This window comes from Callorhinchus milii, unplaced genomic scaffold (genome assembly GCF_018977255.1).
Source record: "Callorhinchus milii isolate IMCB2004 unplaced genomic scaffold, IMCB_Cmil_1.0 Scaffold9, whole genome shotgun sequence".
Lineage (NCBI taxonomy): Eukaryota > Metazoa > Chordata > Chondrichthyes > Chimaeriformes > Callorhinchidae > Callorhinchus > Callorhinchus milii.
The window spans coordinates 23807903-23946476 of NW_024704750.1; the positions used below are offsets into that span (position 1 = coordinate 23807903).

Genomic DNA, 138574 nt, shown 5'->3' on the forward strand with positions numbered 1-138574 from the left:
TAACCCCCAACTCCCATCTCGGGTCCAAAACCCCCTGATCGTCCAGCGCCATGGGACGTCTTTCCAAAGTGAAGGGCGCTGTAACAAGTGCCATTTGTTGTTTAATATTGTTCTTAAGTACTTTGGCTGTTGTTTATTTCATTGTTGAGAACCTTAGACAACAGCAGATGAAAGGAGTCAAAGATACAGATCGATGCAATGGTGGAGGTTTGGTTACCTGAGGTTCCGGTTCAAATTCTGAGAATTGTAGGAGGAAGAGAACCCTGAGCGCAGGAGGATATGTTGAGGTCATGGAAGAAAAAAGCAATAGATACTATAATACTAATGATAATATTCTTTGCATTTGATATAGTGCCTTATCACGTCTTCGAGACGTCTCAAAGCACTTCACAGAATACACTGTATTCTGAGAATCATAGAATTATACAGCACAGAAGGAGGCCATTCGGCCCATCATGTCTGTGCCACTCTTTGAAAAGAGCTTCCAAATCAACCCCACTCCCCCCGTGCGCTCTCCCCATAGCCCTGATCAACCCCACTCCCCCGCTTTCCCCCCATAGCCCTGATCAACCCCACTCCCCCGCTCTCCCCATAGCCCTGATCAACCCCACTCCCCCGCTCTCCCCATAGCCCTGATCAACCCCACTCCCCCGCTCTCCCCATAGCCCTGATCAACCCCACTCCCCCGCTCTCCCCATAGCCCTGATCAACCCCACTCCCCCGCTCTCCCCATAGCCCTGATCAACCCCACTCCCCCGCTCTCTCCCCATAGCCCTGATCAACCCCACTCCCCCGCTCTCTCCCCATAGCCCTGATCAACCCCACTCCCCCGCTCTCTCCCCATAGCCCTGATCAACCCCACTCCCCCGCTCTCCCCATAGCCCTGCAAACTTGTCCTCCCCCAATAATTATCTACTTCTCTCTTAAAAGCTGTTATTGGATCGGCCTTTCAGGCAATCCATTCAAGATCCCAACAACTCGCTGTGTGAGAACATTTCTCCTCACCTCCCCTCTGTTTATTTTAACAACTATTTTAACTCGGTGTCTTCGGGTTACCGACCCACCCGCCAGTGGGAATAGTTTCTCCTTGTTCACCCTATCGAATCCCCTCATAATTTTGAAAATTTCTATCATGTCTCCTCTTAACCTTCTCTACTCCAAGGAGATAATCCGAGCTTCTCTACCTCTCCTGATAACTGAAGCCCCTCATTCCTGGTACCATCTCCTGGTAAATCTCCTTTGTACCCTCTCCATTGCCTTGACATCCTTCCTAAAGTGTGGGGCCCAGAACTGAACACAGTCTCTAACTGAGTCATCATAACTGTAAAAGGGGTCGTAAAGTGAATTGACTGTGTATTTTGTGGGTGAAACACGGCAGCCAATTTCACACAGCAGTGCCCCACAAACAGTTGTGGATTGAGTGGCCCAATTGTTATTATTATTTTTTGGTGGGAGGGATGATTACCCCCGGAAAAGCGATCCGCCAATCGACAAACACTAATAAATTTAGTAATACAAATACATTTTGGCCCAGAGTCGTTTCCCCAGTGAAGGGCACTATATAAATGCAAGTTATTGTTGTAAAATGATCCTGATATATACAGCAATTATATTATTATTATTATTATAGTGGTCTACGTTGATCCCCTCTCAATTCAGCGCTTGATTCTTAAGTTTCCCTCCCGCATTGTGAAGCTGGAAATACTCTATGTAAACTATCTTGCATACCAAAGTATTTTAATGTACTATAATATAAGGTCTCGAGTTCAGGTCATTGGAGTTGAGGTACAGCTCAGGCATGACCTTATAGAATGGCGTAACAGGCTCGAGGGGCTGAATGGCCTCCTCCTGGTCCTATGTTTCTAGTTATATACCATGTTTGTTGTGCGCGCGTGTGTGTGTGTGTGTGTGTAATAAGGTCTCTGTTCTCTGCAGAGCTTGGAATCACGGGACAACACTTCGCCAACACCGACTTGAAACTGTTTGACCAGTTGCAGTTACCGGACGTGGACGACAGGGAGCGCCTACTGTTTGCCCTTTACCAGGAGCTCAATCCATCAAACCTGAACGTGGAACAGATGCTAGGTACAAGAAACAAGCCTTTGTTACCGAGCATTGAAGATGATTATGTTGGTGCCCCAGGAATATTCCTATGTTTTACTGCTGTCCTGATAATAATAATGATGATTAAATAATAATAATAATCCTTGCATTTGATACAGCGCCTCATCACGTCTTCGAGCTGTCTCAAAGCGCTTCATATAAAATAGTTTAATTGACTGTATATTTTGTGGACGAAAAATATATATATATTTTTTNGAAGGACTTATTACCGCCCCAGAAAAGCGATCCGCCAATCGACTAACAACCAAGTTCCTATGTCCTACTGGGTAAACAGAGGCGCGTGTGTGGAGTAAGGAAACTTGCCCAATGTTTCGCCCCCTGCCCGGGAATCGAACCCCGGGTTCTCTCGCTTGTGAGATTTTGCCACCCAAAACAGTCACTACAGTGGAAGCGATTATTGCAAAGGATTTTGAGACATTGCTGGCGATAAAAATGCAGCTTTTTTTCTTGGATCGCTTTCCGGACCCCAGCCCACTCCCCACCCCTCTTAACCCCCAACTCCCACTCGGGTCCAAAACCCCTGATCGTCCAGCGCCATGGGACGTCTTTCCAAAGTGAAGGGCGCTGTAACAAGTGCCATTTGTTGTTTAATATTGTTCTTAAGTACTTTGGCTGTTGTTTATTTCATTGTTGAGAACCTTAGACAACAGCAGATGAAAGGAGTCAAAGATACAGATCGATGCAATGGTGGAGGTTTGGTTACCTGAGCCGCCTCACCCCCTCCCTCGCCTCCTTCAAGACCCATCTCAAGACCCTCCTCTTCGACCGTGCCTTCAGTCTCCCTTCTACCCCCTACCCTCCCTGCCCTCGAAACCTCCTGATCCCAACCACCAGCTCGGGTCCAAATCCCTGACTGTCCAGCACCTTGGGACGTCCTCCTGACGTGAAAGACTCTGTGTAAATGTAATTTGTTGTCGTCGTATTACTACTGATTGTAATCCAATGATAAAATCCTCTCTCCCCCCCAATCCCCTTGCTGGTAAGTGAGTGTGTTATTATTTGAGGGTTTGGTTAGCTCGCTACCAAGCTCTCAATTACACAAGAAGAATGCCCAGTTGGGCAAGGCTGGCACTTGTGGGATTGTGCCCCAGTAGGCTGGACCTCCTCCTTTCACAGTGCCAGGTGCCCTGCTTCTCAAAACTCCGATCGATGAAAAGCAATGACTTGTCTTCTCTTAGGAAGAAATAGATGCGTTGAAATTGAAGTCCTTCCATGATGAGGAGAAAATTAGAAACCTGACTAAAGCCCTTCATTTAAAGGTATAGCAAACAATGCATTTTACATAATAATAATCCTTCCATTTGATACAGTGCTTTATCACGTCTTCGAGACATCTCAAAGCTCTTCACAGAATTGACTGTATATTTTGTGGGCGTCAAACACGGCAGCAAATTCCACACAGCAGCGTCCCCACAAACAATCACTGGATTGAGTGACCGTATTATTACTACCTCCAACAAAGCGATCCGCCAATCGACTAACAACTGGGTTCCTACTTGCTGCAGGTAAACAGAGGCGTGTGGAGCAAGGAAACCTGCCCAACGTTTCGCTCCCTGCCCGGGAATCCAACCCAGGACCTCTCGCTTGCGAGGCGAGTGCTCTAACCACTGAGCTACCTAAAAATCAGTCATTTGGTTCCTGTGGTATAGTCGGTGATTTTTACGGCACACTGCACGAAAGGATTCTTTCTGTGATTTGTTTTATTAAGAGTAAAGAAGTGGAACACATGAAACAAGTGGATAAGCAGAGGGAACGAGCAGCCATCGCTGAAGGAAAGAAGTATCCACAGCCTCCGCAAGATTTGGAGAAACCGGAAAAACAGCATCTCAATTCTCTGCTACCTCCTTCAATCCAAGTCAAGCCAAGTCTGCACGGCTTGTGGCCTGGCCTTCAGGCTCCTCACCCCCAGCAAAAACAGCAGGTTCACGAGGATCAGTCAAGTCAAGGAGACCAGGGACGAAAGGTCCATCTAGTTCAGTCCCTTCCCGATCAAGCAGACCATCCAGACAAAGAACAGCCATACTGTCCAGCCCCCAAACCAACACAGGCTTCAGTCCCCAAACTACAGGCAACAGCCCCCAAATCAACGCAGACTCCAGCCCCCAAACCAACGCAGGCCCCAGCCCCCAAATCAACGCAGACTCCAGCCCCCAAACCACAGACTCCAGCCCCCAAACCACAGGCTCCAGCCCCCAAACCACAGGCTCCAGCCCCCAAACCACAGACTCCAGCCCCCAAACCAACGCAGGCTCCAGCTCCCAAACCAACCCAGGCTCCAGCCCCCAAACCACAGGCCCCAGCCCCCAAACCACAGGCTCCAGGCCCCAAACCAACACAGGCCCCAGCACCCAAACCAACACAGGCCCCAGCACCCAAACCAACACAGGCCCCAGCACCCAAACCAACACAGGCCCCAGCACCCAAACCAACGCAGGCCCCAGCACCCAAACCAACACAGGCCCCAGCACCCAAACCAACACAGGCCCCAGCACCCAAACCAACACAGGCCCCAGCACCCAAACCAACGCAGGCCCCAGCACCCAAACCAACACAGGCTCCAGCCCCCAAACCAACACAGGCCCCAGCCCCCAAACCAACGCAGGCCCCAGCCCCCAAACCAACGCAGGCCCCAGCCCTCAAATCAACGCAGGCCACAGCCCCCAAACCAACGCAGGCCCCAGCCCCCAAACCAACACAGGCCCCAGCCCCCAAACCAACGCAGGCCCCAGCCCCAAACCAACGCAGGCCCCAGCCCCCAAATCAATGCAGACCCCAGCCCCCAAGCCAACGCAGGCCCCAACCCCCAAATCAACGCAGGCCCCAGCCCCCAAACCAACGCAGGCCCCAGCCCCCAAACCAACGCAGGCCCCAGCCCCCAAACCAACGCAGGCTCCAGACAAGGAGCAGCATCTCCAGCACAGCGAACAGCATGGTCACCAATCAAATCAACCACCCCAACACCGGAAACCTCAATCACCCACTGCGCAAAGCATCAGAAGGCAACAAAGAAAAGCAACCGATCACAGCTCAGGGAAACGGCACAGCCTGGCCGACAACGACGCTGTGCTTCAGAGGTCTTCAGAGTCGGCCTTAGGTAATAGTCCATCCGCGATTCTTAAACGTAGAGTTAAAAACCTTCAGTAAGAGGGACTTGGAGATGTTATAATAATAATCCTTGCATTTGATACAGCGCTTTTCGCGTCTTCGAGACGTCTCAAAGCGCTTCACAGGATAGACTGTAAAGTGAAGTGACTGTGTATTTTGTGGGCGAAACAGGGCAGCCAATTGCGCACAGCAGCGTCCCCACAAACAGTCGTGGGTTGAAGTGACCAATTTATTATTGTTTTGTTTGTTTTCTTGAGGGATTATTATTAGGCGTGTGGAGTAAGGAGACTTGGCCCAGGTTTTAGCCCTGCCGGGAATCGAACCCAGGTTTCTCGCTTGCAAGGCGAGCGCTCTAACCACGGAGCTACAGAACTCCACAAAAGTATGTCACAGCAACAACAAGGATTACTGAGACACTGGTCTCATAAGAACTTAAGAATTTGCCGGGCGAAAGAAAACTGAGGTCCATCTAGTTCATCTTCCTGGAGGTCGCTTGCCATGTCGTGTCCCAAACTATACACTGTCTCCCCGGATATTATTTTCCAGCAGAAATCTATCTCATTTGTTCTCGAAACCTGATTCTGCTGGTCAGTCTCCAAATCTATCTATAGCCTGGTCCCACTCTGACGTTCCAATCTCTCCAGCACTGCATCCCATTGCGCTCTCCTGGTTCCGGTGTTCCTCAATCCCTCTATTCCAACAACAGTTGGAATCATAGAACCATAGAACCATACAGCACAGAAGGAGGCCATTCGGCCCACGTGCCCGGACTGGCTCTTTGAAAGAGCTGCCCAAATTAATCCCACTCCTCCGCTATGGAATATAAATTAGAAATTTATATCAATATAAATAGAATCCGCTATAAGCCCCAAAGAAACAAAACAATAATAAAATTGGTCATTTTCAATCCGCGGCTGTTTGTGCGACGCTGCTGTTGCCAATTGGCTGCCGCGTTTCGTCCACAAATATACATTCAATTCACTTTACAGCATATCCTGTGAAGCGCTTTGAGACGTCTAGAAGACGTGAAAAGCGCTATATCAAATGCAAGGATTATTATTATTATTATAGAATCATAGTTGCTTGGGTTTTCAGTCAGCACATCGTATCCACTGGAACTCACTTCCAACACCAGCTCACCTCTCTACCTTACTCCTTACCAAAATCCTCTTAATCCTGTTTCTTCAGCCCGGCATGATTAAACGTTCTGTTTTCCTGCTTTTGCATTTGTCAAGCGCTACGAGACCTTTCCCTGTGTGATTAGCTCCATAGAAATCCAAGTTATTACTGTTAATTATTATTGCTTTGTTGCAGAATTTCTCTGTACCAAATTTGAACGGTAGGATTGTTTTGGTCAGCCGGGCGTCTGACGCAAGCGGAAACCCATTACTATGCTTCAGAGTCTCCAAAACAAACCGAAAATTCCATGTCTCCCACCTACACATGGAAATTCCTATGTCAGGAATGGAATGCGCACTCTCTCCCTGGAGGGATGCACTCTGCTTATCTAATTGCAGAGAGTGTTAGGCGCAGGTTGGCAAGAGCCAAGGTTTGGGGGGATCAGAGAGTGTGCGTCGGGGTCCAACCGGCTAAAACCACATAGCTTGCTGGTGAGAGTACTCTATGGACAGCTTTCCCGCTGCTTGTCCACCCTACCAATTAGTTAGGGCTTGGGCTTCCAGGGTTAACAGGAGCTGAGCGGGAAGAATCCCTACTCTCAGTGACTGGTCTGCTATTCCAATTCCTGTCGATGAGCCAGGCTGGGCTGGAGTACTGGGAAACTGCCTGGCTTAGGAACTGGACCACCGAGATGGCCACAGAGAGTTGGCTTGAACAGAATGTCAGTAAGATATATGAGGCCCAAAAGTTCTCCTTAGCTTTAGTCAGTGAGACTTATTTTCTTCAAATTCAGGGTCGTGCTGTATTATAGAATATTCTTAAACCTGGTCATAATTCTTCTTTAGACTCACAAAACATCTGTTTCCAATTTAAGATTGAATTTAAGAATTCCTCACCGTCATTTTACAACATTAAACTCTAAGACATTGGCGAAAGGTAATGATGTGAAGATTTACAGGCCATCAGGCAGTTGTCAAAGCCCTCCACGGCCTTGCTCCACCCAACCTCTGTGACCTGCTAACACCGTATCGACCTGTGCACTCAGCGGGCTCTGGTCTGCTCCACGTCTTCCTCTTGACCCGCCTTACCATTGGTGGTCAGGCCTTCAGGCTCTCTGCCCCCCTTTGGAACTCCATCCCACATTCCCTTCGCCTCGCCCCCTCCCCTGCTTGTTTCAAGGCCTTTCTCAAGACCCTCCTCTTCAGCCGCGCCTTCAGTCACCCTCCTACCCCCTACCCTCCCTGCCCACCATCCCTCCTGATCCCCACCCCCAATTTGGGTCTAAATCCTTGACTGTCCAGCAGCTTGGGAAGTCCTCCCAAAATGAAAGGCGCTGTCTAGATATCATGTGTTGTTGCTTGTAACTCGTCAGATATGGCATGTGCTATGTTCTTGTCATGTCCTTTGTACCGTCTCTCTGCTGTTTAATTGCAGCCAGCGCTTCTGAGCAGTGTCCCCCAAACGACAAAGTGTGTAAGGAGCGGCAAATGAAGCAGAGCAACATATCGAAGATTTTCACCCACTTTAAGAAGCCTCCAGAGCAAACGTCCGTAAAGAAAAACCAATTGACTCACTTGATACACATGGTGGCAAGCCACGCTCCTCTTCTGCTGCATCTGAAGGTCACACATGATGAGGACAACAGCCAAAGGTGGGTAAGCAGGAGGTCTTTACGCTAGCGGAGCAAAGGCTCCACAGCACTGCCCTGTCTAGCAATGGCAGGTCTGCCAAGGCGTGGGCAGGTGCAGTGAGAGAAGATCAGCCAAGCGTTAGAAAGTGTCAGGGGGCAGACATCGGGTGAGGATCAGGTCAACCTTACCTCCCCCCCCCCAGGATAGTCTGCCAATAACTATTGGCTCCCATGTGAAGAACGAATCGGATTGTTCAGTCAAAATGTGTCAACGCCAAAAATAATAGTAATTATAATAATAATGATAATATTTTGTGGGCGAAACGCGGCAGCCAATTGCGCACAGCAGCGTCCCACAAACAACCATGGATTGAAGTGACCAAATTATTATTTTTAACTTTTTTGAAGGGTTTATTACCCTAGTGAAAGCAACCCGCCAATCGACTAACCACTGGGTTCCTACTTATTGCTAAGTAAACAGAGGCATGTGTGTGGAGGAAGGAAACTTGCCCAATATTTCACCCAGCTCAGGAATCAAACCCAGGTCCCCTCGCTTGCGAGGCGAGTGCTCTAAGCACTGAGCTACAGGAGACTCTAAAAAATCTCCTTTGAATCTCCACACTTCAGCTCGTTCATCCCTCATTCCTGGCCCTGACACAGAGCTCCGGCCAAAATTCTTCCCACATTAGTGTTTGTATAACTACAAACTCTCACGGGCTTAGCAGTAAGATATTTTTTGGCAGCCGAGTGTCTGACAGAGGTGAAAACACATCACCGCGCGTAAGAGTTTCCAAATCAAACTGAGAATTTCGTGCATCCCACCTGCACACGGAAATTCCCGCGTCCGGAATTGAATGCAGACTCTCTCCCCGGAGAGACGCATTGCTGAAGTCTGTCGTTTAACACATTATTGCCCCTAAAAATGCTTGTCGATGTCAACTCGTTATACTGTGTTCACATTTTGTTTATAGGGACTAAAAGGGAAGAGAAACTAACACTGTTGGGGTCATGGCAATACAGGCGGAAACGGCACAGATTCAACCCAATCTATTCATAGACCGCAGTTATTGTACACCTGAGAGGGTGGTCCCAAATGCTATATGAAGTAAAACCTGCTTTACAGAGGGACAGACTGAGATACCCTCACTCTGCACGACAGACAGACCGACAACACAGGTTCTAATCACTCGGTGAAGATTCTCGGCTACTCCCTCCCTCCCTCTCTCCCTCCCTCCGTCCCTCCCTCCGTCCCTCCCTCCCTCCCGTGCAAAAACAAAACAAGAATAAAAGGAACGTTCAGCTACAGTCACGTGTCATAATTCCACCGCTGTGTTCTGCGAACGCCGCGTCGTGTCGTGGGATTTTAGACGGAAAGGATTTAAGAAAGAACTTCCGTTTTTACAGCGCTGAAAGATTTCAAAGCGCTTCACGGGTGATCACTGTTTAGTGAAGCGCGATCTGGTTATCAGAATTTAAACCTAATTGATATTCGAGCGCTAAAAACAGGGGAAATTATCGCTGTTCGGGGAGCTCAATACAAATCCAACTTAAAATGGTCCCTGTACATTCATTTATCATTGCACAGTTCCAGGGATTAAACAGAGCAATTCAAGCACCGCTGTTGTCAAGTGGAATTGATCAGTTCGAAGCGATCAATTTCAATGAACGAATAAGTCACAAAGAAGATCATATAATGATAAAGAACAGAGAATGTTATGGGAGATTTAATCGAGGAGTTCAAAATTATGAGGCGTTTTGATAGAGTAGATAGGGAGAAACTGTTTCCTCCGGCGGCTGAGTCAGTAACCAGGGTACGTAGATTTAAGATAATTGGCAAAAAACCGGAAGGCAGACGAGGAGGAAGAGTTGTTATGGTCTGGAACTCACAGCCTGAAAGGCTGGTGGAAGCAGATTCGATAACATCTTTCAAAAGGGAATTGGACAGGGACTTGGGCAGTATTTCCAAAGAGCCGGCACAGACCCGATGGGCCGAATGGCCTCCTTCTGTGCTGTAATATTCTATTCTTTTCTATTCTATTCTATAAAGCTAGATTGCAAGGACACTTTGTTAACATCGTGTGGTGTGTGTGTGTGTGTGTGCGCGCGATGCTGATCAATCTCAATAACTGAATAATCCTTGCTTTGGTTCGGCGCTTTTCACATCAGGAGATGTAATAATAATATAATGATTTATAATAATAATTCTTGTCTTTGATAGAACGCCTTATTGCGTCATTGAGACATCTCAAAGCGCTTCACAGAATATGCTGTAAAGTGTAGTGTGTATATTTTACGGGCAGCCAATTTACAGTCTGTGGATTGGGTGACCCAATTATTATTTTTATTAGTATTATTATTTTGGAGGAGTTATTAGTCCCCGGAAAGCGATCCACCAACCAACTAACGCTTCACTGGAATCCCTAACTAACAGAATTTAGCGAAACTCGATTGCACTTTGCAAACACTGGACGTTTTGACTCGGAAGGTGTGAGACACTGGCAGGGTTTTGGCATTTATTTTCCATCTCAAGTTGCCCTAAACCACTTCAAACCACTAAATTTCTTTTTAAAAAAGAAACGCTGCTGCCCTGGTGGCAATTTTTCCTCTTCAGTGGTGTTGGATAGGGAGTTGCGGCATAGAATCCTGGAATCAAGAACTTGGGGGCTCAGTGGTTACTGCTGGGAATTTGGGGGCTTGCGAGTGAAAGGACCCGGGTTCGATTCCCGGGCAGGCGGCAAAACGTTGGGGCAAGTTTCCTTACTCCACACACACGCCTCTGTTTACCGAGCAGTAAGTAGGAACCCGGTTGTTAGTCGATTGACGGATCGCTTTTCCAGGGGTAATAATCCCTTAAAAAGAATAATAATTTGGTCACTGAATCCACTACACCTCACCGTATATTCCGTGAAGCGCTGCGAGACGTCTCGAAGACGTGATAAGGTGCTGTACGAAGGATTATTGTCGATATTATTTGGGATCATGTCCTTCCAGGATGCATTTCGCACAGCGACTAAGCTCTTGGGAAACTTTGTCAATTGAAAAGTTTTTACAAATATTTAAAAAGAAAAAAAACAAATCAACCTCATAACAACTCTTTTATTTATTGCAGCCATGAATTATAACCGTTTACTTTCAGGATCTTTAGCAACACAGACCTCATGGAGTACAAAAAAACATACCAGACCCCTCGCTCAGGCTGGACTGTAAAGATTTAAAGGTTGTGATCTGAAGCCAAGTTGAATCTGTCTGTGGTGACTCACCCCCTCTGTGAGGGGGTGAAGCGGGAGCAATGGAACAAGAATTTTGGAGTTTAAGCAAGTCCGGTTAGATGGGTCGCAGATAATATTCCTTGCATTTGATACAGCGCCTTGTCAAGTCGCCTTTGAGACGCCTCAAAACGCTTAGACAGATTAGACAGTAAAACAAATTGATTGTATGTGTTGTGGGCGATTATTACCCCCGGAAAAGCGATCCACCAATCGATTGACAACCGGGTTTTTGCTTACTGCTGGGTAAACAGAGGCGTGTGGAGGAAGGAAACTTGCCCAACGTTTCGCCGCCTGCCCGAGAATCGCATGAGAACCCGGGTCCTCTCGCTTGCGAGGCGAATGCTCTAACCATCAAGCTACAAGCCTCCTAAAGTACTTTGTGGGCGAAACGCGGCGGCCAATTGCGCACAGCAGCGTCCCCACAAACAGTCACGGATTGAGTGACAAAATTATTATTTTATTTTATTGAGGGAGTATGAGCAGGCGTGTGGAGTGAGGAAACTTGCCCAAGGTTTCGCCCCGCCGAGAATCAAACCCAGGTCCTCTCGCTTGAGAGGTGAGTGCTCTAACCACCGAGCTACAGGACTTACAAGATGACAGTGAACTCAAAAAAGTGCGTAATATTGCTCCATTGCCTGGACTAACCTCCTTATAATGAATTATTATAATAACAAATAATAACCCTCGCATTTGATGCAGCGTCTTATCACGTCTTCGAGACGTCTCAAAGCGCTTCGTAGGATACACCGTAAAGAGACTGTGTTATCCAACGTGATGTGTTTTCTGCACCGATGTGAACAGTGCTCAGGTCATTCGAGTGAGATTTTATGGATATGTTAACAAGATGAAGGGGAGATAATTGGGCCGGGCCGCAGGCCGGTGGCATTAAAGCATCGCAGGAATATACGCACGATTAATAATTCTCTCCCCATTGAATGATGGCTTTAATAACACTTGTGGGGGTTGCAAAATCTTTCAGCAAAAGTAAAGTACACGAAACAAGTGCCTTGGAAATGTATAATTCTTACAGCCACAGCGCTGGGAAAATAACCGCATCAGGTGTTTTTTTTTGTGCTGGTGTTTGCTCCCCCGACAAACTATCCGGCCTAAACCCCAATTCTCTGCTCTTGGCTCCCTGTGCTGTGAAGTCTGACCCGCTCCACCTGCCCCGGCCCAATTATCAATGAGCCCGCTTTCAGCCATTTTGTCCCCCGCTTCTCTGCAACTCACGCTCGTCCTCGAATCCCTTCGTGCCCCGGCACCTCCCTGCCTCCCCCGACCAGCTTACACCACAGCCCACCCCCCCCGCTGCCTCCGCACGGCTGGCTCCGGCCTCCCGTTTGTCCCGGTGCCCTCCGCTCCACCATCGCCTTCAGCCACTACGCCACAAAACTCTCACTCTTTCTCCCTCCATCTTGCCCCTCCACACCCCCCTCCCACCCGCCCACTCACTCCTTCCCCATCTTCAGGTCGTGCCTGAAGACCATCCTCTAGGGCCGTGGCTACGGTCACCTCCCCCTCCCCCACCCCCTGTCTTGGGGGTCGTGCTCCGCCACCGTCAAGCACTCTGGGGCGCTAACCCTGCGTGAGGGGCGCGTTGCACGTGCAAGCTGTTGTTGTGGTTCGGACTCCCATCTCGGGTGGCTTGTTGGGTGATAGCCAAGGGCACCCCAAGGTCTTGAAGGGTCAGCGAGGTCAATGATCCAACACAAATGAGCGACACAGCAACAGACAGCGAGTGACATCTTTCGATCTCTTTCCAGGTCTGAGGTCAAGGAAATCGACCTCGGCCTTTCCTCACCCGTTTCGAGAAAGCTTCACTTTATAATAACAATAATAATAATAATAATAATAATCATAATCCTTGCATTTGATATAGCACTTTTCACGTCAGGAGGACGTCCCAAAGCGCTTCACAGAACACACTCTCTCTCAAGTGAATTGACTGTATATTTGTGGGCGAACGCGGCAGCCAATTGCGCAATGTCCCACAAACAGTCGTAGATTGAAAATGACAAATTTATTATTGTTTTTGGTTTTGGAGGATTATTATTAGGCTCTGTGTGGAGTAAGGAAACTTGCCCGAGGTTTGGCCCTGACTGACCCCCCGGGGATTGAACTCAGGTCTCTCACTTGCAAAGCGAGTGCTCTAACCACTGAGCTACAGGACTCCACAAACTCCATAATAATAATAATAATAATAATAATAATAATAATAATAATAATAATAATAATCCTTGCATTTGATACAGTGCCTTATCACATCTTTGAGACGTCTCAAAGCGCTTCACAGACTATACCGTCAAGTGAACTGACTGTATATTTTGTGGGAGAAGCGCGGCAGCCAATTGCGCACAGCGGTGCCCCCACACACACAGCCGTGGATCGAGTGACCGAATTATTATTATTTATCTATCGATTGATTTATTTATTGTAGGGTTTATTGGGCATTTGGACTGTTTTCGACAACAACAACAATAAAACGAATGTCAAATCTTCTCTCCCTGCCTGACTGGTGGGATGGAGTTAGGAGCTTTCTTCCAACTGAGAGATCAGTCTCTCTCTCTCTCCCTCCCTCCCTCCCTCTCTCTCCTTCCCTCCCTCCCTCCCGCTCCCTCTCTCCCTCCCTCTCCCTCTCTCCCTCCCTCTTGGACTGACTACCGTCCACACAAGCCCGAGTGAGCTACGTATATACTGACTAAGAGCGTGTGTTTCGATCAAATGCCTGACCAGGGAACTGAACCACCGGCAGCTCCACCTCCCCCCACCCACCCCCGCCCGCCCATTAACATGAACACCACCCCCCCCACCCCCACCATCCCCCAAACCCCCCCACCACCCCCACCTTCCCATCCCCAAACCCCAATCGAGTGGCGGGTGGCAAGTCCTCAGATACACTGCTAAACCCTCTGTCTCTGTGTGGCGGGCTCCGCAGGTGCTCTCGGTTCTAGACCCTGTTGCGGAGTGTGATGATGGAGGTCCTGGCGCTGGACGCTGAGCTGGCCAGGTTGAGTTTGCGGCGTTTCCTGGCTGCCGACCTCTCGAACACCTCCTTGGCTTTCTTCCTGAAGTGCTTGCCCACTATGACGTACAGTAAGGGGTTGATGCAGTTGTTGGTGAAGCCCAGGAACGTGGTGATCTGGTTCCCGTTCTCCAGCACAGCCTCCCAGCGGCAGCCCGGGATCAGGCCGAGCTTCTGCAGGATGCTGAGGAAGGTGAAAAAGTGGAAGGGCAGCCAACAAAGGAAGAACATCAGGAGGACCAGGAGGACCAACTTGGAGGACTTGGTCTCCTTCCGCACCTGCATGAATTGGCGCATGGTGTTGTTTCTCAGCACCTGGAGGATTTGGCAGCTGCAGAAAGTGATGATGGAGCCCGGGACGATGAACGCGAACACGAGCAGCAGGATCTCGAGGTTCAGTGACCAGCCCTCGCTGGGGTACCTCAGCAAGCAGGCCGAGATGTTGTACTCGGGTTTGGCCATCACCGTCCTGAAGAGGATGACGGGCGTGCTCATGAGGAACCCGAACGCCCAGATGGCCAGGCAGGTCATCTTGGCGCAGGCGGGCGACCGAGTCCGGCCGCTGGTCATCGTGTGCACCAGGGCGAGGTAACGGTCGATGCTGACCATCGCCAGCAGGTAGACGCTACAGAACAGGTTCATGTAGATGACCGCGCTCACCGACTTGCACAGGAACTCGCCGAAGGGCCAGTTGTAGCCGTTGACGATGTTGGCCGCCCAGAAGGGCAGGCAGCCAACGAAGAGGAGGTCGGCGGCCGCCAGGTTTCCCAGGTAGATCTCGGCCACCGTGCAGCTGACCCTGTGCAGCACCAGCACCAACAGCACAAAGGCGTTGCCCACCATCCCGACTGCGCAGATCAACACGATGTAGATGGGCTGCGCCATGTACATCCACCCCAAGAAAGGGGCGCCGGGGCAGGCCTCCGTCGCGTTGACGGGCACGGGGGATGGATCGGGCACGTTGCCCGGTGGGAGGGAGAATGGCCATGACTGGTTCAGCATCCCTGCTCGCTCAGCGCTCTGTCGAACAACGACAACACATTACGTTGAAAACAGCGCCTGTGCCCTTTCACGTCGGGAGGAACAACGTCCTGAGGCGCTGGACGGACGGACCAGTCAGGGCTTTGGATCCGAGCTGGGGGGGTGGGATCAGGAAGGGCGGAGGGCGGAGGGCCGGGCGGGGGGCAGAGGTAGCAGTAGGCGGACGGCTGAAGACGTTGGATTCGATACAGCGCCTTACCGTGTCATTGAGACGTCTCAAAGCGCTTCACGGGATACATTGTGAGGTGGATATTTTGTGGGCGAAAGTGTAGTGACTGTGTATTTTGTGGGAGAAACCCTGCAGCCAATTGCGCTCGCCAGCGTCCCACAAACAGCGACCAAATTATTATGATTTATTTCGGAGGGATTATCACCCCCGGAAAAGCGATCCACCAATCGACTAACAACCAGGTTCCTGCTGACTGCTGCGTAAACAGAGGCGTGTGGGGTAAGGAAACCTGCCCCAAACTTTCCCTCCGCCTGACTTCCGGCGCATTAAGTCTTTAGAAGCTGGTTCCTTTGAAGCCCACCGCCCGGCCACCCACCTCGTTAGATCCTCTCCGCGGTTTAGAACTCTCAGCAGCAGGATCACATTTGGCAACAGATATATCTTCTAAAATATCCAACCAAATGTATACAAAACACACTGCCAGAGAGCGAGTTCAAGGGTGGTGGGTGGTTGGTGGGGAGTTATATGCAGAATAACAGATTCCTGGGTGTGACGGCCAGTATTATTATTATTATTATAACTACAACGCCTCCACCCACACACCTGAGCTTCCCAATAAAGAGAGCCCATTGCCTTCTTGTTTACAGCTGAGCTAAGTTCATGCACTAATATTGACATTGCTGGCATTTTGATGTTGCACCTCATCAAGTTGTTGAGGCGTCTCAAAGCGCTTCCCAGGATATGCTGGAAAGTGGGGCGACCGTGTGTTTCGCGGGGCCAAACGCGGAGGCCAATTTGCGCCCAGCAGAATCCTGCAAAGTGGCTTTATTCGGGGGATTGTTGGCTAGGAACCTGGGATTTTATGAACGCCAGTCATACGAGGGACTAACAAGCCTAGTTTTGGAACACTATCGAAATAAAGTCTTCTGTGGCACAGAAACCAACACGATTTGGCCTCACCTACCTGACCTCCTCAGCAGGAAACTAAATTTAGCTCAGCTAAACGGCTAAACGGTAAAGAAACGCGCCCCGCATTCCTCCCTGCCCGGGAATCGAACCCAGGTTCCCCTCGCTTTTGCTTTGCGAGGCGAGTGCTCTTTAACCACCGAGCCTCAGGACTCCCACGCCTTTGCTCGCGTTCTGAAGCAGAGCCTGAAACGGAGACCTCAAGTTGAACTGGAGAATGGGTTTCGGCTGAAGAGCAATTCATCTCAATCGAACGCATTCCTCACCTTTTTCCTCCCAGAGAATGGGCAGCTGTGAGGACGCCAGAAACCAGCGAGGAAACGCGTTAGGGAAAAGTTGACTAAGAAACTCTTTAATAACAAACAATGCTCAAATGGGGTGGGGGGGAAAAAGAACCAGGGTTTAAACTGACGTCCTGCCTCGCACCTTCACTGATCGGAGGCACTGAGATGACCTCAGCGTGTCTGGGGGGTCCCTATCGGCTGGTGACGCTTCATACCGCGAGTTACTTGCGAGCGTAGTGACTGCACCTCGGCAAATGCAGCGACTTATCTGCCCCCAACGACTGCCCACAGTGGGGAAACAAACACCTCGCTGGAATCCCGTAGCGTAGCGGTTAGGGCTTTCGTCCCACGAGCGAGAGGACCCGGGTTTGATCCCCGGTCAGGGCGCGAAACCTTAGGCAAGTTTCCTTACTCCGCGCACGCACGCCTCTGTTTACCTAGCGGTAAGTAGGAACCAGGTTGTTAGTCGATTGGCGGAGTATATCAGGGCCCAGCCTTCACCTCAAACACGTCACGGTATGGAAAATACGGTCAAGCACTTACCCGGAAGATCAAACCTTACGGAAATCACCTGAGTTCCGAAAAGCGTTGAGCCTTTCCTTGTGAGCCAGCGCGTGGAGCGTGTGATCCTGGCTGTGGCTTTACTCTCCCACACTGACTACTCTGAATCCAAAGTGGCGTGTTTATATACATATACGTGTGTGAGTGTGTGTGTGTGTGTGTGTGTGTGAGATCTAACTCCAAGCTGTCAGCTTCATCCCAGCCCCAGCAAGAATGTACGAGAAGTGATTTGTTCGGACGTTTGAGATTGCGTAAATATTTAGTGAAGCAAATTGCATTCCACTGGCAGCTGAATGAATCCTTCACGTTGAGGCCAAACAATGAGATAAGGGAGCGGTAGTGGACTGTGGGAGCGTCGGCTCATGTCACCCACACAAGCGCCTTTGGCGCTGCTGGCTTTTGGACGGTTTAAGTGGACGCTTGGACTGTTTGCCCGATAAATTGGGAACCAGGTTTGGTGGAGTCGCAAGCGAGAGGACCCGGGTTCGATTCCCGGGCAGGGGTGCGAAACGTTGGGCAAGTTTCCTTACCCCACACACACACACACACGCGCGCGCGCGCGCCTCGGTTTACTGAGCAGTAACCGGGAACCCGGTTGTCAGTTGATTGTCGGATCACTTTCCTGAGGAGTCATTCGGTCACTTCGACCCACGGCGGTTTGTGGGGACGCTGCCGTGCGCAATTGGCTGCCGCGTTTCACCCGCAAAACACGCAGTCACTGCACTTTACAGTGTGTCCCGTGAAGCGCTTTGAGACGTCTCGAAGATGTGATAAGGCGCTGTATCAAATGCAAGGATTGTTGTTGTTGTTGTTGTTCCATGACCTGGTGGGCGCATAAAAAAGGAATTTGCAACAGAACACCAATCACAGCCGTGGGGTAAGGCCACACTGCCGGCTTCCTGCCCCCTCCTCGACACGGCCCAGCAAATGTCTGGCTGTGTACGCGCTCACGGTGGGGTTGTAAAACCGCTTGTTAAAGTGGTAGCCCCCGGCAGCCAGGGGTGTGGGGAGGGTGCGCGCGGGGGGAGAGCGGGAGGAGCTCTGCCCTGCGTGAGGGGCGTGAGGGGCGTGAGGGGTGTGTGGGGTGGGGAGCGATGTATCAACGACTGAGGTCCTGGAAAAAAACAGTCTTGCGTTTGATGTTCATCCGGGAGCCGGAACCGAGCGAGAGAACAGCCGCGAAGCAATCCTGGGACGTCCTCCAGACGTGAAAGGCGCTGATTAAACGTACAATCCGTTCAAATGTTTCCAGACTGAGGTGGATAGATGTTTGTGAGGTCAGGGGATCGAGGGATATGGGGCAAAGGCGGGTAATTGGAGTCGAGGTACAGATCAGCCTTGATGTTGCAGAACGGCAGAACAGGCTCGAGGGGCTGAATGGCCTCCCTCTTGTTCCTACGTACCTAACTGATGGCCTTCCTCTGAGCTCTACAATAATAGTAATAATCTGATTTGATACAGCGGCTGATCACGTCCTCGAGACGTCTCAAAGCCCTTCACAGAATGTACCGTAAAGCGTAGTGACTGTGTATTTTGCGGGTGAAAAAAGAAAGCTGTGACTGTCTGTGGTTCGCTGGGACAAGTTTCAATATTTAGACAGATTCTGAGACTGTGTTTGAAACTCCGCACAAGTCTGGAATTTTAATAACAAGTTTCCTTACTCCACGCGCCTCTGTTTACCCAGCAGTTAAGTAGGAACCCACCAAAACATGCGGTCACTCAATCCACGACTGTTTGTGGGACGCTGCAGTCCACAATTGTCTGCCGTGTTTCGCCCACAAAATACGCAGTCGCTACACTTTACAATATATCTTCTGATGCCCTTTGAGACGTCTCGACGATGTGTTAAAAGCCCGATATCGAAGGCAAGGATTATTATTGCTGTCATTCACGGCTATTTGAGGGATTTTGCTGCGCACGTTGGCTGCCGCGTGTCTCCCCGGCAAAACACACAGTCACTACGCCTTACAGCGAGTCCACTATTCCGCTCTAATTGCACCGCACTATTCCGTGAAGCGCCTTGAGACGTCTCGACGACGTGATGAGGCGGCGTTATATCAAACACAAGGATTATCCTTGTGGGATTATTTCAGGTTAGGTTGGCTCCGGCGTGGCGGAGAGAGAGGAAGAGAGAGCGAGAGAGAGAGAGCGAGAGAGAGAGAGAGAGGATGGAGTGGGTGTTGAGATGACTGCGCTGAAAAACATGACTCACAAGAAACATTGCTGGCTGTTTGTGCGAGAGGAGGGAGCGTTAGCGTGGGCCAGAGGCGAGTGAGGAGCTGGGCACTGGTTTCCAGGGCAACATTCGAACGAGTCTCCCAGGAATTCACCCAGACACGTCCCACATTTTCATCCTGTGCTTGACTGGCTCCGATCCGCCAGCGCGAAGAGCCGGGACATCAGGGAGGGTGGGGGTGGGGGTGGGGGTGGGGGGGGGGCAACTGGAGTCAGCTCCGAGAGGGTAAATGAGGGGGAAATCTGTTACCAACCAACCCGTTAGCCCTCCCGCCATCACCCCCACCCCCTCCCCACCCCATCCTTTCCCCAAACTCTGCGCTGTTGCGTACTTTTTAACAGCCCGGAGTCCCGTAGCTCGGTGGTTAGAGCGCTCGCCTGGCAAGCGAGAGGGACCTGGGTTCGATTCCCGGGTGGGGGTCAGGGCGAGACCTTACTCCACTCCGCGCCTCTGTGTTTTTCCCAGCAGCAAGTGGGAAACCGGTTGTTAGTCGATCGGCGGATGGCTTTTCCCGGCGGGGGGTGGGGTGGGGTGGGGGGGTAATAATCCCTTCACAAAAACAACCCACCAGAATAATTCGGGCACTCAGTCCACGGCTGTTTGTGGGGACGATGCCGCGTTTCGCCCGCAAACGATTCCGTCAGTTGGCTTTGCAGTGCGGGATTGGGCTGGAGGTGGGAAGGTGACAGAAGGCGCTGTTTCCAAATTAAGATTCCAATTTAAATTGACATAATCTTAAAATTATGACCCTATGTTGCTACGACCCTATGTTGCTATGACCCTATGACCCTATGTTGCTATGACCCTATGATCGTATGTTGCTATGACCCTATGATCCTATGTTGCTATGACCCTATGTTGCTATGACCCTATGACCCTATGGTGCTTATGACCCTATGATCCTATGTTGCAATGACCCTATGACCCTATGACCCTAAGTTGCTATGACCCTTAGTTACTATGATCCTATGTTGCTATGACCCTATGATCGTATGTTGCTATGACCCTATGATCCTATGTTGCTATGACCCTATGACCCTATGGTGCTTATGACCCTATGATCCTATGTTGCAATGACCCTATGTTGCTTTGACCCTATGATCCTATGTTGGAATGACCCTATGACCCTATGACCCTAAGTTGCTATGACCCTAAGTTACTATGATGCTATGTTGCTATGATCCTATATTGCTATGACCCCATGTTGCTATGATCCTAAGACCCTATGACCCTAAGTTGCTATGACCTAAGTTACTATGATCCTATGTTGCTATGATCCTATATTGCTATGACCCCATGTTGCTTTGACCCTATGATCCTATGTTGCAATGACCCTATGACCCTATGACCCTAAGTTGCTATGACCTAAGTTACTATGATCCTATGTTGCTATGATCCTATATTGCTATGACCCCATGTTGCTATGACCCTATGATCCTATGTTGCAATGACCCTAAGACACTATGACCCTATGTTGCTATGACCCTAAGTTACTATGATCCTATGTTGCTATGATCCTATGTTGCTATGATCCTATGTTCTGAGCTGCTCAGTGATAACCTGTCCTCTCTCCAGTTGGCTTTGCTGAGAGAATCTGTGGAGGGATCTGGATAACATCAAACCCTTTCTGTGCGTTCAGAGCACTCACACATTCCAACCACCAGCTCCGGCCACCGCCCCCCCAGCAGCAGACTGGACTGGCACTGAGAGAGCGAGAGCGAGAGCGAGAGAGCCCCAGGTCAGCCAGACCACCTCGCTGACACAATCCCTCGGACATTCAGACAGCTGGGCTCTGGGCTGACACCCACACCAGTGTGAGAGAGAGAGAGAGAGAGAGAGAGAGAGAGAGAGGATAACACGTTACATCAGCGTTTCCGCTGTGGAGCAATGTTGCCACACACAAAACACCCAAGTATGTGCTGGAATCTCTCCAGAAGGTCTCACTCCTTGATATCTATTTATTAGCACCTCGATCTCGCCAAAGCCCACTCGTGACACGAGCCTAACCCTAACCCTAACCCTAACCAAACCAGAAAATAATATTAATAATAATAATAATAATCCTTGCATTTGATACAGGGCCTTATCCCATCATTGAGATGTCTCAAAGCGCTTCACAGGATATATTGTAAAGTGAATTGACTGCGTATTTTGTGGGCGAAACACGGCAGACAATTGCGCACAGTAGCGTCCCCACAATCAGTCGTGGATTAAGTGACCAAATTATTATTACTGTTTTCTTTTTTGGAGGGATTATTACTCCCAGAATCAACTAACAACCGGATTCCTACTTACCGCTACGTAGATAGAGGCTGATGGAATCACATCTGATCAATAAAATCTCCACGAGATTTAAACTTTCAATAGCAAATAATTTGGATTTTTGGCATTTAGAGACAGAGAAACCTGAAAGAAACTTTATAGTCCACAGGCAAAAGTTAAACAGTTCTCCATCAACAAACTTATCATTTTAACCTTTTTTTAACAAATATTGTTTGAATTTGCCCCCTTCGTCTCGCCCCTCCCTCCTTCACCTCCTTCAAGGCCCGTCTCAAGACCCTCCTCTTTGCCTGTGCCTTTGGTCACCCTCCTATCCCCACCTTCCCTTCCCTCCTGATCCCAACCCCAGCTCGGGTCCAAATCCCTGACTATCTAATGCCTTGGGATGTCCTCCTGATGTGAAAGGCGCCGTGTAAATGACATGTGTTGCTGTTTTATTATTTACTGTCTTACCCCGTCACGGGAGTGGGGTGGGGGGTGAAGGAGGAGGTGGGGGAGGAGGTGAGGGGGTGAAGTAGGGATGGGAGTGCATTGTCTGATAACCGTCCAAAATAAGATATTTTATTGAAACGTTTTCCCTCTCGATTTCCCAATGATGTGATCACAACGTCATTAGGCTGAGAGGACTTATGCAAAGGGACAAGGAGCAATCAAAGGTGAAGATACTCAACTGGAAGAGGCTAATTTCAGTGAGTTAAAAAGAGACCTGGCCAAGGTGGACTGGAATGAAAGTTGGCAGGTAAAACAGCAATGGGAAGCCTTCAAGGAGGAGATAGTTCGAGGACAGAACAAATACATTCCCACAAAAGGGAAAGGTAGGGCATCCAAACCTCCCTGGATGACTAAGGAAGTTGGGATTGAAACAAAATAGAAAAAAGAGGCTTATGATAAATGTCAGGTGCAAAATACAGAAGATAATCAAATACAATATAGAAAGTACAGAGGAGAACTGAAAAAGGAAATAAGAGGGGCAAAGAGATTGCATGAGGAACGATTAGCGGGGAACATAAACGGGAACCCTAAAGATTTTATAAGCATCTAAAGAGTAAAAAGTTCGTCAAAGGTGGGGTGGGTCCAATTAGGGACCAAAGAGGAAATCTTGTGGAGGCAGACGGCTGACGTACTGAGTACTTTGCATCTGTGTTCACAAACGAAGAGGATGCAGCCAATGCCACAGTATCGGAGGAGAGGGGAGAGAAATTGGATAATATAAGAATAAACCGAGAGGTGGAACTAAAAAAGGTTGTCGGTGCTCAAGGTAGATAAGTCACCCGGTCAGGACGGGATGTATCCTAGATCATTGAGGGAAGTAAAGGTGGAAATAACGGAGGCTCTGGCCACGATCTTTCAATCAGAGGACTGGAGGGTTGCAAATGTTACTCCCCTGTACAAAAAGGGACAGAGGGATAAACCTGGGAACTACAGGCCAGTCAGTCTAACGTCAGTAGTGGGGAAACTTCTGGAGACTATAATCCGGGACAAAATAAGTTTCACTTAGAAAAATATGGGTTAATAAAGGACAGTCAACATAGATTTGTTAAAGGCAAATCATGTCTAACAAACCTAACAGAGTTCTTTGATGAAGTAACGGAGAGGGTGGATGAAGATAGTGCAGTTGATGTAGTTTATATGGATTTTCAAAAGACATTTCATAAAGTGCCACATAAGAGACTTGTAAGTAAGATAGAAGCCCCCGGTATTAAAGGGACAGTGGCAGTGGATACAGAACTGTCTGGGAGACAGAAAGCAGAGAGTGGTGGTGAACAGTTGTTTCTCTGACAGGAGGAAGTGTGCAGTGGTGTCCCCCAGGGATCAGTATTGGGACCACTGCTGTTTTTGATCTATATAAATGACCTGGACTTGGGTACAGGGAGGACAATTTCCAAGTTTGCAGATGATACTAAGTGAGGAAAGTAGTAAACAGTGAGGAGGATAGTAACAGACTGCAAGAGGACATAGACAGACTGGGAAACTGGGCAGACACGTGGCAGATGATGTTTAATGTGGAGAAATGCAAAGTGATGCATTTGAGGAGGAAGAACGAGGAGAGGCAATATAAGCCGATGGTACAATCTTAAAGGGGTGAAGGAACAGAGAGACCTGGGGTTCATATAAGTAAATCGTTGAAGGTGACAGGACAGGTAGATAACGCTGTTAAAAAAGTACACTAGGCTTTATAAACAGGGGCATAGAATACAACAGTCAGGAAGTTATGATGAACCTTTACACTGGTTAGGCCTCAGTTAGAGACTGTGTTCAGTTCTGGGCCCCACACTTTAGGAAGGATGTCAAGGTCTTGAAGAGGGTGCAAAGGACATTGACCAGGATGGTACCAGGAATGAGGGACTTCAGTTATCAGGAGAGGCTCGAGAAGCTCGGATTATTCTCCTTGGAGCAGAGAAGGTTAAGAGGAAACTTAACAGAAGTTTTCCAAAAAAATTATGAGGGGATTTGATAAGAGTGAACAAGGAGAAACTATTCCCACTGGCGGGTGGGTCGGTAACCCGAGGACACCATAAAATAGTTATTAAAAGAATCAGAGGGGAGGGGAGGAGAAAGCTTTTCACAGAACAACTTGTTGGGATCTGGAATTCATTGCCTGAAAGCCTGGTGAAAGCAAATTCAATGGTTTTTAAGAATAGATAATTGTTGGCAGGGCTATGGAGTGGGGGAGTGGGGTTGATCAGGGCTATGGAGGGAGCGGGGGAGTGGGGTTGATCAGGGCTATGGGGAGAGAGCGGGGGAGTGGGGTTGATCAGGGCTATGGGGGAGAGAGCGGGGGAGTGGGGTTGATCAGGGCTATGGGAGAGAGGGGGGAGTGGGGTTGATCAGGGCTATGAGGAGAGAGTGGGGGAGTGGGGTTGATCAGGGCTATGGGAGAGAGTGGGGGAGTGGGGTTGATCAGGGCTATGGGGAGAGAGGGGGGAGTGGGGTTGATCAGGGCTATGGGGAGAGCGGGGGGAGTGGGGTTGATCAGGGCTATGGGGAGAGAGCGGGGGAGTGGGGTTGATCAGGGCTATGGGGAGAGAGCGGGGGAGTGGGGTTGATCAGGGCTATGGGGAGAGAGCGGGGGAGTGGGTTGATCAGGGCTATGGGGAGAGCGGGGGAGTGGGGTTGATCAGGGCTATGGGGAGAGAGGGGGGGAGTGGGGTTGATCAGGGCTATGGGGAGAGCGGGGGGAGTGGGGTTGATCAGGGCTATGGGGAGAGCGGGGGAGTGGGGTTGATCAGGGCTATGGGGAGAGCGGGGGAGTGGGGTTGATCAGGGCTATGGGGGGAAAGCGGGGGAGTGGGGTTGATCAGGGCTATGGGGAGAGCGCACGGGGGGGGAGTGGGGTTGATTTGGAAGCTCTTTTCAAAGAGTGGCACAGACATGATGGGCCGAATGGCCTCCTTCTGTGCTGTATAATTCTATGATTCTCAGAATACAGTGTATTCTGTGAAGTGCTTTGAGACGTCTCGAAGACGTGATAAGGCACTATATCAAATGCAAAGAATATTATCATTAGTATTATAGTATCTATTGCTTTTTTCTTCCATGACCTCAACATATCCTCCTGCGCTCAGGGCTCTCTTCCTCCCACAATTCTCAGAATTTGAACCGAAACCTCAGGTAACCAAACCTCCACCATTGCATCGATCTGTATCTTTGACTCCTTTCATCTGCTGTTGTCTAAGGTTCTCAACAATGAAATAAACAACAGCCAAAGTACTTAAGAACAATATTAAACAACAAATGGCACTTGTTACAGCGCCCTTCACTTTGGAAAGACGTCCCATGGCGCTGGACGATCAGGGGGTTTTGGACCCGAGCTGGGAGTTGGGGGTTAAGAGGGGTGGGGAGTGGGCTGGGGGTGGGGGTGGGAGTGTGGTCGAAGGTACGGTCGAAGACGAAGGTCCTTAGACGGGACTTGAAGGAGGCAATAGAGGGGATGAGGCGGTGGGATTGTGGGATAGAGTTCCAGAGTGAGGGGTCAGAGATGCTAATGCCTGACTGGCAATGGTGGGGCGGGGAGTGTGGGGAGACCTGAGGCAGGTCTGTTCAAGGTATTTGAGCTCTATGGAGATGACCTAAACGCACTTATTTCCTAGATGATTCGGAGCATTCCTGTTAGTTTCCCATCACACACTGGCTCTCCATCACACAGAGGATACAGTTCAAGATCCTGGTCCTCACCTTCAAAGCCCTCCATGGCCTTGCTCCCCGCCCTACCTCTGCGACCTCCTAACGCCTCACCATCCTGCCCACTCCCTTCGCTCAGCGGGCTCCTGCCTGCTTCACGTCCCCCGCCCACCTCGCTCGGCCCACTGTTGGCAGGCGGGCCTTTTGCCACTCCGTCCCCACCCTCTGGAACTCCATCCCGCAGTCCCTCCGCCTCGCCCCCTCCCTCGCCACCTTCAAGCCCCATCAAAAGACCCCCTCTTCGACCGCGCTTTCGATCTCCCTGTGCTGCAGAATTCCATGATTCTATGATTCCCGCTGGTCACTGTGGCAAGGCTTTGCCTCTCCTGTTTCGTAAGCTTTTTATTCTTGGAAAACCTGCCGCGTTTTACACTGACACGGAAGCCCGGAGTCCAGGCGGTCAAACAAATACAAAATACAAAATGACATTTACACAGAGCCCTCCACTTCAGGACGTCCCGAGGCGCTGGACAGGCAGGGAGTTTGGACCCGAGCTGGGGGTTGGGATCAGGAGGGGGCGGAGGGCAGGGAGGGTAAAGGGGTAGGAGTGTGACGGAAGGCGCAGTCGAAGAGGAGGCTCTTGAGACGGGCCTTGAAGGAGGCGAGGGAGGGAGCGGGACGGAGGGAATGTGGGATGGAGTTCCAAAGGGTTGAGGGCAGAGAGGCTGAAGGCCCAACCGCCGATGGTAGTGCAGGGCCGGGCGGGGAACGTGGAGCAGGTTGAGCGGAGGGAGCGGACAGGTTGCTATGGGGTCCACAGGTCACAGCTACACAGATATATATGTAAACCGGTCGTATATATATATACACAGCTTGAGCCATAATACACAGCCTCCCTCTGCTCTGGGCCACACTGACAGAACATGGACACTGTCAGGGAAATATCCAGATCTTTTTTTACGCTAAATCGCTCCGAGACTCTAACCTGCGTGAGGGGCGCGACATAAATGCAAGTTGGTGTTGTTGTAAAAGCCATCAAAAAATCAGTACAGTACAGTACAGTACAAGCATCAGGACTGACAAGACATAAGAACATGGGAGCTCGCTGGCGAAAGAAGACCAAGGTCCGTCTAGTTGACTGAGTCAGGGCTTCGTGGCACCTTAAGCCATTGAAGAAGTCTTCACGTTAGCCTCGCGGTCGAGCGTAGTGACTGTGAGTCTCGCAGGCGGGCCCGGCAGTCCATCCGCTTCTCTTTTTCCCCAATGGGCACCCGCGCGCACAGCCTCCGGTTACACATCTTGGACAACACGGCGCTCTCTCTCCCCACTCTCCCCCCTCCTCCCAGTCTCTGCCCCCCGCCCCCCCCACCCCCACTCCACACCCCCCCCCCCAGCCCTGCACTGGAGCGTCAGCATGGACTGGGGGCTCAAGAGTAGTCCTGACCTGGTCGTCACTGTCGGTTCAGGCTCACAGTCAACAAACACATTAAAAAAGGGGGTTTAAATCCACCCCGAAAGCTAACCGTCACCAAATGTGACTAAACGTGGGTGGGGGGGGGGGCGGCAGGAAGCCCCCGCGGGGGGGAGAGGTTGTGCGTCCTCTTGGCGAGACTCTGTACAGCAGTATTCCTGGCAGCGACTGTAACCGTCCGCCTGTGTCTGTGGATACACGTGTACATATTATTCCGTTCAAGACACCCCATATTCACAGCTTCGTAAATCCCTCGGAGGTCCATAGATGGTGCTGAGGGGGGAGTTGTCACTGGGGGCGCGGGTGGGGGGGCTGTCACCAGGGGTGGGGGGGGTGGCTGTCACCAGGGGGGGTGGGGGGTGTGACGAGGGTGAGGCTACCACAGGGGAGGACGGGTGAGGGGCTGTCACCAGGGATGGTGGGGGGTGACTGTCACCGGTGGGGGGGGGGGCGTGAGGGTGAGGCTGTCACCAGGGGGGGGGAGGGTGGGGAGGGACTGTCACCTGGGGGGGGGCGCGGGTGGGGAGGGGCTGTCACTGGGGGTGGGGGGGTGGGAGGTGGGGACACGGCCCTAGAAGGTGAAGGCGTAGACCACGCCCACCACCACGATGTTGCCGATGGTGGCGATGATCCCAATCCACAGCCACACGGCGTCGCTGGAGGTCGTGTTGGGCTCCTCCTCCCCCTCGGCCCCGGACTCCCCCGCGGCGGCGCCCGAGGAGTTAAACACGGAGAAGTCGGGGGTACACTCCTCATTCGGGGAGTCCAGGAACGCTCCAGTAATCACCGGGATCTGCCAAGACACACAGACGCACAGTTACTACACAGCTAGAACCCCTCCATCGCCCCCCCCCCGACCCCACACGCACTGACACCATCTCAAGAGGGTGCGTCTTGTCTCGCACAGTCACTACACCTCACGCTTCAGCCCCACCCCCGAGAGGTCTCGACCGACCCCCTGCCGAGACGCTGCCTAAAACCCTCCCAGGAAGCGATGGGCGGGACGTTACCGGAACGCGTAGTGACTGTGGTCTGCGGGCGAGTGGGCAAACGGCCCACGAGTTGAGAACCGATCTCGGTGCCGGCCTGGCGAAGGCGGGTAAGGCTCTGGCCTCTGCGAGTCAGGAAGTTACAGGGTTCAAACCCCACGTGTCCCGGTGTCCTGGCCAACAACTGCCCCCCAACGGGGACGCTGCCGTGTGCAATTGGCTGACGGGTTTCGCCCACAAAACACACGGTCACTCCACTTGACAGTATACCCACCCGGTGAAGCGCTTTGAGATGTCTCAATGACGTGATAAGGCATCGCATCGAACGCGAGGATTATTATTATTATTATTATTGGTATTTTTACGCGTCCTCCTGATGTGAGAGGGCTATTTGGGGTGTTGTTTGGGAGACGGCTGTGAGTGGAGCCGCGCTGCTCCTCACTCAGTCAGGCAGTCAGCGCTCACTCTCAGGGCTCAAGAAGATCAGCCAAATCCACACCCCGATCTCACAGAGTGAGAGTGTGTGAGTGTGTGTGAGAGGGGGTGTGAGGGGGGGGGTGAGTGTGAGGGGGTGTGTGAGGGGTGTGTGAGGGGTGTGAGGGGGTGTGTGAGGAGGTGTGAGGGGGTGTGGGATACGTGAGGGGTGTGAGGAGTGTGAGGGCGTGTGGGGGGGTGCGGGGGTGTGGGGGGTGTGAGGGGGTGTGGGGTATGGGAGGGGGTGTGGGGTATGTGAGGGGTGTGAGGGGGTGTGGGGGTGTGAGGGGGTGTGAGGGGTGTGAGGGGTGTGAGGGGGTGGGGGGTGTGAGGGGTGTGAGGGGTGTGGGGGGTGTGAGGGGTGAGGGGGTGTGAGGGGTGTGAGGGTGTGGGGGTGTGAGGGTGTGTGGGGGTGTGAGGGGTGTGAGCTGTGTGAGGGGTGTGAGGGGGTGTGAGGGTGTGTGGGGGGTGTGCGAGGGTGTGAGGGGGTGTGAGGGGTGTGAGGGGTGTGAGGGGTGTGAGGGGTGTGAGGGGGTGTGAGGGGGTGTGAGGGGTGTGAGGAGTGTGAGGGGTGTGATGGGGTGTGAGGAGTGTGGGGGGTGTGAGGAGTGTGCGGGGGATGTTGCTGATGTGTTTTGTTTCGTGGCTGCGTTTTGTGCAGCTTGCAAGGCGAGATCTTAGGCAAGTTTCATTACGCACACGCGGGCGCACGCACACACACGCGGGCGCACGCACACACACGCGCGCGCACGCACACACACACGCGCGCGCACGCAAACTCGCACCCGCAAACACGCACACCCGCCTCTGCTTCCCGGCAGTCAGCAGGAACCCGCTTGTTAGTCGATTGACCGATCGCTTTTCCGGGGTTAATAATGATCCCTTCGAGAAAATAATATTAACGACGTCAATAAATGGGTCAGTCACTTGCTTGCGGGGGTCGGGACGCTGCTGTGCGCAATCGGCTGCCGCGTTTCGCCCTCGAAATGCACAGTCGATTCGCTTCGCAGTCCGTTCCGGGCGAAGCGCTTTGAGGGACGTCTCGAAGACGTGATCAGGTGCTACAGAAAATGCAGGGATCATTATTGTCGCCGTCGTCGTTATTAAATGCTCCATCAGCGACCGGGAACGGGCAGGAAGTCTCCGGCGTCCATTCTCCTCAAGTAATGTGTCTGTCCAATTCCCTACGGCACCACATTAAGATGTAAATGTGAACGATAACGCCTCTCGTCAGACAGCAAACACACACACACACACACACACACACACACAGCCCCTCCGCTCCCTCTCTCCGACCTCACCTTTAAAGCCCTCCTCGCCCTTTCCCTCCCTCTCTCCCTCCTTCTCTCCCTCCGTGACCTATTAACACTGTTTGATGCGAATAATAATAATAATAATCCTTGCATTCGATAGAGCGCTTTTCACGTCGGGAGGACGTCCCAAAGCGCTTCACAGAACACACTGTAAAGTGAATTGACTGTATATTTGTGGGCCAACGCGGCAGCCAATTGCGCACAGCGACGTCCCACAAACAGTCGTGGGTTGAAAATGACCAATTTATTATTGTTTTGGGTTTGTGGAGGGATATTATTAGGCGTAAGTGAGTCTCTCGTGGCCAACACCCCCCACCCCCCCACCCCACTCCCGGAATAAATCTCGTCACTGCCTCCGCGGCTTGCTTGCTTTCTCCCCTTAAAATACGCAGTCACTACACTTGGCGGTAAATCCCGTGAAGCGCTCTGGGACGCCCTCCAGATGCGAAAGGCGCTACGACCAATGCGAGGCTTTTAATTGTTAGTATTTCGAGATGTAGATGCAATAAGTACATCCCCCCCCACCCCACACCCACCCACCCACACACCCACCCACACACCACCCCCACACCACCCCCACCCACCCACACACCCACCACCACCCACACACCCACCCACACACCACCCCCACACCATCCCCACCCAAAACCCACCCACCCACCCCCACCCCACACCCACCCACCCACCCACACACCCACCCACACACCCTGCCCGAGACTACAAGGTTTTAACCGAAATGCTGTTGGTAAATAACTGCGTGTCGGGGGTTATTGTGACGAGGATAAATGAGATGTGAAGCTAATTGAGGTTTTATTTATTCCTGCTTCGTGGCCAGATGTCCGCTCATCCATCAACGTCTGCCGGTCCCTTTGCAGAGGTCAGTTGGCTATCTGGGAAGGTCATCTCTCCCCCAATGTGTGTCTGAAGGCCGTCTGCCTGACCCCCTGATCAACCCCGATCTCTCACCTTCACTGCTGTCCATTACCGAGCGAGACCGCGGAGGGTGAGAGACGGGATTGATTGGATGTGTGTGTGTGTGTGTGTATCTGTGTGTGTATTTACGTGTGTACGTGTGTGTGTGCGCGCGTTACAACTGTATGTATTTGTGTACGTATCTATGTTTGCGTACGTGTCTATATGTGTGTGTGTCTATAATGGTGTGTGTATACGTGTGTGTATGTGGGGGCAATTGCGTGTGTACTCTCTTTCCCCATCTCTCCCTCTCGATTTCTCTCCCACTCTACGTCCATCTCCGCCTATTCTCTCTCTCTCTCTCTCTCTCCGTCTCTCTCGTTCCCTTTCTCAATGCCCTTTTCTCTCTTTGCCCCCCCCACCCCCACCCCCACCCCTCCCTCTCTCTCTCTTTATGGATAAAGAGCGCTTCTCCGAAAAGCAGAGCGGAAAGGAAAAAACATAACACGTTCGCCTAATGAACCCGAAAAAGAAGCCGGGGTTTGTTTGAGTGAGAAAGGAATGGTTTAGGGGTGAGGGCTCACATCAGCCGAACAAGAGAGAGAGAGAGAGAGAGAGAGGCGAAGGCCCGAACAAAGAGGATATTGGCAGCGAGAAGGACTGAAAGACACAGATACATAAAAGCATCTTGCGATCATTGTGCCGTTAAGTGGGGACTAAGTGCAGAGCCAGGCTGTCGAGCAGCTGTTCCCCCCACCACCCCTCACTCCCCCCCACCGCCCCGATTCTCCGTGATTTAGTGTCTCGAACGGCAGAATCCACGGGAGTAATCGCCAGCACGAGCTGGACGCTCCCGATAATAATACTCCCACCACTACTGCTGCTGATAGTAATAATCCTGGCGTTGGACCCGGCGCCTTATCGCGTCGGCGAGACGTCTCGCAGCGCTTCACGGGGCACTCTGTCTGGTCTAGTGACTGCGGGCGGAACGCAGCAGCCGATCGCGCCCGGCGACGTCCCCCACCAGCTGCCGTGGGTTGAGCGACCAAATTATTATTATTATTGTTGTTGGCTTTTGGAGGGTTTATTATTACCCCCGGAAAGTGAGGGGGAAGGCAGAGGGGCGCGCGCGCGTTAAACTCTCCGCGCAAATTACGAAGACCAGTCAATTGGACCTCTCCCGTCCGTTTATTTCTGGGGTTGGTTTTGAAAGGGGAAAGGGTTCTCTCTCGACCCCCCCACCCCCCACCCACCCCCCACTCCCACAGTATTGTGAATCAAGGCCAACCGGGTCCCATTTACATCCAGGCCATTAACTGCACGAGACAAGACACCCCGGAGGCAGCCAGAACCACTCTCTCTCTCTCCCTCTCTCTCTCTCTCTCGCTATTGATTCCCCCATTGAATTTTCTGTAGCTCAGGGGTTAGATAGACCCCTCGCCCCGTAGGCCAGAGGACCTGGGTTCGATTCCTGGGCAGGACAGGTCAGGGCGAAATGTTGGGCAAGTTTCCTTACTCCAGCACCACCCGCCCACCCCCCACCCGCCCCCACGCACACACACACACACACACACGCCTCTGTTTACCAACAGTAAGTAGGAACCTGGTTGTCAGTCAACTTGGGGATCGCTTTCCGGGGGAAATAATAATCCCTTCAAAAAAGAAAAAAAAATTGGTCACTTCGATCCACGGGCGTTTGTGGGGACGCAATTGGCCGCGTTTCGCCCACAAAGTGCGCAGTCACTTCACTTCGGTGTGTCCTGTGAAGCGCTTTGACGCGGTGAGGCGTTACATCAGAGGCAAGCGCATTGCGGGTCTAACATACGGTATTAATCCCACTGGAAATCCCGTGTTTCCCCGTCGGAACGACACTCGGGAACTTAGATGGCGCTGGAGGAAACCTCGCCAGGTTGACGGGATGTGTGTGTCCTATTTCCGGGAGATTCCCACCCCCCCCACCCGCCCGCACCGCCCTCACCCACCCCCACCCCCCCCCACCCATTTCCCCATCCGGTGAATTCCCGTCGGTGAAGCCACGAAGACTCTGTGGCGGGTTTACAAGAGAAGTCGTTTGCGCTTTTTCTTAACACTTTTCCCCCCCCCCCCCCTATTCTTTTTATCCGCGAGAAAGCTCCGCGGGAAACAGCCCGAGAGAAACGGCGCTCACCGGCAAAAACTCAGCTGTTCCACTCGCTTTCGCTCGAAGAAGAGGGTTCTCCGCAAATGTACTTTTTCCGTTTTAATTTTATACAAAGGTTTTGCCCGCTGTATCGCTTTTGTAATGACGGCATTATCCCCACCTCTGGGTTTCCTCGTTCGGTCTCACACAAAAGAAAAATAGATATACGAGCAACTTAAAAAAACAACACACACTTGTTGCGTGCGCGAGCACACACGCACACGCGGTACTTGCACGCACACATACGCACGCGCGCAGTACTTGAACACATACACACACACGCACACACAGTGTGTGAACATCCACGCACACACTTATGCACACACACACACACATACACACACACACACACTCGGGCACGCGCACACGCTTGGCACATGCACACGCGCGCAGGCACGCGCGCACACACTCACTCACGCACGGACACGCGCGCGCGCGCACGCACACACACGCACAGCAGCCAGTATGTGCCTCAAACGTGAGGTAAGTTTCCTTTTTCTCCACAGGTTTCTCTACATTTAACAGCTCCAGTTCGCTTGTGATGGGGGGGGGGTGGAGGTGATTTGGGTGAGGGAGGGAGGGAGGGAGGGAGGAAGGGAGGGAAGGAGGAGGGAGGGAGGGTGTGTGTGTCTCTTGTTTTTGGAACGCAAGGCCTTTTGCGACGAGATCGCAGTGCGGGCAGGGGCTGCTGAGCTTCACGGTAGGTTGAAGGACGGACGAGTTCCAGATCAGACTGTCTCTTGTCAATGGGAGATCCCGTCTCCATTGCTCCTCTCTGTGCCAATGTCCCCTGGCGTGGCTGGAAACCTGAAAAGCAGTTAACAAATCCATATCGATTCCCACCGTCCGCCACGCAATGCAATACCAAGTGACACTGACGCACGGCGGCTTTCGAGCCGGGAGGACGGCCCGAGGCGCTGGACAGTCAGGGATTTTGGACCTGAAGGGAATCATAATCCCTTTACGGCGACTTATCACAAAGCTCAGTTGCCTCCGAGGGCTTCATGGGACACGCTGTAAAGTGGATCGAGTTGTGCGTTTTGTGGGCGAAACGCGGCAGCCAATTGCGCCCGGCAACGTCCCCACAAACAGCCGTGGGCTGAGCGTCCGGGTCATTTATTTGTTTGTTTGGTTTTTGGAGAGGATTATTGCCCTCGGAAAACGATCTGCCAATCAACCAGCCTGCGGGTTCCTACTGACCGCCGGGTAACCAGAGGGGTGTCTGTGTGTGTGTGTGTGGGGTGGGGGGGGGGGAGAAAGGAAAGTTGCCCAGGGTTTCGCCCTGACCTGACCTGACCCGCCCGGGAATCGAACCCGGGTCCTCTCGCTTGCGAGGGCCGACAGGCCCTGATATCATTGTCTGGCCAAGCGTTTCCGCTGCTTGTCCAGCTAGGACCACCCTCTCCATTAGTGAGTCAGTTAGTTAGTCAGTCAGTCAGTCACTTAGTTAGTTAGAGCTTTGGCTGCAGAGTTAACAGGAGCTGAGGGGAGGATTCCCTGCCCCCAGTGACTGGTCGGCCCTTTCTGGTCCGGAGAGAGGAAGAGAGAGAGAGACAGAGAGATAAGAGAGAGAAGATGCTCAATGGGACAGAAAAGAAACAATCCACTCCTGGAGGTACTTACTTCCTTAGCCTCTGGCTCCATCGTTGAGGTTACATATAATGCCACTGTCCTTCAAGGCCCATATTCATGCCCATTCCACCTATCTGTCCTAAAAGGGAGTCAAGACACACACCGGACCAATATCATACAATAACAATAATAATAATCCTTGCATGTGCGCACGTGTGTGTGTACTTGTGTGTGTGTATCTATGTCTGTGTGCGTACATTTGTGTGTATGTGTGTGTCTGTATATGTGTATATATACACATATGTGTATGTGTGTTTGGGTGACTGTGTAACAGGTATAAGCTACACAAAGATACACGGAATAAAACTCTATTTGATCCAACTAGTCATTGCCAGTGCCTACACATCAGACGAGCATTTGTATCCGGCCTATTGACTGTGAAGTGTAGTGACTGTGTTTTGTGCAGGTGGACGATGAAGATGGTGATACGTACCTGGTGCCCGAATGGCCATGTGCTGCTGTCCATCCATGACAAACCCTCCCAACGACTGGCCGTCCGGACTATAAGAACCTCCTTGGCCAATTCAGGAAGGAGGAACATAATAATAATAATTATGATTATAATTGTCATTCTTCCATTTGATACAGCGCCTTATCACGTCGTTGCCAACACGGAACGAATTCATCTCCTTAACACGGGAGTGATTCACACAGGAAACTTTTCCGGTTATTTGGGACCTATTTTCAGCGCAACGGGAACGTGTAACATATAATAAGAACCCTCGCATTTGATACGGTGCCTCGTTACGTCTTCGAGACGTCCAAAAGCGCTTCACAGGATATACCGTAAAGTGTAGTGACTGTATATTTTGTGGGAGAAACGCGGCAGCCAACAAGCAGCTGTGCATTGATCATGGTTCCTACTCGCTGCTGGTAAACAGAGGCGTGTGTTTTTTTGGAGTAAGGAAACTTGCCTAAGGTTTCTCGCTGACCCGCCCGGGTATCGAACCCCTCACTTGAGAGGCGAGCCCGCTAACCACTACAGGCGGAGGTGGTAAGTAGAACCCGGTAACAATCCCTTCAAGATAAATAAACAGAATAATTTGGTCGATAAATAAACAGAATAATTTGGTCGCCGTAATCCACGGCTGTTTGTGGGGACGTCGCTGGGAGCAATTGGCTGCCGGGTTTCGCCCACAAAATATGCAGTCACTGCACTTTACAGTATATCCTGCGAAGCGCTTTGAGACGAGTCAAAGACGTGATAAGGCGCTGTATGCAACGATTATTATTATTATTATTATTATTGATCAATGACCGAGAGCAGGAGGATGGAGGGGAAATAAAAGTCTCAAACCCACGCGAGGAAATTAGCGACGTATTCAACTCGTACCTGTGCGGTTCGATTGGTCAATCATTGGCTGTACAATTCTCCGTCTTGCATTAATAAACCTGGAAAAGAGAAGGCACGGGGTGGAGAGGCTCAGTTGTTAACGCTCTTGCCTCCAGATCACGTAGCGTAGGGGTTAGACCCCTCGCCTCGCAAGCCAGAGGACCCGGGTTCGGTTCCCGGGCGGGTCAGGAAACTTATTCAAGTTTCCTCCCTCCACACACGCCTCTGTTTCCCGGCGTCTTTCACGTCAGGAGGATGTCCCGAGGCGCTGGACGGTCAGGGATTTGGACCCCCAGCTGGGGGTTTGGATCGGGAGGGGGTGGAGGGCAGGGAATGTGGGGTGGGGGGGGGGGGAGTGGGAGGGTGACTGAAGGCACGGTCGAAGAGGAGGTTCTTGAGACGGGTCTTGAAGGAGGCGAGGGAGGGGGGAGCAAGGCGTTGGAGGGCTTTGAAGTCAGACAAGCCACGTGGGCAGCCATTGAGCCAACGCATTTTGAGGACTGAAAACACGAGGTGAAGCCTTGCCTTTGTCTCCTCCTCCTCTCTAGTCATCGCTGAAGGGCTTTTCCCTAAGTGCGCGATGGGGCCCTTTGATCTCCCGTGGCCTGAAAGTGCCTTTAAACAGCCTGGGAAAGCGCTGACAGTGATCTATCTCGTGCCCTGTGCCCACAGACATGTCCAGCCCTTTCATGCTCGGCTCTGAGGCAATTGTACAGCAACTCTTAGGCCTCAGGGCCTCGAGGTCTGATGGAAACCGACCCTGTTTGGTACTGACTCCAGGGAGGCTGACCTCAATCCCTCTGAGTACACGCAAAGAGGCAGAATTCTCCCTCTCTCTAGCTCTACTTCTCTCTCTCTCTCTCCTCTCGCCCACAAAACACACGGCCAATACACTTTACAGTGCATCCCGTGAAGCTCTTCATGACGTCTCGTGCATCTGATCAGGCGCTGTATCGAACGTAAAGTTTATTCTTATTAATGTTTCTCTCTCTCTCTCTCTCTGGCGTTCTCTCTCTGTCTATAACACACTCTCCCCCACGCTCTGCCTACTCCACGTTCCCCCCCCCGCCCCGGCCCGTCCCAGACTCCATCCCACGCCCTCTCCTCACACTCCACCGATTACTCACCAGTTGTTCACCTGCAGGATGGTGAGCCCTGTGTCCAACGCTAACTGTTTCTTCTGCTCCTCGGATGGGTACGGATGCTGAAAGACATCGAGAGGCGAGAGAGGGGAAGCGAGAGAGAGAGAGAGAGAGAGAGAGAGAGAGTGGGGGTGGGGGAGAGAGAGGGCAGGGTCATGTCACAGCACCCATTACATGTTCCCGTCGCTCAGTGGTTAGGTCGCTCGCCTTGCGAGCGAGAGGACCTGAGTTCGATTCAGGGCAAAACAGGGGGTCACTGAAAGGGAGGGAGGGACGGAGGGAGGGGGTGAGATGGAGGGTGTAAATGCTTTACCCAGAGTTTCACTCTCTCTCTACAACAAGAAGAAGATGACATGTGTATAGCGCCTTTCGCGTCGGGAGGACGTCCCAAGCCGCTGGACAGTGTACAGCATTTCAGACCCGAGCTGGGGGGGGGGGGAGAAGGGGATGGGGGGGTGACCGATGGCATTGGTCGAAGAGGAGAGTCTTGAGGCAGGGCTTGAAGGAGGCTAAGGAGGGGGCAAGGCAGAGTGATTGGGGGATGGAGTTCCAGAGGTTGGGGGCAGAGTGGCTGAAGGCTCTCCCGCCAATGGTGGGGCGGGGGGTGTGGAGCAGCCAGAGACGGCTGAGCGGAGGGAACGGGCGGGTTGGTAGGGTGGGTAACCCATATATATAGGTTAGTCCCTAACCCCTTCAATGTTCTCAGTCGCGAGCACATCTGTAGCACGTTTGTGAGCGCGTGTGTGTCCAACGTCTTGACGTCAGGGGCTTTGAGCTCACAATCTCGGCCGACTCTCCAGTGCAGTCCTTATCAATAATAATTTTCCTTTATCACAGTGTCGAGACATCTCAAAGGGCTCATAATAACAATAATAATACAATCAGAATCCTTGCATTTAATACAGCGCCCGATCAAGTCGTTGAGACGCTTCACAAGATACACTGCAAGGCGTAGTGACTGTGCGTTTTGCGGGCGACAGCCGATTGCGCCCAGCGACGTCCCCCACCAACAGCCGTGGGTCGAGTGACCTTTTTTTGTGAGTGGGGGAAGAAACTCGAGGGAGAGAGCTCCAGAGTTTCAGGGAGCAGTGGCTGAAGGCGTCCTTCGAACGCAAAGATTATTCTATTTATTACTCAGAGAGCCGGAGTCGGCCTGGAAATAATCTAATCAGCGTCTCCCGCCCCGGGGCTGGGTGTAGAGTTGCCATGGAGCACCCCAAGGGATGAGGTGTTTGCATCTGAAAGCTTCACAGCCAAACTCCCCGTCTCCTCCGGCAACCGCACGAGTTAGAATAAATACGAGCGAACAGGAAGAGGGGACGCGTGTCGGCTGTCTCATCTTCGGACATTAAAGGGTATCCCACTGAGCTGCTCTGGTGCGGAGTTTGGAAGCTCACTAATGGGAACACAGATTAAGAGAGACAGATTCTCTCTCGCCGGCCTTTTTTGTGAAGTTTGCTTTACCCGGAGTTTCACGATCCTGTTTCGTACTCTGCGCTGATCAGCACCTGGAGTCTGTGAAGCTCTGGGGGGGGTTTGAGCCCTCGGCTCGGAAGCCAGAGGCACCCGGGTTCGACTCCTGGGAGGGTCAGGTCAGGGCGAAACCTTAGGCAAGTTTCCTTACTCTCGATTGGCAGATCGCTATTCCGTGGGGGTAGTAATCCTTTCAATAAATAAATAAAAAGAATAATTTGGTCGCTCAATCCACGGCTGTTTGTGGGGACGTCGCTGCCGCGTTTCGCCCGCACAATATCCGGTCAATTCACTTCGCTGTACATTCCGTGAAGCCCTCCGAGACGTCTCAAAGGCGTGGTCATTATCCCCGGAAAAGTCATCCGCCAATCGACTAACAACCAGGTTCCTACTCACTGCTGGTAAACTGAGACGCCGTCCAGGGTGGAGGGCGCTATATAAATCCAATTTTTTGCTGTTGTTGTGCGTGCGGCGTAAGGAAACTTGCCTAAGGTTCCACCCTGACCCGCCAGGGAACCGAACCCGGGTCCTCTCGCTCGCGAGGCGAGCGCGCCAACCGCTAAACCACGGGACTCCGCCTGATCACGTCGTTGAGACGTCTCAAAGCGCTTCACAGAATATACCGTGTCGTGCAGTGACTGTGTATTTTTACGGGCGAAAAGCGGGAGGCAACTCCGCGCAGCAGCCTCCCCACAAACAGGAGTGGATCGAGGATTTATTTCGAAGGTATTATTACCTTTTCGATCGACATTGAAGTGGACAATGGAATAAAAGCGTCTGCCCATCCCCTAACGAAGAGCTACAGAGATCTAATTACAAAGGGGACGGTTTGTCTTTTCATTCCTCTGTGCGTTTCCTTTTGAGCGATCGACAATAGGCGGCTGATGACTGTAAGGGGCCTTTTCATTGTGAAGTGAGAGAGAGAGAGGGGGGGAGCGCGCGCGAGAGAGAGAGAGAGAGAGAGAAAGAAAGAAAGAAAGAAAGAAAGAAAGAGAGAGAGAGGCTTTTCATGGCTTTTGTGGCCTCTCGGTTGCTTATCTGACAAGCACATGATGGATGAGGACCAAAGCCCTCTGAGTCTCTCTCATACACACACACACACACACACCAAGGCCCTGTGTTAAAGGGTTCTTGACAGCCGGGTGATGAATGAGTGTTGAAGAAAGGTTAGGCCTGTGTGCAGACCGCTGGGCCTGATAGTGAGACAGGCCAAGGGGGAGAGGGAGAGGGGGGGGGCTCAGGTTAACACCTTGATCTGCCTTGCCCCCCACCCTGGTTCCCATTGCAAGTAAACAGCAGGCCTGCGGAGAGAGGCCGGTGCAGCTGTGACCTGACATGAACCCAAACCCATGGCCTTGTTCTGCTCCGAGTTATCGCTGCCGCTTCGTTTTGCCCCACAAAACGCACAGTCACTACACTTGACGGTCCGTCCTGTGAGGCGCCTTGAGGCGTCTCGAAGACGTGATAAGGCACTATATCAAAGGCAAGGATTGTTATTATTGTTATATTGTTGTTGGCTCTCACTCTCTAATTATTATTGTTACTCCTGATTTATTCTGGACTGAATGGAGAGAGAAAAAACACAGAGAGAGAGGGAGGGAGAGAGAGAGAGAGAGAAAGAGAGAGAGAAACAGAGGGAGAGAGAGAGAGGGGGAGGTCAGAGATTGGTGTGACTTTAATAATAATAATAATCCTTGCATTTGATGTAGCGCCTTATCACGTCTTCAAACCGCTTCAGAGAATATACTGTAAAGTGTAGTGACTGTATACTTTGTGGGCGACATGGAGTAAGAGTGGGGGGAGTGGGACTAGTTGGTGGCTCTTTCAAAGAGCCGGTCCAGGCACGAATGGCCTCCTTCTGCGCTGTAGGATTCCATGACTTACCGCGAGTCACCGGGTAAGAAGGACAGAGGTTGGTCACCGTGAGTTACCGGGTGATAAGGTGACAACACTCACCGTGAGGTGTTGGAAGAGCCAGGCCCTCATGATGTTGGTGGCCACTTTGGGGAAGATGCCTCGCTTTTTCTGGCGCCTCTTGTCCTTGTCGAACTCGTCCTCATCGCCCGTGCCCGGAGACGCCAAGCTGTTGTCCAACCCGTCTCCTGTGGGGGGAGAAAGAGAGAGAGAGAGAGAGAGAGAGAGAAAGAGAGAGGAGAGACACACCCACACACACTGTTAGTGATGTTGACGGGCAACAACAACATTGACAACACGTGAGATTCACACGGAGCCTTTCACGTCGGGAGGACGTCCCCTGGCCCTGGACGGTCAGGGATTTGGACCCGAGCTGGGGGTTGGGATCAGGAGGGTGGGAGGGGGGGGTGTGGATGGCGGGGAGGGTGGGGGTGGGAGGGTGACCGAAGGCGCGGTTGGTTGACGAAGAGGGTCTTGAGACGGGCCTTGAAGGAGGTAGCGAGGGAGGGAGCTCCAGAGGGCGGTCACTCCCCAGGTCAGGGTTAGAGACGCAGTAAAGCTCCCTCTACACTTAGCGTCCACACTCCCAGATCAGCTACAGTATAGGATAGCTTTCTCTTACCCTCTCTCTCTGTGTCTGCCTCTGTCTCTCAGTCTCTCCCCATCTCTCCCTCCATCTCGCTCTCTCCCTCTCTCCCCCTCTTTCCTCATCTCAGTCTCTCCCCATCTCTGAGACTCTCCCACCCCATCTCTCCTTCCCCCTCCTTCTCTCGGAATAAGATAAACACACATGGCTGACGGGGCCACCTATTGCTAATGTATAATGTCCTCTCTCTTGCCCAATCACAGCTTGGACGCCTTCCCTTCCTCCGGATTAATTTTGTCTTTAATAAAAATAAATCAGATTCCCCAGAGCTGCGTTCTGTTTCCTCTCTACCCTCGGGCAAGAGAACGGCTTAAAAGGGCTGCCTTCAGGGCAAGTAAATAATGCAGCTCCTTAGTCTCCGCTCCCAGCCCGGCTCGTCACGGTGTCAAATCCCTCGTCGCCACCCACCCACCCCCTCGCTCGCTCCCACCACACAACCAACTCCCCCCACCTCGGGCAAGTTTCCTTACTCCCCCCTCCCACACACACACACCCACACACACCCACACCCACACACAAGCCTCCGGTTACACAGCAGTTACCCCGGTTGTTTAATCGACTGGTGGATCGCTTTTCACGGGGGTAATACTTCCATCAAAAAAATAAATATTAGTAATGAATCGGTCGCTCAATCCACCACAGTTTGTGGGGACGCCGCCGGGCGCAATTGGCCCACACAATATACAGTCACTGCACTTTACGGCATATCGTGTGAAGCGCTTTGAGACGTCTCGAAGAAGTGATCGGGCGCTGTACCAAATCAAGGATTATTAAAAATAGCAACATAGGAACAGGAGGAGGCCATTCAGCCCCTCGAGCCTGTTCTGCCACTTGATTAGATAATAGCTGATCTGCACCCCCCTTTGCCCCGTACCCCTTGATCCCCTGACCTAACCAACATCTAGTCACCTCAGTCTGGACAATGTGAATGGATTCACCCATAATCCACAGCCTTTCGGGGGAAAAGATAGAGAGAGATTTCCAGATATCTATTCCCCTTCCCCTCCCCCCCTCCCCCCCGGGAATCGAACCCGGATCCTCTCACTTGTGGGGCGGGTGGTCTCACCACTACATTGCGGGACTCCATCATTGTCCACAACTACATTATGTGGTAACAGCTCATCGTCTGGAACTCAATCCAGGGAGCGTTTCGAGAACGAGGAGCAAAACAGGGGCAGAAAGAGCGAGAGAGAGAGAGAGAGAGAGAGAGCGGCACGAGAGAGAGATAGATAGAGCGAGAGAGAGAGAGAGAGAGAGAGAAGAGAGAGACGGTATCTAAGACATCAAACCGCCCCATCATCAGTTAGTGCCCAGGCTTTTTTGTGAAGTGCCTGAAGGCAGAGAGCGAGCAGAGGAGCAGTGATTACATCTGGTGAGGATCTCACTTTGTGAATGCTGCCTAATGAGCCCCTAATCCATCTGTCATTCCCCAGAGAATCTCGTCTGCGTCCCAATCCAGCCAACTTCTTCCCCCCCCCCCCCCCCACACACAACCACCACCCACCCCTCACCTCTCCCCTCTCCTCTCCTCTCCAGGGGTAATAATCCCTCCGAAATAAAAAAAAATTGGTCATTCAATCCACGGCTGTTTGCGTGGGGGACGATACTGGGAGCAATTGGCTGCCGCGTTTCACCCGCGAAATACACAGTCACTGCACTTTACGGTGTATCCTGCGAAGCGCTTGGAGACGTGATAAAGACGCTGTATCAAATGCAAAGATTGTTTTATTATGATTATTATTATTATTATTATATACGGGGTGACCAAAAAGTTACGATACCATTAAAAAATGTTGAATAGGTCTTAAAGAAACGCTGATATTTTTGTTTGTTTTTTTAGATAATACGGTGGATATCATGACTTAAAATTAATTTCTCCACATTACCTTCAGGAAACGGGAGATCGCAAGCTCCCTCGGAGTATAAATTAACAATGAGGGGTGAATTCTCCTCCTTTATTCCTTTAATTATTCTCCGATACTTCATTGATTACCCTGTGAATCTCGGCTATGTTTAAAAGCATCGGTGGAAACCGGGCGTTTATTCATAGAATTAAACAACGCAGAAGGAGGCCATTCGGCCCATCGGGTCTCCACTCTCCCGCTCTCTCCCCATAGCCCTGATCAACCCCACTCCCCCCACACTCTCCCCATAGCCCTGATCAACCCCACTCCCCCGCTCTCTCCCCATAGCCCTGATCAACCCCACTCCCCCGCTCTCTCCCCATAGCCCTGATCAACCCCACTCCCCCCACACTCTCCCCATAGCCCTGATCAACCCCACTCCCCCGCTCTCTCCCCATAGCCCTGATCAACCCCACTCCCCCGCTCTCTCCCCATAGCCCTGATCAACCCCACTCCCCCGCTCTCTCCCCATAGCCCTGATCAACCCCACTCCCCCGCTCTCTCCCCATAGCCCTGATCAACCCCACTCCCCCGCGCTCTCCCCATAGCCCTGATCAACCCCACTCCCCCGCTCTCTTCCCATAGCCCTGATCAACCCCACTCCCCCGCGCTCTTCCCATAGCCCTGATCAACCCCACTCCCCCGCTCTCTCCCCATAGCCCTGATCAACCCCACTCCCCCGCTCTCTCCCCATAGCCCTGATCAACCCCACTCCCCCGCGCTCTCCCCATAGCCCTGCAAACTTGTCCTCCCCAAATAATGATCTGCTTCGCTTAAAAGCTGTTACGGAATCGGTTCCCACCGGCCTTTCAGGCAATGCATTTCAGATCCCAACAACTCGCTGTGTGAAGACATTTCTCCTCCCCTCCCCTCTGCTTCTTTTAACAACTATTTTAAATCAGTGTCCTCGGGTTACCGACCCACCCAGTTCCTCCTTGTTCACCCTATTGAATCCCCTCATCATTTTGAAAACTTCTATCGAGTCTCCTCTTAACCTTCTCTGCTCCAAGGAGAATAATCCAATGTTAATTGGAGCTGTGCTGGAGCTCAGTCAGTCTCGTTCTCTCTCCAGCTATCAGCAATCCCCAACACACACTTCTGACACCCGATATTTTCCTCCGATAAATCTTTAATGAGCCACAGACAGGGCACGCTGAACCTTTTTCAGGTGAAGCAAAATTAAACCAACTTCCTCCTTAGTCGGAGTTATTGTTTTTCCCAAAATAACCAAATATTGTTATTTTGGAAAAATATCAGATACACATCTCCATATCTGTGAAGAGATACTGTCATTTTGTGGGTGAAACGCGGCGGCCGATTGCGCACAGCAGCGTCCCGCAAATGTTTGGTCGTGGTTGAGTGACCAAATTTATTACTGTTATTTCTCCCACAAAATATACAGTTGATTCACTTTATAGCGTATCCCGCGAAGCGCTTTGAGACGTCTCAAAGACATGAGAAGGTGTTGCATCAAATGCCAGGATTACCCTTATTATTATTATTGTTTTTTGAAGGGATTATTACCCCCAGGAAAGCGATCTGCAAATGGTCCAACAATCAGGTTCCGACTGACTGCTGGCGTGTGGGTGGAGTACGGAAGCGTGGCTAAGGTTTCACCCCGCCCGCTTGCCCACCCGGCCGGCTGGGAATCGAACCCAGGTCCTCCGGCTTGCGAGGTGAGGGCTCTGAACACCGAGCTACAGGAGTGAGAGATGTTGAGGGCGACTGAGGTGGCGCAGAAGGACCGAGGTACCTTGTTCGCTGCAGTTGTCACCGCTCTGAGAGGCGAGCCCTCCGCTGGACGGTCCGGGGGTCACTGAGCGTGCAGACCCCGTCTCGTCATGATCTCTGTTCCAATGATTCTGCGGAGAGAGATAAGTCACCGCGAGCTTCAGTTCAGTCCGGCCGTAAAAACACACAGTCACTACACTTCACAGAGCATCCTGTGAAGCGCTTCGGGACGTCTCGAAGACCCGATGAGGCGCCGAAGAAAATGCGTGGAGCGCTTTCTGGGGGGAATAATCCTTTTAACCCCCCCCAACCCCCCCACAAAAACCACACTCAATCCATCACTGCTTGTGGGAACGCTGCTGTGCATAAATGGCTGCTGCGTTTCGCCCACAAATATACAGTCACTACACTTTACAGTGCATCCTGTGAAGCGTTTTGAGACGTCTCAACGACGTGATAAGGTGCTGTATCGAATGCAACGATTATTATTATTATTATTCTTGGTGAGGATTCCATGGTCTCCCCTGTACACGCCTGTGTTTATCAGCAGTCAGTAGGAACCCGGGTTGTTAGACGATTGGCGGATCGCTTTCCGGGAGTAACAATCCCTTCAAATAATAATAATTATAATAAGTTGGTCACTCAATCCACGACTGTTTGTGGGACACTGCTGTGTGCAACTGGCTGCTGCTTTTCACCCACAGTCACTACACTTTACAGTATATCCTCTGAAAGCGCTTTGAGACATCCGGCAAATAAAGATGAACGCAAGGAGCATTATTGTTGCTTAAGATCCCACGGTCTCCCCTGTACGTGACGTCGGTTGGAGTGTAAGAGGCTGTAAAAAGATGGAACAGGATGTGTGTTTCGGTTGAGCTGAAAGAGCCCTTGATTTGGGGCTTAGAGATGCCGTGACCAGGTTAAAAAGGGGAGGTCACGCGCGCACACACACAGGGAATTGTTTTCAGACGCTGGTTAGGGTTAAAGTGCTGGTGCCTCGACCTCCAAAACCCCTCTGTTGTTCCCGTGCAGAGAAGTTAAGCGCCGTATTACACCAGAGCTGCTCGCGCGCCGCCTGTGATAGAATGCAACTGTGTAATGCTCTTAATGGGATTAGCGGCATTCAACTCAAGGATGCTTGTGGAGTCCTGTAGCTCAGTGGTTAGAGCCCTCGCCTCGCTCGCAAGAGGACCTGAGTTCAATTCCCGGGCGGATCAGGGAGAAATGTTAGGCAAGTTTCCTTATGCCGCACACACACACACACACACACACAACACACACACACATACAACACACACGCGCCCCTGTTTTCCAGCAGTAAGTAGGAACCCGGTTGTTAGTCGATTGGCGGATTGCTTTTCCGGGGGTAGTAATCCCTTCCAAACAAAAATGAAAAACTGATGATAATAATGATGATTTGGTCACTTCAATCCACGGCTGTTTGTGGGGACGCTGCTGTCCGCAATGGGCTGTCGCGTTTCGCCCACAAAATACTCAGTCAATTGACTTTACAGTATGTTCTGTGATGCGCTTTGAGAAGTCTCGAAGACGCTGCATCGAATGCAAGGATTATTATTATTATTATAAGTTATGAAGCTCTTTTGGCTAATATGGGCAACTGAACTGAAGTTCTCTCGTTCTCTTTCTCTGTACAACACAAACTTAATCCAATGGATCAATGCGTCACAGGAATATTCTATTCAGGTGCAACCGAAAGTCGTTTGGGGTTCTGCATCGTTATTTGGTCTAAACGTTGAACCTCTCAGAAAAATCGCTGACTTTAAGATGTTGAATTTGCAGCGATCAAAGGTCCTGTCTTCCAACCCTGTGTTTTTTTTCCCTGTTCCGACACAAAAGGTTTTCTTTCTCGTGTGGGAGGGTTGCAAAGGCCTTAATGTTGTTTGTTTGCCTGGAGGCTCTGAATGAGAGGACATGACATTGTGGAGTCCTGTAGTGGTTAGAGCACTCGCCTCGCAAGCGAGAGACCTGGGTTCGATTCCCGGGCGGTGTGAAACGTTGGGCAAGTTTCCTTACTCCGGACGCCTCTGTTTACCAGCGGTAAATAGGAAGGCGCTTGTCGGATCCCTTTTCCGGGGGAATAATCCCTTCAAAAAAATAAAAATAACTGTTGACTTTGATCCGCGACTGTCTGTGTGCGGACGCTGCTGTGCACAAATTGGCTGCCGTGTTTCTCACACGCAATATACAGTCACTACACTTTACAGGGTATCCTGTGAAGCGCTTTGAGACGCCTCTTGAAGATGTGATAAGGATCCGGGGGTCAAATAATTATTATTATTATATTTTTTGAAGGGATTATTACCCCCGGAAAAGTGATCCGCCAATCGACTAGCACCCGGGTTCCTACTTACTGCTGGTCAGGTGTGCGTGTGCGTGTGTGTGTGCGTGTGTGTGCGTGAGTGTCTGTCTGTCTGTGTCTGTGCGGAGTAAGGAAACTTGCCTAAGGTTTCGCCCTGACCCGAAGCTCACAGTAGTTGTGATTTCAGGCATCGACACTCCTGCGCCGGCAGCTTTATCTCTATCCTTTAGGAGACGGCTTTCTTTGTTTCTCTCCCCGAACAAATAAATGTCCCAGACACAGTCTAATCTACATGAGCAAAGCTCAATAATTCATGAGCTTCAGCAATCTCCAGCAAAGAGATCCGCAGTTTACTGGGGAGAGGGAATCACGTGGATGAGGGAGAGGGTTTATACTCCCAAACTGGGAAGGGTGAGGGTGGGGGGTGGGGGGGGGGAGGTAAGCAGGGACTCCTAGGAGCTGAACTGGCCCCAAGGTGACATGTTTGGCCACAGAAAGTCAGAATTGACACCCCCACCTCTCTGTGATGGTCTCCAGTCCCCGGTTCCTGAGCCGGGAGGGGTCGCGGTGTCCCGGGGCACTCACTGCTGGTGGCAGCACAGCCCGGCCGGGCTCCTCGGCAGGACCTGGAAGGGTTGACCAGTCACTGGGGGCAGGAAATCCTCCCCCTCAGCTCCTGGTAACCCCACAGCCAAAGCCCCAACTAACTAACTAACTAACTAACTAACTAACTAACTAACTAACTAACTAACTAACTAACTAACTAACTAACTAACTAACTAACTAACTAACTAAACCAACTAACTAACTAACTAACTAACTAACTAACTAGCGGGGAGGGGGGTCCTAGCTTCGTAAGCAGCGGGAAAGCTTGGCCAGACAGTCCCTTCCACTCGCCCCTTCCCTCGCCTCCTTCAAGGTCCGCTGAAGACCTTTCGGTTTGACCGTGCTTTTGGCCGTCTTATCCCCAACCACTCAACTCCTACCCCCAAACTGGGGTGTCAACCTCAGACTGTCCTGCCTCCTTGGGACATCACCCCCGACGTGAAGTGCGCTGTATGAATGCAAACGTGCATCGTGCACTATTGGAAAAGAGAAGGGAATTTCTCTCTCTCTCTCTCTCTCTCTCTCTCCCGGTGTTCTGGCCAACAATTCCCCCAAATAAAACTCGTCGCTCATTTCGCGGCTGTTTGTGGGGGACGCTGCTGCGTGATTGTTCTGTCGTGTTTCACCCACAAAATACACAGTCACTACACTTTACAGTGTATCCTGTGAACCATTTTGAGACGTCTCAACGGTACAATAAGTCGCTGTAATAATAATAATAATAATAATAATAATCCTTGCATTTGATATAGGGCTTTTCACGTCTTCTCGACGTCTCAAAGCGCTTCACAGGATAGACTGTAAAGTGAATTGACAGTGTATTTGTGGGCGAAACGCAGCAGCCGATGGCGCACAGCAGCGTCTGTCCCACAAACAGTCATGGATTAAGCCACCAATTTGTCTAAGGGATTATTACCTCCGGAAAGCGATCCACCAGTGTGTGTGTGTGTGGGGGGAGTGAGGGAACTCACCTAATGTTTCGCCCTGACCTGACTCGTCCGGGAATCGAACCCGGGTCCTCTCGCTTGCGAGGCGAGGGGTCTAACCCCTGAGCTACAGCCCTCCTCAGTTGATCCAACGCCACATCACATCGTCGAGACAACTCAAAGCGCTTCGCAGAATAAACGGCTGCCCGCAAAACGCACAGTCACTACTCTTGACAATATAGCCCGCCAAGCGACACGATAAGGCGCTGTATCAAATGCAAGGAACGTTATTATTATTATTTTGGAGTGGTGGGGGGGGGGGGGAGAGGGGTGAGCGGAGAAAGATGGACAAGTGCCTTTTGCTCGGTGTTTCAGATCACTTACTGTAACTTCCTCTCTGTCCTCCGGAGGTTTCGCCTGAAGGCAAGTATTAAAAATGCACCCTAGACGGGCGAAGCACGAAGTACATTGCCACGATGCACGCTGCAAGGCAGCTTTAAGTGCGGTATAAATATTAAATCAATGGCTGCCTTGGTTCTCTCTGCATCATCCGCCCTCTCCCCCAGCTCTCTGATAACTTTCTCTGCCAATTTAAGGGGTGAAAATCACTCAAAATTAATTGCCTCTCAAGCGCTTTGAGATTCCCCTCATAATGCCCGCTCGCTTCTCCAAACCTTTCAAACCAATAACCAAACAGCTCATCGGCTATTACAATAATAACGATAATTCTTACATTTGATGCAGTGCCTTCTCATGGCTCAAAGTGCTTCCCAGTATATACTGTAAAGTGTAGTGACTTTTGTGGGTGGAACGCGGCAGCCAATTGAGCACAGCAGCGTCCCACAGACAGTCGTGGATTGAGTGACCAAATCATTTAAAAAAAATTTTGAAGACACTTGCCCATCGCTTCGCCCTGCGCGGGAATCGAACCCGGGGCCCTTCGCTCGCGAGGTGAGCGCTCTAACGACAACGACAAAATTACATTTGATTAGCGCCTTTCACGTCGGGAGAACGTCCCAAGGCGCTGAGCGACAGGACTCCAGAACAACCTGATACCCGGTAATAGTTCATCGTGAAACCCTGACAACATCTGGAGCAACTTGTAAAAGAGCTGAGTAATAACCCAGTAATAATGCGGATTAGTATAATTTCATGGCTACGGTACAGAGTAACAATCAGTAATATTCGATAACAGAGTTAAACAATACCAGTGATATCATACAGACATTACTGGGTAATAATGACAGTAATATCTGAGTAACAGAACAGAGTACTAGCTGGAATATGCTGGTAACAGAGAAGAATAATGATACGCTGTGAACAGTATTAGGTATTGACGGATGTAGCAATGCTCAGACTGAGTAATAAAGCAGTCATAGCGCGGTAACATTGAGTAATAACAGCAGTGTTTGTGTGACAACGCTGAGTAATAATAGCAATCATAGCCTGGTGAAAACAGAGTAATAAAATCAATCAACCCCCAAGACTCTCCTCTTCGACAGTGCCTTCGGTCACCCTCCTACCCCCACCCTCCACCCCCTCCTGATCCCAACCCCCAGCTGGGGGTCCAAACCCCCGACTGTCCAGCGAACTTGGGACGTCCTCCCGACGTGAAAGAGACCGTGTGAGTGTCGCGGGTTGTTGTGTGTCGACCCCACGATAAGGTAGGAGGTTCCTACCTGGTCTGAGAGGCTGGTGCAGGAGCCCGTGAAGTCTTCTAGGTCTGATTTGGAGCTGCCATCGTGATCGTCGATCACTAAGTCGATTGGCATTTTGCCCTTCAAGCAGCTGATGTAGCGATGGCAGAAGTTGTCACACAACTCGTGTACCTGTGGGCAAGGTAGGAAACAGTCAGGGCGAGGGGTCAGGGCGAGGGGTCAGGGGGAGGTCCCGTAGCTCAGTGGTTAGAGCATCTCATCAGGTCTTCGAGACGTCTCAAAGCGCTTCACAGGATGCACCGTAACGTGTAGTGACTGCGTGTTTTATGGGCGAACTGAAGCTCGTGGTGACTTATCGCTTCACAGAATCATTGGAACAGAGATTACCGGGCGCTTCTGCACCACCTCCGTCACCCTCAGCATCTCTTACTCCTGGAGCTCGGTGGGGGGGGGGGTTAGACCCCACGCCTCGCAAGCGAGAGGACCTGGGTTCGATTCTCGGGCGGGTCAGGTCAGTGCGAAACCTTAGGCAAGTTTCCTTACTCGCCCCACACGCGCAGACACTCACGCGCGCGCCTCTGTTTACTCAGCAGTACGTAGGAACCCCCCCGTTAGTCGATTGTCAGATCGCCGTCGCTTCAAAGTAAATAAAAGTGATTCGGTCACTCAATCCAGGATCGGGCCAGTTGGCTGCCGCGTTTCACCCCCAAAATCAACGCGACGAGGCGCTGTGCCAAACGCAAGGGCTAGTAGTATTATTCCCGGACAGGCTGGAGGGGCTGAATGACCTGAACGAGCAGAGGAAGGTGTCTTTCCCGACTGTGCCAGATCCAGACGCCATCTCCAGGAGAGGAGTAGGTTCTACAGCCACACAAATCGGCCCCCGTCTCCCCAGGAAATAACAGTAACAGTCCCGGCGTTTGACCCGTGAAGCGCCTCACCCCGTCTTCGAGACGTCTCAAAGCGCTTCACGGGACGTACCGCGAAAATGCGGTGACTGTGGGATTTGTGGGAGAAATGTGACACCCGATTGTCCCACACTGTGTAGTCCCATTCTGCTCCACCTTCCACCCCCCCCCCACCGCCCCCTCCACGCACCACACACACATTATTCTCACACTTATATTGTGGAGTGCCGTAGCTCAGTGGTTAGAGCCCTCGCAATTGGCTGCTGGGCTTCGCCCACAAAAATACCGGGTCACTCCACTCTACAGTATGTTCTGCAAAGGGCTTTGAGACGGCTCGAAGACGTGACAAGGCGCTGCATCAAATGCAAGGCTTATTATTATGATACTTTTTTTATATTATTATCATTTTCAGACAGTTTATCTAATTCTGCCTCAAAGTATAACCAAGGTCAGGCGTTTCCACAACACTTGTGTAAAATAGAAATCCCTCGCACGCTCTCCCTTTGCTTTTTCGGTGATAATAACCTTAAATCTATACCCTCCAGTCACTGACTCATCGACCAGTGGAAATAATTTCTCCCCATTTATGTTATCAATCTCCCTCTTGGCTTTAAACCCCTCTGTCAGGGCTGCTCTCAACCTTCCCCGTTCTCGGGAAAGCAAACCTTCAATCATTTCTCACACGTAAAACCTCTCAACCCTGGTATCGACCGCCTCAAGACCTTCTTTTTTGACCGTGCACACGGTCACCTCCTCACCTCCCTCCCCCCACCCCGTCCCTCCCTCTCTCTCTCCCACCCCTCCCTCCCCCCTCCTTCCGCTACTGTCAAGTGCTCTGATCGGCTCACAGCCACCAGATAAAGAACTGATCGCTCGCTCCACGGCTGTTTGTGGGGGGAACCTCGCTGTTGGCTGCCGCGTTTCGCCCACGAAAGGCACACTCACTCCACTTTGCAGTGTATCCCGCGAAGCACTTTGAGACGTCGAGAAGAGCTGATAAAGCGCTATATCAAATGCAAGGATTATTATTATTATTATTATCATTATAATTATTATTGAGCGCTTTGGGATGTCCTCCTGAAAACGTGAAAATAATAACGACAGCAAATCCTTCCATTCACGTCGTCGAGACTTCGCAGGATACACTGTGAAGTGTAGTGACCGTGCGCTTTGTGGGCGAAAAGCACGGATTATTATTGATTTGACGTCCTCCCTACAAGAGAGGGACCCAGAGTCAGACCCGCCATTTCAACCAATGATTTATATCGGCTTCGGCATTACCCATTTGCTCTTGTGTTCCATTTGGAAAAAAAAATAGGATTTGCGTTATCAATCATTGGGTTTAAGATTGATGATGCTGACATTTTTCCCTATTGTTGAGTTAAATTATTCAGCAGAGAGAGATAAACCAGGAACAGAGCTATAAAAGCTATCCCTGCAATATACACACCACTCCCCTCACACCCACTCCCCTGCTCAGCACCCCCACCACCACCACCCCCCCACCCCCCCCAAAAACACGCCCAAGTCACAGCCAAGGGCACGGGCAAATTGAGAGAAAGGTCACGGGGGGGAAAGAGGAAGAAGCACTTAGGAGGTGGGCTCTCGGAGAAGGAATATGTATATAGAGAGAGAGAGACAGGCAGTCGTGCACTCACGGGCACACGCACGGGGGGGAGAAAGGGAAGACATTGAGAGAGAGAGAGAGAGAGAGAGTGTGTGTGAGAGAGAGAGGACAAGGGAAGGGAGGAATGGGGAGGAAGAGAGAGAGAGAGAGCACAATAAAGAGATGGGAATAGAGAGGGTTGGGATGGAGGGATAGAGATGAACAGATGCAGAAAGTGCAGGATTTGGCACCACTTTTTCCCCATTTTTTTTGCCCAGCCGGGTGTCTGATACACATGGAAACCCGTCACCGTGACCGGCGGGTGTCTGATACACATGGAAACCCGTCACCGTGACCGGCCGGGTGTCTGATACACATGGAAACCCATCACCGTGACCGGCCGGGTGTCTGATACACATGGAAACCCGTCACCGTGACCGGCCGGGTGTCTGACACACACGAGGGTGGGAGGGGGGTGGGCGTAGGAGGGTAACAGAAGGCGCAGTCGAAGAGGAGGGGATTGAGATGGGCCTTGAAGGAGGCGAGGGAGGGGGGGTGAGGCGGAGGGACTGTGAGAGGGAGTTCCGAAGCGCAGGGACAATTAGCACAGGGGGAACGTTTGGCCCAAACTCGTACCTTCTCCAGCTCTAGTAGATGAAAGCGAAGCACCTGAATTGCCTGGATCATCTGCGGGACAAAGCAACATGCGTCAGCCTCCCACACAAAACACACAGTCACTACACTTTACAGTGAAGTCTGTGAAGCGCTTTGAAACGCCTCGATGACGTGATGAGGCTCCGTATCGAATGCGAGGATTATTATAATGAGGCGGATGGACAACAATTGTGGAGTCCCTGTAGCTCAGGGGTTAGACCCCTCGCCTCACAAGTGAGGGAACCCAGGTTCGATTCCCGGGTGGGTCAGGTCAGGGCGAAATCTTAGGTAAGTTTCCTTACTCCCCCCCCCACACACACACACAGATACACACACGCCCCTTACTCTCGGAGTAAGTAGGAACCCGGTTGTTAGTCGATTGGCGGATCGCTTTCTGGGAGAAATAATCCCTCCGAAAAATAAATAAAAACGATAAAAAAAAGTCATTCGATCCACGACTGTTTGTGGGACGCCGCTGTGCGCAATTGGCTTCACCTCCAAAACTCGGTCAATTCTTTACATCGTATCCTGTGAAGCGCTTTGAGACGTCTCAAAGACGTTTTGGGGCGCGATATCGAATGCAAGGATTATTATTATTATTAATAAAAGCGACGAACCAAATTATCCAGCTCCGGATTGGAGGAAAAGAGGGGTTTCTCTGTCCGGATCTGGAAGCAGTCAGAGAACACAGTACTTTATGTCCACAATGGAATGAGAAGAGTAAGTAAAAAGGAACATTTAAACTAACAATTTCTAATAAGTGTTCAATAAATTTTGTCCGTTACTTTGTGCTGAGCTGATAAATGTGCAAACATTTGCACTCTCTCTCGCTCACTCTCTCGCTCACCCATTCACACACAGTCACTCTCTTTTACAAACACACACACAACCTTGCATAGCATCACACTCACTCTCTCACTCAATCACTCTCTCTCTGTCATACGCACATCTTGACACGAAATCGCATGCCTTCTCTCGCACAGCCACAATCACTCTCACACACGCGCTTAGAATTAACTAAAGAAATAAATCAATAGATAAATACTTCATAAATAATTCTGTACGTTTCAGTTTTTTTTTAATCCCCCCTCCCCCACCGCCACCACCCCGAAAAAAAAATGGGACGGCAACGCCAGCTTTGTTTAAGCCCTCGCTGTTGTACGGTTTTGTACACTCTTTGATTCTACTGTGCGAGGTGAGAGGTGTGCGCGAGAGAGAGCAAGAGCGTGTGAGCGAGTGTGTGTGATTCTATGTGGGCGCGCGTGTGTGCGTGTGTGATTGTGTGAGACAGTGCGTCTGATTCTATGTAGGCGAGCGTGTGTGTGAGCGAGCGTGTGTGATTTTATGTGTGCGTGTGCGAGAGAGTGATTGTGTGACAGATTGCCTGAGATTCTATGCGGTGCGTTTACGCATTAACTTTGCGCCCCTTAATTAATGCCTCTCCCGCTAAATCTGCGGCCAATTTCTTCTCCCCTCGCCCACCTGCTTGGCGAACATGGCGATGTCCTCGTTGAAGGAATCGGAGGAGCAGACGTCTCCGCCAGCGACGCCGCAGTCTCTGGGGGTCGAGGTTGCCAGCTCACACTTCTCAAACACCAGGGCGAGCAGAGGGAAGAGAGGGTGTCTGTGTGGGGAGGAGGAGAACACACATGTTGTATAGTTGTATCTTCGGGGCGAGGGGGGGGAGAGAGGGAAGGAAATTTCTCTCTCTCTCTGTGTCCAAGCCGACAATCTCCCCCCCAAATAAAACTGGGCACTCGTTTCAACACTGTTTGTGGGACACTGCTGTCCGCAGTTGTGCTACTGCCTCGACCTACAAAACACAGTCACTCCATTCCACAGTAAGTCTTTGGGAAGCGCTTTGGGACATCATTGTCCACACAAGATCAGCGGATTATTAGTAAGACGCAGAACAGGATCGGGATAAAGAAAAGACTGGGGGAAGAGTTAAGGTAATGGACGGAGGAGAGATTGTAGGGCGGAGAGAGAGAGAGAGAGGGGGGAGATAGCGAGTGGGAGCGGGAGAGAGAGAGAGGGGGAAGAGAGAAAGGGAGCGAGAGAGAGAGAGAGGGGGGGAAGAGAGAAAGAGGTGGGGAAAAAGAGTCACAAAACAGTTGGAAACACAGTGTGAGAGCTCAGACCTGTGAAGGAATGAATACGCCAGGCAGTTTGCCTTTCACGAGAGCTGGTACTTGCTCTATCCCCCACTGCCTGCAACTCCGCAGCTCACATCAAACGTGACCCAGGGCAACTGCTACTGCCCCACACGTCTCGCCCACAAAATATACAGTCACTACACTTTACGGTATAGTCTGCGAAGCGCTTTGAGACGTCTCGAAGACGTGATAAGGCGCTGTATCAAACGCAAGGATTATTATTATTATTATTATATGAGTAAGTATATTAGTGGAGTCCTGTAGCTCAGTGGTTAGAGCACTCGCCTCGCAAGCGAGAGACCTGAGTTCAATTCCAGGCAGAACTTTGGGCAAGTTTCCTTACTCCACACAGAGCCTAATGCGCCCAGCGACGTCCCAACAAACAGCCGTGGATTGTGTGACCAAATTATTATTATTTTTTGGAAGCGATTATTATCCCCGGAAAAGCGATCAGTCAATCGACTAAACAACTGGGCTCCTGCTCACTGCTGGGTAAACAGAGGCGAGTGTGTGTGTGTGTGCGTGTGTGTGCGTGTGTGGAGTAAGGAAACTTGCTTGACAAGTTTTCACCCGGACTCGCTTGGGAATCGAACCCGGGTCCTCTCTAAGCACTGAGCTACAGGCCTGCAGAATACGCTGTGAAGTGTAGTGGCTGTATATTTTGTGGGCGAAACCCAGCAGCCGACTGCGCGACAGCAGTGTGCCCGCAAACAGCCGTGGATCAAAGTGACCCAAATAACTTTTTTGGGTGCGTCCCCGTCAGGGGATGGGATGTGTTGGCGAGAGCCGAGAAGGTTGGCCGGCGCCTTTGCTCACGTTTTAGAAGAAGAGAGTCGAGGCTTAACTAAGGCTTGATGTCCGCCAAGCAGAAGCGACTGGGTATCGGAGCACCTTACCCGTAGATCAAATCCTTCTCCCGCTTGAGAATGTTGTTAATGGAGCCTCCGATGGAGGGGGGGAGGCCAGGCCGCAGAGAGGCTGTGCTGGGGGGATAGTGCTGAATGTCGTGTCCGTGACTCAGGTGGTGGGAGAGAGCGCGAGGCCCGTGTGCGTTGCCATAACCGCCGAGGGTTACTGCATCCATCCCGTAGTGGGACAAGTCATTGTACTGGGGGTTGGGAGCGGGGGGAGAGAGAGAGAAAGAAAAATTAGTAATAATCATAATAATCCTTGCAATTGACACAATGCCTTATCACATCTTCGAGACTTCTTCAAAGTGCTTCACAGGATACACTGTAAAGTGTGCTGTGTACTGACGAGGCGTAGTGACTGTGTATTTTGTGGGCGAAACGCGGCAGCCAATTGCACACAGCAGTGTCCCACAAACTGTTGTGGATTGAGTGACCAAATTGTTTATTTTTTTAAATTCTTTTGAAGGGATTATTACAGACTGTATGTAAATGTGTAGTAACTCAGAGACTGCCCTCAATGACAATTCTTCAAAAGTTATACCGTGTAAACTGACTCTCAGGCTCTGGGGCAGAGGGAGAAAGTTTGGGGAGACACAGAGAGACAGTGTGTGGGGGGGAGAGACACAGAGTGTGTGCGACACAGAGAGAGAGAGAGTGTGGGGGGTGGGGGAGAGAGCATAACGTGAGAGGGGAGTGAGAGAGACAGAGTGTGGAAAGGAGAGAGAGGCAGAGTGCGTGGGGGAGAAAGAGAGAGAAACAGAGCGTAGAGGGGAGAGAGAGACACAGAGTTTTCGGGGGAGAGAGAGAGAGAGAGAGAGAGAGACAGATTGTGGGGGGAAGAGAGAGACAACAACAACAAAATTACATTTATAGAGCGCCTTACGCGTCGGGAGGACATCCCAAGAGACAGAGGGTGAAGCCACAGAGAGAGAGAGAGAGAGAGAGAGAGAAGGGAGATAGAGTCAGACTTTGGGAATTCAGAAGATATTAAAAATACGTTGAATTCAAATGCCTCAAACGCCCAAGTGTTCGACTCACAGTATTTCAAATCGGAGCGTTGTGCCAGTCACATTCACTGTCTTATTATTATTATTATATTATTATTATTATTAATAACAAAAACACAAACGCTCCCCCAGAAAAATATTGTACTTAGAAAGCTACGCAGTCTCCCAAGTTACCGGAAACTGTTTCTCTCACTGTCACAAAAATAAATCAATCTCTGCAATTCAATCAAACTCTAAAAACCCATACACATACAGACACACACACACACATACAAACACACATATATACACACACATACGCACACACACATATATACACATACACACATATATATACACACACACACACACATATACACACACACACACATATACACACACACATATATACACACACACACATATATACACCACACACATATATATACACACACACACATATATATACACACACACACATAATAATAAAATAATAATCCTTTTGATATAGCGCCTTATCACGTCTTCTGGACATCTCAAAGCACTTCACCGGATATACTGTAAAGTGAATTGACTGTATATTTTGTGGCCTAATTATTCAAACGTACACAAACACGCAGTCACAGACAAACATACACACACGACATTAATTCCCTTTTTAATGCAGATGAGCACAAACAAGTGTGGGAGAGCAGAACCCCATCATTTTAAAATCTCTGCAAAAACATTAACTTGTGTAACTTCTCAGCAAATCAAACCCCCCCCCCCCACCCCCCAAATTAAAACGCTGCGCTTCCAAACCAGGCGCGGAGATAAATAAAAAAAATTACGTTTGCCAATCGAATAAAAAAGATAATTAAACTGCAAATAACTAGGAGGCAGCGATAGAAAGTGAATTCCAAACACAACAGTTGTAAGTAATATTGTTCTGATTAACAATTAACGTGTGTGGACAGACAGTGCCTGCGGGAGATCTGAAATTAACCAGACTTTTTCTCAGTAAAGTCTGTGAAAAAAAGGGAAATTCTTGAAAAAAAAAGTATTTTTTGTGAATTTCTGTGAATTTTCACCCCCGCAAAAAAGTCATGGCTTGTGAGAAGGGCAACACACACATTTATTCAGTCACTCACTCACTCACTCCCACACTGTAATTAAAAAAAACACACACCTTCATTCATTCACTAACAGACTCACTAACTCACACACTGTGATTAACACAACGCACTCACTCTCACATTGATTAACACAACACACTCACTCTCACACTCACACTGTAATTAACACAACACACACTCACTCTCACACTGTGATTAACACAACACACACTCACTCTCACACTCACACTGTGATTAACACAACACACACTCACTCTCGCACTCACACTGTGATTAACACAACACACACTCACTCTCACACTCACACTGTGATTAACACAAACCACACACTCACTCTCACACTGTCATTAACACAAAACGCACACATTAATTCACTCACTAACACGCTCATTAACTCACAATCACATTCACTCACTAATTCGCCAGCACTGGGATTAACCCAAACCCACACACACACATTCATTCACTAACACACTGTAATTATCACACCCACAGCACTGCAAACAGCAATTGCCTCGAGCCGAGTAAAGCTTTGCTCTGAATAACTGAATGACATCAAACCACAGATATATAAACACAGAGTGAGAGAGAGAGACACACACACACAACGTACAAACATAGCGACTCAGCTCCAGCTCCCGGGCCAGTGGACTCTGCTGCCTTCCCAAGCCGGCGTTGGGAGCTCTGCAGGCGGTCAGGGCAGTCAGGGTAGGAGGCGAGAGAGAGAGAGAGAGAGAGAGACACGGAGACACACACAGACGGACGGACAGACACAGAGAGAGAGAAAAACATACCATTTGAGCCATTTAGCTTAACAGCCAGTTTAAAGGGATTCTGGTCGCTATTTGCTCCCCCTCTGTTGGCAGCCAACACGTTGTGTTGTGTAACTCTCAGTCTCTTGGATGTCGGGTAGACTTCATTCGCTGGAATTGTAGATTTGAGTCAATTTGGGGGGCTGTTTCGGGGAGGGAGGGAGGGAGGGAGGGGGAAGAGATTTTTTTTTGGGGTTCCCTCCCCACAAAAAAGATTTTTCGGTGGTGGTGGGGGGGGGGAGAGAGAGGGTGTTAGAATCCCAAACAGATCAGATGAGTGTGACTGCAGACGCACACTGAAGCCATCATTAAGTCAAGCCTTCCTGCCCATCACTTGTCAACCAGTTTCAAGATGATTGATGGATGGAGATGAATGAATGAAAGGAATGAATTGATCTTTCTTTTTTTTTAACTCAGGGAAGAAGAGAAGGAGAAAAAGGAGAGGGGGAGAGGGGGGGGGTTGGGGGAGAGGAGAGGGAAGGAAGAGGGGGAGAAATCAGAGCTCACAGAAGATCAACAGATATTTAAAAGGCTTTTTCACTCCCTAACACACACAAGCAAAGCAAATAAATAGAGTTGTTGTCTTTCTCTCTCTCTCTCTCTCCCTCTCTCTGTCTCCCCCACTCCGGTCCTGACAGTAGGAAGAAATCCCCAATCACACTGACGTCTCTGGCTCCATCGCCTGTCAGTGTCAAAGCGTTTTCACAATAGAGCTCCCCATCTCCCAGTGCAAGGTGTCTGTCTTTCTGTCTGTCTGTCTGTCTGGGTGGGTGGGTGGATGGAGAGCTGAGTGAGGGTTTAATCTCTTCTGATATATTGTCCGAGATCTCTCTCTCTCTCTCTCTCTCTGCCTCTGCCTTCTTCCCGGTTCTCTGAGGCTGCGTACGAGACGTCTCGAGTCCTACATAGCAATAAGCAGGCAAGACATGCGGAAGCGCAAGGCGATTGATAATTCGTATCTCCTCTCTCTCTCTCTCTCTCTCTCTCCCTCCCTCCTCCCTCCCTCCCTTCCCTCCCTCGCTCTCTCGCTCTCTACGGCCAGTCTCAAAGCAGGCAGTCAGTCAGTGCTACACAGGCTGTGAATGGCTGTTCATATCAGGCGTAACCACTCCGCAGGCATTTGCCAAACAGCAAGGCGCCGTTAACTGTTTGCACACCGAAAGCTTCTGTGGACACATGTGTGAGAATCCGCTCCACCCACCCACCCACCCACCCACCCACACACACACACGCGCACAGTCACTCCACGTTACGGTACATCCCAAGTCGTCTCGAAACGCAAGGTTCCTCGGACGTGGTCTCCGATTCGCCAGCTTTTACTTTCAAAGAAGAGAACTGTGGAAAAAACACCTTCCGAGTCAACTCGCTCGATCAGTCCAGTCCGCTCACTCTTTAACCTCCTCGAATACGCGCGCGAAAAATTTGCCCACAGGATGCACAGTCGACTTCACTTTACGGTATATTCCGTGAAGCGCTTTGAGACGCTACCTTGCAAGTCGTTGTTGTTGTTGTTGTTGTTGTTGCGGTCAGCTTCCGCTTCAAAAAGAATTCTCCGGCTCTTCAAGTCTCGCTTCGAGTCACCTCCTGAAATCTCTCATCCGCGGTAACGGCCCGGGAATCCCACCGAACACTCGTGGGTTGAGTGACGAAGTTATTATTTTTTCAATGATCCCTTCAAAAAATAATAATAATAATAATATCGGGTCTTCAAAACGTCTCAAAGCGCTTCACGGGACACTACGCTGTCGTGCGGTGACTGTGTGTTTTGCGGGAGAAAACACGGCAGCCGATTGCGCGCAGCAGCGTCCGTCCCCGCAAACAGTCGTGGATTGAAGTGACCGATTATTTTATTTATTTTATTTATTTATTTTTTTGAAGGGATTATTATTCCTGGAGAAGCGATCCGCCAATCGACTAGCAACCGAGTTCCTACTTTCTGCCGGTAAACCGAGGGCGTGTGTGTGGAGTAAGGAAACTTGCCCAACATTTCGCCCCATCCGGGAATCAAACCCAGGTCCTCTCGCTTGCGAGGCGAGCGCTCTAACCACTGAGCTACGGGACACCACAGGATAACAGTAATAAATATTGCCATTTAAACAAGATTTACCAATTGTCTTAAGCTCTTTTATATTGCTGCCTGCAGCGATGTGCTAAGCACACCAACACCATTATATCTAATGAGCCACAGTAATAGCAAATATGCTCAGCGCTTAACACAGCTGAAAATTCAGCAAACGTTCCCGTCTTTTTCGTCATAAGAATAATTACAATGATAGTGTAATGTAATAGTAATCCTTGCCTTGTCGGTCTTCGACAAGTCTCGGAGCGCTTCAACAGAATACACCGTAAAGCGAATTGACTGTGTATTTTGCGGGCGAATCGCATCAGCACAAAGGCGTCCCCACACAAACAGTCGTGGACTGAGCGACCGAATTATTATTATTTCTTTATTTTGAAGCGATTATTATCCCCGGAAAAGCCATCCGCCGATCGATTAAAAACCCGGCTCCGACTCACTGCGAGGCAAACAGAGGCGTGTGTCGGACACGCAATCACGGAGGAACAGAGGCAGGAATATTCAAGGTCATTCAGCCCATCATGTCTGTGCTGATTTTGCCTGTTTTGCTAAACGCCTTTCTCCCCCCTGGTACGTAAACTTTATTTGCCCGTTTTAATGACTGATAATTATTTCTTCTAGCTGGTTTGTGTTGCATTTCCTTTGCGGTTCAAACCCAGTGAAAATTTCCACCTAGGATTGTGCTGAAGTGCCCATTAATCATGTCAGAGCCTTGGCAGGAGTCTCGAAGCAAGAATTTACATTTTATAGTGTCCCAGCCAGCAATCCCACAGATAAAATTGATTGTTCACTTCATCACTGTTCGAGGGAAATTGCTGTGTGCAAATTGGATGCTGAGTTTGCCCACAAATAGGCATTTGTTCCCCTCCCCCCCACACTCAAATTTATAGGCTGCGCATTGAGCTACAAAACAGTCACTACACTTTACTTTCTATATGTGTAATAATAATAATCCTTGCATTTGATGTAGCACCTTATAAGTTTTTCCGGGGATAATAATCCCTTCAAAAAAAAATGTGGGCAATCAATGCACCACCGTTTGTGGGGCACTGCTTTGCACAATTCGGCCACAAAATATACAGTCACCAGACTTTACACTTACAGTGTATTCTGCGAAGCGCTTTGAGACGTCTCAAAGACCTGATAAGGCGCTGTATCGAATGCAAGGATTATTATTATTATTACCATCATCATCATCATCATCACGTCGTCGAGACATCTCAAAGCGATTCACAGAAGAGAATTAAACAGAATCATGTTAAATCCTCTGAAGTTGTTTGGGGTTTCAGCCTGAAGTGAAAGGCACTCCATCGAGATTTCGCCTTCCACCTTCCTGGCGGTCGCATGCACATATGTACTGTATCCCATCATGTTATTTCCTAAAAGAAGACTCTCTAATCTGCGTTTGAAAGAATCAACACTTCCAACTTCAACCGTGTCCCTAGAGAGCCTGTTCCGCAGGTTCACTATTCGCTCACTGTAATAGTGTTTGTGTAGATTCGTTCTGAATTTCACCCCTTCAATCGCAGGCCGTGTATCCTCCGGTTTTACTATCCGGGTCGACTTGAAACAGCCTGTCGTGATATACGTTGTTTTGCCCCTTTAGAATCTTAACGACAGCAATGCCGTGGCCTCTCAATCTTCTCTTTCCCAGCGTGAACATGCCCAGGTTCCTTAGACCCCTTGTGGAACTCCACTGGTAACATCTTCCCAGGCTGATGACATTCCCGTACCACCACCCACTGGGTTCTTCTGGTCAACCAACTGCATATTCATTGTAATATAACTTCACTGATTCCTGCTTCTTTTTTTTTGCTTTCAGTACCAGCCTCTCGAGAGGAACAGCGTCAAAGGCTTTACTGAAACCCAGTTATACAACGTCCACAGCCTTACCCTTGTCAAGCTCTCTGGTCACACCGTCAAAGAAAACCAGTAAATTACATTGGCAAGATCTTCCCTTCATGAATCCATATTGGCTATGATTTACGATTTTGCAGTGTAGAGGGAGCTTTACTGTGTCTCTAACCCTGACCTTCTAGTTTCCATTAATAAATGGTATATAAATTCCATTATACCTTCACACCTCAGAAACCCAGTGGCAGCTTCTGAACTCCCAGGTCAGTGTCAGCGCGGGTCAGAGACAGAGTGAAGCTCCCTCCACACTTTGGGTCCACACTCCCCAGGTCAGGGGACACAGTAGAGACACAGTAAAGCTCCCTCTGCACTGTGCGTCCGTCCACACTCCCCAGGTCAGCGTTAGAGACACAGTAAAGCTCCCTCTACACTGTGAGTGAGTTACCAATTTTATTTGGGGGCATTGTTGGCCTGGACACCGGGAGAGAGAGAGAGAGACAGAGAAACTCCCTTCTCTTTTCGAATAGCGCTGTGGGAGATCTTTAACGTCCACCTGAACAGGCAGATGGGGTAGTGTCTCAGATTACCTCCAAGTTCCAACGAGGGGGCTTGAACCCACAAGCTTTTGACTCAGAGGCGAGCGAGAGCGAGAGAGAGAGAGAGAGAGAGAGAGAGAGAGCGCTACCGACAGAGCTGGGCAGACATGGATTGGAATTAAAACATGCCCAAAGTGAAGAGCGAGTCACGTATCAAAAAAAAACCTATAAATTGAGTCCCTAAGAGGACGTCAGTCTGGAGGCAACAACAGAGATCACCTCTGCCTCGAGCTCAGCTTCAGCGCTCTCTCTCTCTCCAGAACCATCAATTCCCGCCCAAACAATCCATTAACAACCACCGCACATAAATTGACTTCTTGACCTCAGGATTATCTGATTAATCTTGTCTTACATTTGTCCGTGAGACTGGGAGTGGGCGAGGAACTAGAACGGTAGAAGCAGGAGGAGGCCATTCAGCCCCCTCGAGCCTGTTCCGCCATTTTAAAAGGTTGTGGCTGATCTGTACCTCAACTCCAGTTATCCGCCCCCAAAACCCTTAATACCCTGACCTAACAAATATCGATCTACCTCTGTCTGGAAGATGTGAAGTGATCCAGCCATAATCCCCACAGCCTTTTGGAGGAGCGAGTTCCAGATTTCCACCAGCTTTTGTGTGAGAAACCGCCTCCTGATTTCACTCCTAAATGGCCTGGCTCTAATTTTAAGACGATGCCCTGTTTATTCTGGATTTCCCCCACCCACCAGAGGAAATAGTTTGAGCATTATATGAGCCGAGAGGAAACTGGAGTTAATGATGGACTCGGCCCAGACAGTCTGCTGAGCTTTATATAATAATAATAATAATAATTCCTACATTTGATCCAATGCCTCATCACGTCTTCTCGACGTCTCAAAGAGCTTCACAGAATATACTGTAAAGTGAATCGACTGTGTATTTTGTGTGGCGGCCAACACGGCCGCGGCTTACGCACCCGAGCACGCTCACACGCCCGCGCGAACATGACCCACACACGCACAACAAGCGCACAAACACTCCCACTCACTCGCACACCCACACACACGTGCAGACATGCATGCACACACACACGCGCGCATACGCACACACACACACACACACACGCGCGCTACATAGCGATCTCTGGTCCTCTCTCCCCCCCACCCCTAAAAAACAGTGTTTAATTTGTTTGTCCAGATGGATCTGCTGTTGGAACATTATTGGGCAGCTGTAAGTGCCAGTCTGCTGGCCATGAATCAGGGCAGTCAGGCAATGCTGATCCCACAGCTCAGCAATCCCCCAACCATCCATCTTCACAATGAAGTTTAATTCCAGCAAATGAATCTCCTGTGGGTACACTCAGTAACTCAATGTTATCCTCGCTCATTCACTGGCAGGCCGGTCAATACAAAACCATTTCTCTTCCTGTCACCAATCCCATTCGGAGCGCTCAGCAAGGACCTGGGAAAGGTAACCACTCTCCTGATTAAAACCACTCTTTACTTTATTTTAAAAAAAAACAACAACTTGCACTTTACCAGCGCCGTTATACACTCGCGGGAGAATATCTCAAGGTGCTTTTTTTAGGGAAAGTGATGAAATCCGAGCAACAACAACAACACGTGGCATTTATGTGGAGCCTTTCACATTAGGAGGGTGTTCCCAAGTTTGCTGGACAGTCAGGGATTGAGCCCGAGCTGGTGGTTGGGATCAGGAGGGGGTGGAGGGCGGGGAGGGTGGGGGTAGGAGGGTGACCGAAGGCGGGGTTGGTTGAAGAGGAGGGTCTTGGGTCGGGCCTTGAAGGAGGCGAGGGAGGGAACGAGGCGGAGGGACTGTGGGATGGAGTTCCAAAGGGTGGGGGCAGAGAGGCTGAAGGCCCAACTGTCGATGGGGGGGCTGGCCGGGCAGGGGGGTGACGTGGACGGGTTGACATGGGGTTGGCAGGTCACAGTGGTAGGGAGGAGCCAAAGCCGCGGAGAGCCTTGAAGGTGGTGACGAGGATTTTGAGCTGTATCCTCAGGGGGGTGGGGAGCCCGTGGGGTCAGGCGAGGGTGGGGTTGATGGTGCGGGAGAGGACATGAGCTGCAGAGTTCTGAAAGATCTGTAGCTTGTGGAGGGAAGAGTTGGGTGGGCCGACAAACAGGTGGGGGGAGATGGACAATCACAGAGGTGTTTTTTTTTAGGAGAGCTCTAGATGCAGAGTGGGAGGGAGTAAGGCGGAGGAACTTAACAGAGAGTGGGAGCAGTGGGGTTGAAACCTGCCCCGATTGAGGGAGAGAATTCCAAGTTTTCGAGGCGTGGTGGTTGAAAGCACCGGTAATAATAATGTGTTCTATAATGGAGTCCTGTAGCTCAGTGGTTAGAGCACTCGCCTCGCGAGCGAGAGGACCTGGGTTCGATTCCCGGCTAGGGGGAGACGTTGGGCAAATTTTCTTACTCCACACGCTTCTGTTTTCCCAGCAGTGAGCAGGAACTCGCCTGTTAGTCAATTGGCAGGTCACTTATCTGGAGGTAATAATCCCTTCAAAACAATAAAGAAAATACTAATAATTTGGTCACTCAGTCCACGACTGTTTTGTGTGGGACGCTGCTGTGCGCAATTGGCTGTCGTGTTTCGCCCACAAAGACATACAATCAATTCACTTTACAATGTATTCTGAGAAGCGCTTTGAGACGTCTCGAAGATGTGACAAGGCCCTATATCAAACACAAGGATTATTATAATGCGTGCACATTACAGAACACATTATTACAATATCGCCATTACAGCATAGATTATTACACCCCACGCGCCCCCATACATCACACAGTATTATACCTGCTCCCTTCTACAGCATGTTTTATTGCTCCACACCCCATTAAAGCACACATTATAATTACACACCCCATTACAATCCCCATTATTATTATTACACGTTCCCATTACAGCACACCCACCCCCACCAGTTCTTACTGCACTCTTTTCGGTCACCATATTGTCTCTCTGGATCCTTGTCCTAAAGTTCCACTAACTCTATAATAATATTAATTTGATATTTGATATAAGCGCCTTATCACGTCATCGAGACGTTTCAAAGCGCTTCACAGAACGTAGTGTGAAGTGAATCGACTGTGTATTTTGTGGGTGAAACGCGGCAGCCAATTGTGCGAAAACAGTCACGGATTGAGTGACCAAATTATTATTGTTGTTGTTTTGAAGGGATTATTACCGTCGGAATACGAACTGACCAGGCAGGTGCTTGTGGAGTAAGGAAACTTGCCCTGGCCCGCCCGGGAATTGAACCCGCGTTCTCTCGCTTGCGAGGCGAGCCCTGTCACCGTTACGCTTAAGGGGCTCCACATTGGGCTCCATAACCCTCCGGTCTCTAATAGTTTAGCTTCCAATCACTGCGTGGTTCCATTCCTTCCTGCTCAGCAAAGCCAAGTAGCGAGAGCCCTGACCAGGGTACAGGAACCTGCAATTAATGCACAGCTTCTGATCCATTACTGCTCTTACATAACGTCGAGGGCCAATAATTTATACAAAAAAGAATTAAGTGCGAAATGTACCCTGACTCTACAAACCCCTCAGGCCACCTCTCATTCGGAGGGATTAAGCAATTAACTACTGTATTCCTGTGAATTATAACAGCACCATAAAATTCACTGCATTTGACAATAAGTGTCTCACTTAATAAACGGGCCAGAGGTCTGGAATGAGATTCTTTTGCTTTAATCCATCAACGCTAAAAATGGATTCAAAAATCGGAGTTACCGTCAAATCAATTAACCCATTCACCGCGCTTGTGGGGCCCGTTTGTCTGTACCAGGGACTGACCGACCGACGCAGCGAATCCTCCTCATTTATCTTCCTCAATTAAATCAAACCGAAAAGATGCTTCGCTCTGGTTTGCACGTCGTGCCTCAAATTGGAAATATTTAATAAAAAAAAGCTTGCGTCGGCTTAATTGCATTGATAATTACGCTTTGAGACGTCTCGAAAAAAGGCGTGATAAGGCGCTATATCAAATGCAAGGATTATTATTATTATTAATTATATCAAAGCTTACCCACCTCCCCACCCTCCCCCCTCGCCATTATCTGCTTAATATTTTATCCTGACAGTGCGTGATCTCATTAAAAACCTCACCACGGTAAACTGCCATTACACTGACAACCTATAGCAGCTTTCACATCGATTCAGAGATATACGCATTGTTGCGCAGAGATAGGAGAGAGCAAAGAAAGAATCATGTTCAACTCCGCCCCCACCACCCCCNACCACCACCCCCAACGCAACTCTTCCTCAGAATAATAACAATAATCCTCACATTTTATACGGGGCCTTACCACGTCGTTGAGACGTCTCAAAGCGCTTCACAGGATACACTGTAAAGTGAATTGACCGCGTGTTTTGTGACGACATCCGAAGGCACTGTTAAACGGCGCTATATCGAATGCATTATTATCGCAAGGATTATGACGGCAATGATGATGATGATGAAGATGGCTGATGTAGATGGCCCAATGGCTCTACTTGGCAACAGCCTTGACTAAGTGCAGGAGAGTACGAGGTTGTAACTGATTTTGAGTCTCAGACAATATTGTGACCAGCCCCCCCACCCCGTCCTACAACCCTCCCCCACCCCACCCCAACCACCCGCAACCTTTTGTTCTGCTGTTGTTTAGTATCCAGGCGAATTGCTCGATTGAATTGAGTTCCTCCACTGATCCCCATTCTAATTATAGCGGCACAATCGACGGCTGATGAAATGTGGGAGCGAGTCTGCCAAGAAGCATTCTGCTTGATCATATTGCAGCTCGGAGGAGCTCGCCACCAAACAGAGTCAGAGGCTAATGCACCATTTGGCCTAAATACGAAGCCCTCAACACAAGCATCTTGATAAGGCGCTATTGTCGAATGCAATAATTATTATTATTGTTATCTTTGCATTGCCTTGGTAGGATATCTCCAACACCTGTTGTCTCTTGTGGAATCTGATTAGACTATGTGTTGAATATTCTGCTTCTGTAGGCAGTACTTGGTACCCCAATATATAATATATAATAGTAATCCTGCGCCTAAAAAAAAATAAAATAATAAACTGGTCACTTCAATCTACGGCTGTTTGAGGGACGCTGCTGTGCGCGATTGGCTGCCGCATTTCGCCCACAAAATACACCACTCACTCACTTTGCTTTGTTCTGTGAATCGCTTCGAGTCATCTCAACGACGTGCTAAGGCGCTGTATCAATAATATCAAATGCAAGGATTATTATTATTATAATGTGTGTGCAATACAATATCTCCTTCTATCAAATGGAAGTATTATTATATTATTATTATTATCCGGGTCCTACCTGTGGGTGGGTTGGGAGAGACAAGACTGGGGAAAAGGCCTGACTGAGGTGGAGTGCTGTGTGGATAGAGCCACTCAGTGGAACTTCATTAAGACTCTCCGTGTTAATGAGGATTAAAGCAGCCGTGACAGAATCCGACCAGGATCTGGGCTGACATTATTCCTCTCTTTCCTCCGCAACATTTTCCTCCTGTTGTTGGACGGAAATCGAGCGGAACGCAGACATTAGACATGGAAATCCGATTCAAATTAGGCTGATGGTTGTACATCAGGAGATTAACAAGCCATTAAAAGCGCTCGGAGATGAGATGCTGATTTTTCACATAACTGCAAATTTAGTAGGCAGTGGCCATACCAGTTTGACGTCCGTTCCTTTCTTCAGAGCGGGGATAAATTGCTCAGGATAAGACTGCTATTCACGCGGATATCTCGATCTTATTGTGGATCATTCTTAAACCCTGTCTTAATGTGTGGAGTTCTGTGGCTCAGAGGTTAGAGCACTCGCTTCGCAAGGTTTGATTCCCCGGCAGGGCGAAACGTTGGTCAAGTTTCCTTACTCCGCACACGCACACACACACAGACACATGCCTCTGTTTACCTAGCAGTAAGTAGGAACCTTCTCGTTAAGTCGATTGCTTTTCCGGGGGTAATAATTTGTCAAAACAAAAAATTGGTTACTCCATCCACGACTGTTTGTGCGACACTTCTGTGCGCAATTGGCTGCTGCGTTGCGCCCACAAAATATACAGTTAATTCACTTTACAGCACACCGTGTGAAGCGCTTCGAGACGGCTCGAAGACGTGATAAGGCGCTGTAACTTCATAAGTTCATCAAAGCAGTATAACACTGACGTTAGTGTAACATAATGGGTTTGATGGCCTCCCGCTTGCGGTAGATTTCTATAGTTCTTCTCTCTCGGCCATCAAAGCCAACTGGCTCTCTCTCTCTTCTCTCTCTCTCTCTCTCTCTCTGTGTGCGCCCTTTACAGTACATACAATGCCATTTAGCTGACATTTCTATACTCTAGACCTTTACTAAGTACCGCCTGTGGCTGAGATGTATGGACACCATTCCCCCTCCCTCCCAGCCCAAGGCCAAGGCTGGCGGGGGAGGTAGAGCAGGCCTGTAGAGCTTGTTAAGCGGACAGGTCGATATGGCGTTAGCAGGTCACAGAGCTAGGAAGGAGCAAGGCCACGGAGCGCTTTGGAGGGCGAGGATGAGGATTTTTAACTCTATCCTCTGGTGGGGTGGGCCGGGCCGGGCAGGTGGGTGAGGTGGAGCAGACCGGAGCCTGCTGACTGGCACCGTTGAGAAATCTTGAGGATTATCAGCTTCTACCTTCTCTCCTCAGAAACCCCATTGATTTTCTCAAACATCCTAGGGTCACGCTGGGTCGGCTCTGCTCTGCAGAACGACCCTGCCCCTGGCTAAAAAAAAGAAAGAGCTCACAATCCCATCCTGAATTCCCCTTCAAGGCATCCTCTTGCTCTTTTTATCGACGTGAATTAGCTTACATTATTGCAAAATAATGGAGTCCCGTAGTGTATTGGTTAGAGCACTCGCCTCGCAAGCGAGATGACCCAGGTTTGGTTCCCGGCCAGGTGGGGCGAAACCTTAGGCAGGTTTCCTTACTCCTTTCCTTACTCCACGTACACTCCTGTTTACCCAGCAGTAACTAGGACCGGTTTATTATTTGATTTGATTCGAAGGAATTCCTTAACGGTTATTATGCTTTGCTGAACGCACCAGACGCAGTGGATGACAACCCGGTGCTGGGAGAGGGTTAAACGGACGCAGAGCCCAGCAGGCTGACCAGGGAGAGAATCAGTCGTGTGTGAACTTTGCTCCTTGACAGCCAATATACACACACCACCATCAAAAAAAAACACCTTTAGTACTTTTTATCTGTTCTGCTTCTTGGTTCAATAATAGCCCGAGGCTATTCTATTTAGTTTAGATTAAGACTTGCCTCCCTGAGTAACAGGGAGAGGCTGAGAATCGCCACCTCTGCTCTTATTTGGGAGCGGGTGAGGGCGTTATTGGTCGGAGAGTAGCGGTTCGCAAGGGCGGGGGAGAGGGACAGGGAAAAGCTGCAGTTAACGCAGGGAAACCACAGCCGATAGCAACCGCAGAAATTCCCAACAGAAATCTAAATGCCTTCCAACTGTTTGGCAGCAATTCCGAAACCAAGTGTTATTGTATCACCGCCTTTAACTCTCTCGTTACTTCATATCCTTCCCATCTGATGACAATAACAACAACAACAGCAATCCTAATCGTTGCATTTGATACGGCGCCTTAACATGTCGTCGAGACGTCTCAAAGCGCTTTGCGGGATATGTTGGAAAGTGTAGTGACTGTGTAATTTGTGGGGAGCGAAACACGGAAGACAATAGCGCACAGCAGTGCCCCACAAACAGTCGTGGGTTGAGTGACCAAATTATTACGATTTAAAAGAATTTTTTTTAAGGAATCATTACCCTCGGAAAAACGATCCGCCAATTGACAACCGCGTTCCTACTGACTGCTGGTAAACAGAGGTGTGTGTGTGTGGAGTAAGGAAACTTGCCCGACGTATCTTCTGTGAAGCGCTCGGAGACGACTCGAAGACGTGATAAGGGGCTGTATCAAATACAAGGATTTTTTTATTAAGATGGGGCAGAACTGTGGCAAACTCTTCAATTAAAAAGAAACTGGGCTTTCAAGTGAAAGCGGAATTTCCCAAGACCTTACGCTCACTCAAAGACATTCGCTGAGTTTAATTCAGCAACGAGATGGCGAATTGAATAAAGCAGCATTAATTCGATAGACATATTCACAGCACGGGTTAGTTTCCACCAGACACTGCAGACTGCTTTTGCTTGCCACCTTGTGGCTTGATTGAGATCAACACAGAATGAGAGAGCGAGAGAGAGAGCAAATAATCTTAATAATAATAATCCTTGCATATGATACGGCGCTTTTCACGTCTTCGAGACGTCTCAAAGCGCTTCACAGAATACACTGTAAAGTGAATTGTCTGCATTTTTGTGGGCGAAACGCGGCAATCAATTGCGCACAGCAGCGTCCCCACAAACAGTCGTGGATTGAAGTGAGGGGGGCAAAGCAGAGGATAGGGATTGTGGGGGAGAGTTCCAGAGTTTCGGGGGCAGAAGAGGATGAAGGCACGGCCACCGACGGTGGAACGGAGGGCACGAGGAGGCCAAAGCCAGCCGAGCGGAGGCAGCGGGCGGGGTAGGCAGGACAAAGAGGTAGGGAGGTGCGGGGGCATGGAGGCATTTGAAAACGAGGGAGAGGATCTTGAAATCGATCCCTTCGGTGGTGGGGGTACGGGGTTTAGTGTGTGTGCCTGGGAGCCGGTGGAGCCTGGCTAGGAATGGGCCAGGGTTGACCTGAAAAGGCAAATAGGGTCTGGGTTTAATGTTCCATCTGAAGGATGGCATTACACAGCACATCCCCCTCTGCCCTGTGCTGAAGTGTTAGCCCCAGATCATGAACTCCCTGATGTGGATTCCTCTTACCTCTCTTATCGACCCCCATTGGAGACTCGGCCTTTGAATGAAACGAACCTCATTCAGCATCTGAAAAGGAAAGGCGAGTTCATGTGAACCTTTCGTCTTCAAATCCCCTCGTGCCCTGGCACCTCCCTACCTATCCTCTTCCTCTAGCCCTCTTCTGCCTTGCCCCCTCCTTCACCATCTTCAAGTCGCGCCGGAAGACCCTCCTCTTCGACCTGTGCCTACGGTCACCCCCCCACCCCACCCCCACCGGCTTAGCATCGTGCTCCGCCACTGTCAAGCGCTCTGGGACGCTATCCTGCGTGATTGGATTGAGGGGCGCTATATAAATGCAAGTTGTTGTTGTTGTTGTTGGCCAAGTCTCCTTACTCCCCACTCCTGTTTACCAGCAGTCAGTAGGAACCCAGTTGTTAGTCGATTGGCGGATCACTTTTCCGGGGGTAATAATCCCTCCAACAAATAAAATTGGTGAATCTATCCACGACTGTTTGTGGGGGACGCTGCCGGGTTTCGCCCACAAAACATACAGTCACTCTATTTTACAACATATTCTGTGAAGCGCTTTGAGACGTCTCAATGGTGCGGTAAAGCACTGTATCAAATGCAATGGTTTTTATTATTATTATTGTTATTATTATTAAGTTAACGTGAACCTTTTGCCAGAATTTTTTATTTCACGTTCCCTGCAGTTTTTCCCTGAAAATGCCAATGACAAGTTTCCACCACTGGGTGTCAGAATGTCCCAACTCACCCACAATTTCCGGAATATTAGCCTTCCCTTCCCTCTCGGCACATCGCTGCTCTCGCTGACTTGAGAGGCAAGTTCTCTCTCTGTACAGCGAGGTTTGTTTATCCAGTGTCAAGCTGTTGGAGCCTGGATTTGTTCCATGTTGACAGACCATGGCGACAGTTGCAAGGCAGCACTACGTGAGGACCTCAAGCCGGTGGCGAGGAGCCAATATGACGCGGCACAACTAGACTTCCAAACGGCCTTCACAAAGCTCCATACGCTAAACTCCTTCACAAACCGAGGTCTCTCGCTACCAAAGCACAAGACTTGGAAATCGATACAGAATTTTTTTTGTTTTAATCAGCCGGGTGTCTGGCGCAGGCGGATGGATACCCATCACCCGTCACCGTTGCTTAAGAGTCTCCAAACCAAACTGAGTTTTCCACGCATCCCACGTACACCTGGAAATTCCAGAGATAGATTTTTGGATGGAATGTGCACTCTCTCTCTCTCTCTCTCTCTCCCTTTCTCACTGGAGGAATGCATCCCGCGTACCTAATTCCGGAGAGTATTAGGTACAGTTGGCAAGAACTCAAGAGAGTGTGTTGGGGTAATTGCTGGATTCTAACCAGATAAAACTAGCTCTAACACACCAGGACCAACCTGCCCGCTGGGACTTTGGCTTGTAGGGTTAGCAGGTTTATCTGGAGGATAAGCTTGGCGCACTCCCTTCTTGCGTCAAATATTCCCTCGAGTTTAGGAGGTTGAGGGATGATTTAACTGAGGTTTCAATAGGGTAGACACAGAGCAATTGGATGGGGGAATCCAGGGGGCATCAAGGAGCATAGCCGGAGCCGGAGCCTTCTGAGGAGAGGGAGTGGACAGGTCAATATGGCGTTAGCAGGTCATGGAGGAAGGCCGTGGAGGGTTTTGAAGGCGAGGTCGAGGATTTTGAACTCTATCCTCGGGGTGGGGGGGGGGGGGGGGTGGTAGTCAAAGAGTTAAATGTTGCTGAATGATTGAATCACAGAGCAGCCGGTACGGCAGTCGCCAGATTCACAGAGGAAAAGGAAATGAGAGATCAGGAAATGGGAAGAATGGATTCTAATTTTATTGGATAGGAAACGTGCGTTACCAAAGAGGAATGAGTAAAATCCTTATAACGATTACAATAACCTTACGAGGTGCTACGTAGATGGTGTGTGACCGTCTGGGAATGCTATACTATCAACAGGGAAATTCAGATTGCACAACAAACCGCAAGAACACACCTATTGTCCTAAGTAAAGTCTACAACTTCCCTAAAGCATGACTCAACAACCTCTCAAGCAGTTTCTGCGTTGTTGCCTTTATACTCAAGCCGTGTAGTGTAGTGCTCAGGCACAAAGACAATGTCAGACCACACCGAGGTCCTGCATGAGTTCTGGTTACCACAAAATAAACGGCTTGAGGCAGCGAAGCGGAGAGCATCAATAAGGGTTCCCTAGGAATAATAATAATAATCCTTGTGTTTCATCCAGCGCCTTATCACGTCTTCGAGACGTCTCAAAGCGCTTCACAGGATACACTGTAAAGTCAATTGCCTGGATATATTCACGGAATATGCTGTATCTTAAGCGCTCCGGGACTCTAGCCCGTGTGAAGGGCGCTGTGTAAATGCAAGTTGTTGTTGTTGTGCTTTGTGGGCGAAACATGCCAGCCGGTTGCAGGGTCCCACAAACAGTCGTGGATTAAGTAAGTGACCAAATTATAATTTTTAAACAATTGATGGAATTATTACCCCCCGGAAAAGCGATCCGCCAATCGACTAACAACCGGTTCCTACTTACTGCTCAGTAACTAGAGGCGTGTGTGTGTGTGGAGTAAGGAAACTTGCCTAAGGTTTCACCCCTGATTAATGTTTTTCTCTGCCCGCCCGGGAATCGAACCGAGGTCCTCTCGCTTGTGAGGCCAGAGCTCTAACCAATAAAATACAGGACTCCATGTAGATTAGGTACAGAGCGTGTGGAGTGAGGAAAGTTTCACCCTGTATGGGAATCGAACCCAGATCCTCTCGCTTGCGAGGCGTGGGTGCTAACCACTACGCTACAGGACTCCACGAGTGCACAACTCTTCACAGTAATCGGTTCCAGCTGCTGATCGCTTTCTAAAGAAATACTTCTTGGTTCCGTCCTGTTATTGTAAACCATTGCAAGGATTTTGCTCATTTCCCTTGGATTATTTCACTTCCTTTTGGACAAAGTGGACAGAATGGGAAGTGCGGTAACAAGCACAAAGATAGTGAGTTCAGTGATGGGAAGCAGAATAGCTCTCTCAAGTAGATAACCTCTCGCCCCCTCTCGCAACGAAAACAAAACACTGTACTTGCGCAGGATTTGACACAGGGGAAAAAGCGTTCAGCAGATTTTGGGGGCAATTGTACTGCATACAAACAAATGCGTTGAAAAATAGCTTTTTCAAATGAGGCGTTAAAATTGGACTCTCACTGCCTATTTAGGAGTAAATAAGAGACCCTGTGGCGCTCTTGCAAAAGAGAAGGGAGTTTCTCCCAATCGCTAGCCAACAACCCTCCAGATAAAGTCATTCAATTCCTGGATACGGATAGGATCTTGGCTGCTGTGTTTGCCTGCAAATACACTGAATTTTGCACAATTCATCAATCTAATCTGGGTTTTGGAAGCTAACTACTTTTAACAACTGCAGAAATTTGGCTTCCAGACTAATAATAACAATCCTTGCATCTGGTATATATAGCGCCTTATCACATCGTTGAGACGTCGCAAAGGGCTTCACAGAATGTACTGTAAAGTGGATTGACGAGACTGCGTTGAAGAATCTTTGAAAGAATTCTGTGCGACGTTGCAATGTGAAATAAAAGATCTGAGGAGGAAAAGAAAGTCTGTTCGTTTATCATATGAAGGTAGTTTGTATAATCTCACTAACTGGGTAGGGTTGCAAGTTTCCTTACTCCGGGCGCACGCCTCTGTTTACCGAGCAGTAAGTAGGAACCCGCTTTTCCGGGGGTTATGATCCCTTCAAAACAAAAAATACATTTTAAAAGATATTAATAATTTGGGTCACTCAACGCACGACTGTTTGTGGGGGATGCTGCTGTGCGCCATTGGCTGCCGGGTTTCGCCCACAAAACATACAGTCACTCCATTTTGCAATATATTCTGTGAAGCGCTTTGAGACGTCTCGAAGACGTGACAAGACGTTGCGTCAAATGCAAGGATTATTATTACATTGGGGCGGGTTGGAGAGAAGGACAACAACCAGTCCAAGGGAACTACCATACCGGCTATAAATCGCTCAAGATTCTGAAACAGGATTAAAAATGATTCTCTGCCGCAGATGTTAGCAGACCTCAGTGATGCCCTGGCCAACAACACAGGAACACGGAGATGCCAAACAGGGAGGGTCACCAGCTTGGTTTTGATTTGGGTCAAAGACTTAAACGCCTGAGGAGGAAATCGAGAGATCACTTCAATGTTTCCCCCAAACTCTCCAGCCTCTGCACCTCACACCGCACTTCCCTCCGCATTTGTTCTGAAGGACAGCTGTGCGACCGGCATTGTTCACAACCTATACAGCTGGCACACTCCTTTCCCTCGCCAAGTTTCAATAAAATGCTTAGAGATGATAATTATAAAAGGTTCATGGTGGACAATTGACAACTAATAATTATTGTAATAATTCTTGCGTTTGATATAATGCCTTAACGCGTCGTTGAGACGTCTCAAAGCGCTTCACAGAATATACAGGAAAATCGATTGATGGTGTGTTTTGTGGGCGAAACACAGCAGCTAATTGCGCACAGCAGTTATCCCACAAACAGTCGTGGATTGAGCGACCAATTTATTTTTTCGGGGGTGGGAAATTACCGCCCCCCCCCCCGGAAAGCAATCCGCCAATACGGCTAACAACCAGATTCCTATCTACTGTTAGGTAAACAGAGGCAAGCGTGTGGAGTAAGAAAACTTATCTAAGGTTTCACCCTGCTCAGGAATCAAACACAGCGTGGTGTGCACGCAAGGCAAGTATGCTAACCACTACGCTACAGGACTCCAGGAGACTAATGAAAGGAAAACGCTTAAAGGAAAATATTATATTATTGAACAAAAGGGTGTGTGGAGTAACTGGGAAAAAAAAAGTTACGCATACAGAATGACGTCTCGGAACGATGCACAATGCCAGGGCAGAGATTCGAGCATGGCACGGAGGGTATTATTGACTGAGCAAATCGGACACACCCCAAATGTTGCTGAACATTGACTACAGAACCGCCACAGAATTAATTTTAAGCGGACTAATCTACAGCCTATCCCTTGACATTCAGACATGCGGGTTTCACGGAAATGGGAGGAGGCCGTTCTGGCCCTGGAGCCTGTGATGCCATTCTATTAGATCATGGCTGATCTGTATCTTAACTCCAATTAGTCAACTTTGCCCCATATCCCTTAATGCCCTCACAAATAGCTATCCGCCTCAGTCTTGAAGATGGGAATGAATTCAGCCATAACCCACAGCCTTTTGGGGGAGAGAGGGAGAGAGTTCCAAATTTCCATTAGCTTTTGGGTGAAAAACTGCCTCCTAATTTCACTCCTGAATGTCCTTGCGCTCATTTTAAGATGATGCCCCCTTGTTCTGTATTCCCCCACCCACCAGAGGAAATACTTTCTCTGTATCTACCCTATCGAATCCCTTTATTATTTTAAAATCCTCAGTCAGATCAACCCTCAACCCTCTAAGCTCAAGGGCACAGAGATCAAGTTTCCAGCAAAATTCAAGACAAAATTCAGTTGAGTTTAACGTAGTCCTTTATTCCCAGTTTTTTTTTATTGGGGCTTGGGCGGGGAAAGGAAAAACTTGAAACAGCACACAGTAATTTTTCACAAAGCGATGCAAGGATTCGTTTCATTAACTGTAAATAAGCATTCCATTTGTCTTGGATCCTAATCTTGCCAAACCTGCTTTGCCGCAAAAAAAAACATGTTTATCTGAAACATAAATCTGTATTCCCACTGTTCTCTCCCACAACACAGAGACAACAGTTCATTAGATAGGAAGCCCTGCAGATTTGAGGGCCCGAAATTCCACCTACTCTTTGGATGTAACCCATTTTCACATCAGGAGAGCATAATAATAATAATCCTTGCATTTGATACATGGCCTTATCATGCCTTCAAGACGTCTCAAACCGCCTCACAGAATATACTGTATATTTTGTAGGAGAAATGCGGCAGCCATTTGCGCACAGCAGTGTCCCAGAAACAGTCGTGCAGTACATTCTGTGAAGTGCTTTGACATGTACTAGTTTAGGAGACTAAAACCAGCTCTTCCCCTGGGCACGTGGGCCTGTTGGAAAGAAGATGTCACAGTTTCAAATGATTACGATGGTACAGCAACGAGAGGAAGCAGTTTAATGATTATGTATATAAACACACAGGCAATAGTAATGGTTTCAATCACTGATCATAATTCAGATTTCATTTCGAAAGGGAAGATCATTCATTGTTAGCACGGCTTCGAATCGGAAATCAAGTTGGCTTGCCTCAAGAGGATACATCTCAACCAAACGTTCTGGCAGAACAGAACTTTGCATTGTATTGTTCAAGAGCCTTCTGCCATCGTGCCAAACAGTTACTCAAGCCTCCTGCCAGGCACCGTCAGTCAGACATTGCTTCTTAGCTCTCCTGGACCTTATACTCGTCCATTATTCTCAAAACGTCATCTAGTATGGAAGGCCCCAGATCGAGATCGAGCCCCAGGACTGATCCGGAATCGCTCAGGAACGAGCCAGAGGGGAAGAGATTTTCGTCGCTCAGACCCGTCTCGCTGTCCACGCTCAAGATCCTCTTGCCACCCAGCTTCCCAGTCACCGAGCATTCCGAGGACGTGTTTGACGTCGTGGCGGAGAAGGAAAAGGAGGATACAATCGTCTTTGCGAAGCTGGGAATCACAGACATCTCTGTGCTGCTGTTGAAGTGAGCGGCAGCGCATCCAACAGACAGCGACCTCTGACCAGGACCTTCCTCCAGGTGTAGCCGAGGTGGCTTTGGAGGAGCTTGCTCTTCTTCCTGGGTTTCCTGCACTCCAGTGAAGAGCGGGAGGGAGACTGCGTTCTTCAGCAGGGTTTGGAAGCCTGGCGTCCCGCTTTGAAGACTCTTCTTTCGAACGTACTCCTCTTGGATCATGCTCTGAGACGTGGGGCACCTCTTCACGCTGGGCAGCACGTCGTACTTTCCCTGCAAGAAGGAGATGTCCCCAAACATGTCCCCCTCGCCGTCCCGCCCAATGTGAGCACTGTGACGGAAGTCACCTAGAGGGGGGCTGATCATATCACCAGAGAGGACATCTCGGAGCTTCAGTTTTTTGCCCCGTTTGGGAGTTGAGGTCTTTAAGTAAATGGGGGTTTTTGCAGGCATGTTTCCCAGTTTGGGGCAGAAATACCCAGATAAGGATCAAGAGATAATCTTAAGAGAGAATGCCGAGCCAGTTCTCTAAAACTCTCCACTGACGCTTGCTCTGTGGTCAAATCCTCTTGAACTCCAATCTCATTACAGTGAAGGTCCCTCACCCCAATCCATCGTTACTTCGACAGAGGCTTTGATGTGGGCAGAGATTCCACAGGTAAAAATGTCAACACCAGCAGGGTGCCGAATATGTCACCTTATCTTGATCCTGCAGCCTGTAGACATACAAAAACTATTTCAGTCTCAGAAATGCACTAAACACTTTACTAAGCACAGAAAGGACTTGCATTTTTAACAGCACCTTATCAAAACATCTTAAAGCACTTTAAAACCCACGACTGTTTGCAGGACGCTGTTGTGCGCAATTGGCTGCCGCGTTTCGCCCACAAAATATACAGTCAATTCACTTTACAATATAATCTGCGAAGCACTTTGAGATGTCTTGAAGAGAAAATAAGGCGCTCTATCAAATTATTATTGTTAAAATATTTACTATCAACAACAAATGACGTTTACACAGCAGCTTTCACATCCGGAGGATGTCCCAAGGTACTGGACAGCCAGGGATTTTGTATCAGGATATATATTTATATATAGGGGTAGAAGGGTGACCGAAGGCACGGTCAAAGAGGAGGGTCTTGAGACTTGCCTTGAAGGAGGCAATGGGGTGGGAGGGGAAGTGAGGCGCAGGGATTTTCAGATGGAGTTGCAAAGGTTGGGGGCACAGAGGCTGAAAGAAGGCAAATATCGGGGGCTACGAGCACTTTTGTATTTGTCCAAGGACGTACATGGCTTGTCAGGAAGCTGTTTGGAAAGGGTCCACATGAACAGATTGAAGTTCAGCCAAAACAGACTGTAGATGGGAAATCAGTTGACAAGAGATTTGAGGTTTTGTTGGATTTGTTGACCTTTCCCAATAAGGAATTTCAAAGATCACCATAACATACAATCCTCGACACACACCATTCAGGGTGGTACAACCTTTTGGCCGCTGAGGGCCGAATGCTCTATTTGAGAAACGCCTGTGAGCCGCTTAAACAATATTTTCGTGTTTGCCTTCCAGAAACATAACGTATAATAATAATAATTGTATTTGATACAGTGTCTTTCACGTCTTCAAAACGTCTCAAAGCACTTCATAAGATATACTGTAAAGTGAATTGACTGTATATTTTGTGGGCGAAACATGGCAGCCAATTGCGCACAGCAGTGTCCCACAAACAGTCGTGGATTGAGTGATCAAATTACTATTATTTATTATTTTTTGGAGGGATTATTAAAACAGTACAACAAGAGGACACAGGTTTAGAGTTGAACAAGTGCAGAGATTGTGCATTTTAGTCCTTCTATCTGTGTATAACCGTCGGCAGCTCCTCAACTTCACCCCAAGTCATATTTAGTTTGAGAAAACAAATCCAATTAGCATCAGCTGTGTGTGAATGAAGTCAACGTGCTTTGCATTCCTAACCTATTCCCCAATCTCAAGGTCACGTGGAATTGGGAAATGTGAGTCTCTTTCTCTCTCTCATTTTGCCTCTTTTACATTCAATTCTTTCAGCTTGCTACTTTGCTCTGAAGAGGTCATTTTGTAACTTCCACAAAATAATAATAATCCTTGCAATTGGTGTAAAGCCTTATCACATCTTCGAGACGTCTAAAAGCGCTTCACAGAATATACTTGTAAAGCGAGTATGCACTACAGGACGCCACAAATGAACATAAGAGTAGCTAAGCTACCCTTATGCTCATACTAAACCGTTAAGCTATTGAACTATAGTCTATCTATTTTTAGGTTATAGCAGATCGTGCGATCTTTGCCCCCATCTTTCCTCCATTGAACACCCTTCCTCATTGCTGACTGATCAAACAAAACGTAGCGCTCTTAGGAACATAGGAACAGGAGGAGGCCATTCAACCTCTCAAGCCTGTTCCGCCATTGTATAACATTATGGCTGATCTGTACCTCAACTCCAATTACCCACCGTTGCCCCCTATCCCTCGATACCCTGACCTAACGAACATCTAACCACCTCAGTCTTGAAAATGTGAATGGGCAGGGAGAGAGAGTTCGTGATTTCCGCTCCCCTTTGGGTGAAAAACTGCCCCTGATTTCACTCCTAATTTCACTCGCTTGTTCTGTATTCCACCCCCCTCCACCCCCTCAGATGGAAATGGGTTAGGGTGGATCAGAAGATTGTGGGTTTAAGCCCCACTATGCATCTTGATCTCACAGTCTAGGCTGAACTCAAGCGCTGCATTAACAAACATATCCTTTGGATGAGACAAACAGATGTTCTCTCCGCCTGTTCGGATGGATGTTAAAGCTTCCATAACGCTGTATGGAAAGAGAAGGGAGTTTCTCCCGGTATTCCTGGCCAACAAGCCTTTCAGATAAATTGGCTCTTCACTTCATGGCTGTTTGTGACACCTTACAATGTGTTGCTAAGTTTGCCTACAAACATACTTTACGATACCCCGAAGCACTTTCTCATTATTTTGATGTCACAGACCAAGTCAAATGTAAGGTAATTATTATGTGGTACGGCATTGTGCAAACGTAATTTGTTCAATTGAGTAAAAGGCCCCATAGCAAAATGTAGGACACTGCTGTGCACAATTGGCTGCCGCATTTCGCCCACAAAATACACCATCAATCCACTTTACAGTGTATTCTGTTAAGCGCTTTGAGACGTCTCAAAGATGTGATAATGCGCTATATCAAATGCAAGGATTATTATTATTATTATTATTAAAACACCATCTACAATCCTATGATCCCTTCTCCCAGTTGGCAAACGTCAGATTTTAGACCCTAATACAGTTTTACAACATATTTTAACCAGCTGTCTTCGGTAGGAGGCTGAATTGTGAAAAGCTATGCTATGGTCAAAGTTCTTCTCAAAATTTACTGCGATTCAGCCCAAGAAACAGCCATCACTTTACTCCGGTTTGGATTCCAGTCCAAAATATTCATAATTTTCAGGATGCTGAACCTACTTCTAATAATGATAATAATCCTTGCATTTGATAATGGGCCTTATCGAGTCTTCGAGACATCTCAGTTCGCTTCACAGAATATACTGTGAAGTGAATTGACTGTATATTCTGTGCAAGAGAGACAGTAGCCAATTGCGCACAGGATTCAGTTAGAAACAAATGTTTGGTGAAACATTTAACAAAGCACTACTGTGAAAACGGTTAAAACTTTACAGGGACACTGAGATCCAAGTGAAGGATCTGTGATTTAAAGCTGATTAAGAGATTGCAAAGCTACATCAAGTACCTTTCTACAGAGTTCATAGACGTAGACATAAAGACTTGCATTTTTATAGTGTTTATAATGTCAAAATGTCTCAAATCGCACACAGTAAATGCTATAATTTGTTGGCAAAAGATGTAGCTTTTTAATGATCACCAATAACAATCCTTGCATTTGATATAGCGCCTTGTCACATCATTGAGACGTCTCAAAGCATTCCACAAAACATGTTATAATGTGAATTCACTGTGTATTTTGTGGGCGAAACGCGGCAGCTAATTGCACCCCGGGGCGCCTCACCAACAGTCGTGGGTTGAGGGACCAGAATCTTCTCCTTTTTTTAAGAAAAAAGGTTATTATTACTCGCAGAATGCAATCGCCAATCTACTAGCAACCCGGTTCCTACCTACTGCGAGGTAAACAGAGGCGCGGGGAGTACGGAAACTTGACTGAGGTTTCTACGCTATTATCTTTAGAAAGGACAAGCGATCTGACCAGGACATCGGGAGAAACTCCCTTCCCTTTTCCAATAGTGCTATGGGAAGTTTAATATCCACGTACATGACTTCTGGTTTAACTTTTCATTCGAGGGGTGTCAACAACAACAACCACAACAACTTGCATTTAAACAGCGCCCTCCGCACAGGGTAGCGAGCGCCTCAGAGGTTTTATCTCCTAGGATCACAGAATCCTACAGGGCAGAAGGAGGCCATTCTGCCCATTGTGCCTGTGCCGGCTCTTTGAAAAGAGCCACCAACTGGTCCCCGCTCCCTCCCTCCCCTCACCCCCCCGCTCTTACCCCACATTTTTCCTTTTCAAGTACTTATTCAATTCCCCTTCGAAAGCGACTACCGAATCTGCTTCGACCACCCTTTTAGGCAGCGAGTTCCAGATCGTAACAACTCTCTGGGTAAAAAAAAAATTCTCCTGGTCTCCCCTCTGGTTCTTTTGCCAATACAATATCTTTGACAATACGGAACGCCCCACATGCTGGACTTTGAGCGTCGGCCTAAACTAGGAACTCAATTCCGTCAGGACTTGAATCTGGAACTTCTGACACACGGACAGTAGAGCTACCAAGTGAGTCAAGATCCACAAGGCGTGTGTAATATCAAGAGGCTGTCTTAAAATACTTTTAAGGTAAGCAGAGAGGGAGAACCATTAATTGTACAATCGGTCTTGTGTTTCTGAGCTCAACCTCACACCGTGTTAGAATAAATCACAATATCTTGTCATCGAGATGCTTCCCAGAACTCGGATTTTCTTTGTTGACAACCGCTTCACATTGACGAGCTAATGTCAGGGAAAACTCTCATGCCCAACAGCCTTCCCTCGACTTCTTCCACTAATATCCACCAATTAACAGTACACACACTTATCATTTTCAACTCCTAAATGTGGTACTTTACTGTCATGCATATTAAAAAATAAACCATCTGGCATGATAATAATTATTCCTGCATTTGATATAGCGCTTTAACACATCATTGAGACATCTCAAAGTAAAGTGTTTCACGGGATATACTGTAAATTTACCCCGTGCTCGGGTCCTGACCCAACTGTCCAGCGCCTTGGGGCGTCCTCCCGACGTGAAAGGCGCTCTATAAATGCAATCTTGTTGTTGTTGTTGCAAAATGTAGTGACAGTATATTTTTGTGGGTGAAAAGCAGCAACCAATTGCGCACAGCACAAACAGTCGTGGTTTGAGCTTGGCCTACATTTTTTTAAGTTACCCCCGGAAAGCGATCCGCCAATCGACTAACAACCGGGTTCCTATTTACTGCTAGGTAAACAGAGGCGTGTGGAGTAAGAAAAGTTGCCTAAGACTTCTCTCCGCCCGGGAATCAAATCCGGGTCTCTTGTTTGCAGGCGAGCGTACTGAACTATTTACTTCTATACTATTCCATACTATTTACAGGTCCGTCAATGATTCTTCACATAGCAACCCTACGCAGTTAGTGAGATTATACAAACTACTCTCAGGTAAAAAGATAGCAGCCCACAACATGATGTCCTTACGCAATTCCTTACATGTTGAGAAAGTTCAAGATAAGCAATGCTGTTGGGAATACAATGTGATGGGAATACAATGTACTGCTGTTGGGAATACAATGTACTGCTCCATCCTGGGGTGCAGTTGATTACACAGCAACTCTATAGTACCTTATCCAGGTAGTCATTCTTCACCAGTGCAAGTGTTTGCAAACTATTTATCTAACGGTGGTAAAGAATGGAAAACAAAGTCTGATTCCTCACTCACTGACTCACTGACTGACTGACTGACTGACTCACTCACTCACCAACCACAACGCAGTAGCCTTCATGTGGGGTAGGGTCCCGGAGCGTTTCACAGCGGCGGAGTCTGACAACGAGCCAGGGGAGAGGGAAAGCGGGAGGTGACCGTAAGCACAATTAAAAAAGGAAGGTGTTTTGATGGGATTTGAAGGTGAGGGGGGAGTGGGGAAGGCAGAGGGATTGAGGGAGAGAATTCCAGACTTCAACTCAACACAGAGTTACCAACCTGAAATAATATTATTTCCTCCCTAACAGTCAGTCCAATTGAAGTGCTTTCATTGCTACCCGGCTCAGCTGGGTTGAGTAAATACAGAACAAGTACTGAACTGGATGCTTCACTACCACGAGAGATGGTTCATTTACCCACTGAACCATCGCCAAATCAATAGGATCAGTGCCCTTAGCAGCAGGAAAATGACCCACCCCGTGTGCTATTGATATTGTTTTCTTCTCGAGCATAGGAGAACAAGCGAGCGACTGATTTTGCAATGAGAGGTCAAAGATTGCTCTCGAAGCCAGTTCCCATCTACAGGAGAACAAGCCAGTTCTTAATGAAGGTTCAATCACAATGAGTATAGGATATGACAAGGCTGGCAGTGAATTACAATGCAGTCATTCAATTGAGAGTTTTAGTTATAAGGCACAAGAATACAGCCTGAATAAGCACAGCATTAGCACCAGAGTGAATTTTTGAGATGAGGGGGGGGTTGGGGGGAAGTGTTGGAAATCTAGGATAAAAGTGCAATCAATATTGGAAAGAGAAATAAAAGCTGTTTCAGTTGTCAAGGTTCATTGGAATCAAGTGGAGTTAAAAGTGTTCATTTTACTGGAATTTTAAACCCCTGAAAAATATTTAATTGATAATTTAAAAGCATATATTTTTTCAATTAAAATTAAACTAACAATCCTAAAAGAAACATATCAGATATTTTTTTTAAAAAAGCAACAGATTACTCTTACAAACTAAAACATCTAAAATCCTACTCACCAGAGTAAGTGTTTCTGTTCTTCAGTTTCTGAACTTCTCTCTTTTTCTTTTCCACTTGTGTAAATTGGAGAAGGGGGAAAAAAATAAAGGAGTGGTGGTGGTCGGAGAGGGAGAGATAAAAAGGAACTGGATTCTGTACAAGATTAACTCATCACACAGAGTCCTGGGCAAGCAGCACACAGCTGGAAGTGAGGAAAATCGTTGTCAAGCCCTTAACATCAGGAAGCACTCCTCTGCATGCCTTCGAATGTGTGTGTGTGTGTGTATGTGTGTATGCAGGAAGGGCGGTAGGGGTGGAGAAGGAGTGGTCTGGCTCCCTGCTGGTTCAACCTCAGGATCAGGAAGATCTAACGTCAGAATGGTGACCTTGCTTAAGCCGATCCCCAGCTGTCCCTTCCTGCGTCTCTGAAGCTGTTCTGGAAAGCAGGAGGCATCTTTGCGTTGGGCTTAACTCTAACCACTGGTATTCATTCGGTCCATCTTTCTTCCAGTGGGCATTCGCAGAACAAGAGGCTAAATTAAACTAAAGCTGGGCTTTATTTACCACGTTTCATGTGAAAAAAAAACTGCCAGTAAAATACACAGTCACTCCACTTTATAGTATATTCTGTGAAGCGCTTTGGGACGTCTCAACAGCGTGTTAAGGGTCCATATCAAATGCAAGGATTAGTATTACGTGGAATATATGCATACAATACAGTACTGCCGTTGCATAACCAAATCTGTCGCATTGTACATCAGTGGGAAAGGTAAATAAAACAAGACACATAACAACTTCGCCTTCAATATACACAAGTAATTCACTTTACAGTATATTCTGTGAAGCACTTTGAGATGCCTCAATGGTGTGATGTGGCGCTGTATCAAATGCAAGAATTATTTATTAACAATGAGAAAAAGGCAGAAATTTTCATTTTAGGAGCAGCTGCATCTTTTTTTTGTAAGAGTTCTTCCGCTGAGGAAGCTTTAATTACAAGCAATCTGCCTGATGACTTGACTGTATCAATCAATGCGTTTCTTTTATCTAAAGGGGGTGATTAAAGTCAGTGCCATTGTGGGAAGATGAGTAACCAGTAGATCATGTTAATCATGGGAACGCAGGAGAGGAGAGCAATCAATGAGCTAAAGTCATCTTAAATAATTATCATGGCCTCAGATCAGTTGCTTATTTGGATAGCTGACAGAGACCCACAGTAAATAGAGTCATTCTGGCGCTAACCCTAGTGGTATGTCTACAGGCTGTCAGAATCTTCACAATAGTAACCCTTGCATTTGAAATGGCGCCTTATCACGTCTTCTGGACGTCTGAAAGCGCTTTGTGCTGTAAAGTGTTTGTAGTGACTGTGTATTTTGTGGGCAAAACGCGGCAGCCAATTGCGCGCAGGACCGTCCCACAAACAGTCGTGGATTGAGTGACCACATTTCTTATTAAAAAGGGAATATTACCCCTGGAAAAGTGATTTGGCGATCGACCAGCAACTGGGTTCCTGCTTACTGCTAGATAAACAGAGGCGTGTGTGTGGAGTAAGGAAACTTACTCAATGTTTCGCCCCGCCCGGGAATCGAACCCGGGTCCTCTCGCTTGCGAGGCGAGCGCTCTAACCGCTGCGCTACAGCGCTTTGGGACGTCCTCCCGACGTGACAGATGCTCTATAAATGTTGTTGTTGTGCCGTCTCAAAGAGCTTCATAGGATATACGGTAAAGTGAATTGACTGTGTTATTTTGGGGGCGAAACGCGGCAGCCAATTGCGCACAGCAGCGTCCCCGCAAGCAGTTGTGGGTTGAGTGAACAATTTTTTTTGAGGGCTATTAGCCTAAAGTTTTGCCAGGCCTGGGATTCAGAGGATGAATACCGTCTGTCAGCCTGGTTAATCTCATCCCTTCCAGAATAATGACCCCACTATCTTTCCATTACAGAATTGGATTGTCTGCAAATGAATTCTAAATGCACTGAATTATTTTTCACCACCAACCTGTCTTGCTAATCCTGTTCCAGCCGCAGATAGCTCTCTGTAAATAAACACTTCCTGCTGCCTCTGCTAAACTAGTCGTTTACAATACCAAACCTGGTATTCTAAACCGTCCTTCAGATGAGACGTTAAACCGGGCTCCTGTTTGCCTGTCCAGCGCCTTGGGACATCCTCCCGACATGAAAGGCACCATACAAATGTAATTTGTAATTGTTGTTGGTGAGATCTCACTTAGAGACTGTGTACAGCTCTGGTCGCTGCAGTACAAAAAGAATATTGGAGAAATCGAGAAGATACAGAGGAGGGCAACCAAAATGATTGAGGGGATGGAAGGACTGGACTAAGAGGAGCGACTAAGGAACCTGGGCATGTTCACGCTGGGAAAGAGAAGATTGAGAGGCCACGGCATTGCTGTATTTAAGATTCTAAAGGGGCAAAACAACGTATATCACGACAGGCTGTTTCAAGTCGACCCGGATAGTAAAACCGGAGGATACACGGCCTGCGATTGAAGGGGTGAAATTCAGAACGAATCTACACAAACACTATTACAGTGAGCGAATAGTGAACCTGCGGAACAGGCTCTCTAGGGAGACGGTTGAAGTTGGAAGTGTTGATTCTTTCAAACGCAGATTAGACAGTTTTCTTTTAGGAAATAACATGATGGGATACAGTACATATGTGCATGCGACCGCCAGGAAGGTGGAAGGCGAACTAGACGACCCATGGTCTTTTCTCGTCTGGCATTTCTTATGTTCTTATGTTGTTGTTAATGATCCGATGGCACTATTTGAAAAGATAAGGGAGCTTCTCCCTGTCCCCCAGTGTCCTGGCAAGAATTCCCCAAATAAAGGTGGCCAAACATGGCTGTTTGCGGGACGCTGCTGCGTGCAAAATGGCTGCCACGCTTCACCCACAAAATACACGGTCACTACACTTTATTACAGTATATTCTGCGAAGCGCTATGAGACGTCTCAATGACGTGATAAGGCGCGATATCAAATGCAGGGATTATTATTATTAATGTTAATTCTAATACTGTATTTTTACAGTAATTGATGTGTATTAACTTGTCACAGAGTTGATACAATGGCCAGAGAGAACAGAGGGTTTAGGATTGACTTCAACTGAGATAACAATGTAGTTCTTTTGTGAATGCTTCTCTGTTGCAGGGCACAAGAAAGAATATAATCTTTTTTCTGGGAAGAGTAAAAGAGAATGAAACGTTGGCTTTGCCGATAACGTTGCTCTGTGCAAAACTGTCCCACATACCAGGAAATGCATTTGCAGATAAATGAGAAACAACTTCTCTATCCTACGTCATTCCAGGCGGCAATCAATCCTCTCGCTGAGGAAACTCGATGATACTAAGGCACATAGGGTTGTTAATAATGCTGTATTTGTTCGTTCTTTATCACAACGCCTCAAACAGCGTCAATTTGAGGAATTTGGCGCAATGTATTTTCTGGGAAAAGCAGTGTTGTAAGCAGAACAATCAACACCAAACATCCATTTATAGCAACAATAGGAGTTTTGATCGGAGCAGATAGGGGAGAAACTCTGACGGGCGGGTGGGTCGGCCGCTGGAGGACACAGATTTAAGGTAATTGGCAAAAGAACCAGAGGGGAGACGAGGAGAATTTTTTTTTAACCCAGAAAAGGTTGTGAGGGTCTGGAATGCACTGCCTGAAAGGCTGGTGGAAGCAGATGCGATAATAGCTTTCTGAAGGGAGTTGGATAGATACTTGAAAAGAAAACATTTGCAAGGCTATGGGGTAAGAGCGAGGGAGTGGGACTAGTTGGGGTAAGAACGGGGGAATAGGACTAGTTGGGGTAAGAGTGGGGGAATAGGACTAGTTTGGGTAAGAGCGGGGGAGTGGGACTAGTTGGGCTAAGAGTGGTGGAATAGGACTAGTTTGGGTAAGAGCGGGGGAGTGGGACTAGTTGGTGGCCAAAACGGGCCAAATGGCCTCCTTCTGTGTTGCACGGTTCTATGATCCAGTTGCCACCGTAAGCGGACCAAAGTGCCTATAACACTGAAATGTCAGTGTTAAGTGTTAAGTGTAGTGACCATTTCTAGTAGCCAATATCCCATGAGCAGCCAGGAGGTGAGTGACTCAATTTATTTGGCGGCTCTTTTCAAAGAATGGCCTCCTTCTGTGCTGTGTAATTCTATGGTATTGTTGACCGGGACACTGTGAGAAATCCTCTTTTCTTTTCGAGTAGTGCCAATGGATTCTCTAACATCCACCTGTGCAGGCAAACGGCACCTTGGTTTGAAGGTCTCCATCAAGTAAAGGCACGTTCGACAATATAGCGGTTCATTAGCACTCTGCTGCTCTGTGAATTCTGAAGTGGCAACTCCCCTGTCATCCCACGCACACATCTCTCCTGACCGCAAACAACAAACAAGCAGAGTAAATAACATTTCCGATCTGCACGTACGCGCGCATAAATTGCCTCCAAGCACTGATGCATCTGTGCGTGTTTTAAATGAATATTCCATTGCAATTGTTCATGTTGCGTCTTTAGTCAACCTGGAGAAGCTCCACCTATTCTGTTTACATCAACAAGGAGCCCCGTAGCGTATTGGTTAGAGCACTTGCCTCAAAAGCGAGAGGACCTGGGTTCGATTCCCGGGCAGACCTTAGGCAAGTTCCTTTACTCCTCATGCCTCTGTTCACCAAGTAGGAACCTGGTTGGTGGTCAATCGACTAACAACCGGGTTTGCTTAATTCCTTCCAAAAAAAAATAATTTGGTCACTCAATCTACAACTGTTTGTGGGACACTGCCATGCACAATTGGCTGCCGCGTTTTGCTCACGAAATCCACAGTCAGTTCACTTTACAGTATATTCTGCGAAGCGCTTTGGCGCTGTATCAAATGCAACTATTATTATTAACAGTAAGATATAATTCCTATTGGACTGGTTAAATCGTTAGCAAGGAGGCACAGTTTCAGCTCTATCACTGGAAGAGTTAAGGAAGAGTTAAGGGGGAAGTAAGAAGATAATGTTTTTATGCAGTGAGTTATTAGAGCATGAAATTGTTTTCAATAAGTACCAAATGCAGCTAAGACCATAGCATCATTTAAAAGGGAATTCAATACATTTTTGAAGAATGAGTCTAAAAATGTTTTTCCCATCAACAACAACAATTTAGGATGTCTTGGGTGCTTTACAATGATGGGGTCAGACTGCGAGCAGAGAGAGGGGGGGAAGAGTCACTACGTCTCTCCCCCTCCCTTGGACAGCGCCTTTGACAGCACCTTTAAGCGCTCTGAGACACCGCCCGGCGTGGAGGGCGCTATAAAAATGCAAGTTGTTGTTGTTCGGCCACCCTCCTACCTCTATCCTCCCCGCCCTCCACTCCTCCTCATCCCAACCCCCAGCTCGGGTGTGGATCCCTGACGTCAAAGTCGTCAAGAGGACGTCCTCCTGATGTGAAAGGCGCTATACAAATGTAATTTGTTGTTGTTGTATTCTGTGAAGCGCTTTGAGACTTCTCCAAGACTTGATATCAAATGCAAGGATTATTATTATTAAAGAGGAAGGGGGATTACCATAGGTGTGGTCGAAGAGATAGGTCTTAAATAGGTTCTAACCTATCCTTTTGTTTTTTTTTGGTAATGATCTTAAATTTTTGCCCTCTACACAACGACTCACTGACCACTTCCCCCACCCCACTCCCCGCCCCCGTCTCCCCATTTACCTTAACAGAACCCAGTTTAAAAGAAATTCAGCATTTAAACCGTTAACATGTTTTTTTGTTAAGACAAGTCTGGGATCTAATTGATGGGTTTGTCTTGGCTGTTTGCCCTCATACCATATTTGGCGAAAAGAATGAAGTCTTGCCACTGCCAGAATGACAAATTCTTCACTAATGTGGAGCTTGGATTGGAGATAAATAGTGCATGAGGCCCCGTCCAGGAAGGCTGTATTTTATTGGAACCATCTGGTCTGTGTTTCAGCCAGTGCACAATGTGCAGTGCGGGTTAGGAAGGAAGAAGCGACGGAAAATGTTATAAAGGGCGAGTCAATTTTAGGCCCGCTTTTATGAAAAAAATTACAAAGACGCCCAATTTGTACTGGTGGGGCCGAAACAATTACTGTGAAGTGATTACAATTAGTAATTTACGCAGCGCCTTTCGCATCAGGAGGCCATCATAAAGTGCATCTTCGCTTTCAGCCACTACACCCCGAAGCTTTGGAACGCTCTCCCCCTAATCCTTCTGCCTTGCCCCCTCCCTACTTCCTCTCTTTTAGATCATGACTGAAGATCTTCCTCTTCGACCGTGCTTATGGTCACCCTCCCTCCCCTCTGCTCGGCAACAGGCTCTGTCAGTTAAGTGTTCCGAGACGCAGCCCCGTGTGAAAGGGCACTATATAAATGCTTCATGGTATTGGATAGGTACCTGAGGTTGGTTGGTTGGGGATGGAAAGATGGCTGATTATGAGCAAGGAGTCTCCCACATTACATTGCTGTGCAATAATCAATCAAGGGGTGGGGGAGGTTCTTGTGTGTTATATCGGGGAAAATAGTTGGATGAGTGTATGCACGATGCAGTCATTCCTCAAGTTTAGTGTACGCTTCTGGGAAGCCGTCATGTTTGTGATAGTACTGCAGTCAATGTGAAAGCCATCTGTTAATTTCCAGCAATGAGCGTTTCAACAAGCAGATTGCTAACTGTTTAGAGGATTCCTACTTACCGCATGGTAAACAGAGGCATGTGTGTGGAGTAAGGAAACTTGCCCAAGATTTCACCCAGCCCTGGAATCGAACTCAAGTCCTCTTCCTACAGGACTCCACACTAACCCACAGCCACTGACTCCTGATATAAGGCTCATTCGCAATTCAGGCATAATTACTAGCGACTGCCCACTGGGGACCTGTGGGACAGACAAAGCAAGGTGGGAGTATATTGGAGACTGTGGGTGTTTAATGCAGGTTAATGGCCATGTCATAAAGAAGTCAATACAAAACAAGGTCAAAATGGTACAAATTGTTATGCCCCGACATCTGCTCGGCGGCGCCTGCCAATTAAACGGGGGAGTCTAGTGGTTTGACGTTAAGCGGTGCCAAAACACAAAAGACTCACAGGAATTTCTTATGCATAACAGCGTTCCTCCAACTACTTGAATTCCACAAATATTGCACACATGTGGTCAAATAAACCACCCACGTAATTTACATAACTTTGCTCCTCTGACTGCTCCATCCAGGGCTGAGGAGAATTCTCTACATACGCAAAGGACGAGATGCTATACTAAAATCCCCGCCTGACCGTTCTTCATGAAAATAATTATGATAATAATCCTTGCATTTGATATAGCGCCAGATCACGTCTTTGAGAAGTCCCTTTACAGCATATTCTTCACAGAATATGCTGTAAAGGGAATTGACTATATATTTTGTGGGCAAAATACAGCAGCGAATTGCACAAAGCAGTGTCGCGCAAACAGTCGTGCATTAAATGATCAAATTATTATTATTTTGTTTTCCCATGACGAAAAGGGAACGGAGTTTCTCAGCAATCCCCCGGATAATCTTTTCACAACTAACAAACTGAAATAAGTCAACCAGAGATTGTTTTTGTCTATAGTGAGAATTGCTCCTTTTATTAACCCAAGCCGTATTAAGTGTCTATCCTATTTAAGCCATAAGAGGATATGCAGATAGATCATCTATTTATACCCGGTGTTAGCTTTTCATTCTCTCGTAAATTCTCTCGCTGACAACCATGTGCGGGGCTGCTCACTCGAGATGTGGTCAGAGAGATGTAGTGCTCTCTGTATAATTGGTTCAAGTTTGGATCATTAAAGTATTTGGTGGATTGATACTGGGGTGGAGAGATAAGAAGAATTCTCATTTTTATAGTGCCTATAGCATTGAAAGGCAACTACTGCCATGTGTAGTTACTATTGGGACGCCCTCCAAACACCAAAGGCACCAAACAAATGTAATTTTGTTGTTGTTGTATTTCTTGTAGGCAAACACTCTAGCCATCTTTCAGATGAGACGTCTCAAAGCTCTTCACAGGATACACTGTAAATTGAATTGACTGTATATTTCGTGGGCGAAATTATTATTATCATTTCTTCCAACCTCCCCCTTTTTCACCCACTGATGATAATCCTCAATTCATGTATTCTCGTTTAAAAAGTGGTCACCGGTGACCAACCCTCAGGAATCATATATCAAGGCTTTGGAAAGGAGTGCGGCAGCTCTCATCTCCAGGGAAGTCAGTTCAGACAGTCTATAGGCAAGTTCAGGGAGGTCACCCTTCCATCTCACATTTTTCAAATTCTATCTCAGAGTGAGTTCCAAACACCGCTTTTCTCTTTTATTTGTTTACTCCCGGGCAATTTTTAACCCATCCAACATCCCACAAAAAAACTCTCACACATACAGTGCAGTACTGGGAGAGCACTGCAACGTTGACAGCACCTAATAATAATAGTTCTTGCATTTGATACCGCGCCATATCAAAGCTCTTCACAGAATATACAGTAAAGCGGAGTGACTGTGTATTTTGTGGGTGAACCGCAGCAGCCAAGTGCACACAGAAATGCTCCACAAACAGTCAAGGATTGAGTGACCAATTTTTTTTGAGGGATTATTACTCCCGGAAAGGGATCCAGTAATCGATTAACCTGGTTAGGTTCCGATGGTAAACAGAGGCGTGTGGAGTGAGGAAACTTGCTTAATGTTTCGTCCCACCCGGGAATTGAACCGGGTCCTCTTGCTTGCGAGGCAAGCGAGCTAACCACTACCCTACGGGAATCCTCCCACTCAGCAAGAACTGCTTGCTTCATGTCCCCATGTGCTCCACTTCAACCCGGTGAGCGTGCTTTCCCATCTTTAAAGGCATTGGAGGATGTTCTGCGTTCATAAATCAGATTATTTTCTAGCATTCTACCAGCAGATAGAACACTTGTAAATCACCGCTGTGCTCTTCGTTTCTCAGTTCCTGATCAGTCCTGTGGAATATCCTGTAAACGATCCCATCATACCTTGTACCAGTGATAGAAAGCAGCTGCACATCACTTTGAATACCCAAATCACATTAAGGTCAAACACAGTTAACCCATTCCATCTCACTTCCTGCACCTCACATCCATAGAATCATAGAATTATACAGCACAGAGGGAGGCCATTCGGCCAATCGGGTTTGTGCCACCTCTTTGAAAAGAGCTTCCAAATCAACCCCACTCTCCGTCCTCTCCCAACAGCCCTGCAAACTTGTCCTCCCCAAATAATTGTCTACTTTCTTGTTATCGAATCAGCTTCCACCATCTATAGGCTCACTACAGTATCTAAAGGATGAGATCAAAGGGGATACGGAGTCTTTTTCATCTGAACCTCCCTTTGTGATCTAGTGAGTCGCACACAGTCGACAAAGTCAAGTTCGGTGGGTAACTTCTTGCCTCTGGATCCTACGGTTGTGTTATGATCCGTCCGCCATCAGTGACCACACTTTCAGCCACTACACCCCAAAACTTTGGGACACTCTCCCTCAACCCCTCTGCCTTGCCCCCCACTCCTTCCCCAGCTGGTCGCGCCTGAGGACCTTCCTCTTTGACCGTGCTTATGTTCACCTTCCCCCGGCTTGGCGTCGTCAAGGGCCACCAACACCACTGTCAAGCGCTCTGCGTGAGGGGATCTATATAAATGCAACTTGTTGTTATTGTGGTCCCAGCCAATGACCACATAGGGATGGCACTCCATAGGTACTGGAGAGGACGCTGTTAGCTTTCAATCAAAGTCCGGTGTCTGCTTCTTCTCTAGATGGATGTTGGAAGATCCCATGACATAATGATACTAATCCTTGCATTTGATATAGCGCCTTACCAAGTCTTCGAGACGTCTCAAAGCGCTTCACAGAATATACTGTAAAGTGAACTAACTGTGTATTTTGTGGGTGAATGTACCGTCATTTGAATCATTTGAATAGAACAGAATTCATTCTATATGTACCTTATTCTCTTAATTTGAATAGAATAGAGTGGACATCATTTGAATAGAAAAGAAAGTGTGTCCCGGCCAACAATCCCGCAGATCCCACGCCTCTGTTTATCCAGCAGTAAATAGGAATATAGGAACCAGGTAGGAACCTGCCCGCTCCCTCCGCCCAGTGGGCGCCTGTCTGCTTCACGTCCCCCGCCTCGCCAGCACCACCATTGGCAGACGAGCCTTCTGCCACTCTGCCCCCACCCTCTGGAACTCCTTCCCGCAGTCCTCCGCCTCACCCCCTCTATTGCCTCCTTCAAGACACGTCTCAAGACTCTCCTCTTCGACCGTGCCTTCGGTCACCCTACTCCCCCCCCCCCACCGTGCCCTCTACCCTCCCCAATCCCAACCTCCTGCTCAGGTCCAAAACACTGAACGTCCAGCGCCTTGGGAAGTGCTCCCAACGTGAAAGGTGTCGTTAGTCGATTGACGGATCGCTCTCCGGGGGGGGGGGGGGGTAATAATCCCTCAAAATAAATCCTTCCGTTCAGTCCCAGTTGGGTTTACGCTGTGGAGCACTTTGAGACGTCTCAGAGGCACGATGTCAAATGCAAGAAGCATTGAAGGCATTTCAACTTCCAGCCCAAGCGCCAGTCAGTCATTCACAGTGAATAAGTATCTCTCTGTACTCACTGAGCGCCACCTGCAGATCAGTTTGCGTCCCATCGCTCCAATGGTCTGCAAGGGAACGAAAATCGTTTTGTTCAGGTCACAGTTGGATACCAGTTACGAAAACAAATATTTCAATCGATTTACCAGACCACAACAACCAACCAACGGAGTCCTGTAGCTCAGTGGTTAGAGCACTCGCTTTGCGAGCGAGAGACCCGAGTTCAATCCCCGGGGGGTCAGGGCCAAACCTCGGGCAAGTGTCCTTACTCCACACAGAGCCCTAATAATAACCCTCCAAAACAAAAACCAATAATAAATTGGTCATTTTCAATCTACGACTGTTTGTGGGACATTGCTGTGCGCAATTGGCTGCCGCGTTCGCCCACAAATATACAGTCAACTCACTTTACAGTGTGTTCTGTGAAGCGCTTTGGGACGTCCTCCCGACGTGAAAAGCGCTCCATCAAATGCGAGGATTATTATTATTATTGTTAACAACGGCCACAACCTGCACATCGCCCTTTGCGTGGGGCAGTGTCTCGGGAGCGCTTAAGACGACTGAGAGTTCCACCTATTTCCAATCGGTCTGATCCGAAGGGGTCCACTTTCTCTCCCCAGAGGGACGTAACAGTAATTACTGTGAAACTCTCGGGGATGTTTCTCCGAGTTCTCGCTCTCTGCTCCGGGTTGGGATTGGTGGTTTGGACCTTCGCCTTCGGTCACCCTTCCACCCCCCCCCCCCCACCGCCCTCCACCCCTCCTAAACCCACACCCCCAGCTCGGGTCCAAACCCCCGACTGTCCGGCAAACTCGGGGACGTCCTCCTGACTCGAAAGCCGCTGCGTTACAGTCGCTTGTTGGCACTTCTCACCTCAGGCTTTGAGGACGACAGCGGTGGGAGAACGGAGACGACGTGCGCCGGAGGGAAGATTGTGGGGGAGGAACGCGTGAGGAGAGAGGGGGGGAAAGTGTGAGAAGATAGTAAGAAGGCGTGAAGAGAGAGAGAGAGAGAGAGAGAAAATGTGTCAGGAGAGTGTGAGGAGAGAGAGAGAGAGAGAGAGAAGGTGTGAGGAGTGAGTGAGAGAGAGAGAGAGAGGGACAAAATGGCGGCAGTGAAAATAAAAAAGGCGGGAAGTGAGAGCGCGGCTCTGGGCCTCACCTCCTCCACGTGACCGGGGGGGGCGGGGGTGCGCTCTAGTCGCGCGAGAGTTGAGGCTGCGGAGGCGGCGGCGGCGGGTCTCCATGGCAACGGGCGGGCGGGAAAGAGAGCGAGAGAGAGGTGTGTGAGGAGAGAGGGAAGGTGTGAGGAGAGAGAGAGAAGGTGTGAGGAGAGAGAGAAGGTGAGGAGAGAGAGAGAAGGTGTGAGGAGAGGGAGAAGGTGTGAGGAGAGAGAGAGAGAAGGTGTGAGGAGAGAGAGGGGAAGGTGTGAGGAGAGAGAGAGAGAGAGAGAAGGTGTGAGGAGAGAGAGAGGAGGTGTGAGGAGAGAGAGAGAGAGTGTGAGGAGAGAGAGAAGGTGAGGAGAGAGAGAGAGAAGGTGTGAGGAGAGGGAGAAGGTGAGGGGAGAGAGAGAGAGAGAGAAGGTGTGAGGAGAGAGAGAGAGAAGGTGTGAGGAGAGAGAGAGGGAAGGTGTGAGGAGAGGGAGAAGGTGAGGGGAGAGAGAGAGAGAGGTGTGAGGAGAGAGAGAGGGAAGATGTGAGGAGAGGGAGAAGGTGAGGAGGGAGAGAGGGAAGGTGTGAGGAGAGAGAGAAGGTGAGGAGAGAGAGAGGGAGAGAGGGAAGGTGTGAGGAGGGAGAGAGAAGGTGTGAGGAGAGAGAGAGAGGGAGAGAGGTGACAAAATGGCGGCGCCGCCATGTTAGCGGAGGTGGGGAAGCTGAGGGCCTGGGGCCTGGCGGCGGGGGCGGGGCTGGCGGCCGCGGGCTTCCTCCTCACGTGGAGGGTGCGACGAGGGGCGGAAGCAGGGGCTGGGGGTGGAGCCGGGGGCGGGGCTGGAGGTGGAGCCAATGGCAGGGCTGGAGCTGGAGGCGGGGGAGGAGCCGGAGGCGGAGCTGGAGCCAATGGCAGGGCTGGAGCTGGAGGCGGGGGAGGAGCCGGGGGCGGGGCTGGAGTTGGGGGCGGGGCCGGGGGCCGCTGGGAGGAGGGAGCGCTGCCCCGGTCTGACGCGAGGCCGGTGGGCGCCGAGGAGCTGCCGGGCCCGGGCTCCCGGCCTCGGCCTCGGCCCCGGGAGGAGGTGCTGGATTACCTGGACTCCATCCACGGCTGCCTGGAGAGCCTGAGGGCCGAGGTGCGGGCGCTCAGGGAGTGCGTACAGGCCGCGGCGGACAGGCCCGGCGGCGGCGGAGGGAGGAGCACCCGGAGGACGAGGCGCCGGGGCCCGAGAGACAGCGACGGCGGCGACGACTCGGCCGACTCGGCCTCCATCTACTTCGCGGCCAGCGCCGGCAAAGCCGCGTCCGACAGCGGCAGCGAGGCCGGGTGAGTGGGCGCGGCGGCGGCGGCGATCACCTGCACCTGCGCTGATGGCGCCCCTTCACGTCGGAAAGGCGGTCCCGAGGCGGTGGACAGGTCACGTGGGAGAGACACAGAGAGAGAGAGAGAGAGAGAGAGACAGAGAGAAGGTGTGAAGAGAGAGAGAAGGTGTGAAGAGAGAGCGAGAGAGAGAGAAGGTGTGAAGAGAGAGAGACAGAGAGAAGGTGTGAAGAGAAAGAGAAGGTGTGAAGAGAGAGCGAGAGAGAGAAGGTGTGAAGAGAGAGAGACAGAGAGAAGGTGTGAAGAGAGAGAGAAGGTGTGAGAGAGAGAGAGAGAGAGAGAAGGTGTGAGAGAGAGAGAGACAGAGAGAAGGTGTGGAGAGAGAGAAAGAGACAGAGAGAAGGTGTGAAGAGAGAGAGAAGGCGTGAAGAGAGAGCGAGAGAGAGAGAAGGTGTAAAGAGAGAGAGAGACAGAGAGAAGGTGTGAAGAGAGAGAGAGAGAAGGTGTGAAGAGAGAGAGACAGAGAGAAGGTGTGAAGAGAGAGAGAGAGAGAGAGAGAAGGTGTGAAGAGAGAGAGAGACAGAGAGAAGGTGTGAAGAGAGAGAGAGAAGGTGTGACGAGAGAGAGACAGAGAGAAGGTGTGAAGAGAGAGCGAGAGAGAGAGAAGGTGTGAAGAGAGAGAGACAGAGAGAAGGTGTGAAGAGAGAGAAAGAGACAGAGAGAAGGTGTGAAGAGAGAGAGACAGAGAGAAGGTGTGAAGAGAGAGAGAAGGTGTGACGAGAGAGAGACAGAGAGAAGGTGTGAAGAGAGAGCGAGAGAGAGAAGGTGTGAAGAGAGAGAGAGAGACAGAGAGAAGGTGTGAAGAGAGAGAGAGAGACAGAGAAGGTGTGAAGAGAGAGAGACAGAGAGAAGGTGTGAAGAAAGAGAGAGAGACAGAGAGAAGGTGTGAAGAGAGAGAGACAGAGAGAAGGTGTGAAGAGAGAGAGACAGAGAGAAGGTGTGAAGAGAGAGAGACAGAGAGAAGGTGTGAAGAAAGAGAGAGAGACACAGAGAAGGTGTGAAGAGAGGGGAAGAAGTTGTGAGGAGGAGGTGTTGAAGAGAGCGCGAGAGAGAAAGGTGTGAGGAAAAAGGTGCAAAGAGAGAAAGAAGGTGTGAGGAGCGAGAGAGAGAGAGAGGGAGAGGGAGACAGAGAAGGTGTGAAGAGAAAGAAAGGTAGAGAGCAGGTGGAAGAGAGAGAGAGAGAGAAAGAAGGTGTGAAAAAAAAACAAATTATTATTCTACTTGCATTCTCCAGCGGTCATCCACATGGCCTCGGTTTGCGCTTTGCCTTTCTTTCTCTTCACACCTTCTCTCTCTCTCTCTCTCTCTCTCGCACCTTCTTCCTCTCCTCACACCTCCCCCTCGCAGGACAGACTGTAAAGTGAAGTGACCGGACGTTGGTGGGCGAAGCGCGGCAGCCGATTGCGCACATGACCGTCCCCTCTCCCCCCCCCCCCCCCCCCCAGACACAGGCTCCGCTGACTCCCCGTTGCAGAGCAGATCAATCCCAAACTCCTCATTTCTGACGTTCGAATGGCTTCACACCCTCTCCCCCCCCCCCCCACCGCTCTGATCCGCTCACACCCCACACACCACCAATCCTCCCACTCCACCGGCTCGTGTTTACTGCACCTCCCTCGACCCCCACCTCCTCCCACCCCCCCACCCCCCCGTCTGCCGCACCATTGGTAGCTGTGCTTTCGGCCAACGCGCCCCGAAGCTCAGGGATTCCCTGCCTCAATCCCTCCGTCACGTCCCCTCTTTTCCTGCCTTCAGATTACACTTGGCAGACCCTCTAGAAATTTGCAAGGATTATTACTAATGTTACTGTGGGTTTGCAATCAGACTGTGCAACTTCGATCACGTTTGTAATTTCCTCTCAGATATATATCATTATTCCATATTGATTTCCAGTTATGCCACAGCCCGAACCGAGACAGAAGTGGAGGAGGCGGACACTGAATTGGACACCGAATCACCACAGGAAGCAATGTCGGAACTCGAGTTGGAGCTGAACTCACTGCTGCAAGAAGCTGACAGACTGCACCAAGGCAGCCACGAGGATAAAAAGGAAGGATTCAACGCCCTTCGGGACAACAAAACAAAGGTAAATGTGGCTCTGCAGATAGAGGTAAACTCACCTGCACTAAGGTGGCAAATGTGCTCACGTGATGGACTGGTCATTTTGGACATCGACACCTTGGACTCGATGCAAGTCACGGTGACAAAAGTACGATAGCGTTCCAGAAAGACTCATTAAACTTCACCGGTTGATTAAATAACTGCAAAAGCAGGTTTCTAAAATCTGTTATTTAACTTCATTTATATTTTCTGGGTCCCTTTCTGCCTTTTCAGTTGCCCTGCGCTGCTTGTTGCTCCCAGATTTTCTTGTGGTCCGTTGGGAATCTTTCCCTATACCTACACAGCCCCCTTTGTCCAGTGGCACTGTCACAAAAGTTTTGAATTTAAGCTGAATAAATAAATACCTTCCTTTAGCTGGAGCGCCTGGTGTGTCTCGCTCTATCCCTCTGCCCTGCCCCTCCCTTTGCCCACAAAACACACAGTCACTGCACTTCACAGTCTATTCTGTGAAGTGCTTCGAGACGGCTCAAAGACGCGATAAGGCGCTGTATCAAATGCAAGGATTATTATTGTAATAATACCGACTGTATAAACTAGCATTGAGGTTGGTGATGACATTGCTTGCAGTTTGGCAACAGTGAGGAATTCTGTTGGCGGATGATCCGAGCCTTTAGTGACATGTTTGAGATCACAGAGGATGAAGAGGCACAGAAATCCTATGCTTTGGCCGGTAGGAACATCATTAATAATAAAAAAAAATCCACAACTCCGCGATGAGTCCTGTAGTTAGTGCTTAGAGCGTTCGCCTCGCAAGCGAGAGGACCCGGGTTCGATTCCACACACACACGCACGCACGCACGCGCCTCTGTTTATCCCATCTGTAGCACAGAGCGGGTGAGAGTTTTCATTGAATGGACGAGTTCTCTGCGGATTGTAAACCGTCCCCTTTCGCTCTCTTGCAGGGAGGGACGAAGCAGCCGTCAGTCTGCAGGACCACGGAGACAGTGCGGAGTGCCACAAATGGTAGGAATAGTCACTGTCGCGAGTGGTCAGTCAGGGACAGTGGCCGCAGGGACTGTAGGATGGAATTCCAGAGGGTGGGGACAGAGAGGCTGAAGGCCGACCAGCCGCTCTGCCCCCGCCCTCTGGAACTCCATCCCACAGACCCTCCGCCTCACCTCCTTCAAGGCACGTCTCAAGACCCTAGTCTTCGACGTGCCTTCAGCCACCCTCCTACCCCCACCCTCCTGCCCTCCACCCCCTACTGATCCCAACCCCAAACTCGGGTCCAAATCCCTGACTGTCCAGCGCCTTGGGCCGTCTTCCCGACGTGAAAGGCGCCGCGTAAAATGTCACTTGTGGTTTGCTGTTGGCGTTGCAGCAGCTTCGGCAGGAAGCTCGGGTTCCAGTGACACTTAAAGCCGACATTATTCTGAGGAATACATGAAATACATGAATCCCACAAACTTTACCCATTGCGTTCCACAATTCATGCACTTTTATCTGCCTTTGCTGTTTGGAGGATATTCCATTGAGCCGTTATCTGGCGGTTGGTTAATGGTTAAAAGCTGCTGAGAACCTAACATGTCGTTCCCTTTCTCCCCCCTCCCTCCCCCCTCGGTTGAAGGCTCGCTGTTGTGTCCAGCTATCTGCAGGGTCAGGACACTGGGGATAAACGGGCAGAATGTGCCGGAAAGCTCCACAAGGTCAGTCACCACCATCAGCGTTCTTGAGGGAAATAAGAATAGAGGGGAAAAAAATCCAACGTTAATCATTATTTATTATTTAAGAGGAACAGATGGTTAAAAAAGCGGGTTGTGCCGCAGACTCCCTCAGCGGGAAGTGTTCAGTGCTCCCCAGGGAGGAAACTTTGCGCGTGGAGTCCTGCGGCTCAGCGGTTAGAGCTCTCGTCTCAAAAGCCAGAGGTCCCGGTTCGATTCCCGGCCGTTCGGGTCAGGGCGAAATCTTAGGCAAGTTTCCTTATGCCACACACACACACACACACACACGTGTGCGCACCTTTGCCCAACAGGAACCCGGAGTCTCGGTCAATTCAGCCAAGTTAATATCACAGAATCTAACAACACAGAAGGAGGCCATTCGGCCCATCGAGCCCTGTGCCGGCTCTTTGAAAGAGCCACCGACTAGTCCCCACTCCCCCACCGCTCTTACCCCAACTAGTCCCCACTCCCCCACCGCTCTTACCCCAACTAGTCCCCACTCCCCCGCTCTTACCCCACAGCACTGCCTCCCAGATCTCCCACTCCTTAAACAATGTATTGGAAACCCATCCCCGTGCTTTAGAGTCTTCCAGAGCCCTGGGACGTCTTTCCGATGTAAAGGGCTCTGTACAGATATAATTTGTTGTTGTTGTTATTTTAGTCACGCTGGAGGGAATGTATTTCTTAAAGGTAAAGTGCAGTCTTACGCCCCAGTTGTTGTGGCAGCTTCGGGGACGTCCCCCCCGAGGAGAAAAACGCTGTGCAAATGCGAATTTTTTTGCTGTTGTAGCTTTTCAGTTGTTGCTGGAATTCAGGTTCGTCAATTGTAAGACGCTCTGCAATGCTCCGCTTACGCCGCTGGAGGGCGGGATGGCTGAGAGGCTGAGGGAGATGCTTCTGGTCAGCCAGCAATGCATCCAGAAACCCAGCATCGTGCTGAAGAGTCTCCAAACCGGACAGAATTCCCCGCAGGGTCACCTGTCCATGGAGCTTGGAATAGAACAAGCTCTACCTCCCCGGGAGAGATTCGCTTACCGAATTCCCGAGAGGTCCACACGAGCCCAGGGCGTCCGTTGGGGTAATCGCTGGCGTTTAACCACACATAGCTTGCCATCGAGAGAGAGAGAGAGAGAGAGCGCAGTCTGGCGAGCTTTCCCGCTGCTTGTCCAGGACCACCCTCGCCCGACCCCTTGCAGGGTTAACAGGAGCCGAGTGTTGAAGACCCTCAGGCCGGTCTGTCCCGCCACGAAACTGCACAGGAATCTCCAGATCTTTGGTTGACTTACCCTTCTGCAGCGTGGCCTTGAAATATTCGTTCCAAGCTGTGCCCCCCCCCCTCCCTCAACAAATGTTCCGATTTCTGTTCTATCGCGAGCTCCCGCATGCGGATTCAAATTCCCACAGAGCTGCCCCGAATCAGCAGCTTCAAGAGAGACGGGGAGAAAACTATCAGGGAGTGGGGAGAAATCCCGTTCCGACCAAGCAGGCATTCCTCGAGGCGGTCACGTTGGTTGTGTGGGCAAACACGACGGCTAAGCTGCAGTCCAGAGCTGTTACGGTCCGGAGCGCACTGCCTGAAAGGCCGGTGGGAGCAGATTCGATAGTAGCTTTCAAAAGGGGAATTGGAGAGGTATTTGCAAAGGAAAAACGTGCAGAGCTGTAATAATAATAATAATAATAATCCTTGCATTTATATCGCTCTGTATCATGTCTTCAAGACGTCTCAAAACGCTTCACAGAAATATACCGGAAAGTGAACTGACTGTATAACTTGTGGGCGAAAGGCAGTGTCCCACAAACAGTCTATGGGGTAAGAGTGGGGGAGTGGGACTAGTCGGCGGCTCTTTTCAAAGAGCAGCACAGGTACGATGGGCCGAATGGCCTCCTTCTGTGCTGTAAGATTTCATGATTCCATAACAGCAATTTTCCAACTACAGCAATGAGTTGAATCCCATTTTGGTGTTATCGTGAAACAAAGGGATTATTTGTACTGAATGGAAACTGCGGCTCACGGAGAATTATCCACCTCCGGCTTTGAAATGGACTTCCTCTCGACCTGAAAGGTGCTGCGATATTGTAAAGGCTAAAGTGACTGTATTGTACATAAGACTCTTAACCGGAAACTCCTATCCCAAACCTTTGCTCCTCCCAGGAACGCATTCTGAAACCAACCGACCTCCAACCGGACAGCCCTGAGGGCAGCGCCGCACTGGAGGAATGGCGTTACAGTGTGAGTTTCAAACCTGACCCCAATCCGATGTGTGGTTTAAACGTGGAGTCCTGCGGGGTATTGTTGGAGACCTTACCGTGCGAGCCTTTCCGTACCCGGGCGGGTTAGGGCGAAACCTTAGGCGAGTTTCCTTACAACACACACACACACGCGCGCGCGAGTGCCTGTGTTTGCTCAGCAGTCAGTAGGAAACCCGTTGTTAATCAATTTTTTCCGGGGGTAATAATCCCTTCCAACAAAAATTAAAATAAATAATAATTTGGTAACTCAGTCTGGGACTGTTTGTGGGAGGGACACTGCCTGTGAGCAATTGGCTGCCGTGTTTTGTGCACAGTCACTACAGGATCAAGGATTAACGTAAGAAAACTCTTAAAGAGAGGCCACTGTGGCTTCAGGGGATGTGGGTGAGATCCTCTGTCCCCAGTGATCCTTTCATCTGATCGAGAGCCGTTTTGCGTGGAAACAATCTCTCACAAGATCGGCGGCCGCAGCTTCCAGCTACTAAGCCCCGAAACTCGAAGGCCTTCCTCTTTGACCTGTGCCTATGGTCACCTCCCAACGCCACCGGCTCAGCCTCGTGCTCTGCCGCTGTCGAGCGCTCTGGGGCGCTGCCCCGCGGGAACGAGGGAGCGCTGTGTAAATGCAGGTGGTTGTCGTGAATCTGCTCTCTTCCAGGACAAGCAGCTGCAAGAGGAAGAGAGTGTGTTGGTGGGAGTCATTAAAACGTAAGGGCCACAGCGCACACACCACACACCGGGGCAGTAAAAACAACCGGTGGCAACTAAACCCCCCCCACCCCCACCCCTCCATTGGAGCTCAGTTGTGATCACCCCAAACATATTGGCTTCGGTGATGCTCCATCACGGCCATTGGAGGGTCCGATAGCGGAAAGGACTGTAACAACGACGACGACAACAAATCACATTTACTCAGCCACTGCCTTTCACGTCGGGAGGACGCCCCAAGTTCGCTGGACAGTCGGGGGCTTGGACCCGAGTTGGGGGTCGGGATCAGGGAGTGGGGGGGGGAGGGTGGGAGTAGGAGGGTGAAAGTTGAGTAGAAACACTGGCAAAGGGAGGCGACGGGAAGTTCAGAGAAGGCTTCGCTCAGGAGGAAGGGCTCTGATTACCGACAGGTGGTGGTCTGACAGATTATTTCTTCGAGGGCTGTCAACGGCTTAAGCCTCGGCTGCTTCCCATATTCCCACAGCTATGAGAGCATGTGCTCGAACCAGTGTAACGCGACCACAGCGGAGAACTTCCCCGTCACAGCAACAGCAACAGCGGCGAGAGGTCAACAAAAACAGGCAATAACAATAATAATAATAAATAATAATACGTCTCAAAAGCGCTTCGCAGAACATACTGTTAAAGTAAATGGACTGTTGTTTGTGGGCGAAAGGTACTCACTCACTTGGAAATATTTTACAGCCACTTAGTTTTTGTTTTGGTTCTATTTTCCCCTCGGGGTGGGGTGGGGTGGTGGGGGGGGGGGGGAGAAACAAAATGAACTGCAGCGTTAAGAAAACCCATTCGGCGTAACATTTTTTTTACATGCGGTAAACGTTGGCCCACGGAACTCCGAGACCATATTAATAATAATAATAATTTGTCATAGCACTTTATCACGTCGTCGAGACGTCCCAAAGCGCTTCACGCTGTAAAGCGAACCGACTGTATTTTGTGGGCGAAACCCGGCAGCCGATTGCGCACAGCAGCGTCCCCCGCAAACAGCCATGGATCAAGTGACCAAATTATTATTTTTTTCCCGAAGGGATTCCCCCGATCCGCCTGTCGACTGAACCACCGGGTTCCTACGTACCGCTATGTGAGCAGACGCGGGGAGTAAGGAAACTTGCCCGAGGTTTCGGAGCTAATTATTTAAGTGCGTTTTTTTTTCTCTCCTGACTTTAGGGAGACGTCGATGAAGTTACCGCCTCTCACTCATGAAGATGTCCGAGCATTTTTGGCGTCTACAGTTAAACCCACCCGCAACGCAACAAGTGTGCTGAGCAATCACCGGCAGATCAGATTCCCAACCGCCAGAAACCATTACTAACAAAGGAACGATAATCATTTTACATAAGTCACGGGACGGCGATCGTTTTGTCGGAAAGCTTCTGCGTCAGCCCGGGCTCTGCGACCCGAAGACTGCTCCCCTTCGAGCAGAACATTTTCAGTCGTGTTTTCAGTCTGTGGTTTCGAGGGAAAATACAGTGAGTAACGGAATGACGTCTCTGTCGAGTTTCATTTTATTCGCTCGCACGTCTCTGTCACGTTCCTGGGGTGAGGTGAGCAGCGTAGTCACTTGCGTCGGGTCGATAGGAATGTATGTAATTAAGCCGCGTTTGCCGATGATCAGCTTCGAACGAACCCATCTCCAGCTGCGGGACAACCCGCCGCGGACTTACAGAGTTCCCGGGGTTTAATTGCAGGCGAGAGGTCAGTCCCCGCAGCTTGGAGTTCACCCAAGTTTCCGGATCGCCGCCGCACCCCCACCGAGCGCCAAGGAAACCACATCAATACCGTACTTTTCTTTTATTAGCCGCGCGGTGGGTTAAAACTCTTCCGACGAAAATTATACAACACAATTTCTCTCTCTCTCTCTCTCACTCTCTCTCGCGCGCGAAACGTGTGATTTAGACGTTGATCAAAGGCGTACAGTAAAAACACTCGGTTCGTCAGCAGTGCCCTCGTCCGCTCCAGACACCGCCTTTTCTCTCAAAGAAAGGATATACCGTACGCGTTTCAAACTAGAAAGCTATTCACACATTCATCTCAACCACGGTTATAAATACAAAGACCGGTTGTGTTTTTTTTTTCCACGTGTACAGGAGGGAGTCGGGCACAGAGGGGGGGACACAGTGCGAGGCAACACTTTACTGTACATCTCACGTATAAAGAGTTGAGCTGCCGTAATAACACATAACACTTGCACCCGACACACGAGGCGCCGTTTATCACGTTGAGACGTCTCAAAAGCGCTTCGCGGGACGTACCGCAAAGCGAGTCGACTGTAGGCTTTGTGGGCGAAACGCAGCAGCTAACTGCGCACTGAGCGACCGATTCATTAGAGCCGCCGGAGGGACGCAAAACAGGTTCACCGACTTCGAACGCGCTCGGCCGAGCGCGGGAACGGCTCGAGAGAATTTTCTTCTTTCCAATATCAAGTAAAGGCTTTCGATTTTTTTGGGTGTAGAAAAAACAAAACAAAATAAGGTTTTCGTAATTGTTTCGAGAACGAGCATTAAATTTCCTTTCTCTCTCCCCCCACCCCACCCCCGCACCTCACACCCGAAGATGATCTCTTTTAAAATAAATTCCTCCCCACGTCCGGAGGGGTACCTGAGCCTCGGCTGTGCCGGTTGGCTGTTTGACCACAATTGCCATCGCAGTCGACAACAACTTGCACTTATAGAACACCTCTCACTCGGGGCAGCGTCCCAGAGCGCTTAAAGGTAATGTGAGGGTGTGAGGACCACCAAATACAGTCAATTCACTTTACAGTATATCCTGTGAAGCGCTTTGAGACGTCTCGAAGATGTGATCAGGCGCTGTATCAAATGCCAGGATTATTATTATTATTATTGCTTGTCGAGGGCAATTTTTTTTGGGGGGGGAGGGGGTTCAGACCGGGTGTCTGACACGTACGGAAACCCAGTGCCGCGCTTGAGAGTCTCCAAACCCGAGCCGAGGATTCCATCCATCCGACACCACCACCACCGACACCACCTCGCGTTTACACAGCGCTTTCACGCCCGACACGGTTGGGAGAACTCTTTCCCCCCGGAAAAGCGATCCCCCCAATCGATTAACAACCGGGTTCCTACTTACTGCCGGTAAACAGAGGCGTGTGAGCGTGTGCACGTCTGTGTGTGTGTGTGTGTGTGTGTCTGCGTGTGAGGAAACTTGCCGTAGGTATCGCCCTGACCTGACCCGCCCGGGAATCGAACCCGGGTCCTCTCTCTGACTCGCGAGGCGAGGGCTCTAACCATTAGGCTACGGGACTCCACTGCACCTCAAGATCTCTTCACTGCTCGTCACTAACGGTAGATACTAAGCACCAACACTTTACAACATACAGATAAAGACAACTGGTATAAAAATAATTTTTACACTGGAGTCGACTTAGTGCAACATTGATGTCAAGTGCGCACTGCAATACGACTTTAAATAGCTCTATATTTAGACAGAAAATAGCGCACGAGGCCTCACAATAAAAATAACAGTCCTCGCATTTGTTATTGCGCCTTTTTATCGCGTCTTCGACACGTCTCAGAGCTTCACTGCAAAGTATAAATATGCAATCGACCGTATTTCTCGGGCAGAACGCGGCAGCCGATGGCACGCAGCAGCGTCCCACAGACAGTCGCGGATTGAGGGCCACCAAACGGTTCGTTAAGAAAAAATGTTTTGAAGGGATTATTACCTCTGGAAAGTGATTCGCCAACTGACCGACAACCGGGTTCCGACTCACTAGTCGGCAAAGAGAGGCGCGTGTGTGTGCGTATGGAGTGAAACTTGCCCAACGTTTTCCTGCGCCCGGGAATCAAACGCAGGTCCTCGCGCTCGCGAGACGAGGGCTCTAACCCCTACCCTACAGACCAGAGTGAGGTAGACTTTCCTCTGGGCCAACGCACGATTTGACTACAGATAAGAACAAAAAAATCCGGCGCGGGGCCCCTCCACAGGAGAAATATTTCCGTGCGGTAACTGAGTCTGTTGGGCGCTATTCAGTGCTGAGGGAGGTGTTGGCCAGAACTTCTAGATTCGCCCCCAATCTGTTATAAAAATGTTAAAACTTGGAAACAAAAAACACAAAGCATCACATTATGAGCCCCTCACGAGGTCTGTCCAGACTTTTCCACACACTTCAGTTTTTAAAAAATATATAAGGTTTTCAAGATCTCTCTCTCTCTCTCTCTCTCCCCCGAATATTTCATTCATTTATTTATTCATTCGTTCATTCATTCCGGCAATTTCCTTTGTTCTGAAAGCGAGACGAGCAGCAGGAAAGCTCACCAGACAGCGATAGCAATGGCCACACTATGGGGGTTTTAGCCGGTTAGACTACAGCAGTTACCCCCAACGCACACTCTGGGCTCCCCCCCACCCACCCCCCCAAGCCTTGGCTCTCGCCAACCTGCGCCTAATACTCTCCGGAATTAGGTAAACGGGGGGCGTCCCTCCAGGGAGAGAGAGAGAGAGAGAGCGCATTCCATCCCGACAGCCTCTCTCCGGGGTTCCCGGGTGTGGGGGGGATGTGGGGAATTCTCAGTCGGGTTTGGAGACTCTTAAGCAATGGTGATGGGTTTCCGTGTGTGTGTGTCAGACACCCGACCGGTCACGGTGACGGGTTCCCGTGTGTGTGTGTCAGACCCCCGGCCGGTCACGGTGATGGGTTTCCATGTGTGTCAGACACCCGGCTGACCCCCCGAAAAATGCGAGACGTTTAGAGAGACACTCCGGCAGATAAAGTAACCTGGAGTTTACGAACAGATGCTCCAGTTCGTCTACTACTGAGCCTGTTCGCTGCAGGGCTGCGGCACCTGCTGGATTACCCACATCCAACACGAAGGGTCATCGCAGCAACGTCTGAAGCAGAACTTACCCCAAAACACAGTCACCCATCACTGTCCCGCACACAGGCAGCACTGACCTCACCCGCACGGTGCCGGCTTCCCACAAGCTACGTTTGCGCTGGTGATTTTACTCCGCTGCCGAAACACAACTTGATCGCTTCCGCTCGAAGGTCGGGGAAGTAATAGCAGTTGCATCCTGTCCTACAACAATAATAATCCTTGCATTTGATCCAGCGCCTTATCACGTCTTCGAGACGCCTCAGAGGGCTTCACAGGATACACTGGGTGGCGACTGTATATTTTATGGCCGAAACGCGGCCGCCAAACGCGCACGTCTCGCCCCACAAACAGCCGTGGGTTGAGTGGCCGAATTATCATTATGATCGTTTTTTTGTTGTTGAAGGGATTACTCCCCCCGGGAATTCGACCCGGCGATCGACTCGCGACCGGGTTCCTACTTTTAATGCCGTTTGTTTTCCCCTTTGGAATCTTTTAGAGACCGTCAAAAGTGACTAACGATAATAGTAATATTGATCCTCGCTTTCGATAGAGGACGCCTCATCCCGTCGTCGAGACGTCTCAAAGCGCTTCGCAGGATATATCGTGAAAACCTTTTAGATACAAAAGGAGACTGTGAGTGTTAAAGATAGAGACTGGGTTTCGACCACGGACTAACATCCAGCTCTGTGAATCTCGCCAGCCTGGTTTCTGAGCATCTCCAGCATTTTTATTATTAAATTACAATGATAAAAAAGTTGAGGGTTAAATGTTGCCCAACACACTGTGGCCAGCCAGGCCCTGTTGTGGTTAAATATACAAGGTTAAATGCAGCACTCACTGACTCACTCACTCACTGACTACTCACTCACTGACTCACTCACTCACTTACTGTCTCCCTCACTCACTCACTGATACACTGATTCACTTACTCACTGACTCACTCACGATCTCACTCACTCACTCACTGAGTCACTCACTGTCTCACTCACTCACTGTCTCACTCACTCACTGAGTCACTCACTCACTGTCTCACTCACTCACTGACTCACTGTTCCTGTTACGCGTTCACTGACAGAACGGCGAGGCCGTGGGGTCGAACCCTTTGAAGACCTCCTTGAGCGACGCAGAGTCCTGCTCGGGCTCCCCGGGGGCGGGAGGGGAGCTGCTCACGAAGGGGCCGGCGGAGCCCCCCTTGTTCGCGGGCTTCACCTCCGAGAACTGCGGGTGGACCAGTCCGAACAGCGATGGCACGGGGAGGCTGTGGACCGCCGTCTGGCCGCTCTCGGGGGCGGGGGCGGGAGCCGGGGCCGGCGGAGCGGCCCCCGGCTTGGCCCTGGGCCTGTTGTAGCTGTTGTACCTGTCCGCGGGCCCCTCGGACTTGTCGCTCTCCAGCTGCTCCAGGGCCGACTTCCTCACGAAGGGGGGCTCCTTGGCTTTGCCCCCGGGCTTGCCCGCCTCCGGCCCCCCTTTTGGCTGGTCGCCGGGCGGGGTCCGCGGGTCGTACAGGCTGATGCCGCTCAGCACCTCACTCGGCCCGGACCCCCCTCCCCGGCTCTGGCCGCCACCGGCCGTGACCAGCCTGGGGTCGTAGGGGGCGAGGCCCGGGCAACTCGCCGGCTCCTTCGCCACCGCCGGAATGGCGCTGGCGGTCACCGCTGGAGCGGGAGGGGGATCTTCGGTTTGCTCTGAGGGTTTGGCCGGAGGGGAGCCGCAGGCTTGGGGGCTGCCCCCACCACCACCCCCGGCGGCGACCGCCGGGGCGGCTGATCTCAGCAGCCGGGGGTCGGCCTGCGTTTTCCGCACCCGGGGGTCCGAGGGCTTGTCGCTCGAGCTGGGAAGCTTGGCAGCCGGGGCCTCCGGGGGCTTCAGCAACCGGGTCAGCAAGCCGAGGTCCGGGAGCGCCGGGGCGGACGAGGAGGAAGAAGAGGGCAGCGGGGGGGGCTGGGCGGGCTCAGTCGCTGGCTCACTCGCTCGCTGCCGGGGGTCTGAAGGGGGGGGGGCCTGCGGGGGCCGGTTCAGGCGCGGGTCCAGCACCGGGAAGGGCGAGGCGGGAGCGAGAGCGGGGAGGGGGACAGGGAGGGGGAGCGGGAGGGGGACGGGGAGGGGGAGCAGGTCCTCTGGGCTCCACAGCACGCTCTTGGCGAAGTGCGGCTTGCCCAGGGAGACGTCCATCTTGATATGGCTGAACTGCTGGAGCTGACCCCGGGGGTCCCTCAGCGAGGGGCCCGGGGGCGGGTCGAGGGGAATGGCCACCGGCCGGTCCCGCAGGAGCCTCTCCCCGTCCTCCTCGCCGGCTGGGGGTTTGGGGGCGCCGGGCTGGGTGGGCTCGGGTTTGGGCCCCCCCGACGGCTTGGGGTCGGCCGGGGCGACGTCGGAGCCGGAGCCCGCCGTGTTGCTCTCCGCGCTCCGGCTCAAACGGGGGTCCCGGGAAATCCGAGGGTCCATGGGCCGACTGGCGACCGTGCCCCCCGCCCCCGCCGACCTCTCCTTCTGCAGGCGGGGGTCCGCGCTGGTCTGGCTGTTGCCGTTCTTCTGTGCCCCCCACGAGGCCGGGGCCTGGGGCTTGCTGGCGCTCTGCTGGCGGAGGGTTTTCAGGATGGAGCTCATGCTGCTGCCACCGTCCTCTTCGTCACTCGAGTACCAGTTGTCACCGTCACCTGCAGACACACAGACAGACAGACACACACACAGACGGTCAGTCAGTCAGTCAGTGGGTCAACACTGCACAGCGACGCCTTGGCTGCCGTTTTTCGCCCGTAAATCACGCAGTCACTCCACTTGAAGGTACGTCCTGTGAAGCGCTTTGAGACGCTGCATCGATAATATTAATAATAATAATCCCGGCGTTTGACCCGGCGCCTGATCACGTCGTCGACATGTCTCAAAGCGCTTCACGGAATACACTGTAAAGTGTAGTGACTGTGTGTTTTGTGGGCGACGTCCCCACAAACAGCCGTGGGTTGAAGTGACCAATTTTATTTTTTTGGAGGGATTATTACCCCCAGAAAGTGGTCGGCCAATCAACTAACAAGTGATTTCCTACTTACTGCTGGTAAACAGAGGTGTGTGTTGGTGTGTGTGTCTGTGTGTGTGTGTCTGTGTGTGTGTGTGTGTGTCTGTGGGTGTGGAGGAAGGAAACTTGCCTAAGGTTTCGCCCTGAACCGCCTGGGAATCGAATGCTAGTCGTCTGGCTTGCGAGGCGAGGCTGCTAACCACAACACGACAGGACCCTACGGGGCTGAGGCTGACACCCAAAGGGCACGACAAGCAAAGGCAGTGGGCGAACAGAACCAACAGCACAGAATGGTCAACACCCCTGAAGACCTTCCTCTTTTCCCTCTCCCTCCCCCTGACTCGCGGTCAGATTCCAGTGGAGCCCTGTAGCTCAGTGGTTAGAGCGCCCGCTTCGCAAGCGAGAGACCTGGGCTCGATTCCCGGCAGAACGAAACCTTGGGCCAGTTTCCTTACCCCACACGCGCGCCTGATAATAATCCCTCAAGAAAAAGACAACAACGATAATTTGGTCACTCAATCCACGGCTGTTTGTGTGGTCGACGTTGCTGTGCGCAATTGGCTGCACTTTTTACTGCTGCCTCGTCTGCCTTTGTGCCGCACCAACGAGTGAGTCAGCCTTTCAGCCTCTTGACCTGGCCCCGTGGTGCGTGTAATGAGTTGCCTTGACTTACTTTCAGTGCCTTTTAATGGCCGTTATATATTTCGGTGTCTTGCCACCCAGTCTGGAGTTTAGAAGGTTGAGGGGTGATCTGATTGAGGTGTTTAACACGATGAAGGGATTCGCTAGGGCAGCTACAGAGAAGCTGTTTCCTCTGGCGAGTGGGAGGGAATCCAGAACAAGGGGGACATCATCTTAAAATTAGAGCCAGGGGACTTAGGAGTGAAATCAGGAGGCAGTTTTTCACACAAAAGAAACCTGGACCTCTCTCCTCCAAGAGGCTGTGGATTATGGCCGGATCAGATTTTCAAGACAGCGGTTGACAGATGTTTGTCAGGTCAGGGTGTTGAGGGAAATGTGGAGTCCTGTAGCCCAGTGGTTAGACCACTCGCCTCGCAAGCGAGAGACCTGGGCTCGACAGGGATGAGGTCAGGCAGGCTGGAAGGCCTCCTTCATCCAGACCGACCCTGTGACAACATCCAGCCTAATAATAATAATAATCCTTGCGTTTGAAGCAGCGCCTTATCGGGTTGTTCAGACGTCTCAAAGCGCTTCACAGCATACACCGGAAAGCGAAATGACTGTGTATTTTGTGGGCGAAACGCGGCGGCCAATTGCACACGGCAGCAAAGTCCCACAAACAGCCGTGGATTGAGTGACCAAATTATTTCCTTTTTAAAAGGGGTTTATTACGCCCAGAAGGCGATCCACCAATCGACTAACAACTGTTGACCCTGGCCCTGCCCTTCTGTGAGCCTGGCTGCCCCCACCTCCACCGAAATGTGGACTAAGACACACTCACCCTCCTGGTTCTCCTTGTCCTGTTGGCTGCTGTCTGTCCTTCGCTTTGCTTTCTCCTCTTCCTCCTGCTGCTTCTGCTGGATGCGGAGGAACAGAGCTCTCTGGGCGGCCGGGAGGAAATCCGGGATGCTCACGGCGGGCTTCTGACTGCCCGGCCCATCCCCGTTCTCCTCCGCCTCCATCTCCTCCAGTGGCTGCGTCAGAACCGGCATCCCGTCTCCCACATCCATTTGCTCATAATCGCCTGCGAAGGGAAGGTGTCGTTAGCTCTGGGTCGAACGCCTCAGTAACAAAATAAAAACAGAAGTCGCTGGCCACAACACAGCAGGTCAGGCAGCGTCTGCGGAGAGAGGAAAGCGCTCTGACGCAGGTCATCGGCTCACTTTCCTCTCTCCATAGATGCTGCCTGACCCGCTGAGTCTTCCCGGCCACTTCTGGTCACTTTATTTCAGATTTCCAGCATCTGCAGTATTTTGCCTTTTGACCACAGTAAATGAGGTGCCTCACTATTCAGGCTGTATCACTCAAGCAAGTTTTTATAATAATAATAATGATGATCCTTGCGTTTGATACAGGGTCTTATCACGTCTCCGAGACGTCTCAAAGCGCTTCACAGAATATACTGTAAAGTGAATTGATTGTATTTTGTGGGCGAAACGCGGCAGCCAATTGCACACAGCAGCGTCCCCACAAACAGCCGTGGATTGAGTGACCAAATTATTTTTATTTATTTTTAAGGGATTATTACTCCCGGAAAGCGATCCTACTGACTGCTGGTAACACAGGCGTGTGTGTGTGTGTGTATGTGTGTGTGTGTGGAATAAGGAAACTTGCCTAAGGTTTCACCCTGACCTGACCCGCCCGGGAATCGAACCCGGGTCCTCTGGCCTGGGAGGCGAAGGGTCTAACCCCTGAGCTACAGGGAGATCTTGTTCGTGACACCTTAGTATCCCAGAATGGCTGAGGTAAAGGACACGGCTTGTCTCCTACCTTCCTCTATCTCCTGTCTGGGGTCCATCGACATGCCCTGCGGGTGATAATAGTCGTCGTAGAAGTCGAGGCCGGAGGGGCCTGGTGGGATGGCTCCCGGGTCTCCCTGCATGAAGGGCCCCATTGGGGGCCCCGGTCCCACTGGTGGTCCTGGGTTCATCTCGGGGCTAAACGGCATCTCGTCCGGGCCGGGGCCAAGCATCGGCCCAGGAATGGCCCCCGTGCCCTCAGGCCCCATGTCCGGCCCCCCGGGAGATCCTGGGAATCCGGGCGGCGGAGGTGGTCCTGGGTACGGGGGTCTGTTATGGAAGATCAATCACGTTTTATTTACAAACCAAGGTTTCGCTCCCGCCCGGGAATAATAATAATAATAAAAAATACAAAATATTCGTGTGGGGGTTTTTCTTTTCGGTTCCATTTTCTTATGGAAAGAAACTTAACTGCAGGATTAAGAAAGGATTATAATACTACGACTAATCATCCTCGCATCTGACACAGCGCCTCATCACGTCTTCGAGACTTCTCAAAGCGAGTTTGGGGTCAAACTCTTGAGAGTTCCACAGGTGTGGAGAAATTTCTCATTTGCCACGTGCGTTTCACCCACAAAATATACGGTCAATTCACTTTACGGTGTATCCAGTGAAACGCTTTGAGACGTCTCGAAGAGGTGAACCAGTAAAAAAAAACGTACACTTCTGAATTACTGTTAATCATACACACGCACCCATAAGAATTTGCTGGACAAAAGAAGACCAAGGTCCACCTAGTTTGCCTTCCACCCTCCTGGCAGTCGCTTGACATGTCGTGTCCCAAACTGAACTGTACGCTGTATCCCCCCAGATATTATTTTTCCAGCAGAAATCAATCTAATTTGTTCCTGTTCTATAATTGCCGTAGTCAAACTCTGTACAAAACTACCGTGAAATGCTTGCAGCTACTGTGACAGATTGTCGGCCGGGTTAAACACAGCATCCTCACTCACCCCCTGCTGATCTTGTTTGCCAGTTGTCTTGTGGGTTGAACCACAATCTCGAAGAGAGAGGGGATCTTCTTCTGACACGGTGGTCCGGGTGGCGGAGGAGGGCCTGGGGGTCCGGGCGGCGGAGGAGGGCCTGGGGGCGGAGGTCCCGGGGGTGGGGGTCCCATCATGGGGGGGCACGGTCGAGGATTCGGGGCATTCGGAGGCGGTGGCATAGAAGGTCGGGGTGGAGTGGGTAACAGCCCTACTCCAGGGGGAGGCTTGGGTAAAGGAGTGATGCCTTGTTTCTTCAGCTCCTCCACCTCCTTCTCATCCTCTGCACCGGCCTCGGCCTCACTGGCTAACATCTGGGGGGAGAAGTCACCGGGGGAGAATGAAAGGTATTACAACAACTCGCACTTACACAGTGCCCCTCACACACGGTAGCGGCTCAGAGCTGAAGGTGGGAAAGGAGGAGGCAAGGCGGAGGGATAGAGAAGAGGGTTCCAGAGTTTCGGGGCGTAGTGGCTGAAAACACGGCCGCCGATGGTGGAATGGAGGGCACGAGGGACAAACAAGACAGGAGGCCGGAGACAGCAGAGCAAGAGGCAGCGGGTAGTGGAGTGGGGTGGAGCAGGTCGGAGAGGTAAGGAGGTGCCCGGGTATGAAGTGATTCGAAAGCGAGAGCCAAGTATCTTCGTGACGTCTCAAAGCGCTTCACAGGATACACTGCAAAACGTAGTGACTGTATATTTTGAGGGCGAAAGGCGGCAGCCAATTGCGCGTGGCAGCGTCCCACAAAGGGTCGTGGATTGAGTGACCAATTCTGTTGTGATTTTTTTTTTACTGACTGGGCTACACCTGAGGAATAGCCACTTGGGGAAATACTAACCTGGGTCACTGCCTCAAGGGAGAATAATGGAGATGATTGACCTCACCTTGTCCAACAGCTCCTGTGTCTCATCAGTGAGTGGCCCGTGTGAAAACTTGCATTCATCTCCCTGGAAGCAGTTTCCAGTGGTATGGAAAAATTTACACGGGAATTCATGTGAGGCAACTCGTTAAGGAAAACCAAGCCACAAATCTTCGCAACGACAAATACTAACATGTAATAATAATCCTTGCATTTGAGATAGCATCTTATCACGGCATTCAGATGCCTCAAAGAGCTTCACAGAATACACTGTAAAGTGCAGAGGCTATATTTTATGGGTGAAGCACGGCAGCCAATTGCGCACAGCAGTGACCCACACACTGTCGTGGATTGAGTGACCGATTTCTTATTATTTGATTCCTTTTTTGGAAGAGATTATTACCGCCAGAAAAGTGATCCTCCAATCGACTAACCACCGGGTTCCTACTTACCGCTAGGTGAACAGAGGCGCGTGTGTGTGTGCGTGGGGCAAGGAAATCAGCCTAAGGTTTCACCCTGAACCGCCTGGGAATCGAACCCGGGTCCTCTCGCTTGTGAGGCGAGCGCTCTAACCACTAAGCTACAGGGACTCCGCTGTTTACACTGGAGCCGACGAGCAGCAAGTTCACGCTCCCAATCCATTTTGCGCGGAGAGCCGACAGTCCGAACCACTCGGGAGACACGATGAGGGAAAGGATATCGTGCATGTATAAGCAATTTTCTGCTTTAGCACAGAAGCCGTTGTAGTAAAACCTGCAGAGTTCCCGTTTCATGGGCGGTCCCAAGTCATGGCTGAAAGTGCACTGGTCCCCCTGTGAAAGCAAAGGAAACCATCAACATGTGATCCGTGGGGAGAGGAACCTGCCATCACCAGCACTGCAGCCACTGCCGTCAAGACATAAATGCTTGGCCTGGAATATGATACGTCAAAGATACAGTCACTGGGGAAGGGAATCCTCCCACTCAGCTGGTTAACCCTGTACACTAAGCTCTAACGGGGAGGGTGGTCTCAATGGTAAGCTATATGGTTTTAGCTGGTTAGACTCCAGCAGTTACCCCATCGCACACTCTGGGCTCCCTCCCCCCACCACCCCAAGCCTTGGCTCTTGCCAACCTGTGTCTAATACTCTCTGGAATAAGGCAAACAGGCTGCATTGCTCCAGGGACATTAAATTCCATGCAATTGAGGGACATAATCATTATAATGATCCTTGCATTCGATATAGTGCCTTATCACGTCTTCGAGGCATCTCAAAATGCTTCACAGAATACATTACAGAGTGCAGTGACTGCGTCCTACAAATAGTCGTGGATTGAGTGACCAAATCATTATTTTTTTTTAATGGATTATTAACCGCGGAAATCGATCTGCCAATCGAGTAACGACCGGGTTCCTAAGTGTGCGGAGTAAGGAAACTTGCCTAAGGTTTTGCCCTGACCCGCCCGGGAATCGAACCCGGGTCCTCTCGCTTGCGAGGCGAGGGGTCTAACCACTGAGCTGCAGGACACGGGAGACAAAAACAGGTGAATTGTTTTTCTTTGGGGACCAGCCGGGAGCCACACAGCAGTGATCTGTTTTGATCCTAGGGCCAGCGGCAAGTTGAAAAGCGACACTGATGAAAAACCTAGACCTTGCGTAAAGTCACTGGAAGGTTGGAAACCGCGGGGAAGTCTCGCCGCTGCTTTCAGGCACCAAACAAGCCCAATGTTGTCCCTCATCAAATTTCTCACCTTTGTGCATCTTCCCTCCACAAAGAACTTGCAGAGTACTTTCCCTTTCTTCTCCCCACAGGACTGAGGTGGGAAGTCATGTCTGTTTCTCATACGCCTCTCATCCTCTGGGTCCTAACCAGACAGACAGACACAGCGAGAGGGTGTGTTATCGACTTCAATTGTGTTAAGCGCTCAGAGATGTTACCCAACCCTTCGGCTTGCATAAGCAATATTTTTGGGTTTCCCTTCCAGAAACATAACATATCGGGGTTATGGAGGGAGTGGGGTGGGCAAGGTGAAATGGGAGGCTGGCGGGGGCCCCGGTTGGAATCACCCTGCACGCGAATGAAGTTGTTCACTGGATACGCTTCACTGGTATAAAAGATTTCCACGGGTTGGGGGGGGTGGGGGTGGGTGTGGGGGGCTGGTGCAGAGAGAAACAAAATAATTGTGGGACACAGCAGTCGTGGATTGAGTCACCAAATGATTATAATTTTTTTTGAGGGGATTATTGCCCCCGGAAAAGCGACTAACAACTGCATCAGTGCCTTGGGACATCCTCCTGCTCTACGCTACAAATGTAAGTTTACACTGTATTGTCAGTTTAACTAACATCTGGGGGGGGGGGAAAAATTAACGGGGGGGGTGGGGTTGGGGGGGAATGGAAGGTATAACAACAACTCGCACTGATACAGCGCCCCGAACCCTCCGGTTTAAAATCAGTTTGACGTAGAGTGTAAACAAAACAACGCAGATGCAGGAAACCTGAAACCACAACGGAGGCCGTCGGGAACACTCAGCGGGTCAGCGACTCCCTTTCCTCTCTCCATGGATGCTGCCTGACCCGCTGAGCGTTCCCGGCGACTTCTGTCAGCCGGATGCTTGCAACGGAACGGATTTCGGATCCAATGCCTCTTACCTCCATGTCGTCGTAGAAGTCATCTTCGCAATCATCCATCGGTTCCCTGAAGCGCATCGGTGGTCTCCCCATTGGATGCCCGTCGTGCTCTTGCCAATCCCCCGGGGGCGAGTAACCTGGGGGTCCATGGCCGGGCGGGGGGTAACCTGGGGGCCCATGCCCCGGGGGCCAGTGATCGGGTCCGGGGGGGCCATGTTCCGGGGGCCAGTGCCCCGGGGGTCCATAGTCTGGAGGCCCGTAGTCTGGGGGTCCGTAGTCAGGTCCGGCCCTGCGTTTTGGGGGTCGGCGCCCTGGTCCGTGGCCTCGTGGTCTGTACCGGGGGGGTCTGTGACCTCCATGTCTGTGGCCTGGGGGCCTATGTTCTGGGGGGCCATGGTCTGGTCGCCCGTAACCTGGGGGCCCGTGTTCTGGGGGCCCATATTCTGGGAGTCCGTACTCTGGAGGGCCGTGTTCTGGGGGTCCGTATTCTGGGGGTCCGTATTCTGGGGGACCGTAATCGGGCGGGCCATAATCCGGGGGGCCGTAATCCGGGGGGCCATAATCAGGGGGGCCATAATCTGGGGGGCCGTATTCCGGGGGCCCGTGCTCCCGGGGGCCGTGCTCGCGGGGCCCGTGCTCCCGGGGGCCATGCTCCCGGGGGCCGTGCTCCCGGGGCCCGTGCTCCCGGGGGCCGTGCTCCCGGGGGCCGTGCTCGCGGGGGCCGTGCTCGCGGGGCCGTGCTCTCGGGGCCGTGCTCTCGGGGGCCGTGTCTGTGGTCTGGAGGTCCAAACCCTGGGGGTCCGTATTCTGGGGGCCCATGTTCTGGTGGCCCGTAGGCTGGGGGGCCACGCCCTGGACGCCCTCGGCCTGGGGGTCTATGTTCTGGGGGGCCATGCTCTGGGGGTCCGTATTCTGGGGGTCCGAAATCTGGTGGCCCGTGTTCTGGTCCGTATTCTGGGGGCCCATATCCTGGTGGTCCATGCTCTGGGGGTCCGTGCTCTGGGGGTCCGTGTCTGCGATCTGGGGGTCCGTACCCTAGGGGCCCGTGTTCTGGGGGGCCGTACTCTGGGGGTCCGTATTCTGGTCCATGATCTGGGGGCCGTACCCTGGGGGGCCGTGTTCTGGTCCATGTTCTGGCGGGCCGTGTTCTGGCGGGCCGTGCTCGGGGGGGCCGTGTCTGCGATCTGGGGGGCCGTACCCTAGGGGCCCGAGCTCTGGGGGCCCGAACCCCGGGGGTCCATATTCTGGTCCAGGTCTGTGTTTTGGGGGCCGGTGTCCTGGGGGCCCATACCCTGGGGGGCCATGCTCTGGGGGGCCGAGTTCAGGAGGTCCGTGTCCCGGCCCATGATCGGGGGGGCGGTGGTCGGGGGGTCTGAGGTCCGGTGGTCCGTATCCTGGGGATCTCTGTTCTGGGGGTCCATATTCTGTTCCAGGCCCATGTTCTGGGGGGCCGTGCACTGGAGGTCTGTGCTCTGGGGTCTGTGTTCTGGAGGTCTGTGCTCTGTCCCGAGTTCTGGGGGACCCTGTATTGGCGGTCCGTATCCTGGGGGTCCATATTCTGGACTAGGCCCACGCTCTGGGCGTCCACGTCCTGGGGGTCTATGTTCTGGGGGACCATGCCTCAGGGGTCTGTGTTCTGGGGATCTCGGTTCTGGGAGTCCGTATTCTGTTCCAGGCCCATGTTCTGGTGGGCCGTGCCTTGGCGGACCGTGCCTTGGGGGTCTGTGTTCTGGTGGTCCATGATCTGGTGGTCCATGATCTGGGGGACCGTGATCTGGGGCGCCGTATTCAGGACTAGACCCTCGCTCCGGGCGTCCCCGTCCTGGGGGTCTATGATCTGGGGATCTGTGTTCTGGGGGGCCATGCCTTGGGGGCCTGTGATCTGGGGGGCCGTGATCCTGGGGGCCGTGATCTGGTGGTCCGAGCTCCGGTCCAGGCTCGTGTTCTCGGCTGGGCTCGTGATCTGGGGGTCCGTGACCATGCCCTTGCCCCCATCCTCCTCTGCCTCCTCTTCCTCCGCGCCCCCTGGCCCTTCCCCGTCCACCTCTTCCTCGCACCCCACGTCCCCTTCCTCCGCCTCTCCCTGGCCCTGCAGCAAGAGTACAAAAGTTTTGGTTCACCATAAAGGAACAACAACAACAACTTGCATTTACACAGTGCCCTTCAGGCGGGGTAGCGCCCCGGAGCACTTGACAGTGGCAGAGTCTGGCCCCTGAGCCAGGAGGGAGAGGGAGGGAGAGGGGAGGTGACCGTAAGCATGATCAAAAAGGAAGATCTTTAGGCGGGATTTGATAGTGGGGAGGGAGGGGGGGGGCAAAGCGGAGGGATCGAGGGGAGAGCTCCAGTGTTTTGGAGCGTAGTGGCCAAAGGCATGGCCGTCGATGGTGGAGCTGAGGGCCCGAGGGACAAACTGGTGGCCGGAGCCATTCCTCTTACAAAGGAGTAAGAGTTTTACAATTATAGTGGACACCACTTCAGTTGGACGCCTATTAACCCCGGACGCTGGGTGAATTGAACAAAACCACCACCCCCCCCGATTCATTTGTATTAAGCAGGGCCTGGCGTGATGTTGTACAGATTTACACGGAGCAGGAAAGTGTTTGGGCTCAATGAGAAAGCAACTACAATCGGGCTGGAGATCGTAGAATCATAGAACATTACAGGACAGAAGGAGGCCATTCAGCCCATCATGCCTGTGCCAGCTCTTTGAAAGAGCTACCAACTAGTCCCACTCCCCCACTCTTTATCCCCATACCCCTGCAAATTTTTCCTTTTCAAATGCCTATCAAGTACCTGTCCTATCAAGTACCCAGACTGGAAAAGTCAGTTAATGCTGCCAGAACAGGTCCTTTCGTGGCGAGGACGAGATTAGACTTGGCTGCACCTCCCCACAATTGACTAGCCTGAGAACAGTTCACAGTCTGGGAAAAGACCATTTGGGTTCGGGAACTGTACTGTAGTAACGGGCTCTGCCTTGTGGAGGAGAGAGGACTGGCGAGTAAACCCACCTGACATCCCACGGCCCCTGTGTGGCATCGGCATGTGGGGCTGCTGCTGCGGTGGCCGGTGAGTTGGGAAGCCTCCTTTGCCTTTCTGTACTGGTGCAGCTCTTTGGCAAAGTCGTCATATCCTTGGCCTTGTCCGTCAGGCACAGGTTCCTCCTCGGCCTCATATTCGCCATACTGCTCGTCCTTGTACTCCTCGTAGGCTTTGTAGTTTGCCTTCTCAGCTTTCATGTAGACTTTCTTTGGCGGAGGGGGCTGGGGATATGGGGGCTGAGTTGAATAGAATAGAACAGAACAGAACACAACCCGCAGAGTAACTCAGACAGGTCGAGGAATTACAGGTAACTAGCAAAACACAGAGACAGGCACAAAGGCTTCAGGTTCTGCTCAACTGAATAATAATAATAATAATAATCCTTCCATTTGTTTTAGCACCTTATCACGCCTCCGAGACGTCTCAAAGCGCTTCACAGGACACACTGTGAAGTGAATTGACTTTATATTTTGTGGGCAAAGCGCGGCAGCGAATTGCGCGCAGCAGCGTCCCACAAACACTCGTGGAATTGAGTGACAAATTATTATTATTTAATTTATTTTTTCAGGGACTCCAGAGATTGTTAGCCTGGACTGTGAACGCACAACCTACCGGCCCAGAGCTACTGACTGACTGAGCCAATCTGACACCCGCACAAAATAGTTCTCCAAATGGATGTGTATCATAGGTGTTTCATTTCAAGTACAGAAATTGATTCCAGAACAAAGAGAGGACAGAATTAATGCTGCTGCTGCCTTACCTGTGTATACGGAGGGCTGTATTCACGGTATTTCCGGTAACCCTTCTCCTCAGGGCTGTAATCAGACTCATCACTGAAATCAGAGTAATCATCGCTGGAAGACACGTGTCTCTGGCAAGGACAACAGGAGCAAAAGAGTTAAAATAAAAAACATTAACGTGCTTTAAAGCACTGTAACTGAACAACCTAACAAATTGTCACATCATCAATCATTGACACCATTTTCACCCATCACATGCCCTTAAAAATTTACTTTCTCCCCTTTCCTTTCCCTGTCCATTAATAATAATCATCGTCCTTTCATTAGATATGGCGCCTTTTCACGTCATTGAGACATCTCAAAGCTCTTCACAGAATATACTGTAAAATGGATTTAGGGCTGAATACCTTGTGCTTTGATTTTCGTTTCTTTTTGGATCTCTTCTTTTCTTTTTCACGCTCTTTCTTCCTCTTTCTCTTCAGCCTCCGGTGGCCTTTGTCCTTATCTTTATCCTCGTCCTCATCCTCCTTCTCGGGCTTCTCTTTCTTGCATTTCTCCTGGGAATTGTCCTGAACCTCGCTATCATCTTCCAACTCTCCCTCCTCCAACTCCCCTTCTTCCCTGCGTTACCAAAGAACAGCAAAATCATTCAGCGCTGTGAAGCGAGGTGAAATAAATCCGCTTAACACATCTTGGAAGCCAATATGACCCAAAAAAATCCAGTGACCTAAGAAGGCTTCATCATGAACGATGCTGCATAATCAAGAGCTTCCTCCCGACGTTAAAGGCACCTCACCCAAGGTAAGGATTTTATTGTACTAGGTTTAATATTTATAGTTGGCACAATTCTGCTGTAAAAAAAAGCTCAAACCAAAACAAGTCTTCTCAACAGCAGCTCAACCCCACAGAGATTCCGCTCCCAACAGCTTGTATATACACAGCTCCCCTCGCTTACGCAAGGTGCCAACCGAGGGGAGGTGTCCGTAGGCGCGGCCGAAGAGGACGGTCTTCGGGCTCGACCTGAAGATGGGGTCGGGATGGGGCAAGGCGGAGGGATAGAGGAAGAGCGTTCCAGTTACTTACTAGCTCACCTCCCAATAAGGAAAATAGTTTTCGATTACAAACACAATTTTTTGTGTGAAAAGAGCTACCAAACTCCCATCTTACTTCCCCCGCTCCTTACCGCCCGGCCCTGCAAATTTTTCCTTTTCAAGTACGTATCCAATTCCCTTTTGACGGCTGTTTTCGAATCTGCTTCCACCAGCCTCGCAAGACAGTGCGTTCCAGACCGTAACAACCCTCTGGCATGAAAGGGTTTCTCCTCGTTTCCCCTCCGGTTCTGGATTCTGGGAAAGGGGAATCCGCCGAGAATGTTGGTCGGTTTTAGAATGTGGTCCCAAACCAACTGCACAACCAACTGCGACTCTTCTCTAATTTCCAGCAGTAACTTAGCTCTCCTACACACCCACGTTGAGATAATTTGTAAAGAGATTAAGTCGGATAATTTTTTCCACCACAACTTTGCTTATAATGGGCTTTGTTCCGCCCACAAAATATACAGTCACTACACTTTACTGTGAAGCTCTTTGAGACGTCTCAAAGACCTGATAAGGCGCTATATCAAATGCAAGGATTGTTATTATACTTTGCCCTAATTTTAATGAAATAATTTTCACCAACACACACAGCAGTACCCCCAGGGCCGCTGGGGCTGGAAAGCGATTTCAATTCTGCTGACGAGAAGCAAAATAGAATCACAGAATCTTACAGGTAGGAGACCATTCGGCTCATCCTGCCTGTCCCACTCCCCCGCTCGTACCCCAACCAGTCCCCACTCCCCCGCTCTTACCCCAACGAGTCCCCACACTCCCCCTCTCTTACCCCAACGAGTCCCCACTCCCCCTCTCTTACCCCAACCAGTCCCCACTCCCCCTCTCTTACCCCAACCAGTCCCCCCCCTCCTACCCCAACCTCCCACTCCCCCCTCTCTTACCCCAACCAGTCCCCACTCCCCCTCCTTACCCCAACCAGTCCCCACATCCCCTCTCTTACCCCACCCAGTCCCCACTCCCCCTCTCTTACCCCAACGAGTCCCCACTCCCCCTACTCTTACCCCCAACCAGTCCCCACTCCCCCTCTCTTACCCCAACGAGTCCGCCCACTCCCCCTCTCTTACCCAACTAGGCCCCACTCCCCCACTCTTACGCCAACAAGGCCCCACTCCCCCACTCTTACGCCAACAAGGCCCCACCTCCCCCACTCTTACGCCAACAAGTCCCCACTCCCCCCTCTCGTACCCATAACTAGTCCCCACTCCCCGCTCTTACCCCAACTAGTCCCCACTCCCCCTCTCGTACCCCATAGCCTCGCACATTTTTCCTTCTCAAGGATAAAAAATGAAAACGACTTGTGGAATAAAGATCTCAGAAGAACAGTGTAAAAGACACGAACCGCGGGTTACATACAGTTACAACAAGTTGCATTTATCTAGTGGCCACCCTCACCGGCAGGGTAACGTCCCAAAGCGCTTAATAGTTAAAGAGTGATGACGGCACGGAAAAAGGCTACTTATTCGGCATAACCAGTCTGTGCTGGTGTTTATGCTCCACACAAGCTCCACCCGTTCCATACCCCTCACCGATATCCCCCTCTATTCCTTCCTCCCTCATCTACGCATCAAGAACTACATTTCATTTCATTTCGTTTCCAAGCGACGGTGAATTTTCAAGGCCTGCTTTGAGATGACGCATCATTGCATTTAAACTGGGACAGAAGCAACACGTTTTCCTATCGCTGGAGATTATTCAGGCCACACACCACGTACGATATGGCTGCAGTACAATTCACGGGTGAGGATATAAGACAAAGGAAATTATTTTTTTCTTACAAAGTCAATGGAGGACTTGTTTTTAAAAAAGTGTCACAATATTATGTGTTACTATTCGATCGGTAACTTTTTCTTAAAAGAGTGTCACAATATTATGTGTTGATATTCGATCGGTAACTTTTTTAAAAACATGTCGCGATATTATGTGTTAATAGTGGATCTAAAATTTCAACCTATAAGTCACTGAAGCCTTAGCTCTTGCCGACCTGCGCCTAATACTCTCCGGAATTAGGTAAACACGATGCATCCCTCCAGCGAGAGAGAGAGAGAGAGAGCGTATTCCGTTCCAACACTCTTATCTCTGGGCTTTCCACGTGAAGATGGGATTCGTGGAATTCTCTTTGGAAAATCTTACGGTGACGTTACGGTTACTAGTGAACGATGTACAGCACAGCGTGAAACAGAGGAGAACATTACAAGGCCATCACTTTGTAAACCAGTTTGAGAAAGCTCCTCCAACCTTTTTACGTCATTCGCAAAGCTCTTCGTTCGGAGGTGAGATATGTTAATAGGGTTGGGTTCATACTGAAAATTATGAGCACGATAATACACACCTGTTAAAAAAGTGTGATTCACCACTCTTGGGAATTGTTGAACTGAAACGTGCTCAAGGGAGGAGATTGTTTTCATTCCCATTTGATTCGTAAATTCAGCGCTTGACTGGTTTTGTGGCGTTGCTGTTCCATTTTGCTAACTTATTTTCGCCCACAAAATATACAGTCAATCCATTTTACAGTATATTCTGCGAAGAGCTTTGCGACTTCTCGGCGACTATATTACGGCGCTATATCAAATGTAAGGATTATTATATATATATATCACAGTATATTCTGTGAAGCACTTTGAGACGTCTCAATGACTTGATAAGGTGTTACATCAAATGCAAGGATTACTATTATTTCTATTACTATAAATTCAGTAGGTTTACCAAAGAGCACCCAAAATCAGCAGGTTTGAAAGAAACATGGCAGCTTTTCAGAAAATATCCAGAAATAGCCAATAACTAATCCTCTCGTTGTTTAAACGTTCAGCTATAAACAAGTGGCTCGTGCAAGTGCTTGAAACCCTAATTTCCTACGAAAGGTTCATTCCTGAACAAAATTAAATGGAATCGGGTACTTCAAAGTGACAAAAACTTGGATAAAAGTACTTTTAACGTGGAGGACGGTCGGCCAAGAACACACTTTGCTCTCTAAATCTTTCATGTGTGCAGTTGTCCTGCAGTTTCCCAACAAAGAGAACACACGCGCACCACACACACACACACACAGAACTGGCTGCTTCCCAAGCCAGCACATACAGAACAAGCTGACTTGCACTCCAGATTCCTATCCCTGCTCTCTCGGTAAATGTCCTACTGCCGCACGGATCTGCTGCACCCAAGTCCACGTCCCCCCCAGCCCCACACCACAAAAACAGAAGGTCGATTATTGTCAGAAACTCAACAGAGCACAGAACTGTCACTTTATTCCCCGCACAGGGCCGCCGCTGCTAACCAACCGCTCCGACTTTGGCAGGAGTTCTGTAAAAGTGGAAGAGGCGAGCCGTCCCGAAGCCCTGCGAGTACCTACGCGGATCGTTTCACGAAACATCTCTGGAGACGGCAACGAAATATTGCGGACTGGAAGCCAGGCAGCCATGGTTTGCGGTTACTACTAGGCTGACCGACCTACCCTCCCCTACCCCCTTCCCCGTTGCCGCTGATCAGTCTTGCCTGAGTTCTACAAACACTCCCTCGCCACCGCCGAAAGTCCAGGAGCCAGAAATAGAGCCATAAATGCTGACATTCCATCATCTGCGTGCTTAGTATTCCTTTGCTGCTCTACAACAGCCATAAATCGGGAAGAAAACAGGACTGGAGCGGCCTTGGGCTAGATTCCTCAACGGCTTGATATCACAAAATACTTTGCCCCCCAAAATATATAGTCAATCGACTTTACAGTATGATTTTGTGAAGTGCTTTGAAACGTATGGAAGACCTAAGGCGCTATATCAAAATGCAAGGATGATTAATATCATTTTAAAAAAATCAGCGATTTGTTAAAGGGTTTAAAAACTCCCCAATTATTACCGATTTATATGTAAACTTGACACGTTAATCGAGTTTCAATCATACATCTGGAACAACGTCAACCTAGCAATAGAATTAATAACCGGGCCTAGATATAAGTAAAGGAACTGTACTCTATCGTTAGGTCAGGGTATTAAGGGATACGGGGGCAAGGGAGGGTAACTGGATCATGATCTAATAGAATGGCGGAACAAGCTCGAGGGGTTGCATGGCCCCCTCCCGTTTCTGTTTCTAACCACACCTCAGTACTTAGTTGGTGTGGACATTTGCAGTGTCTGACCTGGGTTTAGGGGTCTTGCATGTACTTTCAGACTCGTTCTGTTCTAACAAGGGAATGGCAGAACCAGGCATTGCTTAAGTCAATAATCCTACTCTGTAAAAGGCAGTTGGGAAAAATCAACGGCCAATGCAGGTTAATGACCTGCACAAATGTCAGAAACCTTCAAACTGAAAGCGTAATGGAACATGGGAGACTTGAAGGAGAAAACATTTGACCAGACCACACAAAATAGTGTACCAGAAACCTTTCTTTTTGATATAAAGCATGGCAAACAACTAAAAAAAAAATGTTCTGGAGTTTGGAAAACCTACGTGAGGTTTTGGCAAACGTTCGGAAGATCGTATCCTTCTGGGTTACAGTTCCTCTACCCGTCACCCTCCAGAATTCAATGGATAGGTCTTTTAAGATTGTTAGGTCAGGGTATCGAGGGATATGGGGCAAAGCGGGGCAAATTGGAGTTGAGGTACAAATCAGCCCCGATCTAATAGAATGGCGGAACAGTCTTGAGGGGCTGAATGGCCTTATCTTGTTCCTATGCTTCCTAAGAGAGCCAGCACAGGTACAAGGGGCTGAATGGCTGCTACGGATGCGGTATGATTGCATGATTCTGTCCACAACCAATGTGTAATTTATAAAAGCTTAGCCAAGCAGAAGCCACATTTGATATCCCCGCTGCTGCTACTGTCCCACAAGATAAGGTTAACTGAACACAAGGTTACCCTCGTGTGCAAAGCTGTTACGCTCCGAGCATCAAGGGAGCTGGAATTATGAAACCTCTCATTAAGATTCATTAAAAAGTTACGTATCAAAAAGCAGACCGGTATTTAGGTCATGGTCAGAAATTTCAATGGAAATATAGATCAGCAAACTATCTTAGGATCCAATTTATTTATCCAGTGGCAAACTGTTATTTTGAGTTATGGATCCTAAAGGTTGTCACAGTTGGCTGACCTGTAAAGAATTGGCTGGCACTGTACCAAATGATAGAGAGAGCACATTCCTCGTCCCTATTCATTTTCCTCGTCTCAACAACAACAACTTGCATTTGTGTAGCGCCCCTCACACACAGGGCAGAGTCCCAGAGCGCTTCTCACCCAGAGCTCCACAATTACAGTATGTTTCTGGGAAGCGCTTTGAGACCCCTCGGAGACGTAGTGAGGCGCTAGATCAAATGCAAGGATTAATGGGGAGAACAATGATCAGCGTCCCCATCCTGGTCTCTCTTCACCCTCTAGAAATTCACACACAGATGTCAGCTTGAGATTGCTAGAATCCGCTCAGACTCCCAGTCTAAGCTCACGTGACAATGTAAATGCAGGTGAGATACAGAAAAGCCGCTGTTTACTGTGGAACAAACTGTAACTCAGCTTAATTGAAGTCAGTTGTGTTCTGGAAAGGATTGAACTGGCACAACAGGCTCTATCAAGCCCAGGTTTGATGCTAAAAATTTCTCCAAACATTTCATCCCTCCTCTTGACAAAAGAACCAGAGGGGAGATGGGGGCGAATTTTTTCTAAAAGCCAAAGAGTTGTTACTGTCTGGAATGTTCTGCCTGAAAGGGTAGTGGAAGCAGACTCAATAGTAGCTTTCAAAAGGGAATTGGATAGGTACTTAAAAAGGAAGAATTTGCAGGGATATCGAGTAAGAGCGAGCGAATGGAACAAGTTGGGGTAAAATGCGGGGGAGTGGGACTAGTCGGTATGTCTTTCAAAGAGCTGGTAAGAGCACGATGGGCCAAATGGCCTCCTTCTGTGCTGTAAAATTCTATAATTTTCATGGCCTTGTTTGTGGACTCAGCCGCCCGTCCTTTCCCAATCATGTGGCGTCTCTGTACTAAAGGTCAGAGCGAGCTGGAGCTGAACACTCTGACTCAACTCATTCAATAAAAATACAGTCGACTGTATTCAAACTTTGAAATTAATAAAACAGGAAGTTAATTGCCATACTTTTTTTATATAAAGAATAAGCCCCAGAATCGATTTTGCAGTAGTGTCGTACAAATGAAAGATGCAACTCATTAGTTTATTTCCCTGCGTCAATGCTGTGTTCTTTAGACTGTTTTTTAAAAAAGTCTATTCAAATTTTTTTTAAGGAGGCAGCCATTATGTGGCTGTGCCTGTTATACCACCTTGCTTAATATAAGATAATATGTACAGTAAACCGCACAAAAGTTGTATCAGTTGGGACCACGCATTTAATATGACTTATGCAACGTATGAGTTATGTCAAACTTGCATAGAATATAAACTCTTGAACAGGATTTGGGCACTTGTATGACTTAGGTGATTATATAGCATATTCTGTGAAGTGCTTTTAGACGTCTCGGAAACGTGATAAGGCGCTATATCAAATGCAAAACATTATTATTATTATACAGATCCGACTTATGCGAGTTTTGCTTCTTTCAAAATTGTGTTTCCTCCAATACAGATATCATCAATTCACTTTCGGTATATTCTGTGAAGCACTTTGAGACGTCTCGAAGATGTGATACGGCGCTATATCAAATTCAAGGATTATTATTGGCAAAGGAACAAGACAGTTGGACTTGGCTAGGTTGGGTTGCCAATAGTTGCTTGTCCCATCAGTTTCCCCTTAGTTGGGAAATGCTCACCCTCTGATTTATGGCCAAGACTGGGAAAGCCACAAAGTGACCATTCCAAGGCAACTGTGCAACACATTAACGTGCCAATCAACTGCACCACGTGCCTGCTAGAAGTAAGAAGTGCTTTAACTCGTAGATGAAATCAACTGACATGTTTGTCATACTAGCCACTGTCGCACGTACAGTTCATTCCACTTAAGACTCCCGCTGATCCGAGAGAACCATAAAGAACTTTTAATTCTGGCTCAAAAACATTCAGGTAAACGGTGTTTGATCAGTATAATAGAATGTAACCTGCTGAATGGACAATTGAACAATAAATGAATTTGGAAGTTTGATTTTGTTATTGCCTATTTGCTATTTTCTTTTAATTCGCCCTTTTATTCAGGCTTTGATTGCAAACAAAAGGGTGACTTACTCCTAAATGTCTATTATTGGTGTTTTCAGGCCTGTGTATGTTGAGGGGAGTGTATTTCGGGCTGACTTATTATTCCCACCCACACATATAGATACACATATACACACATTCATAGGTACATTCAGGTGGAAGTTACAAGATCCCATGGGACTATTCGACTATATAAGAGGGCTGACAATCCCACACATAAAATTGGTTTGTGGTTCATTGCTGTGTGCAAATTGGCTGCTGAGTTCATCCACAAAACAGTTAATGCCCTTTACAGTACATCTCGTGAAGCGCCTTGGGACGTCCTCCCGACATGAAAGGCGCACTATACACGAAATGTAAGCATGATGAGTATTATGATGATTTATATTATGATGATTTATGACCATAAATATACTGCCACATACAGGAAGTGTCTGCTTTTTTCACCATCTCGGTATAGATAACAGAATTGGATCAAGAATTCCCCCATTTTGGGAGTCACATATACAAAACTCAAGCCTTGCTTTTCAGTGACATTGCGCTTTAAGACGTCTTGAAGACGTGATAAGGTGCTATATCAAATGCAAGGATTATTATTATTTATATTGTGTGTTGGTGCACTAATGTTTGGTGCTACTATTCACAATCATTCAATTATTATATCCATTACTGTGATTCAGAGATATATTGAACACATCAGCAAATCCCCCCCCATTCACATTGCAATTATTATTTTACCATATTAAAATTGTACTGCATTAATTAACCGATATCCGTAGATTCACAAATGAAGTTATTTTTCCAAGATCCCCAGCTTGTACTTACCCCCATAAAATGGACTTTTTTTTAAAAAAAAGAAAAAACGTCTCTTGGCAAACAATGATTTGAGTAAGGCATGTTTGTTCCAAAGTGGCAGTAACATTGGTAAAATGCTACATGGTCGGATGAATACCATAAAGACTCACATAGGTTGGTTATTTGGTTGTCAACGTGCCTGAGGTGTATTTGGGTATATAAAGTGCTTATTATCCCTGCCATCACCAATGCAAACTCTGTGATATTCCATTTTAACTTGGCTCGAAAAGAACGTAAAAAGACAACAGAGAGTGGGGGGGTGGTGGGAAGTGGGGGGCAGAATGTATTGCGAAGGCCCAGACATTGTCCACATTATTAACTGCTAAGGGGAGTGAAAGTAACCAAATGAGTTGCAATTTTTTTGATTTATATGTAGGAAAATATACAGTATGATCTTGTTTCACAATGTCACGTAAACATTGTACAAATTTTAAATAAATATTGTATCCACCGGTAAAAGGGACTGTATTTGTGAAAGGGGACAACAGGACCTCAGATATATATTGTCATTATTTTGAAAACCCTTCATTAATCGCAACACATTAGCATTAAGAATGAGCTCAGTTTTTACCTCCCCCTTCCCCCCTCCACGGAACAAATAAGGATCAATATTTCCCTTAGGTAAATCCGATTACGTTTGCGGGAAGGGTGGAATAAACCAACACAAAGGTTCAAGGGTTACGGTCGGACATTACCCCACCCCGTGGCTTCACTCCTTTTAAACAAGATGACATTTTTTTTAAAAAAAATGTAGAAATGATTTTAAAAGTAGAAAACGCGCTGCGTGTAAATCGTTTCTGTGCAGTTTTTAAAGAGACAAACCCACATTCCTCCCTTCCACCCAGGCATGCAATTAGGCCTTTTTTTAAAAAAAAAACACCCTGTTGGTTCCTTTTTTTATATATATTATATCGAAATCAAACGAGCGTTTGCTATAAAAATTCGATTTTATATATATATATATATAATATGAAAGAAAAATAAAATGAAAACAGAAAGTAGAAATTAAAAACTAAACACCCCCAACAAACAAAAAGATTACAATTTCCTCTACCTGTAATCTCCAGGAATTTTTCCCCCCTCGGGTTTGTTTGGTCAGAGATATAGGATTTTTTTTTGGTGGGGTTGGCTGGTTGATTTGCTTTTTTTTGTTTTGTTTGACGACGATCATTTAACATAAAAATAAGTGTTCGGAGACTATAAAATCATATCCTGTGAAGCTCTTTGAGGCATCTCAAAGGCGCAATATCGAATGCAAGGATTATTATTGTTAGAACTACAGATGAATAAAATAAACCTTTTTTTTGGGTGGGTGAGGAGGGGGAGTCATATTTTTCAGGTTGGGGCTAAGGCGGAAAGGTTTTTTTTGGGGATGGGGGTTGGAGGTGGGGGTTGGGTGGTGGGAAAAGTACAATTTTTCTTCTTTTTTGCGCAGAAAAATAAAAACCAAACCAAACTTTTTTTTAAAAAAAGAAAAAGGAAGAAGAGAAATAAAAGAAAATTAAAGGAAATGGGAGAGAGAGAGAGAGAGTGGGAGAAGAGAGAGAGAGGGAGGGAGGAAAAAAAAGGTTTATATATATATAATATAAAATAGATATTTAAAAAAAAATCAGCAAAACCCCGAATAAAACAAAAATATGGCTTTTTTCTTTTGGAAATTTTTTTTTTGATATTATTATTATTCTTATTAATTTATAATTTTTTTTCAAAAAAAGAGAGCGGTTTTTTACTCGACCTTTCGTCTCCTGACTCAGTGAGGAGGTTGATGATGTTGTGCTGCTTGGGGGGGCATTGGTTGTTGGTGAGGCTCAGGCTTTCCAGTGACATGTTCTCCCTGACAGAAAAAAAACCTTTCCCTCCTTTCCTTTCTTCCCCTCTTTCTTTCTTTCTCTCTTTTTCTCTCTCTCTCTCTCTCTTTTCTCTCCTCCTTTGGCCCTCAAAACCGAACAAAAACCCCTCCCCTCCTCTCTTTTTTTTCTTCCCTCTCTTTCTTTTCTCTCTCACTCTCTCTCTCTCGCGCTCAACCTCGCCTCAGGAAAACAGCCTCCGCTGCTGCTTATTTTTTTTCCCCCTTTCCTTTTTTTTCTCTCTCTCTCTCGCTTCCTTTCCCCCCCCCACCCCACCCCGGCTCTTCCTCCTGGAACACAACAGACGCTAAAGGATTAACGGTCACGTAGAGAGACGGTTTTTCTCCGCGCCGAGCTCTCCGAAACCCCCTCGCCCTCCATTTACGCAATGACTGCGAAGCCTCGCCACAACATGGCCGCCGCCGCCGCCTCCTCCTCTCTCCTCTCTCGTCTCTCTCCTCCTCCCCACGACGACGGACGACGTGACGACGCACGCACGCACGCAGCGTCCGTCTCTTTCCCGCCGCCCGCCCGGCCAGCCAGTCAGTCAACATGCCACGAAGATTCACGAGCGGCCCTGCCCGCCGGAAAGGGCCGAGCGTTGGTTTCCCTCCGGAAAATTCACGAACACGAACACGAAGAACCCGCTCCGGGTCCAAGCCCGCCCCGCCCCGCGATGCTCTGCGCTGGGAGCCGCCGCTCGGAGGCGAAAGAGTGGTGTGGGTGAGGGGAGGGGAGGGGGGGTGGCGACGTCATCGTACGGCAAGACGCCGAAGCGTTTCGGCCACTGCACGGAAAAGGCGCCCCCGAGGGCGACGTCACTCGCCGTACGGGACGCGGACCCACTCGCCGAGCGTGGTGGTGGACGGGGGGGGCGACGTCATCGTACGGCAAAGGCCCGGACCCGCGCGCGCACCAGAGAGGAGAGGGAGACCGCGCGCGAGCGAAAGCCGTTGGTCCCCGGCGCAGGCGCAGAGAGCGCACCTGGACGTCGCCTGGCGGAGCCTCCGGAGAGCCTGAGGTAAAGTTGGCGCCGGGAGGCGCGGTTGTCGGCCTCACGGATGGCCTTCTCTTTCTCTCCCCCCACACCCCCCCCACACCCGGGAGCCAAGCAACCCGCCCGGCGCCAAGTAACACCCGCAAAGAAAGGCCCGGGTTTGGGAGGCTGCGGGCGGGCGGCAAAGGCCTCGCCGCGGCCTAACAGCCGCTGCTCTCAACCCAGGGCTCAGCGAGAGAGTGAGGCGGGCGATGGCGGTTTGATTGCTGCAGCCTTCTCGCCCTCACCTCTCTCTCCTCTCCCTCTCCCTCTCTCTCCTTACCTTCTCCCTCTCTCTCTCTCTCTCCTCACCTTCTCCCTCTCTCTCTCTCCCTCCTCTCCCTCTCTCTCTCCTCACCTTCTCCCTCTCTCCTCACCTTCTCCCTCTCTCCTCACCTTCTCCCTCTCTCCTCACCTTCTCTCTCTCTCTCTCTCTCCTCACCTTCTCCCTCTCTCTCTCCTCACCCTCTCCCTCTCTCTCTCTCCTCACCTTCTCTCTCTCTCTCTCTCCTCACCTTCTCCCTCCCTCTCTCTCCTTACCTTCTCCCTCTTTCTCTCTCTCCCTCTTCTCTCTCTCTCTCCCTCTTCTCCCTCTCTCTCTCTCCTCACCTCCCTCTCTCTCTCCTCACCTTCTCCCTCTCTCTCTCTCCCTCTCCTCACCTCTCCCTCTCTCTCCTTACCTTCTCCTCTCTCTCTCTCTCCTCACCTTCTCCCTCCCTCCTTCCCACTCTCTCCTCACCTTCTCCCTGTCTCACCTTCTCTTTCTCTCTCTCCCTCTCCTCACCTTCTCCCTCCCTCTCGCTCTCTCTCCTCACCTTCTCCCTCTCTCTCTCTCTCTCTCTCCTTTAATATAAATAAAGCATAAATAATAGTGATAATTTGATTTGTTTGGCCTTCTGTGGCTCACGTAGTCTCTGAGTCAGGAGATATGTTGGGTCAAGCCCCACCTCGACGAAGTCAAGGCTGACACTCCAGTGCAGCGCCGGCCGCATTGAGTTGTTGGAGCTGCCGTCTTTTGGATGAGGTGTTAAAATGAGGTCCCGTGTGCCCGTTCGGATGGATGTTAAAGATCCCACAACATATGCATCAACAGCAACAACTTGCACTTTTATAGCTCCCTCCGCGCAGGACAGTGTCTCGGAGCGCGATTCAAAAAGAGGAGATAGTTTCTCTCTCTTCTGGCGACCTCGCCAACAGTTCCCCCATGTAATTGGCTGTTGGTGGGACGTTGCTATGCACAAATTAGCCGCCTGTTTGCCCACAAAACACGCAGTAAATTCTATAATAATCATAACTTGATGTAGCATTTGATACAGCGCCTTATCAAGTCTTCGAAACGTCTCAAAGCCCTTCACAGAATACACTGTAAAGTGAGTTGA

At 49.8% G+C, this 138574-nt stretch overlaps 7 protein-coding genes across 10 annotated transcripts in view; 1 reads left to right on the top strand and 6 right to left on the bottom strand.

The window, feature by feature from the left end:
• Nucleotides 1-14194: 14194 nt before the first annotated feature.
• LOC103191042 (B2 bradykinin receptor) lies at nt 14195-15271 on the bottom strand. The gene has a single exon (XM_007911980.2). The coding sequence runs from the start codon at nt 15269-15271 to the stop codon at nt 14195-14197; it is 1077 nt and encodes a 358-aa protein (XP_007910171.2).
• Nucleotides 15272-27964: 12693 nt separating this feature from the next.
• Nucleotides 27965-28204, bottom strand: LOC121849680 (uncharacterized protein C14orf132; the record flags this gene model as incomplete). Its single annotated transcript, XM_042338006.1, has 1 exon — nt 27965-28204. A coding segment is annotated over one exon (234 nt), but the record flags the coding sequence as incomplete, so codon positions are not given.
• Nucleotides 28205-33855: 5651 nt separating this feature from the next.
• On the bottom strand, nt 33856-97520 carry LOC103190274 (homeobox protein Meis1-like). 4 transcript variants are annotated; one of them, XM_042338010.1, is made up of 15 exons: nt 97404-97520; nt 73044-73103; nt 61188-61371; nt 56772-56983; nt 55202-55343; nt 54337-54387; nt 53702-53752; nt 50573-50722; nt 45064-45172; nt 40803-40948; nt 37359-37435; nt 36232-36290; nt 35332-35412; nt 34890-34977; nt 33856-34073 (listed from the first exon to the last, which is right to left on the bottom strand). In XM_042338010.1, exons 4-14 carry the CDS (start codon nt 56957-56959, stop codon nt 34919-34921), a joined length of 1113 nt encoding a protein of 370 aa, XP_042193944.1. In that variant the 5' UTR covers nt 56960-56983; nt 61188-61371; nt 73044-73103; nt 97404-97520; the 3' UTR covers nt 33856-34073; nt 34890-34918. The 4 variants fall into 4 exon arrangements, with proteins under 4 accessions (XP_042193944.1, XP_042193943.1, XP_042193942.1 ...); XM_042338009.1 differs by lacking the exon at nt 97404-97520 and adding an exon at nt 73792-73897; XM_042338008.1 differs by lacking the exons at nt 61188-61371; nt 73044-73103; nt 97404-97520 and adding an exon at nt 59682-59855 and having other exon boundaries at nt 35332-35409.
• On the bottom strand, nt 78573-87175 carry zgc:154093 (uncharacterized protein LOC777623 homolog). Its single transcript, XM_007910991.2, has 2 exons — nt 86789-87175; nt 78573-80461 (listed from the first exon to the last, which is right to left on the bottom strand). The coding sequence occupies exon 2, from the start codon at nt 80196-80198 to the stop codon at nt 79458-79460; it is 741 nt and encodes a 246-aa protein (XP_007909182.1). The 5' UTR covers nt 80199-80461; nt 86789-87175; the 3' UTR covers nt 78573-79457.
• Nucleotides 97521-99231: 1711 nt separating the features above from the next.
• LOC103190275 (regulator of microtubule dynamics protein 3-like) lies at nt 99232-107930 on the top strand. Its single transcript, XM_042338162.1, has 10 exons — nt 99232-99373; nt 99488-99854; nt 101802-101994; nt 102597-102699; nt 102932-102992; nt 103597-103675; nt 105843-105920; nt 106596-106645; nt 107130-107226; nt 107834-107930. The coding sequence occupies exons 1-10, from the start codon at nt 99232-99234 to the stop codon at nt 107867-107869; spliced, it is 1206 nt and encodes a 401-aa protein (XP_042194096.1). The 3' UTR covers nt 107870-107930.
• Nucleotides 107931-112500: 4570 nt separating this feature from the next.
• Nucleotides 112501-121605, bottom strand: LOC103190276 (zinc finger CCCH domain-containing protein 4). Its single transcript, XM_042338069.1, has 8 exons — nt 121469-121605; nt 120568-120681; nt 119537-119648; nt 118862-118971; nt 117948-118291; nt 116966-117264; nt 115977-116219; nt 112501-114158 (listed from the first exon to the last, which is right to left on the bottom strand). The coding sequence occupies exons 1-8, from the start codon at nt 121538-121540 to the stop codon at nt 112567-112569; spliced, it is 2886 nt and encodes a 961-aa protein (XP_042194003.1). The 5' UTR covers nt 121541-121605; the 3' UTR covers nt 112501-112566.
• Nucleotides 121606-122926: 1321 nt separating this feature from the next.
• Nucleotides 122927-138574, bottom strand: part of LOC121849695 (zinc finger CCCH domain-containing protein 4-like) — a 20320-nt gene continuing 4672 nt past the window's right edge. Inside the window, exons 3-6 of the mRNA XM_042338164.1 lie at nt 125634-125847; nt 125247-125357; nt 124456-124722; nt 122927-123536 (exon numbers count right to left, since the gene is read on the bottom strand). Of these exons, the coding sequence (XP_042194098.1) occupies nt 123069-123536; nt 124456-124722; nt 125247-125357; nt 125634-125847 (1060 nt within the window). The 3' untranslated portion in view covers nt 122927-123068. The remainder of the gene's footprint in view (nt 123537-124455; nt 124723-125246; nt 125358-125633; nt 125848-138574) is intronic.

Bases quoted from the DNA above. Each gene is read 5' to 3' on its own strand.
- LOC103190276 (XM_042338069.1), bottom strand. From the start codon at position 121,540: ATGGGGAGACCACCGATGCGCTTCAGGGAACCGATGGATGATTGCGAA. The intron at 120,682-121,468 runs GTAAGAGGCATT...CTGTCTGGTTAG, and splicing joins ACTTCTACGACGACATGGAG to GACCCAGAGGATGAGAGGCG. The intron at 118,292-118,861 runs GTGAGGTCAATC...TTCTCCCCCCAG, and splicing joins CACAGGAGCTGTTGGACAAG to ATGTTAGCCAGTGAGGCCGA.
- LOC103191042 (XM_007911980.2), bottom strand. From the start codon at position 15,271: ATGCTGAACCAGTCATGGCCATTCTCCCTCCCACCGGGCAACGTGCCC.
- zgc:154093 (XM_007910991.2), bottom strand. From the start codon at position 80,198: ATGCCTGCAAAAACCCCCATTTACTTAAAGACCTCAACTCCCAAACGG.
- LOC103190274 (XM_042338007.1), bottom strand. The intron at 45,173-50,572 runs GTAGGAACCTCC...CTCTCTCCGCAG, and splicing joins GCACCAGCCTCTCAGACCAG to AATCATTGGAACAGAGATCA. The intron at 35,413-36,231 runs GTACGAGTTGAA...GAATTGGCCAAG, and splicing joins TGACCAATCGAACCGCACAG to GAGGTTCTTATAGTCCGGAC.
- LOC103190275 (XM_042338162.1), top strand. From the start codon at position 99,232: ATGTTAGCGGAGGTGGGGAAGCTGAGGGCCTGGGGCCTGGCGGCGGGG. The intron at 102,993-103,596 runs GTAGGAATAGTC...CCTCGGTTGAAG, and splicing joins AGTGCGGAGTGCCACAAATG to GCTCGCTGTTGTGTCCAGCT. The intron at 103,676-105,842 runs GTCAGTCACCAC...TGCTCCTCCCAG, and splicing joins GTGCCGGAAAGCTCCACAAG to GAACGCATTCTGAAACCAAC.